Raw genomic sequence first — 144,179 nt, forward strand, 5'->3', positions numbered from 1 at the left:
AAGCAGAATCTGGGTTGCAATTCCTTTTACTCTTTTTGATTGAATTAGCGTTTGTACCTGAGATTATTCAGAAAAATAATTTCCTTTCAGTTTCCAGAAAAGTATTATGTATGGTAGTTAGTCAAATTCAATGTTCAAAAACATATAGATCCAGATTTCTCCCCAAGGGCATATTCAAAATTGCTTATTCAGGATTGCAAGATGGTTTCTGCAGTGCATTTTAAAATTTAGAGATTGTAGTCCAATCATGCTTGGAAATTCTGAAATCAGCTCCTAGGGCAACCTTTCCCAGAAACTATCCCAGAAATGTTTTGGGACAACTCCCAGAATTCCTTGTCCTAGAACAGCTTTGTCAGAAAACTTTAGCTCAAAGGAATCTGGGGAAAATCACATTGAATGAGGTTGATATAACGATTGTTTGTAGAATTTATTTATTTATTCCATTTCTATACTTACTTATCTCAAATTGAGTCTGGATGACAAACAGGTCCTAATAATTAAATCCATGAAAACATACAGTTACAAATTACACACATAAGCAACTGAATATAATTTATTTATTTAGTACTTTAATTTATTTGGTTTGGTATGAGATTTTATTATTGACAGCCATCTTGGGAAAACTGAAAATATTTCAAAGTAAGAAAGCATTCTCTGCAAACTTTCCTTAACACAGCTACTAAAAAGATACTACAAAAGCTGATTTATAGCTTCTCTAGGTCCTCTTTGTCCTGAAACTGGGCAGTACTTTATAGTGCCCTACTAGTTGGATCCAACTACCCCTGTCCTGCAATCTACCAGATTAGAATTCTAGAAATGGGATAATTACCTCTTTACTACTAGTTGGAGTTTACATTTCATAACAAAACAGTAATCTCACTGATTAAATAATGCTCTTTTTACAACACAGAGTTTTATGTTGTTAGAAGAACACCACATTTGTATGTAGTACAATAAAAAGACTTATTTGCAGCTAAAATTCTTTAAATTGTGCCTGGTATCTGGGAAACCTCTTACAATCATGTGACCAAGCCAGTTCTCTTAACCACTCCATTTTCCTCTTTTTTTCATATTCATACGATCATCTTTTTCCCTTCCTCCAGGTAGGCAATGCTAATAGCCAAATGGCTGACTTCCTTGCTACAATTTTTTTTGTTCCAAGAGACTTCTTTTGAGGAAAATTGTAAGATGTACAAGTTATTTTTATTCTGCCCTTTCTATCAAAAAAACCAAAACAATGCAATTGTTTGCAGACAATATTTTATTCTCATGGATGGTTCTTTCAAATTAACTGCTTTCAGCATTCCAGACATTTTTAAAAACTGCTAGCTCCATTGAGGACTACTTCCAGGTTACCTTTAAAACAAAGCTAATACTTAAAACTGCATTTTAATTGTCTTATTAAAAGAAAGATTGTACAAGCTTAGTTGGGGGGAAAGGAGAATAGAAATTCAAGGCTTCTAGAGCAAAAACTAGAACAATAACACAAAAGTTTTATCCAACAGAAGATACAAGTTCAGTAGGCATAATCAGAATTATATGCAGAACAGAGTATTCAGATATTCTGTAATTAAGAAAGTATTGCAATGACCTAAAATTATTTCTTATCGGAGTACTTTACATAAATCCTTAACACTAGGATCATTTCCATAGTACAATACTTGTACAAATAAAACATCAAGTGGTTGTGTTTATATGAAATTTCAAGGCAATTTTTCAAAGGTCACATACTTTGTAAAAGTAGTGGGGAAAACAAGCAGAAAAATACCCTTCAGATTGAAAAAATATAAGCTCACAGAATAAAAGATAGGTTCAGCTCAGTGCAATCTGGCTTCTAATGGCTTTCTACATTTCTAACTTGGCCTGTGTTCCTAGTGATGTCTTTAATAAACTGTGTTGACATCAAATGGCATGGGTGTGATATCATCATTGTTCAAATGATTTAATTACATACATGGGCTATGAGGTCTGAAGTAAGTTGTCAATTAGCTAATTGGGATTGGAAAATGTAATGTCACATGACTGTATCATCTTAATAATAGCTGTTCCGGCAATTTCAGTTCTTGTAGAACCCAATCTAGGTTGGTTACTGGAATCAGAGGTTTAGTCTCTGAGCTTTCAGACTTGTGCTGGAGCCCATCCTCAGGAAGCTTCTCTCTCACCAGAATGGGATACTGGGATACGTACACTTGCCTTCATTCATAAATTTCAGTTGTAACCATTAGGCAAATGCCATAGGTAATTTGGTGTAGCATCATGTGATTACCATGGACAATCTCCTGCCAGCTTTCCCATTGACTGTCAGAAGCTGACAGTGAAGGTTGCAAATGGCCAGCACATGACAGTGACAAGAGGCAAATCTCATAATTGTGAATTAGATTCTGTTAAGTGCTTAAATCAAAATAATGTAACTACAGAGATGTTGCAATGCAATTTCAAGGACTAGCCATAAGTCTCTTCATACAGTGTCATTGTAACTTTGAAAGGTTGCTGAACAAATGCCATTAACCAAGATGACATCATTAAGTACATGTTGTCATGTGCTTCCCAGGGTCCCCACAGCATACATATGTGCCCATTTTCTTATTCATCAGTTTATAATCCTACTTTTGCTCCATATCAAGATAATACATATAGCAGACTTTCATCTGTTCTTTTTTTTTAAATCCATAACAATCCTGTGTAGTTCGCTGAAAGGTAGTGGCTAGTTAAAGTTGTTCAGTAGTGATATTTGATAGCTGAAAATAGAACGTGAATATTTTCAATCTTAATTCACCATTTTAATAACTAATCTATTATCATAGCATTTTTCAAAGTTTTGTGCAGACTTTCCCCAATCTCCTAGATTTAAAACTGGCAGAATTCCTTCATTGGCTGAGAGTTCTGGAAGTTTTAATTCAATATGCCCAGATATAAGACTCGGGACAAACTGGCATATTATGGCAATATGGTAATTACTGAATTGTTCAATTATTTATGTATAAGAATTCTCCAATTTAAAATGTAAAACAATGTACAACAGATTGCCTTATCTCCAAGATGTCATAGAAACCCTTGCTTTTGATATTCCAAGAGTGCTGGTAGAAGTTGTGGGTCACTGCTTTTGTTCTCAAAACAATGGTCGCTAGGGACCATTACTGAGCAGGAAATGGAGTAAAGGCCTGAAAATAACTTTGCAGCAAGAGACTTCATTTTGGACATTTAAAAGCTATGATCAAACAGAAGGAAAATATTTGTCAAATGGATAAGACACTGTATCTATTCTTAATATAGGAAATATTTTCGTTAATCATAAATCCACTATAGACAATTTTAAGACACCTTTCTGCCTGAAGTCATGAGTCGCAGCCTTTCATCTTTCTTCCCAGTTTTCACTGCTGCCATTTTGATGGTCTAGTAATTGTCCTTCCTAATCCTGAGGATAAATTAACTTTTCTTACTCACATCAACTGGAGACAGATTAACTTCCTGAAGTCTGTAATGCCTTCAATGGAAAGTATTGACTGTTAGTGATTCATGGGTACAACCTTTATTAGCAAAAGATAAAACATTAGTTGAATATTATTTTACAGTCAAATAACTCCTTCCACTGCTACATGTAAAACAGTTTCTTTGAAAGAGATAATGATTGTATTTTTAGCAGCTTGTAGTAAAATCGCATCCTTCTTCCAGAAAAGTCATATATCATCAAACAAGTCTTCAGGGTCACCTGTGCTTTTCTCTTCCTCTGCCTTTTTCAAGGTCAGCTCCCTCTCCATTGATTTTGATGGAGCAGAATGTAGTCTAAAATTCAAGACATATGAAATAAATTTATGCTTGTTACTTTAAATAAAATTAAATGCAGGCACAACACTGTAAAACATATTACATATACTCTATGTAGTCTTTATTCAGATTTGGGAGAGAAAGAATATTTTTCAAAGATGCTTTTAAACTATAGAACTGGATAGTCTCACTTTTGCACTTAGTATATTGTCTTAATTCCAAATATATATAAAATAACAATTTAACCAATGAAGTAAATCGTAATGTGGAGGTGTTTTAAACTTTCCCATATGCAACTGATAATATTTTCAACTGTTTTGATAGTTGAAATATAGCATAAATCACATTTCACATTTCCCTGGCTTTATATTCTGTATATCCAGTAAGCAGTTCTTTCCCTTTTAAAAAAAACCAAAACAGTATCCAGGCATTAAATTTTTTTGCGTATCCTTCTTAGCAAGTGGCAGAACCTAGTCATTCTTAACTGTTCTCAAAACTGTAAAAAGGTCAGACCTGGTTAGACCACCAAAAAAGAATTAGGGTTAGCCATTTTCTTTTAACAACTGATATAGTTATTTATCTGGCATTACATCTGAATGATTTCTGAATTCAAGCATATAATATACAGTGAAGCCTTGTGTCGCGACCATAATCCGTTCCCAGACTCCTGGCATGACTTGATTTGGTCATGTCAGGACTCATGACCAACTGTGCATGTGCAGTAAAAAAAATAGCACTGAAGGAGAAATCAGCACAGAAAGGAAATCTTTTCGTGGCAATTTTGTTTGCCACCCGATTTTTGAATTGTGACCCGATTCAAAAATCGAGTGGATTTTTTGTTTGCCACCCAATTTGGTTACAAACAGGAGCGTTCGTGACCTGAGGTTCCATTGTACATGAAAAGATATCTCAAGCATTGTGCAAAAAGTATTTGAAATCCTGAAAGATTTTAATGAAATCTATTTAGTTCAAGGCATTAAATACTAAAGCCCCACTACATAATTCCCCATATTTAAACTAGGGGACAAGAGTAGCCTAAGACATCCATTCTTCGAAGGCAGCCTGTCCTGTCTTCTGCCATATCTCCCTCAGTACATCACCACATTAATGCAGTTCCTCTCCCGTCTACACCATTCTCTTGTATTCCATTCATTATCACAGTTGATGGCGAATGATTCTAGTACCACAATTCCTTATTAGTCAGTCACATTACATTCATTCCCGTGGCTGCTCTGATGTCACTACACAGCCACCAGCCTAACTATCCATAAAGAGCCATCAAATTTAACCCCTCTGAAACTCCTCCTCACAATCCCCAACCTCAAAGTTCCACTCAAGTCAAGTAAGGAGACGGCTTCCGCTGGAACTCCTGCTGGGGAGAGTGTTCCCCTGCCTGTCTCAAAAATGGCTGGAAACTGCAACCCTCCTAAGTTCAAATACTCTGAAGTGCTTTCACAACTTCACTTTCTCTTTCCATATTGGGCTGATGTTAAATTTATTGCTGATTTAAAATTAATGGGGCCAAAATGAAACCATGCCTGAATACACCTGCCTTCCAATGTCAATATAATTCCAAATATGGAAACATGTATGACTATGAATTACGCCCAAAACACAAAGAATGAAAACAAAATTTGCCTTGTTTTTACAGAAAGTAAGCTTTTTTAGGTATGAGGGGTTTTTTTTAAACTGAAATGAGCTACACAAACTGAAAATGCAAATATGAATATTTCAATAGAAAAATCACAGAATCCAATAACCAGCGTATGTGATATCTTAATATTAACAGGAATGAGGCTATGTAATAGATCAAAGTAAGTTAAATACTTCAAGTTTCTCTATTCTTAGCTAAGGGTCAACCCTTAAACCAGGGCTCTCTTAAACCAGAGACTTGCTGTACACTGACATCTCAGCCTGAAGAAGAAATTATGTGCCAGTTTCAATTATGATAATTTTGCATTTATTAAGATTAATAGGGTTAAATTGCCAAGATTTTACATAAGATCTACCTATGTGCACAATATTTGGTTTCTCAGCAACTTGTCATATCCATCAGTTACTGACACTTTTACTAGTCTTTTGTTCTTGAACTCCCCGTGTGGGATTTGAAAGGCTACATATTGTAGCATGGTTCAAGTATTATGAAATGTTTCCCTAGAAATTGTAAGAAATATTCAGAAAACCTTTTGGCATGGTTTTATTGGTTTCTCAATTTTAGTGTTTTATTAATTAATGGTGCATTGCATAAAAATAATGGAAATTGACAAGTGTTCTACCAAGAAATTCTCTGGGTTATAAAATGAGTATTTGATTCTATGCTGAGTTTTCAGATGCTAAGGAGTTTTGCTTCCAATCACTATGCAAAGCAACAATCTATATGCTTATTCATTGAGTGATACAAATTCTCACCAATAGTCCAAGTGATTGAAGTATTCTCCATATTCTTGGAATTTGATCATTATTCCCAGCCAGAAAGGTCAACTCTAAATCTAAACACATCTGGAGGGCACTAAATTTGGGGGTTGGGGGGGGAGAGACTGGACTAAAACATTATTTGCATATTTAGGTAGAACTCCAGGAATGAAAAAGTCAAATCTATTTTGCACAGCAACCTACTCCAACTGAAATTTTCAATCATTTTAATTCAGTTATTATACCTATTTTAATATATATTTATGTACCTGACAAAGGTAATTAGAACCACAGTTGATCCTAAATTTGGCTGCTGTTTTGTAGAAAAACTCAGAAAGACAAGTCTGGGATAAATTATCTCCACCTCATTCCACCCAATCTGGTCTCTGTGCTGATTTCATCCAATATGCAGCTCTGCATAGCCATGTTTCTGACTTTACTCATCTCAAATCAATAGTGACCCTAAGACACTTAGATTATCTAAACTAAGTTTGCTTGGAAGCAACAAGTGAGGACTCTATTTGGAAACTTTGGTAAAGTGATATATGCATTTTCTAATTGATGAAAAAGAACACATCCTCTGTTACATTCTCAATTATCTTCTCTTCTAGTATTAGTCATATCTAACAACCAATAAAAATAAAGAGACAGACTTCTTTCGTGTTACCATTTGCTCTCAATGTGGCTTCCACAGAGGAAAGATTCCAAAGCACTATTTATATTCTTTTTATGTACTGATTCCAGAAAGACAAGGCAACCTAATAAAATCTCATATCGTATTATTTGGCTGGGGCGAAAAAATGGAGAGCTCAATATCAAATGTTTCTAGGAGGGAACCATCTCTTGCCTTAGGAATAGCTCATATTCTGGGGAGGGGATGGTAGCGGAGTGGGAAAAATTGATCAACTCTGTAAAGTACAATGCATTAATTGGAAGTTCACCTAAAAAAACTCAACCAACCAACCAAAACCTGACATTTGTCTGTCCAAAAAGATTGATATGAGTCTTAGCGATCTGCTTCATGTGTCCAGGACAGAATAGCATGTTTTTGAAAAGATATCTGGTGATGCTGAAAACAAAGAGCCAGAGGAGAAGAGTTGCTCATTCATACTTTTTCTAAAAATTAGAGTATCACTAAAGTATCACAGGTATCCTCATCTGGCAGAAATGTTTGGTTAAAAAGAAAAAAGAAAGCACCTGCTTAACTCACAGCATCATTACACAGAAGGTGGCTGGAATTTCTAGATAAACACTTTCTCTAGGTGCCAATTTAGCAAAGCATGTGTAAATTCTAGACTGAAATTTAATAGTTTTCCAGTCTGGGATTAAAATAATATTGGGATTAGATGTAGAAACCCTCATACTTTTATGATATGTTTAGGTATGACTTTAAATAAACTAAACACTATCCAAATCAAACTTACTAATATGGTATCTACCTTTTATGTTTGCTGAACATAGGTGGTTAACCACACAAGTTTATTATTTTTAATTAGTGTCAATTAATTCAGCATTTACTTTATATAGCAACAGCATTTACTTTATTCAGCATTTACTTTATATAGCAATTCCCAAGTTAATTATCTTGGGAAAATTCCTGTTTCATTTTAATTATCTTTTTTCTGTTGTTGCTTATCTACCAGTGCAATAGAGATTATTGACAAATAGATTTTTCTTTCCCTCATGTATGTATTGCAAAGCTCCTTTTGAGTGAAGAGGATTCTCTGGAGTAGGGCGAATAAAGATACAGGAGAGAGAAAAGGAGAAGTTAAAACATGAGGCAGTTACACTAAATTTAACCCATTATTATTTATAGTTTGTTGCACAGTCAGCCAGTTGTTCAAGCTAGATTTGGCATTTTGTCCACCTAATGAGTATTATTATTTATTATCATCAAGCCTTTGATTCATTGTTAACTCCTGATGACTGCAGTTTTCTTGCCTATATTTTTGGAAGTGGTTTGCCAAAAAGTGATTGCCTCTTTCCAAAGGCTAAAAGTGACTGGGTGAAGAACTGATGGTCACCCAGTTTCTTGTCTAGAACCTTAACAACTACACCAAATTGAGTCTCTAAATGTACACTATCATTTAAAATTATAGACAAAGTTTACAAAGTTAGAATTAGAGACTTTAATGAAACGGATTAGCATTTGTCTTTGCACAATAGAAAAAAGGTGCTATGTATCAATATATCATTCTAAATGTAATAAAAATTGAGGTTATGAGATGTATATTTCAATGATAGTTTCTTAAGGTAATACGAATGAATTGAGAGTCAGTTTGCTGTAGTGGTTAAGACAATGGCATTTTAAATAGCTTAAATTTAAACTCTAAACTTCAGCAAACACTAACATTATTGTTGCGCTATTATCTCTCAGCTAAGACTGTTTACTGTATTCTGTTGGATCAGATGAAAAACTGATGCAGGAAAGGAATGCATTATTACCTTTTCATGCTTCCTTCCAATCAGTTAAATGTATTTTAGAGCCTCTGTTTGGTTTGGATGAAAAAATGGGCCTTGCTGAGAAATAAAAGAATGTTAGAATTGGAAGATCATAACCTGAAATTTGATTGGCAGGCTTTTTATGGTATGAAAAAAATTAATGTGAATTCTAAAAAATCATTATGTATGTGACATATTGAGAATATGAAAAAAATATAAGCTCTGGTTGTTACTGACTTCAGCAAATGAAGCATTTTAAAGAAGAGAAACATCAGAGATAAACAGTTAGCATATTAAGATTTTATTAATACAGAAGGATGAAGAAATTAAGATGAAGTCAAGAGAACACTTGACTACAAAAGGACAGTTTTCAATGGTTTTCATATGAACAGCTAAAAGCAACGTTGAATGTGGATAAAAAGTTAACTGGAATTGAAAAATACAAAACAGAATTTGAAACTGAATTATGAACAAATGATGAATATGTATTAGAAAAACATACATTTTTATTAAGATATGTAACATAAGAAGTGAAAGATTTCATGTGAAAATGGGCTATTAATTTGGGTTGTAACAGAGATGGACACTTGAGAGAGAATGTGGGTAATAGATATTAAATTTACAGTATCATAATTTAAGAGAAAAAATATATAAAATGATGTGTTATTGGTACATGACACTAGAGAAATTATCAAAATTGTACTAAGGTATTTCAAACCAGTGTTGGAAATGTGAAAAGCATGAAGGGACATTTTATCATGTATGATAGATTTGTAAGAAAGCTAAGAAATTGGAGATGTGTACATATACATACATACATACATATATATATATATATATATATATATATATATATATATATATATATATATATATATATATATATATATATATATATATATATATATTTTCTGAGGTTCTGTGGGTATTTGTATGTGGATCTTTGGTTGTTGGGTTTTCCACATAAGATTAGTATCTAGGCAGCGTTTGATGAAGTCTCATTCATCATCTTCAGGCTTCTGTCTCGGCTCTGTGCTTCTCAGAGTGATGTGAGATTGCAGCTGCTTCTTTCTTTTAACTGCTAGTGGGGTGGGACTTGATTGGGTGGGGCTTGGCTGTGTTCTGATTGGGTGGGGTGTGTTCTCATTGGTGGGGTTTGGCCAATCAGAACACAGCCAAACCCCTACCAATGAGAACACACCCCCACCCAATCAGAACACAGCCAAGCCCCCACCCAATCAAGTCACACCCCCACTAGCAGTTAAAAGGAAGAAGCAGCTGCAATCTCACATCACTCTGAGAAGCACAGAGCCGGAGACAGAAGCCTGAAGATGATGAATGAGACTTCATCGAAATGTTGCCTAGATACTTCGAATCTTACGCGGGAGAAAACCCGAACAACCAAAGATATATATATATATATATATATATATATATATATATATATATATATATATATATTCATTCATTCATTCTTAAGTTTTTGCTGGTACTTACATGTATGGCATTCAGCTTTGTTGGGTATTTTCCCACGTCATTGTAGTTGTGCTTTTAAAGTTGTAGCAGCGTTTGGCAGAATCTCATCTGCCATCATCAGGCTTCTGTATAGTGTTCGCCTGTGAGTCAGACTATCATAGCCGTTCACAGTCTGACTCACAGACGAACACAATACAGAAGCCTGATGATGGCAGATGAGATTCTGCCGAAACGTTGCTACAACTTTAAAAGCACAACTACAATGACGTGGGAAAATACCCGAACAAAGCTGAATGCCGTACATGTAAGTACCCGCAAAAACTTAAGAATATATATATATATATATTTATTTTCATGCAATCATGCAAAGTATTTTAAAGATCAATATAAAAAAGAATTACTGTTATTAGTATTTATGGACAGTGAATTAGAAAATATGGTACTTTGATTTTGCATATGATAATGCAGCAAAATTATTGCATGCACAAAAATGGAAGACTAATGAAATTCCTGCAGTGGAGGAATATATTTTGATTTCTCACTTTCTTTCCTTTTTTCCTTTCAATTTATCTTTTACTCTATGAAAAGTTTTTTTTAAAATGAATGAATGAATGTACCCCCACATGGTTGTTGAGGCCAATTCATAAAAATTGCACAAACTTGTACAAGACTTCCCTATTAGGGAAGAAAAAGTCTTATGAAAGAATACTCAATGGATTCTTGATTTCATCATGCATAAACACATTTTATATCAAGAACCTCCCTAGAATAGGCTCTGCTTAGCTTTATTGGAAAGTTAAGAGGGAGCTCCAGATCAAGTGCTTCTATGATACCAGTTCTTGATCATTTAAGAATAAGGCATGAGTTCATGAAATACAAAAAAGCAGAGTTTGTACTTAGTCCTTAGATGGTCATTTTCCTTTCCCCTGAAATGCAAAAAGGAAAAGCCTGCTCTGGTTGCACTTCTCCTCTAGTGTTCACCATTTTCCATTAGCTTCAGAAATAGTTGTTCAAGGTAAATGTTTAATGAGCATTAAACTAACATCTGCCAATAATTTATACACAAAGCTTCTTAAAATGTCAGGTGGGTTGTTTTTTTCCCATCTCTGGGAAAAAGTAATTCATTTTGAAAAGAGTGGCTATCAAATTCTGTAGTGGGTTAGTGGGTTAGTCTTGCAGACAGGAATGCTACTATCAATTCTTAATAAAGTTGAAGGGAGTAAATTATTTAACTTGGGAGCTAATTTCCTGTCTGCAAACAGAGGCAGATCTTACAGAAGAATGCTTTTATGAAAGTCAGGTAGACTGAAACAACTTATTTCATCTTGAAATAACTCAATCATGTTCCTCTGTGACCTTCTCAAGATTTTCTTGGTATAGAATTACATCTTGGAAAAATAATGATATACTAACCCCAGATTTGTTGATACTTGAATGTTTTACTGAACTTCCTGCAACCCAATTCAACACAACTTGTGTGAACATAGTGCAACTACAGACATACAGAAAACAGATACCACTACCAATGGAAGAGCATATTTGTTGCTCAGGGTAGAACTTCAACCAAACTCCTGATTTGGGGATTGCTAGAGCTAAACTGGGAGGTTAAAAATCATCCTGGAAAAACTACTTCTATAGTATTTCAGATAAAATAATGTCAGTGTGTTCACGTCTATTCTAAGGGGTCTTTACCACTGCAATCATATAAAACCTGGAAGGATCTAGATACATCACTCAAATTTCTTTTGTTGCTGGTATTTCTAATAAATTGTTATTTTATTAAAATTAACATTATATAATATCTTTAACAGGTATGTTAATTTTGAATAATCATAACTATAGCTTTTATGAAGCTATTTGTTTTTTAAATGTTACTATTTGGAAAAAATATTTGCAAGCTCATTATATAAAGTATATCAATTTTATAGGTATGTTCATATCTGACTATTAATGTGATAATTTATCACATTAAAGAGCAGAAATAATCAGAGATGAAATAATTGTATTTTGAAAATGGTTATGCATGTACTAAAACTTGTTTTTCACTTCTGTCCAATGGAGTAAAGGAGAGATGTGTACAAAATATAATGAGTTAGTCCATTATTTGAAGCACAGGCGAACTTTCATAAAACTACCATCAATAGTATTGGCTGATGAAATTGGCCTTTTCCTCTAAATAGCTAATGGTAGCCAAAACAGTGACAAACAGAGTAATGTTTTGGGTAGACAAGAGAATTAATGAACTCAATTGAGAAGAGGTTGCCAGCAGACAGCAAAGGCTAAATGTAGTCATTTCTAGATAGACGGCTAAAGACAGCTGTCTTCTTAAATCTTTAATGCCAATGTTACTTAGGATTTATAGCTGGGCAACTCTTCTGACAGAAGGATATGCATGTTCCACATTTACATTACTTTCATTCCACAGGTGTAAAAACAAGCATTATTATTTATTTATTTGCTAATTGTGTACTGCATCCTACTGAACCTGTTTATATTCTGAGTAACTTATAATACTACCATGCAACAGTTGGTAAGATCCAAAGAATAAACTGAAATGTCACAGGAAGAAGACTAATGCAATCAAAAGAGATGTGAATAAAATAGATTCACAACAAAAGGAACAAAAAAAATTGTCCAGCAGCGATAAAACAGTCGAACACTCAGATTTACTAAAAGAGAAACAATCAACAAAATTCTTTACCAATGTAATTAAATGACAAACATGAATCCTTTCAGTTAATTTGATGCAAACTGAGCAAATCAATACAACAATCAGCAGGAAACACAATTGAATTGTGTATTTTCATGCAATAGCATATGTAATCCTTTTAAAAAAATTAAATAAAAAAGAAGAGAGGAAGCTAACAAATATATATACTACAATAATGCTTCACTGTATAATATTATTTATTTGGTTGGTGTGAAATAGTACACTGGTGGACTTATTTAAAAATTAAAAAGCTGAGTGAAGAAATAAGTAGCGCAGGGAAAGAAAATCTCAATTCCATTGTAAACCAGAAGTATTTTGTGTTATAACTGCTAGTCCACTGAGAAAGGAGTCTAACAAAAATCATAGTAGAGTTTCTTGAGGAAAAGCAGGACAGAAATGTTTATTTTAAAGATGGTTATTGTTGTGCCCAATTTATGAGCATTTGATGTTTAACTTTGTATCTGTAGAGATACACACCATATGCAAACACGCACATACATGCACATACACGCACATACACGCACATACACGCACACACACCCACACACACCCACACACACATATATATATATATGAGAGAGAAAAAAGTTGGGAGGCTATTGTACTGTGTATGTGTAGTCAGATATTAATTGTATTCTATCAAGTTGCTTTTGACTCCTAGCAATCATAGAGATAAATTTTCTTTATGACAATCTTTCCTGGCCTTTCAAGCAGTTGACAAAATATCTTGATCTGAACTGGTTTGCCTTAACCTAGCTCAGGGTTAAGTTGGTATAGGTGCAGCACAGGACAGGCCATGATTTGAGGGTGGATATTACGCAGGCAAAAAAGTATAAATCATCCTAACAGATTGATTTTAATTTATTTTCAAAGCAATGGCACTTTCAAAGGAAACGCTAATATGGGAGAAATATTCTTGCTGTAATCGATCCCGTTTTATGTCTCTTTAGCTTACATAAACACAAATAAAAATATGTGTGCAAACTAAGTTGTCATACTGTTCATTTGAGTGATCCAATTTCTCTCCCGTTTCCACTACTACCATCACTATCAAGTTATTCAAAAAAGATTTGCTTTTAGTGAAATACGCTATGGTCTAAAACTGAAGACAAAAATTCATCAAAGCCAATAAAAAATACATTAAAAGAGAATGTCTGTGTTTCTTTGAACACAGATGTGGCAGCAGGTATCTCTAATAACATATGATGTAAAGATCTATTTGAATATCAAAGAATATATTGAAATAGTTTCAAAATTGCTACCATTTGGTTGACATAAGTGGACACAGCATAGAAATGTAATGAGCCCCTACATCCTTGCTTTCCTTCCTACTCTCCAAGTGAAAACACTCACAAATTATCTTAAATGAGCAGGCTACTATAAGGCAGGAGTGAAAAATGTCACATTAATAAAACTATAGAACACTTACTTCATTGTTTGCGCATTGAAAACAATCTGTTTAGAAATGACATGAGCACACTTCAGTAAATAACTGCACTTATAAACCTTTTCAGCTTAGATATAAGGCAAGAAAGCATAAGGCAGGGAAATGTAAAATTGCCAGTTGCTTAGAAGGAACAAGTCTTTAAAACACAAGATCTCTTCTGTTCTAGTTTTAATAGAAATACAAGAAAGAAATATCCAGAATAGCCTATCTATATTGCCTGCAGAAAAAAAGAGGAATGTTTGCATAAAATTTCTATCCTGCATCATAATGACAATGGTGATGATATGATTATATTTAAATAGAAATGCAATACCACTCATAGGAGTATATGTCGAAACCAGATAAACTATGTGTAGATTCCAACTACGATTTTATTCAAACATAAAACTGTTCTTTGTGAAATAGGACTTTTGATACCTGAGATAAACCTTGATCCAACAATGTTATCTATCTTTGATATTTCTATACCACCACAATTACTCATCAGTAGGTGTGTCACAAATCAATAAAAATGGCAAAAACCGCAATCATCATAAAGTTCATAAAACATCTATAAAATTAAAAATGCCAATCTGATAATGACATGCCCTGCAGGTAGATCAGACTAAAAAAGAGATGCTGAGTTGCCTAATATTACTTTTATTAAGATTGCCTATTCTCATCAAATCATGAATGTGCTTCTCCTTTGATTTTTGTGTGAATTTGGGTTATGTTTGTCTTAGATGCTTTTGCAATGTTTATCTGTTCACTGCCTTGGTAACAGGTCTTCCTTTCTCTGTCAAGTTCATCTTCTTTATTCTTTACAGATGGGAAGTAAAGTAAATTTGGTGTTAGTCACCAAATGCCTCTCAGAAAAGCGGTTCCAACCACTTTGGGAAATAGCCAGATCTGGGGGAAAGCATATTCCTAAGAGTGAGGGGAGCTTCTGGGACCCCACTTGTATAACTTTCTAACTGAGGAAAATCAGAATATTCATTCATTCATTTCAAACAGAAATGAATATTGTGAAAAAAATGTCCTTCAGTCCAATAAAAAGGAGTATCTCTGGAGATCACCAATCCAAGCTTTGATACATGGTTGCCATTACTGTGAATCTGATCCACAAATACAAGTGTCAATTGCACCTGTTTCTGGACTTAGAGCCCCAACTCCTCTCTGGCATTCAGCATGCAGTCTATGCTCCCTATCCCGGTCCTCTTCTGCTTCTAACTGTGGATAGTAAAGAGACTCCCACCTATTTCTGCCACTAGTCTTCTTTTGCTGGAACAGGTCTCTGGAGAAAGCCAAGAGGCTGTTCATACAAATCATACATGACAGGTTCTATAATATTCCACAGAAAATTGTAGAAAATGTCTTGCAGTCAAGGCAGTAGCAGCAAGAGCAACAACTGTTTCTAAGCGGCCTCACTAACAAGTCTAAACTCCCTTTTAGTGATGATTGCTTTAGTCGTCTTTCCTTTTCTACTTAGACTGTTTCCCAACAATTGCGATGATGCAAGAAGTTACGACTTCCCACCTTTCCCTTATATCATCAAATTTTTACTGTATTCACCACATCCTTCAACCTTTTCTCCAGTTGAAATGTCCTCTTTAATCTTTATCTTTAATCTTTATCCATGCTTTTAAAGAAACGAGATGGCCATAGAAATTAAATAAAAAATAAAATAAATAAAGGCAAGTTTCTCTGTTTTAAAGAGCAAAAGAGTTAAAAACAGAACATAAGAAAAGGACAGTATCCTTTTATACTTACAAAATATGTTTTGTCAGCATATACCAATTTCTTTCGCATTTCTTTCCTGTACTATTTTTATTGTTTTCTACTCCTTGCTATTTTTTAAGCAGATAAGAAAACAAGCATATATATTACCTGGCATATTCCAAGTTTAAAAACTTTCAACATTAGCTTGGAGAGAGGGTTTGCATGAGACTCGAGAGACCTGTCTGCAGTCAGGAGAAATAACTGTGCCAACTGACAGACTTCAGGCCTCACTGGCAATTCATGTCAGTTCACATTTTAAACCATGAAAAATAGGCTGAAGTTTATGTGCTAAGTACTTGGCTGCTATGCTACTTTTGAAAAAGGCAGAGATAAGGAAGAACCCCAGAGATCTGATGACTTTCAGAGAGGACATTATAAAAGTTTGTGAACCCAATATTTATAAATGAGGCTGTCAACTGTCTCAGGCTCCAGGCTAATATATTTAGCCATTACTAAAAGGATTGTTCATTTCCCCAATACAATGGTGACTAGCAAGAAATGTCTCAACAATCAAACAGCAATCAAATAGTACAATTGCATCATACAGAAATGCAGGAAACATTAAGGAGAACTGACTTGCAGATGGAAATAGATGAAGATTTCATTTTAGGCAATGCTTCCCTCCTTCCCTCTTACCTGTATAAATGTGATATGCATGGTTTGGATTTTATTTTTATACTCCAGTTAATTTTTAAAATTTTATATACAATTTTAAATGAGTCAGGTTGTTTTAATCTATTATTTGTACTTTAATTATCTGTAAATTACTTTAGTATATGTAACAATAGGAAATAGTATACAGGTTTTGCAACCCAACAGACAGACACAGATTTCAGAGGATAATTAGGACTGCAGAAAAAACAATTACTACCAACCTGCCTTCAATCGAGGACCTGTATACTGCAAGAGTCAAAAAGAGGACTGTGAAAATATTTATAGACCCCTCATATCCCGACACAAACTGTTTCAATTCCTTCCCTCAAAATGACGCTATAGAGCATTGCACAGCAGAACAACTAGACACAAGAAGTTTTTCCCTGAAAGCCATCACTCTGCTAAACAAATAATTCCCTCAACATTGTTCAACTATTACAAAATCTGCACTACTATTACTGTTATTTTCTCATCACTCCTTATCACCCATCCTCTCCCACTTATGACTGTATGACTACAACTTTGTCGCTGTATCTTTACAATTTATATTGACTTTTCCTAGTATGATTTGATTGCTTATTGTACCCTATGACTATCATTAAGTGTTGTACCTTATGATTCTTGACTCTTGACAAATGTATCTTTTCTTTTATGTATACTGAGAGTATTTGCACCAAGATAAATTCCTTGTGTGTCCAACCACCACACTTGCCCAATAAAGAATTCTATTCTATTCTAATTAAATAAATGCAATATTATAGTATTAGCACAATAGTGCTTAAATGCCTTGGCTGTAATCACAAAAACGTGGAGTACCACTTGAACACCATGGCATTGACAAATTCACCATCAGTCAATTGCAAAAGGCAGCTTTACTTGAAACATCTTGTGACAATATCTGCAATTCCATCAAATATTCACATCTCCAAAGTCCTTTTATACTTCGACAGGCAGACAAAATGCCATATTCAGTCTGAACAGCTGGCTGACTATGTGACAAATCATATATTAACACTTACATTATTTTATGCATTATCTTTTTACCACTAACAGTACTGTATTTTATTTTCTCTAAGATGACAACTTTTACGTAAAAAGGAAGATATTTCCTCATATTTTATACTTTACTATAGTTTACTAAGATAATATATTCTAGATATTTAAATTTGTTTACTAAATTTATTATCCTTCTCATCTTGCCTATTACCTTCTCCTATTGTATCATGATTATATCATATTTTTATGTACACCAAGAGCTTATGCACTGGAGACAAATTCCTTGCATGTCCAACTACACTTGACCAATGAAGAAGAATAAACAAATAATAAAAATAATAAAGAAATAATTAAAATTCTACAAAACTATATATTTTTACCTGAATAGGACCATGGAAAGCATGCTTCTTCCCAGAGATGTTAAGTATCTGAGTATGTGCAACATTTGGAGGCAGAGCATGAAAAGAAGTGCTTTGGATGTGCTCCCCTTTCAATTTCATGATTGAGTAACAGAATAAAATATTCAAATATATCATAAATAAACTTTGGCTTTTTCTTCAATACATTGTTTTCATGTTTTAATCATACAAAACAAAATTTAACTGAATCAAAGAATTTTATCTCTTCATTTACAATATTAATACATGTGACTAATCAATAATGAGTTCATTTTTCAGCAGATTAATTTTTTCAGTGTTTTTCTAAATGTGCAAAAAGAAAAAAAAGTCAGAAATTAGTTACAAGACACAATAAATTACTATGCTACTATTTGTAAAAGTGTTTGGTTGCAAATTTAAATATGACATATATGTGCTTAGGACTCAATGAAAACAATTTAAATCAACAAATAGATGTAGTAGATATACATATAACAAGATCTGTGATAAAGTCATGGATTAGTGCAACCTTCCTCAGCTTCCTCACTTGTGAACTTACATTTAGTGAGAACAACTGAGTATAATTTTCATGTTTGTCCATTTTCCTAATATGTTTTCCTCTTCCATTCAATGTTTATAGGAAGAAGAGAAATTATAGAGAGAGAAATGGCAGATGTAGTAGCAACATAATCTTAGTCTACACATTTGGTTTACAACTGACTGCTGGCAATATCAGCAAGCTGAAAACATGCCAATAATTTCAGTTTCATGATTGAACAACAGAATATAATATTCAAATATATTATAGATAAAATGTGGCTTTCTCTCTGGCACATTGTTTTCAAGTTTTAACTATACAAAACAAAATTTAACTGAATCAAAGGATTATTTTCATTAAATTTATCAATACTTGTTACTAATCAATAATGAGTTCATTTAGCAGAAGATTGATTTTTTTCCCCAGTGCATTCAAAATATGCAAAAAGAAAACAATTTGTTTTGACAATTCTAAAAATGTTGGAAAATATAGTAATTCAAAATGCTGGACTACAAGTTTAGCTACAACTTTAAAAGTACCCTGAAATTATGAGTGCTCAGTCCAGACCAGAAGTGACTCCACAGTTTTCTGAGCCATAGAAGAAATAAATACTCTTTTGCCTTATGCAAAAAATATTCACCGGCAAAAGCAAGATCTCTTCCAGATAAAATCCTTGTTTGACTTCCACTTTAAGTGTATGAATTACCAATGGGATAATATTGAATTTTAAAAAATAATTTGTTAACAAAGAACTATTGATATTTTTCCAAGTCATGCTCTTCTTCCTTTATTCAGCTGTCTGAAGAACAATGCCTTATCTGTATTGAAAGAAGTTACTCATTTGCTTAATTTACCATTTTCATTTTCGTAAAATCTATCCAAAACTACATTTCTAACTGAGTTAACTGTGAGGAAAAGATTAGATTGCTACTTCATTTCTTCTGGTTCATTAGATAATTGAAATTATGCTAAAAGAAATGTATTCTAGTTTACCCCATGGGCATAACTAAATTGGATACTTGTCATTCAGGAAGCCAGCATTTCCACCTCTGATCAATAGCTCAGGATATACTTTATTTTATGCAGTCTTGGGAATGCTGCAGTAGTTAACATCCAGTCGATGCACTGAATCAGAAGTTCTCAAAGAAATTCAGTAATTTTAATGGATGTTTTGCATCCAGAGTTTTTATTCAATCAGCTTAATTCAGTCTCAGCTAATCAACTACTGTATTAAACTTAACTAGTTCACTCAAATCATGAATTTCAAAGTATATTGGATGCCTAATATTTTAGTATATAAGGCAAAAAAACCTCACCCTTACAACAGCATTTATGATTCACATTCAACTGTGTTCTAATTCTCATATACAAATATTTTTCTGTAATAAACTGGTTTACATGAAAATTAAAATTCTACAAGTATAATAAAGCTTAGTCTCATAAATCTGAATATCAATGAACATTGAAACCATTCCAAACTCAGAATTTTTATGTCCAAAATATTGCACAAGTTATTCTTGAGACCTTTTTATAGCTCTCTAGAATTTATACGTTGTAGATTGTATCTTATTTACATTTTCATACACTGGCATTGCATAAGGCTTAGGGATTAAGTTTTGAGTTGTTTCTAAGAAAAGATATTGAGGCACTTATATGTTGGTCTGGCATCCATTAGTGAGTGGCACAGCTGAGAAGGGATTCTATAGTATTCATGCAAACATTTTGTGGCTTAAATGCTTATGGCCTATTTATAATACATTACTGTGGTGTTGATTATCAATTAAGCTGAATAAACAGTGAAAAAACAGTGAAAATAGTATTCTCCTGGATGAAATTGGGTTTGAAATGCATTATTACTAAAATCTCATAAATAGACTCACAAACTATATTCAGATTTCAACATGGAAGTAATATTTTTAGCTTTCTTAAATGCAACAGATAGTGAAAGTGGAATCAAGACAATCCATCTCTTCAGAAAATTAGAAGAAATGCATTTTTTCTGATTGCTTTATATTTTCAGTAAATTTTGGATGACCTTTCATTTTAAAAAGTAAATTATTTGGAGAAAATCTTATCTTTCAGATAAATAGTAGTTTTCAAAACAAAAATAAAATGATGCCTTTTCACTCAAAAGGAACGTTTTTCCATTAGGTCATCAAAGTATCACAGCTCACATGTGATGATACGTAAATTTCAACATTGGAAGTATCTCAGCTGTTGCAATCAACATTTCTTTCATAGAAACTTCATTCACAGCTGTGAATTAAAAAGGTAATTTCACAGCACTTTACTCATATAAGTTAGCGAAAGCTTTATTGTAACTTACATGAAACTACCTGTGTGAAAAACAGTGACAATAAAGATTATTTTCTCTAGAGAAAAATGTACCACCTATTCTCAAGGTCTGCCTAGATGGTTAAAAACACATCTGCTTTAATTAAAAATAACAGTTGCATTGCTTCCCAAGTTTCATCTATTGTTACATAAGCAGATTTTCCTTTCATTCCTTCCTCTTTCTGAACTTAAACACAATTATTCCAGAGGGATTCCTAACTTTTCAAAGATTTGGAGATGCAAAGGGATTTCAGGAAGATGAGGAATGAGAATGAGATTCTATCAATCTTATCGTATAAGATAGCTTTTTTAAAAGTCCCAATACTATATTGAAAGCAATAAAGAAAAAGAATAAAGTCCTATGCTTAGCATCTCCCAACCTCTTGAGATAATTCTAAGTATAAAATGGTAAAGGTTCCCCTCACACATATGTGCTAGTTGTTCCCGACTCTAGGAGACAGTGTTCATCTCCGTTTCAAAACCGAAGAGCCAGCACTGTCCAAAGACGACTCTGTGGTCATGTGCCCAGAATGACTAAATGCCAAAGGTGCACAGAAAGAACACTATTATCTTCCCATCAAAGTGGTTCCTATTTTTCTACTTGCATTTTTACATGCTTTCAGACTGCTAGGTTGGCAGAAGCTGGGACAAGTTAACAGGAGCTCACCCTATTGCTTGGGGCTAGCAATTCGAATCACCGAACTGCCGCCCTTTCTGATCAACAAGCTCAGCATCTTAGCCACTGAGCCACTGTGTCCCTAATTCTAACTATATATAAGTGCTATTGGAGATACTATAACACATTGGGTGTCAAACTAGATTGCATCATGTGACATCATGATATATCACAATGTTTTTTGCCTTTGCAGAGCCAGGGTGGGCATGGCCTGCGCATTGAGGTATCCAGCCCACAGGCTGCCCATTTGACAGGCCTGGTATACATGTTAATTTTTTCAGCTAAGATACAGCAGTTTCTTCTTCCATTTCTCCAGAATTTTGTTACTAGCTTTTTTTAAAAATCAAGCTTTTTTCTATTCAGGAGAGGGAGCTGTAAAGGCAGGCCAACCTGTGTGACAAAGATATCTAATTCCTGTATGACAAAGGACCATTTCCCCTCTTATAAGTTGACTGGCAGTCAGATGCTATCAGGCTGCTGGTAAATGAGGGGTGGGGATTGCAGCCTGGACATTCATGACAAACACTCTATGTATACTATTTAATACAGACTAAATGCTACAAAGAGATAAGCACTTGACAAAAATGTAATTTAAAAACTGCCAAGACAGGGAAGGCTTGAGAGGAACAGGGCCAGGTGAGACATGTCTGAGCAATTAAAAGAGATTTTTTAATGCTAAAATAGGTTTAGTAGGAAGTTGCAAATTACAATCTGAAAAAGTACAGAATCCATTGTATATCTGTACTACAATGAAGAAACTAAAGCTCTGTTGAGAACAATTTTTCATTGATCAAATATTTTTAGAGTTTGGGCTTTAAAATTACCTCAGAGGTGGAACAGACACTTCAAAGTGGCTTTCATATATGTATTACTAAGATGAGATTTCTGAAAATAACCTATGTAATGAAAAGGTAGTTATTAAAGCATATAGTAACACTAGTTTCTAAAATATTTCAGCATGTGGTAGCATTTTCTTATTTCTATAGGGTCAATGTAATATGAAACATAATTTTACAATGTTTTCCAAGTATTTGATTAAGAGATTATGTTACTCTACGAAACACAAAATTAAAAATAACTTCTTCTTAGACTCAAGCTATAGTATGTCCACACTGATCTTCCTCAAATAAATTATTTATAAGCTTAGTTTAAATAAGTTTTAACCATCAAATATTTATTTGTGAAAGTGGTTCACAAAACTCCTCGTTTAAATACTGTGGGCATAAGTCAAGAGTCATAATTACAATATTATCACTGAAATCAGTGGGGCTTATATTAATCATGGATCTTTACCTTCACCCTAATAAAGCTATCGTGGTTAATGACATGCTAACAATGAGTTTGATGATAAAAGGACATGTAGAAAATAAATAGTTGGAACCATAACCACAATCTGTCCAACACACACTGAGGATTTTTTTTGTTGAAAATTTAAGAATACTGTATAAAAACTTTCCTGTGATAGATCACACCATTTGTCCATCTTTCTATATGTATTTAGACCTGCAGTCTTATGCATCTTTTCTATAACTACTAATCTTGTTTACTCAATATTCCAGGAACTGAATTTTATTACTGAACTATGATTTTGTCCCAAAATACAATGGAAAGACAAAAACCAAAATTCTAACTCAGAATGTGAAAAGGATATAAGAATGACATCATAGCATAAAAGAACAACAACACTTTTGGGGATTGACTGTCAGACTTTTAAGGTAGTTCAGACAAGAAGCCATGGGTACTAAAATTATTTTTATTGTAAGATTAGAGTAACAGAATCTTGCAAATCTGAAAGTACTTCCCTCTTTTTACTTTACTATCCCAAAACTAGGGAGTGCTCCTTCTGAAACGTTTCCCACTTCCCATCTGTTTTTATGGACTGACATACTTTTTGCATGATGGTGGGCTAGTCTATGGCTCTTCCTCCTGCCTCCCAAAGTCATACTCACATACTGTTACACGAATACATTTAACACAAAATCGGCCAAATTCTTTTAAAAGTAATTACGGTTAAGGCTGAAGCCTTATAAGGAGATACATTGTAATTACTGTAGCTCATAGTTCTTTTTCCCAGTAATAATTATTTAGAATTATTAAGTGGCTTCACTTATGCAGTAATACTTGATCATGGTTGACTAGCCAGATATGATATAATTACATTTTTTTTCAGATTTGAAAGGAAACTTCACTAAATTGATCAATATTTCCCAATTGTAAGGGCAAATTCTAAATTCATGCTTAGGTCTCCTGTTTTTATTCAGTGATTATAAAAGGAAATCTGTAATTTATATAACAAATCATAGGAATAATTGGAGAGGTTTCGTGCTTAAGACACTAAACCCCATGTTAGAAACCAGGAGATTGTGACTTTTAGTCCTACCTTTAATATGAAAGCTAGCTGGGTGATTTTGGGCCAGTCGCTCTGTCTCAGCCCAACCCACCTTCACAGGATTGTTGTTGTGGGGAAAATAGGAGGAAGAAAGAGTATTAAGTATGTTTGCTGCCTTAAGTTACTTATAAAAATATAAACAGACAAACAAACAAATAAGGATAGATCTGATGCAACCCCTTTTTAAGAGGGCTTGAACTTGTCAATTTGACATAACGTTGTCTAATCTTTCAAACTTTGATTTTGAATTACAAGAAGTTTGGCAATACAAAAAAAAAACCCAAATAAGCTCAAAGCCTATACTTTTATACAGAGTGTAGATTCATAGAATTAGTCACAGTTGTCAAAACAAAATTCAGCCGAGGACCAAGTTCCAATACACTTTTTAAAACTAAATTACATCAGAGCATACCTTCATAAAACACATACACTAAGCCTTTCAATTATTATAGAGGAGACACATGCAGTGCTTGCTATTACTCACTGACAATACTCAATATATTGTCTCTACAACATATTTTGTTCTGTAGAAATTGTACCATAAGGCTGCAAACATCCAGATGATTGCTAGACAACAGCAAACACATTTTTCTACATTCCCTTGTTACCATTTAATTGTCAAGATTTTTCTGCAGCCCAGTTCTGTTAAACATGAAAAAGCAGCAATACAGTTGCTAGAAACAATGCAAATAAATTAGAGAAAATGTTCAGTATCAATGCACTTCTACTTTACGTACATGCATAAAAAGTTGTGTTTCCTTTATTTATTTAATTTATATACTGCCTATCTCACTATCTAAAGTAATTCATATTAAAGGAATTTGTTCCCAGAATACTGTCAAATTTCAACTACTTATATACAAATTTATTAATTGAAGATAATTGAAGATAATTAGGACTTTAAAGGTCTCAATGGGATTCAAACAACTAGATCAACCACTTAGTTTCACATCAATTTCTCAAACCCACAAGGCAGGAATTTTACAAGTCTGGAAAACCAAAATCCCTTATAATGGTAAATTAATGGTAAATTAATTTATATAACACCACTCCTGGATGAATAAAAACCTAATGGTTTTATTATGGATAGGCTTGGAACCCAATAAGACCAGTTAGCCATCACTAAATTGTTCCAGTGATGGAGCAAAAGTGAGCATACCCACATTGAGACCAAATTTAACATTTAAGATGAAGAGCTTTCTTTCATATAAATTGTTTTATTATATATTCTTATTTAGCAATTTAAACTGTTTTCTAAATTGTAATTCTGCTTATATAATTGAAAATGTGCAGCCTATGGCAATGCAACTTAAAGGGGGGGAAAGTACCATTTATCGCAGTTTCAACTTCCAAAGACCAATCAAAAGCTTATTCTAAGAGAATTATTTAATTCACTGACATGAAACATAATGAACATCAACTTCACATCATTTTTTAATAAACATGACATGAAAGCTTTACCTACAATTCAAGTCTTCTAGCTGGCTACTATAATTGGAATTATGCTATATTTCATGTCACCTCCCATTTTTATAGTAACATGAGAAAAAATGATTAATTAGCTTTGGGCAAACAGAAATGATAGTATAGGTCTAATGTTTTGGCTCATATTAAAGAGAGCTTATAAATGATCTCTCTATCATATCTCCTCCATTTCTTCAAATTCCCCAAATTTGAAAATAAAATTAGCATCAATTTGACAATGTATTCCATTTAATATCCAATCTCCATGCCATTCCTGTACCTCTTCCTCAAAGAAGCCAAACACTCTGGTACTTTACAGCAGCTAATATGATTAAGTAATGAGACATATCTCTCATTTCATTTGGATTAGGGATGTATGTTATTAAGTAAAGATTTTAGTAACTCAATCTGTCCTTCTAGTTTGGATAAGGATACTTTGCTACCTAAAACAAAGAACAAACTAGTGATCCCTGCCTGCAAAGTTCTACCCTTGGCATGAAAGATGGCTGCTGATAGTGAGCTGGACACTCTTAGCCCAACTCACCTCATATATGTATTGTTATGGGGGAAATAGGAAGGACTATTAAGTATGTTTATCCCCTTGTTTACTTATAAAATAATACAGACAGGATAAAAATTGTAAAGATTTCAAAATTGGTTTGAGGGTTCTTTTTAAATACTGAGGTAATAGATGGGAGAAAGTTATAACTGAATAACTTTCTGGGGTTAAGAGGTAAAGGATGAATAAGAGAGTTTCTAGCATATTACTGTTTGAACTGTTTTAATTATTTAATTTGGATTGCTAAGGATTTTCTATGAAACAGACGTAAAACAGAAACTAGAAGACAAAGAGTTTACAGTACTATTCTTCCCCAAAACAATTTATCTGTATGAAACTCTTGCAAAAGAACACCATAAAAGCACTAAACACCCAGTAAATTAGAATAAGTAATTGTTTCTAAAATGCAGTGAATGTTAGAATGTACTGTATGTTTGGAAGAAAATGTTTTTTTTTAATAAAGGGACTGCAGTATAAACTTCATACTCTCAGTGGGCTGTGGAAAAGGTTGATGCCTTTTTATATGGGCATCCAATTTCAGAGAGTTAAACTTTTTCAGTAAAATATTGCCTCATATGAGACAACAATACCAACGTCTGCAGGGTCCTCTGAGAAAGCTGAAATTCAAGATAAGCCAAGGATTTTGCAATTTGAATCACTGGTAGTAGCAAACCACATTTTAAACAAAGCTTGAATTCAGGGCTTAAACAAGGGACCCACAAGCAATAAATTAGGCAAAAGAAGAGATATAATCCTTCAGGAATTCATGATGTACCCCAGACTTGCTACGCTTTTAAGAAGGCAGAGGGTTATCGAAAGAAAAGCTGTTTATGTCCTTTACAGTGTTTTGAACAAAATCCTATGCAACTTTAGAAAGACATTTCCCAAGGAGATAATATAGATTACTAAATGAGGTGGTACAGGAGGCCATGCACTTAAAATTCCCATGAGAGTTTGCACAGGTCAGTCTCACACCCACCAGAAGGAAAACCCATAACGTTAGTCTTTAGTTTTCTTTGATCCCTGTTTGCAACCCACTCCAATTCAAAGTATAATTGACAGAGTGGCAGCAGGAGAGAAGAGTTCTCAGCATCAAAATGCAAAGCCGTGGCTTTTCAGATCCGCCTTACAAAAATGTAGTAGTTGCAACAGAATTCAACTAGCATTGTTCAGCAAAGACTGTTTGTATGTTAGGGCTTTAACACAACTAAGACATGAATTAATTTTTTAAAAGGAGCAAACCTTAGTTAAATATCAAGTATCCTGGCTCAGTTATTTTGTATTATAACTTGTAATAAGACTTCTATAATAACTTTACCCATTCTCAAAAGTTGCACAATGGTGTTAGTCTTTAACATTCTCATTTACAGATGGGGGAATCAGCCCAGATAGCATCTTGCCCAGGGCCACCCAGTAAGACCAGGATTGAGCTGGGATATGAAATGAGATTTCTAACATCCAAGCCTAATAAACTATTCACTGGACCACACTGGTTTCGGATCCAGATGCAAAATGAGTCATGACCCTGAAAATAAGCTGAATATTTTTGCCATAGCTAGGATAAATGAATCATTCATATTTCCTGCAAATAATAAAACAGGCTTCGCTTTTTTTCTCAGCATGCCAAGTTCAATCCTGCCCCATTTCAATGTTCCTGTGTTTTAAGGAAAGGGGCATATGGTTAGAAGCACCAATGTTACTGCTTCCAAACCAATTTCTAGAACGTTTGTTCTTCTATACCCTTCTGAGTAGACACAAACATTTAGTTGTACTTTTATGTCAAACATGCAGGCAGATAAATAAATGTTCCTAGCCTATTGTTGTTGTTATTATTATAGAGCTTCTCTTTGAAGGAGATGAAAAATTGAAAGATAGATAGATAGATAGATAGATAGATAGATAGATAGATAGATAGATAGATAGATAGGTAGATAGATAGATAGACAGACAGACAGACAGACAGACACAAATGTCTTATAGTTTTGACTAAGAACCATCCCTGCCCTTTGTAAGAGACAGGACCATTATTTAAGAGTTAGTACAACCTTGTGCATATTAAAATATAAAGCAGACATCTGCTTAGAACTTTATTGCTGTAACTTCTATATCTTGTTATTTGCAAAATGGAAAAATACAATGATCATAATTTAGCAGGTATTCTGAAGATTCCATTTTGAAATTTATGTCAGTTGCCTTCCAAAATCCTGATATACAGAGTGATTTTGTTCCCCTGAGATTTCTTGGAAATGCTTTTACAAAAAAGCAAAAGAACTCTATTCCAACCAGAATCCCAGGATAGTAATCTTAGTGTTCCACTAGGTTGCTAAAAGTTCTGTCAAGATTTCAGCCCAAAGACTTACTTTACTATGGACTTTACTGGTATAATGACATCTCTTTCCATAGAGTACCTTATTGCATTTGAATTACAAATAAACCTTTTTTTCTGATACAATGCCATTTTGTATTTCTTGTTTGCTTGTTTCATGAAAGGGATAATAAGAGCCAAAACATATAGTGATGCTTTATCTATTGGAACAATTAAGTAAATAAAAATGTAACATCAAAAATTTAAGTTATAAATAGAAAACCGCATGAAGATTCTGTCCACTCCCATGAAAATATAGATTGCAAAAATATCTGAAGATCATTTATTTGTAAATACCCATGTTAATTACTAATACAGCAATGAAGCTCTAACATTACTTTTTGTCTTAATTTTAAAGAGTTATCTTAAACAACATTTATTTAAGCAAAAAGATCTTGGAAGTTTAAAAATAGCTTTAATGACTGCTTACATTTATAAAATTTATAAATGGAACATTAAAAATGCATGAAAACTGGCTGAGTGACTTTTGGGCCAATCATTCTGTCAGTCCAACCCATCTCACAGGTTGTTTTGGTGGGAAATATGGGAGGAGGAGAAAGTATCAGATTTATTTATAAAAATAATAAAGGCAGAATAAAAGTAATTTAAAAGAAGAAATGTGAAGAAAAATAAGTTATTTAAAATATATTAATCACATATGTTGAATCTATCAATATGCTAATTTATTAAAGATATAGATTAGTGTCTTGAAAAGAAATGTGCCACAGAAAAATCAAAAGTATGTTATCCTTTTCTTCCTTGGAATGGATAGTTCCAACAGAAATAGAAATAGTTAAATTTCAAAAGAGGAGGGAAAACAATTAGTTCTGAAGTTTAAAAATAAAATCATACAAGAAAATAATAGTACAATTTCACATAATACCTAGCAATTTAAATATTAATATTAAATTAGCCATAATTAAAATGTATAATTTAAACAAGAAATCTGGATTAGACAAATTGTTTTATGACAGAAACAGGTATGATTAGAAAAAAAAAATGATTTTTTAATTACTCCAAGGGAGCAACAGCAAAATTAAAATAACGTTACCAATTCTAATTAAAGTACTGAAAATTCTTAAGTTGTCAAAAATATTAAGGACAGTTAGAAATCATTACCAATGCATAAAAATCAAAGAAAGCTGAAAAAGATCTGGTTTATTTCAGATTTTATGACATTTAACAAAAATTCTAGAATTTATCATATGTAGTATTTTCAGTTATACTGAACACCAGGAAGAACATGTAACCAATTTTGTCCTATTGGGATTCATCAAAATAAGTAGATAGATGTCATTTTATAAGGTTCAAATTCTTTACGAAGAATTGAACTCACAGACCTTCATACTTTAAATGATTATATGTAGCACATTAACTTTAGGAACTATCCATGTCCTAAGGCTCAATAGTTTCAGAACTAGTTATATTATGTTATATATGCAGTAGCTTTCCTTAATTGCTATGAGCAGTGAAACTGATGTTACATTATGTCATCATGCCCCATGTTTGATACTGCATATGACTTTCATTCTCCCTCATGAGGTGTGAATAAGCTAAAATCCATATATGGGAACATGACATAATCTAACATCTATATTAAAGGAGCATAGTTGCTCATGTGGTTAGGAGGCTGGGTTGAAGGATAGGATGTCCCCATTCAAGATAGGAGTGCTGCTGCATGTTGCGGGGTGAGTTTCTTCAGGTCTGACAGGGACAAAAAAGGAACCCCCAAGGGCATCCCTCGGCAACGGTGATGTCCTTGACTAATCATTTCAACCCCAAAGTGTCTTAAATGGTATCTCCAACATGAACAGGATGGGGCACGTCCAGGGGTGGTATTCTACCAGTTCGCACCTATTCGCTAGAACCAGTTAACATTCTAAGCAGTTCAGAGAACCGGTTGTTAGAAGAAATTACTGGCCTAATCCTGTAAAGAAGGCAGGAAGGAAACCTTCTGGTGTTGCTTACAGCAGGGGTCCCAACCACCGGGCCCTGGACCGGTACCAGTCCGTGGATCATTTTGTACCGGGCCGCCTACTTTGCTTGGACGCCACTGTCTTGTTTCGACAGTGCTTGAGAAAGTGCTTCCGGGTGAGCTTGTCGGTCGTCGGTTGGAAAGCGGCGTTTGGGTGCTGAAGGAATCCTCATGCCTTAGTTTCGTCGAAGGGGGAGCGGCTTCGAACGAAGAGCTGTCCCGATGGCAGTGGAGTCTCACGTTACTCAGGAGGAGATTAAGAAAGAGCCCGAAAAGCCCATCGACCGTGAGAAGGTACAAAGGAGGAGTTGAAGGTGGCGGGGAGAAGCGGGGGGACGGCTGGCTGGCTGGTCGCTCAGCTCGCCTTGCCTTGGTCGTGCGTGCTGATGCCGGTACCGGTCCGTGGATCATTTTGTGATGCCGGTACCGGGCCATGGTACAAAAAAGGTTGGGGACCACTGGCTTACAGAAACTGCCTCTCCATTAACCCTTATTACATTCTTGGCAGGACTAGACTTCCTGTCTCCCCCTCCTTTGCTGGTACTCCCCCTCCTTTGCTTGTGTGGAGTGACCATTCAAAGTTACAATGGCACTGAAACAAGTGACTTATGACCATTTTTCAAACTTACGACTGTTGCAGCATCCCCACAATCATGAGAGACCAGGCGAGGAGATGCGTGCCTCGATGTGAGTGATATTGAGTTGGCCATGCCCAGCCAATAACATGACCACCAAGCTACGTCCACCCAGTCACATGACCACCAAGCCACACCCCAACTAAGCCACGCCCACAGAACTGGTTAAAAAAATTGAATCCCACCCCTGGGCACATCTATATTTCTCTCCTTGGAATGAATGCTTATGTGATGGCAGACACTATATACCATTCTGTTAGCTCATGGGATTTTTATAGGAATAATCAGTAGGGAAATCATAATTAAAATTCATTTAGATTAATGTAACCAAACATTTGAAATTCAAAGACTATAAAAAAAAAACCTAACGAAATATACTTTAGTAAGTACAGCTTCAGTAGATGCAAAATTTGATCAAATGTCTGAAACAGTAAAAGTCATTTTAAGAATTAACCTTTCTGTCTAGTTTAAGGATTTACAAATGAACACATAATTTCATTTTTTCTATAGCCAAACAGCATAAGATAACTGATTTTAGGCAGAGTATTAGGATGTAATTTTTTTATCTGGAAAAATTTATACACATATTATTTTTATGTCATTTTGGTGAATAAAAAAAGGAAATAGATAACCTTATATGGTTTTATACTTCACTCGTAATACTCACAGTAAAAATGAAGTATTTATGTACATACCAAGATTTTTGTATTATAAATTTATCCCTCATGTATGTTTACAAAAGCTTACGTTTCTTTTGAAGTAGTTTGAGCTTCTTGTAATGTCACCTTTGGTTTAGTATTTCCATTTTTTGAAGTCAGTTGTCTTCTTTTTCTACTTGGAACTATATCAGTAATATCTGGACTACCAAGTAATGGATCTCTTCTGGGTTTGACTGTCAGAACAGAAAAGATAACACGATAAGACAGGGAATTAAATTATCAATTCTGGGAACATTATGAGAAGGCTGCTTATCTGTGGTACTCTGAATGGTAATTAGAGTAGAAATAATTCAAGATAATTATTTTAGGCAATATGAATAGCAAATGTTACAATTGTTGATGCCTTGATAAATGCACATTTATCTCTCTGGGCAAATTTTAGGCCATATTCCTCTATTCATCTTACATTTGCTTCTGCTCACAATATTAAGTTTCCTCTTTCTTCACTTTGTAGAAAAATACCAAATCCAGTCTAAACTGACTATGCAACCAACCTTCAAACCATAATAATATAAATAAATAAATACTAAAATTGTATGTAATCCAACTCACAACAACTTTGGACAACTCACAATTATCAAGCAAAGGAAATCCCAGTAAAATCAGGAAAAGGTAAAAGATGGCCAACAAAAAAGACAACACAGTTCTAGTCTGCATAAACAGAGGGATAGAGTCAAGATAATGTGAAGTTAATACCACTTTATAATGCCTTGGTAAGGCCACACTTGGAATGCTGCATTCAGTTTTGGTCACCATGATGTAAAAAAGATGTTGAGACTCTAGAGAGAGTGCAGAGAAGAGCAAGATGATTAGGGGACTGGACGCTAAAACATATGAAGAATGATTGCAGGAACTGGGTATATCTGGTCTAATGAAAAGAAGGACTAGGGGAGACATGATAGCAGTGTTCCAATATGTCACAAAAGAAGAGGGAGTCGAGCTATTCTCCAAAACACCTGAGGGCAGGACTAGAAGCAATGGATGGAAACTAATCAAGGAGAGAAGCAACTTAGAACTAAGGAGAAATTTGACAGGGTCTGGAGATGCTGTGGAGAACATTCTGCTGCCTGCAACATCCTCCAGCATGACTGGTTTGGCAATGGGTCAGTAATGGTGTGGGATGGCATTTCTTTAGGGGGCCGCACAGCCCTCCATGTGCTTGCCAGAGGTAACCTGACTGCCATTAGGTATCGAGATCCTCAGACCCCTTGTGAGACCATATGCTGGTGCGGTTTTTTCCCTGGGTTCCTCCTAATGCATGACAATGCTAGACCTCATGTGGCTGGAGTGTGTAAGCAGTTCCTGCAAGATGAAGGCATTGATGCTATGGACTGGCCTGCCTGTTCCCCTGAATCCAATTGAGCACATCTGGGACATCATGTCTTGCTCCATCCACCAACGCCACATTGCACCACAGACTGTCCAGGAGTTGGGGGGAGATCCCTCAGGAGACCATCTGCCACCTCATCAGGAGCATGCCCAGGCATTGTAGGGAGGTCATACAGGCACATGGAGGCCACACACACTACTGAGCCTCATTTTGACCTGTTTTAAGGACATTACATCAAAGTTGGATCAGCCTGTAGTGTTTTTGTCCACTTTAATTTTGAGTGTAACTCCAAATCCAGACCTCCATGGGTTGCTAAATTTGATTCCCATTGATAATTTTTGTGTGATTTTGTTGTTAGCACATTCAACTATGTAATGAACAAAGTATTTAATAAGAATATTTCATTCATTCAGATCTAGGATGTCTTCATTTTTGTGTTCCCTTTATTTTTTTGAGCAGTGTACTATAATAATATAACATAATAGTAAAGATAAGATAATGAAGTTGAAATTTGCTCAAAAAGGATGATTTGAATTTATAATTATAATCTAATAAGGAGTTAATAATAATAATATAGTATGCATAATTGATTTGTATAATATGAATTTTAATCTAAATTTAAGAAGGGAAAGACTGTTGATATTGTGCACAAGAGATATGTACCAACTGACACACTGTACAATGGAAAGATGGTTTTATTTGATGTTTTATGTTTGTTTTAGTCAATGTTTGTTGTCAAAATAAATTTATTTTTTTTAAAAAAAGACTGAGTAATACACACTACAGCAAAAAAATATATAAAAACAATAAACATGTCAAAAAATCATTTTTTTTTGAAAAGCACACTGCACAAGAGATTTGATTAGCTATGAAAGTCATCTCAAGATCTCACTGATTCCCTGAGACCGCCTCCAGGGCTGACGACTGTCAGAAAATGAGGGATGGAACCGATCTCGTTTCAGGGAATAATGTTAATTAAATATACACATAATGTTAATTAAACCTAGCAGTTGTTAAGTAACTTTATTTTTTTCTACACAACAGATTAATATGGAATAAAGTTCATTCTTATATTCAACTGTTATCCAGAAATTAAAGGGAAGTAGGAAGTGGGTGGGCGTGGCCAGCACATGACACATCTGGCCCGCAGGTTGCGAGTTTGACTGCTCTAATATCTACCTATCCAATCAAATCTAGGATGAGTCTCTCTCTGGATTCCTATGTTAAGAGTCCTTCTGGGACCAGAGACTTTCTTCATTGTGGCCTCTCTTCTTTGGAACAAACTCTTGAGATTAAATTTGGATCAATCCTATTAGGGTTGAGAAAAAACTGTTAGGACCTAGCTTTCTAAGAGACTTTGATAGAATGATGTGACATGACCCCTTTTTCTTGGAGTCGATCGGAATTTTGGTTTATTGAAACTATTTAAGAGAGCAAAATTGTTATTTTTAAGTTTTTTTAAGTTTTTACTGTACTTCAAAATTTAAGCTTATTAAGACTGACTAAATAAATAAACAACATTCTTTCTCCTGGAAACTTCTATTTAATAAGAGGGGCATCTTAATTTTCTCTTTCTCTTTCCTCCTACAACATATACATTCTTGTTTGTTTACTCTCAAAGTAAATAATAATTTACTCTAATAATTCACAGTAATTTCCAAAAGAATAAAAGCTATGAAAAGTGAAGAGAAAATTATAATTTCTATTTGTTATATTCTAAAAATTCCTCTCACATGAACCATGTTGATTTATAGGTCTGAACTGGCAGTTTGCCATCTGGCATGAGGACTGACAGACTGGATAGAACAGTGGGGGTTTATTACCTACTTATACACTACAACAAGTCATCATTACTACTATTCCCACTCCATAGATAAGGAACATGGGAGGGGGGTGTCTAAGAGGAAGAGGTTACCAAAGACCAGTTCACAAGCTTAAAAACAGATTATATAAATATAATAAACCATCCTGAAGCTAAAATTCTAGTTTGGGTTTATTCTTAAATCCCAACAATCTGTGCATATAACATAAAGCACACAAACCATTTTTTGCACATATTTTGCAGATCTGCAGGCTTAAGACAGAATTTATGTAATGGTCTTTGGGAATGACATTGGGAGATAGAAGGAAAAGTAACAGATTAGACAATGGTCAGACAAGCAGCGACTTGAGTCAACCAAAGAAATGGGAGCATGGCAAAAAAAATCTCAGAAAGGACTCTAGTTTCTTAGATTGCGAACACTTCAGGACTAGATTCAGCAGTCCATCTGCATTTAAAAGACACATGACACTCTTTTGAAGATCATGATGACACAGATAAACCTCCAGGTGACTTTAACGACCCACTAAAAGAATGCAATTGACTGGCTGTCTATAAGGAGTATAAATCCTTCTATTTCTCACCATGTAGTCAGAGCTGAAGAAGCTTCTTGGATAAGAAGTGAAACGTTTTCAAAAAAAAAAACAAAAAACAGAAAATCCAGTTGCCTCTTGAAAAAGCACTTTTAGGACAACCATGACCAGGATGACTAAGAATTTCCATAGACATCAAGCCTCAAATTGCCGCTACCAGAGCATTTTAATTCCTTTGTTAGACTTTTTATTTTTAATGTTACCTTGAGTTTTTGGTTTGGACTGCTGCGGTTCCAAAGAGTCTATTTTTGTTTTCAACCCTCGCCCCTGAATGGATTGGATAAAATCATCTTTGACATCTACATCTTTGGAAAGTCCAGTATTTGCTTTCCATAACTCATAAGTCACTAGTCAGGCCCACAACTGTCTGTCTACAAAGATCTCTGCCACAAGGATACCCTACCAGAAGGCAGTATCTTTGGCTTCAAACTTTCTCCCCCTAAAACTAAAATGCAAAATGTGAAATACTTTTAAACTTGGAGCATATACAGTAATTAGTGCCAAATTCTTTATATTTACATTTAAATATTCATTTCATGCACTTTAACCATAATATTAATAGCAGTGACATAAACTGTCAGCTTGTTAAAATGAAGCATTTAAGATATAAAATGAACCTCCAGCCCCAATTATAGGTTCACCAAGAAGAAGAAAAATGTAATGATGAGAGTTTATAAAAAATGTTTTGACTATGAAAGGAATTAAGGTTTCCTTCAAAGCATAACAATGAAAGCTCTATACTATGCTTTGAAATTGTAGGGACATGGATCATAGGTAAAAACTCCATTACTAAACTGGTGAAAGCTGAGGAATTATAATTTTATTATCTGAAGCTTTACTCATTAGCTTTTTCTGCCCCAAATGATTCACTTTTAAATGCCTAGCATGAACCAACTATATCAACAGGATAAATATTTTTTACTTTGTGGACCTGAAAGTGGGAAAGCATTGACAAACCAAAACTTGTTGAAATATAACATGTTCATTATATAACAATTATTTTTGCAATATTTTCCTAGAATTTTGGAATTATTATCCAGAGTTTAATTTATCCCACATTATCTCTGCTTACTTAATTTATGTTTCAAATAAAGATAAATTTATTTTTCTTTTTTTGCAATTTTATTTTGCAGGCTTGCTTAGATTGAAATCTGTTTGGGATTTTTATTTTATCCCAATTTCATTTAAAATTGTAAAGTAAAATGTTCAGCATTTTGCTAATAGTTTGTAATAACCAGAATATCTTCTTATTACTTGATTTTCAGCTCTTTAAGCTCATAATTAGAAATTTGAAAATATTTTCTCATGTTAAAAAGAAAGTGGCTAGCGAACGGTAACATTGTTTTAATAATTTGGAGAATAAACACAATACATTATATTTATTTACACTGTCATCCTAAACCAGAAGTTTTCTTACATATTCTAAACTATTACTTCAAGTTATTTATCTTGACTTTTAACTGGCCCAAACTATAGTGAACAAAGTTGGGTAATACGAGAATAACAAAAAATTACATTATTTTAAATCTATATTATTAGTTCTTTTTATTTAATAAATTTATAACCCATTTTTCCTCTAAAACAGTGGTTCTCAAATATTTTGGCCTTTGACCCCTTTTCATTCTTAAAAATTATTGAGGACCCTGAAGAGCTTTTTTTTCTGTTTGTTGAATCTATAAGTCTACATACTGCATTAGAAATTAAAACTAAGAAATTTTAAAATATTTGTTTGAATTGACAGACTCCCTGAAAATGTGTTTGGTCCCCAGATTTCATTAAGAAATACAGCTCTAAAATATTATCAAAATTAAAAAAATGAATATATAACTGAAACCCTCAGGTAGTATTAAAAAATACACCTATATAACAAAACCCCAAACTTACATCAAAAGAAAATCTATTTTGCTAAGACTGTGGCATGTAACAGTACATGCCATTAAGAATATAAAGCCACTTAGATAATATCTAGTGTGAATTATCAATGAAGAGTTGTAGCATTCAATTATGTCTCAATCTAGCTGCCGATTCCATATTGATCCAAGACCATGTTTCACTAAATACTTCTATCTAGCTGTATTTGTTTTTGGCAATACATTAGCTGAATTACATTTGGGCAACTGATAAGCTACATAGAAAGGGCTACCTTTGGGACTTCCGGTTTGGGTCTCTTCAGCGACAGACCAAAATCCACGATTGTGCGCGGTTTCGATCTGTGTTCGCCACTGGAGCGCCCCGAGCCTTTGGATTTGGGGCTGAAGCCACCCCGTAGAGGTGGTGAAGAAGGGGGAGATTGCTAGCTGAGTGGAGGGGAGCCGCATCTCTCCTCCTTGGCTGGTCTAAATTCCCTTCCCCAAAGGCGGTTGCAGCGGTGGTCAGAATTGCCACCTCAAAGAAGAACCAACTGGATAAGATAATGCAGGAGGAAGACAAAGAGGAAAGCAGGACAGACCTGACTAAACAACAGAGAACATCTAAGCAAAGTACCCTGAATCTAAAAGTACCTAGAGGGATACTTCTGAAAAAAGATATTTAAGAGGCAAAGGAGAGAGAAAAGGAGGTTAAAAACCCTTTTTTTAACCTTTATATTGACAATTACAAATGGTATGGAAAGAAATTTATATTAATCTATTTTGACACTAATAGGCAACCTTAAGCTGAAATCTAAGTGTCAAAAGGAGAATAAAGATGTTTTTTCTTGGTCATTTTAAAGCCCTAAAAAGGAGAAAAGTGGAGGCAAAAGGGTGGGACTTGGAATAATCGAAAAATGGAGTGCCACCTGGAAAAATAAAGAGGATTAACAGGGAAACTTTGAAAAGACTCCCGAGGATACATCGTAACTGATATCTTATTAAAAGATACAGTAACCCACGGAAAGGAAAAGTAAAGGAAAAGAAACAAGAAGGAACAGTCTGGGATCATTTGGTGATTTAAAAAAACGTTTTTGGCATTGGTTTTTTTCTTTCTTTTTCTGTTTTTACTTAAAGTCAATTGGGTGGTTGTTCAAAAGTGTTTAAAATGGAGGAATTGAAGATGAGTCTTAAAAAAACAGAAAGAAGATGCAGAAAGGGGAGGAAGATCCTTTGGCTTCATATTTGAATTTTTTGAAATGGAGATCCTGAACTATGAAAAGCAAAAGGAAAAGCTTCAAGAGCAAGAAGAAGGGCGGGACAAAGAAGAAGCCATTTTCAATGATCAAATAATGCAAAGTGTGGTAATGAGGGGAAAAGGGGGGAAAGGAGTTAAAAGTTTGAGATCAAAGGGAACAGCCAAAAAGAAAAATAGTCTGAAAAAGAAGTATAACAGCAAAGAGAAGCAGAAAAGAAAACTACAGAAGGGAAAATGAGAGAGAAGGGTATAAAAAAGGGATGAGAAAAAGGGGAGAAAGATAGAAAGGAAAGAACTTATGAGGGACAAAAACAGGAAATAAAGAAAAAGGGGAAACGTACTAGGATTAAAGGTATTTGCTCAGCTAGAAAACACAGAGACAATGGTTAAATTTAGTTAAAAATGAGGATTCTGCAAAGATACAAAAGATAGTGTTGTGACAGTAGAATACTATAATGAGTTAGAAATGAAATAAGTAAATAATCTATGAGATAAAACTATTGTTATGTAATGGTATGTTTATTTATAATTAATGCAATAATAAAGAAGAGAGGGAAACATTGTAATTGTTTCTAAAGATTGATAGAATATTGAAAAGAAATATAAAAGATTTATAAGGAAATTTATACCAGTTATTAGAATGAATTTGAATAATTATTTTGCTTATTAATAGTAAATAATTTATAAGATAAAACTGTATGACTATCCAATGGTATGCTTATTAACAGTTAAGTAATAATGAAGAAGGGAGGGAAACATTTAATTGTTCGCAAAGATTGATAGATATTGAAAAGAAACGTGAAAGATTTACAAGGTTCAAACCAGTACTAGAATGATTTTGAATAACTATTTTGTTTACTAATGTTTATATATATATATTGTTTTTGCTATGTTTTTAGAATTTTTCTTTTTACATTTTCAAGGGGAAGTACCAAGCACAGTCTGAATGATGAGACCTACATGATATAAAATAGATATTAGAAATTTGAATGTTATAATTTTAGAATGCACAAATTCAATGTTTAATGAGATTTCATACGATAATAACAATAAGATTTAAATAAGATTCAATTGGCAATCATAGGGGGAATTTTGCTTCTTAAGAATGTTGGAAGAGAACATATGAAATTGTAAACAAGACAGATGAAAGTATAAGTACAATGAATAAAAAGATATATAAATTTAGGTAAAAGAAATACAATTGAATAAGAAGAAAATAAGATAACCATGAAAGATAATTAAGAGAAGTAAAGGGAAAAATAGTGAGAAGTTGGAAAAAGAGTAATAAGATATGAAGTTGAATACATAAGATGAATATGCATATGAAATTGTGTCTGTATGGAAATGTGATAACCCGGAACGATGCTGTACTCAAATAAGATGTTTTATTTGTTTTGTTAACACTCAATAAAACTTTATAAAAAAAAGAAGTGGCTACCTTTGGAAAGCATCAGCAAGCGATCCTGCAAAATGTCAAAATCCATTGAAATCTCTGATCTGTTATTTTGATAATTCAAATTTTTTTTCCCCCAAACCCACTTCAAGAGGTTTGCTTTCAAAGATCTAAATTCTTAAGACTTGGCTATTAGGGTGATTCACTATCCTTTACATTCAGGAGAAGCTGTTTTGAAGGTACTTTAGCTCATAAGACACTTTCCTGTTAATTATACAGATTAATTTCTATCTTTATATATTTTTTCCATACAGATTTCTTCTGCCTTTATTCATGCCTCCCTTTCTTTAAAATGAATCCTTTAAAAACTTGCTGTATGATTCACATTCAGTTTTTAATGTTATAAGTATATGTAGTTCATCAGTAGTGGTAAGACGCATCCAATATAATGTTAATAAATAATGTGTTAGGTTCTTGAGAGGGTACTTTTGATTGAAAGATCCAGTAGATTTTTAAATGAATTAGGTTACATGATATACCTACTTTCCAATAATCTTATTTCTGAGTCCATGTATACCTACTTCTGAAGTTTATTTCAGTAGCATTATATGTCAAGATTATATAAAATTATTTCATTTAGGGCTTGAATATGCTTTAATTTAAAGTATTCTAAAACCAATTATAAATACAATTCTAATATGATGTAGAGCTTCAAGGGAATTTGAGGAAATATAAAGAAAATAAGGAAACATAATCACCTGAGGAAAAGAACATACTTTTAAACATGATCAGTTAATCCACAGCAATATGTATCTGCTCTAAATTTTCTATCCTAATTTTATGCTTGAGGCATTTATTCACTTATCATTTTTCCTGAAATTGTTGGCTAAAATATGGAGAATCATAGCAAACAGCCAAATGTTCAGTAGTCCAGTGATGTTTCCAGATGCAGGTACATTTTGCAAGTAATTAACCAAATTATCTTCTCCTTAAAGGTGACATTACTTCCCATGTACAGACAAAGAGGAATTTATAAGTTATATCTATAACAATTAGAATGATATGAAGAAAAAAATAGTATATTCTCAACATGGAGCTACATTACTCCCTCTTTGACACAAAGCATAAATAATGCTTATTTTAAATAAAGGTAGGAGAAATTAACCAATTTGCCTAATTATAATGAAACAGCATAAGAACCATAGATCTCTTTACTGTTTCCAATAAAATATTTAACTGAGTTTATATACATACTCAAGTTTTGAGATAAGAAGTGTTTTACCACTGCAACAACTCTTTGCTATTCTCATCTGTATCACAAAACACTTTATAAATATAAATATCTAATTTAGAGCCCCAAATACTGTTGCCCCAAATTCTATCGTGTTTACACGCAACTTCAGATCACTTTTTCTAGTTTCCTACATGATAAAGAGCCTGTACAAATCCAACTACTAGAATGTTTTGTTGAACAGTATCCACTTCAGGCAAGTGAGAAATGTTCTATGTACAGTCACACTAAATTTGTTCCCCCAGTAGTTTTCAAGCACTCTTTTATCTTTTGCCTATGCACTCCAAGGAAAGTAACTTGTTTATATAGTGCAGGTAATTCTATGCTTTGCCAGGCATCTTATGTTAAATGGTCAATCTTTTTCAGGCCTGAGGGAAAGCTCAGCAGAACAGATTGAATTGACAAGTCAAAGGTCAGTATGGATTTTCATTTAAGAGAAAGTCTTTTGCTTTGCTGTTAGTCTCCATAGTTGCCTATTTAGTCTCAGATTAAGTTGCTTAATCCACTCTGCTGACAAATAAATTTTAAGGGTACCAATTTTAACTATTCCATTGTTTTCTTACTGCCAAAGAATACCTGCTATTTTCTCCAATCTATTTTTATTCAAAACAGAAGTATATTGATTTTGTAGTCAAGGATTCTAAAAGACAGTTAAAAAGCACCATACTAATAGGAAGCATGTTTCAGTTCTTTCAAGCCAATTTGCATTTATTGTTTCACTCTGAATTGGTTTTGAAAAATGTTTCAAGTTCATGTGAAAGTTAAAGAGGAAGAAAAGCAAATCCAAAAGAATCAACGTCTCTATCCAGCATATAGCAATAAGTAATAGCACTTAGACTTATATACCATTTTATAGTGCTTTACAGTCCTCCCTAAACAGTTTATAGAGTCAACATATTGCCCCCAACAATCTAGGTCCTCATTTTACCCACCTCAGAAGGATGGAAGGCTGAGTCAACCTTGAGCCTGGTGGAATTCGATCTGCCAAATTGCAGGCAGCTGGCTGTCAACAGAAGTAGTTTGCATTACTGCACTCTAACCACTGGAACATGCAGCCACATGATTCCTTAAAGCAGAGGTCTCATTCTCACGGCCCGTGGGCCAATTGCGGCCCACAGGATGATATCCTGTGGCCCCCACCATGATATGAAAGTATAATATTATGTATAATATAAATATAAAGTATAATATAAAGTATAATATTATGCGGCCCAGCCTCACTCAGACTCTGCCTCCAGCGGCCCCAGTGGTAAATTGTGTTTGAGACCCCCGCTTTAAAGTGTTTTTTCCCTGGGATTGTACGGCAGCATTAAGGACAGCCACATGATCCAAGGAGAAGACATTGTTCTTTTAAAAAGTTGCAGATGCTTTAAAGTGTGCTTCATTCATACTTCTACATACTTCACACAACTTTTCCAAATTAATTCTGAAGTCCTGTGTAGCTCTAAGGATATTTTTTTTAGTCCAGCTCTTGCTGATCTGCTTTCCTTCAAGTTATTTTGGAACTGCAGTTTATTTACTGCATTGCTGTTGATGATCATGTCAGCTTGAAACTATCATCCCCAAACATCTCAAGGGGCCTAGATCAACAGAACCTGTGTAGTAATATTATAGTCCTTTTCTCTGAGCTTCATTGTTATATGTCTGTTGCACAATAATAAATGTGTATCAGAAGAATTTATTGGAACCTAATTTGCTTTTATGAAGAATGGAAGTCGATAAATATCTAGTTTAATATTCAGATGAGATCTTAATAGTTAATCTTTAGAACATTCTAAGCTATCCTGATGTATTAAGTGCTATTCACCCATCCAGAAAAGTATCTATTTGATAATTTTGTGCTGATACCTGTAACCTTTAACTGGGCAAAATGATGCACCAAAGGGCAAAACCTTTTGAACCAAAGTACCTCAAATGGGCTTACTTAATGCACTCAAAATCCAGGACCCATGATTCATATGGAATTGAAAGTTGACCAATTTTATAAAACATTTTATTAGACATTAAATTATGAAACATTATCATAAAGCATGAACTGTCATTATCATAAAGGTTCATAAGACATTTCCTGTGCTGATGTTTGACTCTGCTATATAGTTCAACATGGCATCTTTTCAGGTCAGATACCTCTCTGAATGTATTCCAAAGTGTTACTTGTCTAGTATTAGAATAAAACTGCTGTCACATTGATGAACTTTATGTGTCCCTTTTGCATTTATTCAGTTCCATCATATTTACCCTCCTTTTTATAACCCTTCTTTGCCACACCACATTCTACCTGCCACAACCTGAACTTAACTTTGAAAAATCCCTACATTAAAGATTGGAAATGATAAAAAGCAGTATTTTTATTTTGGATTTCTTTTGCTTCATTTCCTTTCTTTACATACATAAATATACAAATTTCTAGTGCCTTTGTATTCTGTTCAAGATGTAGAGGTAGTGGATTCATTCAATTGTCCTATTCTTTCAGCCTTGTAGTAAAGCCATAAGGTTAAAACACTTGCAGTACTGCCAGCAGAGCAACCTAGTACTAGTATGAGATTATCATTTATATTAATGGCTGCTGATTGTTTCCACCATTCTACCTTTTTTAATGGTGTCCATCTGCTAAATTGTGCTCTCTGAGTAGGCAAGGGTTGAAGCATTTGAATGCAGCTGTAACAGAATTGCTAAAGGACAGAAAGGCAACCTTTGCACTAAAAAATAGAGCTCTACTGTCCTTACACAAATCTGACACACTACTGCAACAGCGCTGCTGTGTTGGTTCTGGCACAGCACAAACCCATCAGGGATGGGACACACCCGTATCAGGCTGAAATGCCCAATTAGCACCTCTCTGATCCTATCCAGTACTGATGTAATGAGTGATGAAGTGTCATGGATTTTATGAACCTTGAAATTGTCATTGATTTAAGGAGGGAAAGACTATTTTAATACTGGGGCAGTCAATGATGGCTTAGTCTGACTCATGAACTCAGAAGGCAATGTCATGGAAACGTAGCAGAAAAATAATGTTTTGAATACATGTTGTGCTTTAGGTACAAATGGGGAAATGATTTTGCATTCTGAAATAAATGAAACCACTTTTTGAGATAAAATAACCATTTTTTAATTGCAATACCTGGCTAACTAACTCCACCATGATATTTTTTTTTTGATTATCAGAAAATAGATAAAATTAACCAACAAATAGTACAGTATTTCATTGGCATGAGAGATTTGCATTGTTAAGAACTACTTCTACATAGCAAATTTAGATTGCAAAATGGAGGAAAACAAACAAACCAAGTCTTTTAATTGCTGAAAATACAACCAAATCAATCCATGAATAAGTACCAGACATGAGTTAAAATAATGAATAGAGTGCTTTTATTACTAATATATACCAAACAGAAAAACTTAAATGTTATGGGAAAGAATGACAAAAAAGTAGAATAAAGTACTCTTTGCAAATCAAAGATCTGAGGATAATTTTGCCAAAGACATCTGTAACAGCCCAGTCTGAGCAACAATATATGTAAACAAAATAAACCAGCTTCCCAGCAGTACAATGCTTTGCCAAAGAAAGCAGTGTCAGGTAAAAGTTATAAACAGCTAAGAGACCTATAAACATTACACTCTAATTTGTTTTGAACACATGAGAGAGCACAATGATTTACAAAGAGTCTTGCAATTTAAGTTACCCACACATTGAGAGTCTGTTTCAAATCTACTTAGGACCAAATGTCAGAGACATGACATTGCTTCAACATTATTTATAGGCTTAAGAATTAATGTGAGAGCAATTTCCCTTACAAGCTGCTGAAGAGGCTTCATTTATGGTTTTTTTTCCTAAAAAATAATGATGTTCTTGATAATTTCATTCATGGAAAGTCTTTCCTTCTTATGAGAGATCAATTCATGATTCAGAAAGTAATTCCTGACTTATGACCATTTGTTCAGTGACTGTTCAAAGTTACAATGTGCTGAATGAAAAGACTTACAATCTATGCAGGAAGTTATGGCTGTTGCTGTAAACAAAACTCTGTACTTGGCAGCCTGCCTGCATTAATAACTGTGTGTGTATGGGGGGGGGGGGGAAGTTGCTGCAACTTCCTCCACCTGCCAATTTCTCCATCATCTATGACCTTCTAGTCTCCTACCACCCCAACTCTGCCCAGTAGCTCTTTCCAAAGAGACATTTTGGGACAATGTGGCTCAAGGGCTGATTTTGGCTCTCTTACACTTACCCCCCATTTTGCAATGCAAAGCCAGCTTCAGAGCAGGTGAGGCAGCCAGGTCAGGCAAGAAGACTGCAAAGATTAGATGGAATGGAAGAGTGCAGGGCAGCAGGGATCTTGGAGTGCAGGGTGGCAAGGGCAACAGGACTAGGCTGGGGTGTTGGCTTCCTAGGGTGTGGCAAGCAGCCCCAGAGCCTTGCATGGTAAACAAAAGGGCAAAGATGGGGGGGCGGGGGGAGTGGGTGAGAGAAGTTGAAGGCAGTCCCTTATCTTACTGAGGCTAAATGTTGGAAGGCACTGGGTGGGTCCTTGGCTCACAACCAGTAAAATTTGCTTAATGATGGCAACAGGAATTACCAGAGTTGGTATCACTAAGTATGCAGCCCAGTGTTATCTTGCTATACAACTACATTGCTTAGTAACTAAATTTCCAGTCCCAATTGTGGTTGTAAGTCGAGAAGTACTTCTAATATATAAAAATAAAGTCAGGTCCCTCTTCCATGTGTTTGCTTTTTCAAAATTTGCTGGTTGTTTTTCACTGTATCAAAAACATACAGAACTAGAAAAGGGAACAGCTGAGATTTTTCACCAAATTTCTGAGCAAAGAAATGAGTGGATGATGTCCAAATTCCTCTGGAAGAAGAGAAATTATCCAACGATTTCCAGCAGCCTACTACAACTTAGAAAAGTCCTGTTACTGGAGAAGCCAAACAGAAGTTCTCTGGAGATTAAATTAAAGAGGGAAAGAGGATTCCATAATAAAAATGTCCTTTGGCCATCTATCTCAAAATCAGTGAAAGGACAATTGCTTCCTCCCGATAATTAAAAAAAATTAAGCAAATTGTTTCACCAAATTAAATATAAAGCAAAATTAAATATTTAATTTTGTTTCACCAAATTAAATATAAAAGGGGAAAAAGACAATGAGTTGTCTGCCTGTCAAGAATGCAATTTTTCCCTGAGTTGTTCTTTTTCACCACATCTATAGTAACTGAGTTCCCGTTAATAATAATCAGTTCAATAAGTCAGTCTTTAATTAAGTTCAGGACTGACTGGATGGTTGTTCTTTCAGTCTACTATACATTTTGTAACCATTTCCAATTCTGTAAAGGCATTTATAATCTTTTCAGTGCACTATCTATCTCAATGCACAGCTTTCATTCCGGTACCTTATTATTATTAGAAAAATCTGTATCTTAATATTTTGATTTTTAAAGCACCAAAATGGACTTACTGAACATGATTCTCTCCAAGATTAAAGCTTTTAAAATTGTATGCTTTCATATTAATAAAGAACCTGACAGTTTGGATCAATTAGAATGGATGGTTGTAATGACATCAATATAAGCAACTTGGTCTATCTTACTTGACTCTGATGTTGTCAGTTGTATCAAATTTTCACTTTCTTCATCAGTGCTTCCTTCATAATTTTCTTTTTGAACTGTACTTTTTGAAGCAATTACTGTGTCCCTAAAAAAAAAATCAAAACGTTATCAAAATACACCAGTATTGTAGAACATATGAAGTTCATAAAAAGGCAAGAAAAGGACAATATGCCTTAGTAGAAAAAAAGGAATGATTTTAATTAATTTTACTTTGTAATGTTGGGTAGCATTTGAAACAGTAAATTATTTTTACAAACACATTTCTTGTTGTAATGATGGAGACTGAAAATAGACAAAAGAGATTTGTGTCATTCCCGGCATTCTGACATTCAAGAAACTATTGAAGGTCGTTTTCTCAGGCGTTGGGTACAAGGTGATTGTAGAACCCTCCTTTTGTCCTTTTGTTTGTTTTGCTTTGTTTTGATTCATGTTGAATACTTCTTACGAATATTGGCGCTTAAGATCAGTTGTATCATCTTTCCTCCTGCCCTCCCTCCCTCCTTCCTTCTTGTCTACTACCTACTTACCTTCTTACCTACCTACCCACCTATCTACCCACCTTAGTTGTAAGTCGCAGAGTTGTTTGAGAGTTGAGGGTAGAGGAAGGGCATATAAATGAAATAAATAAGTGAAAGGAATAGAGAACACACATTTTATTACATATTTTATTTGTTATTGAACTTTTCACTCTTTTTCCTTTTGAATTCTTTATATCTCCACACTCTATTTTCTTTCCCTAATCTCTGGCTTCAATTTTACAAAAATGCTTTAATAGCTGTTGTCCCACTGCCAATGTGAGACATTCAAAGCCATGAAAGTCAATGTTAGTCCTATTTGTCTAAATGTTACCAATAATGTTGACAGATGCTGGTTCTCATTAAACTTTTAATATCTTATCTGTTATACTGTCGTATGTTTTCTTCCCAATTTATGGCACAGCAAAACTCTGTATATAACATTTCTATAACATTAAATCAAACTTTGCAGTCATTCAGTGCCTTAGGGAAAAAGTAAGTATATGCTTAGCTTTTGATGCATGCCAAATCTATTCTAACATGACAGATTAACCAGTAAGATAAAATATTTTCCAATAACTAAATCCTATAGAGATGATGGTAGGGTATGTTATCAGGAATCCTATTATATAAGTTCTCACATTATATATTTAAATATAAATAAAAGCAAAGCAAGTTAGCTATGTTAATCATAAAAATGTCATAATAAAAATACCCCCAGGTCACAAACATAGTCAGGTTCTATATAGCTTTCTTTCACACCAGAACAAAAAAGTTGTATTTTTAGCCTATAAGCATGCATTATAATTATCTCCAGAAATGTTTTCAATTATATATCTTATATTAACATCATTGTGTGTCGAAGTCAATGTAATAATAAAAACAAATATAAATACAAGAAATGAAATGGTCTCCTGGTTAAATTTAATGTTTATTTCAATCCCATTTATATATTTAAGTTCCAAAATTTCATCTCAAGGCAAGACTTAACCAAAGTTGATCCATAATTTTATTTAAGTAAAGACATTCTTATGTCAGTGGAGTTTAGGATAATTATGTAAATATTTTATTGGCAACAATACAGAAAAAAGTCATTGCTTTTTTCTAGCCTTTAAAAAAAGGCAATTATTATATACACAGCTATATGAAAGCACAGGTGCCTTTCTCATGAGAAAGCCATACACAGTTTAGACAAGGCCACATGCACTTTGCGCAAAAAGCAGCTGAGGCCTCAGGAAAAAATGCAGAAGGAAGACAGCAAAGGTCAATTGGAGGCACCAAGGCTAGCAGAGGCAGCAGGACCAGACTGACAATGCCTGCAGTGTTAGTCAGAGCAGGGCAACTAAAAGGGCAAAGATGGGGTGGGGAAGAGATAGGTAGATGGAGGAGCTTGCAGTCATAAGTGCGGGCCGGCTGCCAAGCGCCTAAAATTTTAATAATGTGACACTGCAAGGGTGCTGCAATGGCTGAAATGTCAGGGACCACTCGTTCAGCATTACCATAACTTCAAAAGGTCATTAAATGAATGGTTTAACTTACGAACTATATGTATTTATTCCATTTATAGGTGTGTATTGACCCTTGGGTATTCTTAAAAGATGTAGCTCCTACCAAGAATATCTTAAATAGTTTTAAAATGTTCCTGATAAACATTGCATATATACTTTGAATCACTATTTGGGCTTGGAAAAAGATTGCAGCATAGTCCTAATATCAATAGCATTATAATACTATTGTTACTGCAAAACTCTGCACATTTAGTAGTTTGATATTTTCTGAATTATATATGAATACAGAGCGGCTTTAATCTTTAAGTCTTATTAAGAAAAATTGCCATTTTTAGGTCCCATTGTTAGGATCAATGACATCAACCTAAGCTGAAATATTTTTAATGAATTTATAGGGAAAACACTTACTTTCAATTAGTATTCTCTAGCAATCACAGACCCATAAGTAGATCATTTGCAAGAGAAAATAGTTTTCAGATTTCATTTCTCATTAACTATTTTATTTTAAAAATATGCAGTTTAAGAAATAAATTAAGCATATTAAATTATTAAATAGAATGCTTCAAATATACACTACAATTAAGGTGACCAACTTTTTTACAATGAAAAGGAGGACACAAATAAATTGAAGAAAAAAAACGAAGCCGGGGCACTCTTGCATGTGCAGCACACTCTTGCGCGCGTCACACTCCCTCAAAACAATTCTCCTATGTGGAGCGCATGCGTCTCATAATCGCATCTCGCCACACTGTAACGAGCCTTGATGAATTGTCATGTCAAATACGTCACATCACACACAACAGATCAGAAGGCATCGATCAAATACGGAGATTTATAGATTATTCTTCAAATATCAAAAAGGAGGACATGTAGGAGGACACTTTTCGAGGGAGGACAGAACTTACAAAAGGAGGACTGTCCTCCCTAAAGGAGGTGGTTGGTCACCTTACTACAATAAATGTATCATTGCCATTCATGAGAATGCTGGAGTGCTTAGTACTATAGAACTAAGTAATATATTACTTCATTTCAAGGACACGCAGTCCTTGAATTTTGAAGCCTGCACAAAATAGAGAACAGAGCTACATCTATTTCATGCATGATGTTTACTTAGTGGAAGGAAAATAATAAATTATACCTTGCTTGTGCAGTTTCTGGTACCATTTCTTTGACTTCTTTTAAATGTTTCAGTAAACTTCTTATCTTTGTTTTCTTTTCATTGAGGACCAAGACAAATCGCTTATAAAGATCAGTTTCCAGTTCTTCTTTAGCTTCAACACATTTTTGTAATCTTAAAAACAAATGCCTTTGTTAATTGCATAATAAAGAATAAGATAATTGTAAAAAAATACAATGTTGATCTTCTTGGGAAGCTTAAATCAAAGTCATCGAGTGTGGCGGAAATGATGACAGTGAATAGAAGCAAGACTATACCAGCAAAATAATTCGATTATGATTTCATTATTGATACAAATATTATACATATTTATTGATTTTACATTTGGAAGAGATAATTATTTTAATCGAATATCAAAGATGCAAGCTGAATTTTAAAAAAACCTATATAATAGCTTATGGAAAAAATCTCAAAATATGCAGGCTCATACTGAATGCTGTCAATTTATTTGCACAATGCATATTGCTAGCATGCGTACTGCTTGCATTCTGAAAGTAAAGCATCATTGTCTAGCATCTTATTTGCTGCAACCATACCTTTCAATCTCTCAGTGTCCCAGTGAGTTGACAGAAAGCATCCTGAGAGCTACTTTGCCTGCCAGTAAATGAATTTGGGATTAAATCTGCCAGTGATAGCAGCTATTTTATAAATAGGTCATTTTGTTAGTACTACCACATGTGTATCAGGACCATATGGAATCTCGTTCTGCTGTACAGTCTCATTAATTAGAAAAGCAAAGTATTGCCAAACTTTCCAGAAGTGCAATCACTTGTCATGCTACTACACGAGCACTAAAACATTGAATCTGCATATAGTAATTGCAAATTGTTACTGATGTTGGGGATTTACCCATCAAAACATCCATCCACAATGGCACTAAATATATCTGATATAATACATAGGAGTATGTATGTGTATTATATCATGTGTATGTATAATATATTAATTCTACATGCATCATCCTATAAGTAAAGCAATGTAGAATTGGAATACTGTAGAATAGGATTGGGCACTTCAGTCTTCCAATTTAAAAGCACATTTCTTTGTGTACATTAAATGACTAAATGCATTTAAACTTTTTATTTATATCAAATATATTTGAGTCCTCGTACACTAGTCCATGTCAAAATGTTAGAAAATATAACTTTTACAGATTTATCTACTAAATAACTTCATAAATGACAAAGAATCCTATGATGTGAATATTAAATAGCTAATAAATAAGTCAAGTAATTTAAATGCAAATGACTGGGTATCATTACTGCAGAGGTCAATTCGGTAAATCTTGCTAGAAACATTAGAGATACTAATCAACTACCTGCAGAACTCCTGTACATAAATTAAGTTTAATTAGTTTGGGGAGTGGTGAGGAAGAATAGCCTAGAAATAATAAAAACGTATCAATATATAAATAAATATCTCTGCAATACACCTAGCAAGATTCAAATTTTCAGCAGGACTTAAACAGCGAGAAAATATATTTCTGTGTTTTCACTGATGGATGTAATCCAATAAAGGTCATATCCAACTGATTTAATTAATTCCTGGTTAATTAATCCCTGGTTTAGTAAATAGGCATTGTATTCACATAATAAAAAATATGAGGGAATCAGAAGAAAAGTTTTAAAAAACCTGTGAATATTATTTTTCAACTTACTGTTCTTGCATGTCACCCAGATTATTCAGAAGCCTTTCATTCTCTTTTTGTAGGTGATCATTTTTGGCATGTAGTTCTTTTACACAATCAAGGCAATGGATAATCAACTCTCTAATGACTTCAGGTGAGTTTGTAACTCTTTGTAATTTCAATGATCCAAGTCTAAACTAGGGCAAAAGAAAGTAAACATATTTTTTAATATAAAAGGCCCTGAAATTCATTTTACAAGGCAAAAGGGAGCAGGAAGCACTGGATGTTTATCTGATTATTTCTCCTAACTACCTAATGTATCAATATTGATTTTTCAACAGGTGAGGGAACAAATATGTTAGTGCACTTAGTCATTTTAAAATATCTATAACTGACATTAAAAATTGAAAGCTTTGTTGATGTCATATATAAAAGATGGATTTTTAGAATACAAGAAAATATATTAGATTTATTTTCAATGAAAGATTAACTACACAAGTAATCGGTCAGTCAACCAAATACAATTTCAATCTTTCTACAAGTTGTATTTTTGTGCTTCACTGCTAATAACATCAATGTGTTTTTACAGGCAATGTTTAAATTTCATTCATTTCATTCTAATTATCACAAATTCCTCCCAACTTTTCACGGTTCCATGATTTAGGCATTAATATTATCAAAATGATGAAAAAGTAACATTATGATCAATCCTCACATTAATGTTCTTCACAAGGAAAGCTGAAGTAAGAGTACTTTACAACATGGCCCACTCTGGAACCAGATTGTAAGTACCCCCAGGGAGGTCTGTCATAACTTCGAACAATTGCTAAGCAATCGGTTGTAAGTCAAGTACTATCTGTAATGTTTCAAGGAGAAATGCTTCATCATGTTAATGTGTTTTGTGAAGATCCTTTTTAAATGCTTTCTGGAGACCAAGCAAATAAGTCTTTGTTTGAAATATGGAAAACAAAAGAACTTGACTCCATGCAGACTCTGTTCACATATTGTGTGTTAATAAACAGGGCAAACTGATCAAACAGTTACTTCTCTCTTTCCTATATTGCCCTGTGTTAAGAATTACCAAGTAATAAGCAATCAGTTACAAATAGTTTGGATAACCATTTTAACTTACACTGCTACAACTGAATTGCACAATTGCTAAATATAAATTTAGACTTGCATCATGCTTTTGAAATAAGGACAAAGCAGGGTGAACTGGCAGAACAATATTATGAATAGTTTTAGTATTTTAAAAAGCAGAGTATCATGGCATATCACAATATGCACAGTGCACATAAATTGATGTTAAACTTCTCAGTAAACCAATATTCATAAAGAGATTGACATTTAAGAAAATTTATGAAACACATATGAAGTGTCTAGACTAGAGTAACTGTTAGGTATTCAGACACCATGTCTTGAGAACTACTTCTCCTTGAGTTTTTGCCTTTTTACTTTCAAAAGTCATGGAGATTATATATGTCTTTCAAACCTACATTTGGAATTGATGTGTCAATATAAATACAGTGATTTTAGTTATTTTACAGAAATTATGATCGATGAAGAGCACAATTTTTTTCAATGACAGTAATTGAAATCATATCCTTCTAGAACTTTTCAGAATGTTAGAAGTCTCAGCTATTGAAGGCAAGGAGTTTTTTCTATTCTGCTGTTTGACTCCAAGATTGGTAATTCATAAGAATAAGCATGAGATAATGCCCAGACTAAGGCAAAATATGCAAGTTTAAACAGAGCACTAAAAATATTTTGCCATTATGTGCAACAGCACTATTCTCATTCTCAAATAATTACAGCTGGTTTTCTTAATATAGACTCATTTTGAAAACTCTTTCTGAAGCCCAAAATCATCCCCAGCTAAATGTAACTAACAAATCACTTTTAAGTCACATATAACAACAAAAATTTATTGATATATTCAGGAATTTTACAATATGGCAAAGCTTAATTTGGATCACAAATAGTGTATTTAACGGCTATGACACTGGCAATATCCTCTCACACATCGATTTATCCCCTTACTGAGTTCCAGCTTCATTTGACTGCAATCCTTCTACTTAAAAATGTTTTTCAGAATACTTTTGTCCTTAAATACAAGCTACTGGCAGAAAATCTCTTTACTGCTTTACTGTTTCGCCATCTACATAACAAAATTGAGTTTTAACCGGCACATTTCTAATTAACCAGGAATATTACGTACTGTCTATCAGTTTAGAAAGAATAACAAAGTGAAGTTAAATAATAGCAGAAGGAAAACTTTGCCTCCTTCCTGTGATAAGAAAGAGATTGTGAGTTTAAGAAGAAGGCACAGTTCACTTCTGAGAACCCAAAATCTAATCATATTTGTCCTCAATATGGGTCAGCAACATATTGCAAAAAGAAAAACAGGTGATACGGAGAATACTTCCACCAAAACACAGATACAGCCATAGAAAGCGTACACTCCAAATCTACCATTCAGCCTCTTTACTTTTTTCTAAGTAGTTTTAGTTGGCAACATACATTAGCTTTGGCTTCCAAGTACTCCATCTACAGTATATACTTTCCCCTGCCAATTTTTTTTTAATCCTGATAAAAGTTATTTATTTTATGCCATTAGACTTGAAGACCACAGTCTTTTCCTCTTTTACTGCTTGGTGTCTGTTGGTTACCCTTCTCAATGTGGGCCTTCCATTTTGACTGCCAGGGCTTTAACACATTTGATACATTAAAAAAAAAAATCCCACCTTCTATTGCTTTTAAAATCCTCTGAACCAGCAATAGTCACAATAAATTGCATCACAAAGCTCTACAAATTATATTACTTACATTTGCAGGCCAGACTTCCCCCTCCCCAATTCCTCCAGATATGAGAAAGCTGATAGTGACAGTCCCACCAAACCAAAGGGCACCCAGTAGGAAAAGAATTAAACCCTGTCAATAAATCAAAGGAGGGCACTGATTTTTCACTCTTAAAGGCAAAACAAGCATGGGATACTTGAATCATTTAATTCAAAGACAAAGTTTTCATCCAGGTGGGACTAAATGCACTTCCCATATACATGTTTTTGTTGGGTCAGAGCTAGTAGTTTCCCAGTTCTCATCAGAGAGAAAGTTTCTCCTCTTTTCCATCATTATATGATATATGAGAAATGTTGACAAAGCTTAGGTGAATCCAAAGTCTAACATTGCAATGGTGAAAAATATCATATATTTTAATGCCATTCTTAAGATTACATTTTATCATGCCATTTCCCCATCCTTTACACTCATCATGCTATTTACTTTTGGTAAGAAATATTTATGCAAAGCATAGAAAAAGAGAAAGAAGTAATAAGCCAAAGAAAATAGGGGTAAGAAGGCAAATAAGGTAAGAAAAAGATTTATAATTAAAAGTAATTTGCAATAAAAGCATTCTTATATCTCTCCACACTTTTCACTTGCAAACCATGCTGGCTTCTGTCATGTTTATACATGACTTCATGCATTACTCTTTGTTCTTTAATTTTTCCACATTCTTTTTTTATGAATTCATGTAACACACAACTTCTTCGGTCTCTTCCTTTCTTTCTTTTGCAATTCAAATTTCATTCTCTCCAGACAATCAAATCACCCCAACCTATTTTTGTGTTGGCCATTCACATAAGTAAAATATCAGAAGATATATTACCCAACGAATACTAATGTCACTGATGGTATCAGCTTTATCCCCTAAATCAAGGGTGGGCTTCCAAAATTTTAGCAACCGGTTCTCTGCTGTGTGGGCATGGCCATGGTGGGTGTAGTCTAGTGGGCTTCCTGCACCACAGGGTGGGGGTGTTTTGCTCTTCCCGAGCTCTGGAAGCTTTTCTCGAGCCTCCAAGAGGGTGAAAACTGCCTCCCCAGGCTCCAGAGGCCCTCTGGAGGCCAGACCTTTCGGAGCCTCTGGGAAGCCTGTTTTTTGCCCTCCCCAAGCCTCCACATAGGCCATGTACTTACCTGGGAACCAAAATGGAGACTCCTGGGAGGGGAGGGGCCAGCCAGGGTTGGGATTTACTAGTTCGCCGAACCGGCAATTAAAAATGATAAAATTAGCAAACCAGGGCAAACCAGTAACAGCCTACCCCTGCCCTAAATACTTTTACAAATTTACCTATTTCTGGAAGGTTATTAGATTTGATGCTAACCTGGTTTCATTTTCTGGAAATGAAGGTTGGAAATTCCTCTTGCAATATTCAAAATTTGTCATTTATTTCTAGACTAATGATTCTTGATCTTGCTCAACTATTTGGGTCTTGACAACAGCAGTTCATCTCCCTTTCTTTTTATACTACCAGACTGAAAGCTTTCAGACTCTTTTGAAATTAGATTTTAATCCTTTTTTGCGTCATTTATTTACTGTTAACATATTGGCCTTTAAATGACTTAGATGACCACTGTCTGACGCCAAGAGTATTTTTTAAAAATTAGAATAGAGGACTTTTGCCACAGAACTATAGTTTTTCCATATCTCTCTCTATATATCTGTAACACTCTCCTAAATGTTATTTCTGAAAATGAACAGCTTCTTTGGAATGGTATTTTATGCATTATTGGGAGGAACTATATTGAACTCTTTCTGTTCATAGTTTTCTGGAACCAAATCAATATATTGTGAAAAACACAATATTAAATATCTAGGTTTATGGAAGTTCATATTCAAGAAAAAATATATAATGTTAAATGCTAGATAACTTGTAATTATATATTTAATATAATAAAATTATTAATAATAAATATGATAAGAACATACTGAAATTTTATTCAGTGTTTTTTTTTTCTTCTGATTGGTAATGTTTGAGTTTGTAAGCAATAAAAATAGTTGGAAATAATTAAAAGGTAGACATTTTAGAACTGTATTTATTTGTTTGTTTATTTGTTTGTTTGTTTGTTTGGTATACCTACTCATCTAATACCCTCAAAAGAAGACACCTCATGCATCAGCTGGGCTCTAGCCTTACTCTGCTCTGATGCTGGTGGAAAAAGCCAGCTCTTCTTTCTGGAAGGCTAGGAGGTTAGGGGCCTGTCTCGTCTTAAGGGAAAGGGTGTTTCAGTTGCCAATATGATTAATTGGAAGATTTAGATTCAACTGAGTTTACATGTTAATGCACATGTATTCAAAATTTATGATACTGAAACTCCATAAAATAATAAATGAATTTATGATTTCCCCATGGATAAAAGTAAATGATAAATAAATATAATATTTAAATAACTAAAGAAAATTACTGCAATTTATGCATTGTTTTTCACTTATGGCTAGACCCACAGGTCTCCAAATTCCTTCTGGATTTGAATCTCACAAGCAGATTTGCACAGTTCACAAGTAAATTTATATACAGCACTCCCACCTTTCCCATATAGATAGATGCTTTAAAAATATTTCAACTCTCCATTCTAAATAATTTCTCAGTTTGACTTCCCAAATGCCAGTTGCTCACATTGGGTTAACAGATTAAGACTATATTATAACTGATACTAAAACATATCCATATGATTTAATACCTAGATGCTCTGATTTCTCCCTATCTTCTTGATTTTTGTGGTTAAATTCTATGTGACAACTCCTTCAAAGTGGAAATCTGTGTGAAAATATTGTCCAACCTGGATGAAAGATTAGGGAAAATGAAGGAGAAAAGTTTACTAATTAATAACTCAAGCATTGTCATGGTGTTGTTATACAAAGCATTTTCTTCTACTCTGCAAGTAAATATTTACTCAGTAGAAAATATAAATGTTGTTGGTAAAACTCTCCAGAGGGAAAGAAAAAAATACTTCACACTGAAAGGGGAGGAAATCCTGGCAATTACAAAAATATTTATCTTAAAAACAATTGGATTGTGCCAGCTGAGCAAAGAGTCAAAAATGGACTCCGTTATTGAAACAATTTTAGCTAAAGGAAACTCAGTTGCAGTTATAGACAGTTACAGAATTTGTTCCCTATTTCTATTTCTTCATCATAAAACAAATTTTTCTTTATTCTGATGATGAAAAAACACACCTGAAGACAATAGCTCCACATTACTTTTAAATACAAAAGCCACTTTTCCAAATATGTTTTTTCTAAACTACCAGATGTATAACCTTCTCAAAGCTTTCCTTAGCTTCCCCCCTACCCACATCATAAGTATCTTTACTAGAAGCCAAGAGCTGATTCATACATGCAAGTAGACATACTTAATTTCTCACAGCCTCCTTTGAAAAATGTCCTGCTTGAAATGAACCAGTATAAAAGTTCCTTCTAAATTTTGTTCAACTTGTGGCAGTAGTTTTCTAAACAGATGTTACCAAAGTACTTTTTGGAAGTATAAAATCTGCAAGACTATTTAAGATCATTGAATAGTAACAGTGTAACAATAGTAACAGTGTGAAAATCCCTATCTTCTCCACAAGGACATTGTACAGTACCTAGAACCCTCTCATTTTATTCCACTACTGTGAACAGCAGAAATATGTTATAATCCCTTCCTCAAGCTAAACATTTCAGGAAAATAAGAAAAAATGTGTATTACACTGTTTGTAGACAAAAGTGCATCTAACCCTTTCTTAAGCTCTGGAAATGCTAGACAGAAAAACTAACAGCATTCAATGTAGTAAATTAATTTCTTTGAATACTCAAAAATTCTGACCCTATTAAAAATCAGAACATGAAGTCACAGTCTGGCAGGATACATGCCTGTAAGCCAACATTATCACTATTTCCATAAATGTCACTGTTCAATTTAAATGAAATACAGTGATATTTAGTAGTGAATAAAATAAATAATAACCCTCCTGTCTAATATCTAGCTCTTAAGAGTCATTAAAAACAAAAGACCAATTCAAGCATGGAATGGTATCACTCACCACTCAGACTATGAACATGGATTTCAGCTATAAAAAACTTGAAAGCATTTTGAACTAGCAACATTTCAGAGGATGGATATGTTTATAATGCCTAACCATTAGGCAGCAGCAGGCACCAAAAAACTCTAATGTCAAAGACCCCTTAAATGTGTGTGTGTGTGTGTGTGTGCAAGTTGAATTACAACATCTGTGCCAAGATTAACAAATGTGATCCTCAAGAGGCCATTATTTCACTGATTTACTTACTGGAGGCTTAACGTAAAATGTCTTTTGTATATATTTGAGACAAATTGTTTCCAAACTCTGCTAGGTCTTTCAGGAAATGCACTTTTTTTTCTTTTACATGCATATAGTGACAATTTTTCAAAAGAGCAGTTTTAAATTAGTTTGCACAGTATTTTAGACTATGCAATACTTTTATTATACTGATTGCATAGACAGCATCTACACAATATCAGTATTCATTTCTTCAAGTTTGAGTACAACTTGAACAGCCTCAGAAACCATGCAATCAAAATTGCTTCTTATATTGCATCAGCTTCAAATTTCCTTCATTGTTACAAAGTTATTTATTACATTGTAATAAAGGTCTTATGTGGTATCTGTCCAAGACTACATTTATTTTTGTTCTACAACTATAGGCTGAGATATGCAGGAATCAGTCCTATTTAGCTTAAAGATATTCTGAATAAACATGAGATTTATATATCTAGTCATTAGATTTATATTCTGTCATTCTATGAGTTCAGGACAATGTAGATAGCGTTCCCTTCTCCAGTTTTTCTCCAACCACTCGCTAGTGAGATAGCAACTTATCCAACATCATCTAGAGCATGGATGTCAAACTCGCCATGTCACTTGCCATCACATGACATTTCATTATGTTTTTCCCATTCAGGGAATCACAATCCTTTGGGGATCTATATGTACTCCTCAACCTAGGACCATTTGTGATCAGCCCAGCACTCCATTATCTAGTGATTGCAATCTGGGTACTTGAGAACTAGTTCACATTTACAACTAGTTGCAGCACCCTATAATTGTCATTTTCAACCTTCACTGACAGGTTCCTCATAAAATCAATGGGGAAGCTAACAATAAAGTCACTGGGTTAAGTCTCTGCCACACACACCCTTCTCCAGCCCCTCTGTGCTCACACTGTGTCAGTTTTTTGCAACTTTTTGCACACCTTGTACCCTCCCTGATCTTTCCCTGCAACCCCTGAATCCCTCCCCCATTTGTCAACAGCCACTTACTTATCTGCCGACCTTAAACTTGCAATGTCAGCTTCCCCACTGACTTTGGTTGTAAGAAGCCAACAGGAAGTTGCCTCGCCTAATGACCATGAGTTAACAACAACCAGGACTGCAGAAATTGTCATGATTAAGTGAAGCCACTTAGCTTTATGACCATTTGCTTAGTGATGGAAATCACCACTGTAAATTGAGGATAACTTGTACATAAGGCTTATTCCCCAAGTAGGACGCACAGTATTGCAAACTTAACCTGCAATACAATGCATTAAAACTAAGTCACCTCCACATTTTAAATTCCACCAAACCCACATAAAGTGATCATTCTCAGATTCGGTTTTCCTAGTCCAGAGAAGTCATTAAAATAGTTTCACATTCATCTTTTCCCCAATAAATAACTCTTCTGAAATCACAGGATACATTTCTAGTAAAAAAATGAACAGAGAATCTTTTTAAAATGTTAACTGACCTAATGTGATAAATAAATTGCTACATATTAGTCCAAGGAAAGTATTCAATATTGTGTTTCCTGGGATACTACTTTGTAATATTAATTACTATAAAGAATACTCAAGAGATTTGGCCCACAAATTAAGTGTTCTGTCAACATATTCCTTCACTTCTATAATAAGAGTTGGAATAAAACTCATAGTTGTCATCACATAAAGCTACATTTCTGAATAGAATCTTAACAGCTTATTCTACATGATCATGTGATTATATCCAATGTCCATGGAAGCACCAAAATCTTTGTAGTTGTACGTCAGCAACTCTAGGTAGGGAAAGTAAAAAATGATATACTTTTATGTCATACTGACAAGTGGTAAAACAGAACCAGTTTGGGATTTCTTGTTAATTTATTTTTCAGTTCTGCAAAGTACAGAAGCCTTGCAAGTTCAGCAATATCCTTTGGAAATTGACTGGGGCAGTAGACTCAATACATTTACTGAATTCAGCTCCAACATGATCCAGTGGCATGAGTTGGTGTTTAGCTGATACTGTTTCTTGTGTGCCAAGATTTTCCCAAGTGATTATTAGCAGTAGAAGCTTCAGACAGTGATTCAACGATACAGCTTTGGTAAGTTATTGGTAACTCTTTGAAAAAAATCCAGCAATACCCAAATATTACCGGAAGCTATACTGATAGTAAGTCCAAATTTTGCCCATTTCTCCTAATCATAAGAAGCTGGCAGTAATTTGCTTTTAGAGAACAGTTGACACCTGTGCAATGTAATTCTAACAGAACAACTCAAACTGTTTGCTTTTAACCTTGTCATAATAACCCCTCCTACAGTGTTCTAATTCTTAAGAGAAATTTTGTGTGGTAAACTGTTTTCCCAAATGGGAATAGTTGTGCATGGGTAAATTTGTTCAGTCAAGAGCCTATTACTACAATCCTTCATTATAGTACATTTCACTCAGGGAGCACCATTCTTGAATATGGAAAAGGATCATACATCTGGTTGGCTCAGAAAAGAGGTGTCTGGTGTAATCCCTGTTTAGAATGCCTGCATGACCATATTGTACTGGTTAAATCAGAATAATTTAACCCTTTATTAAATTATCTATTCTCAATGTTCAAAAAGCACTCTCACTTTCATTTTGTGACCATGCAAGAAGCTAAATTATTTTTTAATTTGAATTGATTCCAAATTTTTAAAAAATCCATTCCAGCATGTGCATTATTCCCCATGTGTTACAAAGGCTTAGTATCAGGGAAATTAAAGGGTAGTATTATAATACCACTTTTCCTTTTTATTACTAATACAATCTGATAATGATATCATAAATAGATAATGAAATAAAAACAAATACTTTGAGACACATACAGACAAACCTAAGTAAAAGCTATTCTCTGATATGTGCAACTTTCATATTTATAGAGTTTACAAATTTAATACGTGGGTTCTCTCAGTTTCCACAGCAATACACAGTCTGTTTACTAAACATTACAATCTAAGAATGTTTAGTCTTTTTTTTTCTTCAGAGAGAAGCCAAAAGTTAACACAAAAGGATAAATGCATGAAGAATTAGTGAGTTCCAAAATGAACTTCAGCCAATCCCACAGATTTTTAGGACCAAAAAGCTGAACTACAGCTGTTTTAACTTAATGTAGGTTATTGCTCAGCATACACCCATTACTATTTTCCTACTTCAAAAAATGGAAGAAACATTTATATGGATTTCCCTCAATGGAGAGAAAGTCAATTTAAATATATAAAAATATATAGCATGCAGTAGAGTTTTTAAATTCTATTGCTCAGTTGAAAAATGTTGGTTCAGGAAGAGCAACAGAAGCAGTTGTTTAATCAATTTGGAGAAGGAAATGAAAACAAAGATTTTTATGGGGCTCAGTCTGTTTGACAAATGTGTCACACATTTCAGCTCAAAGAACTGTCTTGGGGTTTTGCCTTGATTCTACTTTAACAGCAGCAAAATGCTCTACTACAGGGCAAGATACAGCACCTGGACCTATGTTATAATATATTATAATAAGGCATGTGGTTCTTTCTGTTTGTGTTTAAAACTGTCACAATCTTTTACTTTCTTTACCAATTATAGCAATTCAATGGTCATGCTTTTTGTTTTCTTTTGGTCTTCTGTTTCCCACTGTTGATAAGGTACACCTGGCTTGGATCTATGCAACCCAGTTGATGCCCACAAGTCTTTTTCCCCAAGAGTACACATGCCATTATCCAAATCATGCACAACCTTCTTGTGACGCTCTGGACAGCATTGTGAGAAAGGCATACATAATCTGGAAAATAGAACATGTAATTTGGAGAAAGCTGAATGTGCCTTTCTAGTGAGTTATCAGAAGCTCTCAGAAAACTCCCAAAGCATTATGAGAAGAGTGTGCATAGCATCAGGAAGAAGGCCTGGTGTAGCCAGCAGCTGCCTCACATAGGCCCAAGCTGAGTATGCCTTGTCAGCAGTGGGAGGAAGAACATGGTGAAGGTCATTTGGGCCCTGCAGAGCACAGGGTGGTATGCACAATGCAAATTATTTATTAATTAAATTTATTGGCTTACCATGGGGTAACAACTCGGGTGACTTACAATATTAAAAAGATAAAACTATACAAATACTACAAAAATACAATACAGAACCCTAAATAAAGGGTGGGTAAGGCAGGAGTAACATGAGAGGATACAGGTGGGATTTGTTATTAATGTTTCAACCACCTTTAACGTGTACCCACCCACCCATGGATCCCCAAACCAACTGGCAGAGCTAGGTCTTTAAGGTCTTCTGGGCAGCAACAGTATCACCCGGTTCACCAGGAGTGGAAATATAGAGTATCATCCATATACTACAGATACTTCAATCCATGATGATCTCACCTAGCAGCTTCAAATAGATGTTTATAAAGGAGTGAAGAGAGTATGAGCCCTGTGGCACACCACAAAAAAACTGTGAGCTGGATCTTTCCCTATTAACATCAATTAGGACCGGCCTTGGACAATATGATTATATATTGTATGATTCTGCATACCACAGATCTATATAATAACTGTTACATAATATAAGGAATCAATTATATTGAATGAAATAACATGAATCTGAAATCTACCAAACTTAAATTCTCAAATTTTGACAGATAAAAAAATGAAATCGAAACCTTATTCTACTGAGGTTTTTTATTGCCATACTTATTAAAATGTTGTATCCTGCAAAGAATTTGCCTTCTCAGACTATGAATCTTGCATTATCATGGGAAAACCAAGAACAAAGTATCTCATTTTCTAAACAAAATGTGAAATCGAATAAACATTTTCACCATAAGTGTAGTCTCAACTGTTCTTCTGCATTTAGTAAACACATATGGACACATTCACTAAATTAAATGAATTATACAATAAGTACAATTTTAGACTATTTTGTTTATGTTTTCTGTTTTTGCTATATCATCCTGATGGTTATCTACCAGAAGAGAATATTACTGTGTAATATTATTGAGGAACTTGTTTTAAAAAACAAAGACCAGGGCAAAATCATAATGAAAAATAATCCCAAATGAAATGGAAAGGCAAGAACATTGACATAATTTGAACTTAAAATTACATCCAGTTCTCATATGTAGCCACAACAGTGAAAGTCCCATCTTACTTTCCACAAATTATTTGTTGTTACTGCTTTTAAATCTATAGTTTACCTAGGAACAGCATGTCAGAGCTGTAAATATCTTTTGTACTGAAGTGTTCCTGGTTCAGGAAGGTCAAACACAGTTCAAAAGGCTTCTACTCTTATTAATTAATAGTAAATATAAAAAGAAATGTGCTATAAGAAACATGTTTTCCATAGGAAGCTATCATGCCTATCTGCACAATCATTAATGAAAGTTGCACATATTATATTCTATAGTATCAGATAGAAATCTAAATTTTTATCAGAATATATTTAATACAGCAACTGTGTATTATTTTCATTAACAATGAAATGATTGGCCAAGGACTCAATTAAGCATTTTTTCACACATATACCCATCAATAATTGATTTAAAAAGTCTTTAATTTAATAGTCATGTTCAACTTGGGAGGTATCCTTTGTGTGGTAGGGGAGATTTTAGCCAGGCACTTTTCTGTTCTCACTTGCACAGGAAAAGCATAACGAACGTTTATATCAGAAGGTTGTGAGAAATGCAGAGGTGAACGAAGACCAGCATTAAATCTATATAGACACTCACAGAAAACAATTGCCTTTTTAAAAAATTTCCTCAACTGTTTTAATGCTTTAACTATTTTCCAAGCTATAAAAAATGACACAAGTTAAGTCCTTTTTGCTTTAAATGTCTTTAGCAGACTCCCACTGTCTTCTACAGTATGAAGTGATTACGTGAAATCTGAACAAGCATATATTTTATTTTCATTTTGGTACTATACTTACTACATACTTTTTGTATTTGCTGTCCTAGGAGGTGGCCTTGATGAAAGTCCATTGTTCCCAAAACTAAACACATGTGTTTCCAGATAGCATAAATAGGCTGCAATTTGATGAACATATGCAGCATTGGAACAATGCCAAACACAAACCTTTCTGCTTAAAATGTTATAGAAATACTGTCTGGCACGTCTGATTTTAATTACATGGCAATTAAAATCCACAAGCTTTCAATATCTCTGTCATGGTTATCATCACTATTCTAAAAGCAGCACTATTCCTAAAGGTCAAAGTGCAAACTGTAGTACAAAAAAAAATATGATTCATGTAAAGCTGGGAAAAATACACATCTTCCTCTGGTTGTAGATGACTATGATTTTTTTTTTGCCTAGTTATGATCAAGCATTTTAAAATGATAACTTAACAAGGAAAACAATGTCTCCTATTTTCTTTTTGTTTAGATTTTGGCTCTTTAATTCTACAGTAAAAGTAAATGCCTCCACAGTCATAATATTATACCAAGGCTATGACTTAACTATGGCAGCGCTGTGTCATAAAAGTCTTAGCAAGAGTCAAATATGGGTGGAGGCAGGGTAGGTGGGTAAGTGAATAGGAGGCTGCAACAATGCAATAATAAAATCAGAGAACATCAATGCTAAATGACAATGTATTAATACCAGAATTCATAAATAGTTAATAATTTACACCAATTCCACAGAGGGGGACCCACAGATGATAACCAGCCATAACAAATGCCATGTTGTGCATCAAACACGAAATGAGGCTGTGTGCACCACCTTTACCTCACCGATGCCTGCATGTACATCAGAGGTGGGGAACTATGGCCCCTTTATGACTGTGGACTTCAACACCCATGGTGGCTCAGGAATTCTGGGAGTTGAATTCCACAAGTCATAAAAGGACCATAGTTCTCCATCCCTGATGTACACGAGCAGAAGATTTTCTTACAACTTCTGCTTCTCATAAGAAACCAGTTCAGGAAGGGGATGAGCAGACCCCAGAGATTAGAGATCTCGGTGTCTTCATAAGGCTTTACCCTCAGGCTTTCTCAATAAACCATTTAAATGCTTATATTTAAATCTAAACAACATTTATCTCATTTTCCTGTTAGCTACTATGAAATAAGTAAAAAACATTATTTCCAGTGGTGCGTTTCGGAATTTTTTACCACCGGTTCAGTGAGTGTGGCTTGGTGGGTGTGCTTTGAGCACACACACTTTGCGCATGCATGCCAAACGCGCAGGCTCAAAGGCTTTCTGACTCACCTCCTGCAATCCTGCTCTCTCCCTGTCACCTCAGCAGCTGCGCAGCAATCTGCAAAGCAGCTGCGCTTCAAAAAGCAGGGAATAAAGGTTAGTATGGGAACCCGGCAGGTAGATGGGCTCAACAGCAGTGCATCGGAGAGAACCAGTTTGGCCTCCACTGTTCATTGGCGCTACCAGCTCGGCAGAACCAGGCCAAACTGGTAGAATACCACCGCTGATTATTTCCATATTATTTTATACATTTTTATGAAGAGCATGAATCAGGTTTTCTAGTTTAGATTCCATGTATCCAGAATGACAAATATTTAGTAAATGGCTTGGCTGGAAATGCTTTTTTTGTGCCAGGTAAGTCAGAAGGCTAGAACCACTTTTAAACATAAAATTTAACACAGCAGCTTTTATCAAAAGGCTCATGTACTGCTAAAAAGGAAGCTAGCTTTCATAGTTAGGAATCACTGATGGGAGATAGCTTTTTAAATAATTTAACTGAATGCACAAATCTTGTTCTTTCTCATGAAATAATGCTAAGTGGGGGGAAATTGTCCCAACTACAGATGTTTTTTGATGTTCTAGAGAAAAGCAATAAGGCTTTAAATGTTCCTTTCATTTGAGACATCTCCTTTCAAATAGGCTTTTAAACCATGATTTATTTATTAAATCTAATAAACTTACAATTTACTGTTCAGAATACTTTTCTTGTAATTTGCATTATGATAATAAGTATATTATTGGTACCTATGGTAATTATAAGGTACTGTATTGTATGCAATGAAACCTGGATTTAACTTAGGGCCATGCAAAATACAATTTATTGTAAAAAACATGCATTAGTTTGCTTCCTCCTCATAACAGATATGAATCACTGCTTTCTATTTTTATTTTTTTATAATTATGCAAATGATTTTTTCCATAGTAGAAGTAACATATATACCAGCATAAACATAGTAGGCTAGAGATGCTGGAACAATATATGCGCTTTTCAACAATACTATCACTTTTCTGTTTCAGAAACATCTTTGCCTCCTTTCTAAAGGTGAGAGAAAGTGGCTAGAACAAGGTTACCCTTCTTGTGTTGTGCCTAAGGTGGAACAAAAACCCACACTCTTCCAGTTTCTCCCCACACTTTGTCATCATACAGGTGCTTTTTATACCCTTTAAATTAATTGGGAGGGATGAGAGAGATAACTATATATTAATAGGCATTTATAAGATATACAGTAGGTCAGGATCTATGACATTAATCTATAAACCTGTAAGACAATTTATTTTAAGCATATTTGTGATGTGACTTATTTCTTCACTTTAAACATCAGTTTATCTATAATGTTGTGAATAAACAGATGGAATTAAAAAGAATACTTCTCAGTATTTAAATGGTTTAAGAAAACATTATTTGATAACTATCTTAAAGTCTATTTCTGATACTTTAATCAGACTGCAAAGAAGTATGGTTTCATTTCTGATGCTGGAAAGATTTTGAAGAAATTGTTTAACCTTAAGAAAATAACTGTATATGGTTAAAACAACAAAATTACAGGCACAAAGAAACAGATAACAAAATCAAAAAGGAGTAAAAACAGTCTCAAACCCATTTTCTTGTCACTAATTTCACTGTTCAGTACCATGGTTTGTGCTAACTGCTGAAAAGCAGAAGATGGCTATGAAATCACACAATCATCCTTCCATAATACTAACAGTAATGAATTTCAGCTGAAGGATAATCTATTCTAGAAAAATGAGCATCAATGCTTCAAAAGAAATGAGAAAAGCAATCTGATGAAAATTTTTGGCTTTAGAGATCAGGCAGTAGTAACTTTTAAATACAATTTAAACATTAGTGGGTAGTTGCACATCATGGCAAAATTACGGTTAGTTCACACTCTATGCTCCAGCTTTAGTTCAATTGTTGATCTTTATTTATGATGTTCTACAATTGGTTATAATCAACGAAGACTCTATAATTACTCTTTCTCTAAGGCCAAATGATAGGCAGGGTGAGATTTAAATTTGACTTAAATTCTGTTAATATTAAAAATAAAACAAAATAAAATTGGAGTCCACTAGATAATGTTGCCAAGCGGAAAAGTCTAGACAATAATGTAGGATTTAAAAGTTTTCCTCACAGGAAATTATTTCTATTCAACTGAACAAGCAATTCTAAACACCAAAAACTGTAGCACAGAATATATGATCCAAAACATGAAAATGATATTTAAATTGAGTTTAAGCCCTTGAGTAATAATTTTGGAAACATTTAGAGGTGAAGGGTCCTTGGTGTTCTCTGAGCTTGCTTGTTTTCTTGCAGATGTTTCATTACTCAAACTAGGTACTATCATCAGTGCTAGGTAACATTTAGAGGCATATTTAAAAAATAGAAAATGTATATTGAATTGATAAATGACTTTCTTGCTTTAATCATTTTGAAAAATAAAATGCTGCTGTAGGATTTCTGTTTGAGCCAAATTTTGCATATGCCAGAAATTTATCTGGCTAAAACTTTACTAATGTTCATAAGAAACTACAATATCTGCCACCTGATTGTACCGAAAGGTTTGCCAGTTCCCAAATATTGTTTATCAAGAGCTCTTTAATCAATTTAATTGCCACCTCCGATGAGAAAGTCTCGCAGGAGTCCCATTATTTGTAATGTGCAGAGAGCTCCTAGGTGAAGTACTCAGAAAGATTTACTTCCAAGTGGTCACCTACTTAGATCAAACAGTAAATCTCTGACTCTTGTTATGATGTTTGTTTAGGTGGCAGCAGTTTAGCTGGCCAAGCCTCAATGGCCCCTTACTGAGCTCTCAGTGTGTGTGGCCCATATTGCCTCTGCATCTGCTTTGACACACAAGCCCTACAGTGTACCAGGCCTATTGTTATTTTAAAATTATTTCTCAGCCATTTATTTTGCCCTTATCAGTCTAAAAACTTTATAGAAGATGTTAAAAGTTTAAAACTTGTGAAACAAAGTAGTTGGTTTTTAAACAATATGCTAATGATTAAATGCAATTTATCCTTATTATTTTTCATCTAGATACCCCATGTTCTTTTATTTGCAAGTTTAACAAGATCCAAGCAATCATATTAATGAATGCAATATTATATATCAGTTGAGTCCTCTCGTTATATAGATTCAAACCCAAGCATTGTTAACAGAAAATTAATTTAGTATAGAATCATTGTACAGATATAGCATTTTATTATTATAATCTCAGTAACAGTAAAACAGAATTGGAAGGGACCTTGGAGGTCTCTAGTCCAACATCCCTCCATGCTCAGGTAGGAGATCCTATACTTAATCTGGATAGTGAAACCTTAGAAGAAAACAACAAAGCTCAGATAGCACCAAGGACACCTCATTTCAATCCTATGCTACAAATATTTTCCTTTATTGAGATCTTATACCATTCTGGACAAATTGCTCTCCAACCTTTTTTCTTAAAAACCTCACAACTTCTGGAGGCTACTGTTCCACTGATTAATTGTTCTCACTGTCAGGAAATTTCTCCTTCATTCTAGGTTGGATCTCTTTTTGATAAGTTTCCAACTGTTACTTCTTGTCCGGCCCTCAGGTGCTTTGGAGAATAGCCCACTTCTCTCCTGTGGCAGTCCCTCAGATATTCCATTGTCTTCAATGGAAGTATAACTATTTTCAGCAATTTTAATTTTCTTTCAGTAGATCTTTGAATTTACATTTATCTTCTGACAGAACTATCAAATATATTTTCATGGCATTCCATATAGTAACTGAAAAATATCTGCAGAAAAATGTAAGAGAAATAGACTAGAATCATTGCAGGAATACAGTTGGAGTCATACAGTATTTCAATCTAGCTCTCAGCAATTCTATTACTACCCATGAATTGGTAATATTCATTTTTAATATGTGTTGGAATGAATTTCAACATCCAGAATAATCAGGGGCTGTAAGTATCCAAAGCTAAATTGAACCTATGCAGTCATATATCATATACAACTATATACCATATTCACCATATTCCTGACCTAAATTCCTTTATTTTGTTTGTTTGTCATATTTAGAGGCTGCTCAACTCCATAAGACTCTGGGCAGCTTGCATTGTTAAAAAGAATTAAAAAAACAGAGACCACGTAAGTCAGGAAGAAAATATAATCAAGTATATATTCCACAAGAGCTTAGCAGACCCTTAAACCATGCTCAAAATGCAAACAGCCAGGTTTTCTCTTTTTGAAAATCACAAACATAAGAACTTTACAGACGTCTGAAGTGATGCTGTTTCAAACAAGAAGCTCAGAAGGCAGGCTTCCTAGGTCCCAAAACATGGCATTGTTTAATTAAAAGAAACCAGTGCATACCATTTAATTTGTTAAATTCTGCTGTTGCTTTATGTTGCTTTTATTCTTCTCATGCATATAAGAGTGTCAAGCTACCATTAAAGGTTGCATCCTTTTTCTAGAAGGTTATCACTTTACAGTAATGTATTTCTGCAGTTTGTTCTTAACTTGAAAAGCTGCTATTTCAAAAAGCCTGGGGCAGATTGGTTTTGATTCTGCTGTTTGATATGTCTTTTAGAATTCTGTGATTCACTTCGTTGTTTTCCCTATTGTTCTTTTAATTCTTAATATCACATGCACTAACTAGAGTTGGAAATACCACTAAAAGATACATTACATTAAAAATAAATACATTATTTCAATTTTCCTAACAATTTCCTATCAGTTTGGCTCAAACTCCAGTTTATAGAATAGGCTTACTTCTTAAATATTTAAATGCAGGTTGCCCTCGACTTACAACTCATTTAGTGACTGTTCAAAGTTACAACGGCACTGAAAAACAGACTTACAATTGTTTCTCCTACTTACAACTGTTACAGCATTCCCCACAGGCATGTGATTCAGATGCTTGGCAACACATATATTTACAATCGTTGCAGTGTCCTGGGGTCCATTTGAAACCTTCCCAGCCAGCTTCAGACACCCAAAATCAAGGTTAAGCTAGATTTGTTTAATGACCACATGGTTCACTAAACAACACCAGTGATTTGCTTAACAACCATAGCAAAAAAGGTCATAATATTAGGCATGACTCACTTAACAACTGCCTTGCTTAGCAATGGAAATACTGATCTGAATTGGGATTGTAAATTGGATTATCTATTTAACAAAAGACCCACATAAATACACATAATAGAGATTATTAAAACAATACTGATTAATATTAATCATGTTCTATGTAATATGATCTTAACAGTCCCTGGATGGAAAAAAATAGGCAAAAGACATATCAACAATGTACACTGGTATGGATCTTCCTCCCAATCTTTTTGTATTGATGGACTTCAAACTCTCTTGAGTCCAGTTAGGTCCTGGCTCAATGGGACTGGTATAGTAGTTCTTGCCACTGTAAGTTTGCAACTTCAGAGATTTGGCAGTATATAAATATAAGAAATAAATAAATAAATGATACATATTTGTGTACATTAAAACAAAGGTAGCAATGTTTCAAATCACAGTAATGTGTGTGTGTGTGTGTGTATTCATTTTTAACAAATGAATCCCGCTTTACAAAACTTTGGAACTGAAAAGTCAATATAATTTTTATTCTAACTCTAGAATTTTAAAAAAGATTCCCATAAGCACAATATTTCTCACTGATTTTTAAAAACAGAATATTATGCTAATACTTCAGTAGTATACCAGAATTTATAATTGCTGAGATTTAAGACAAAGGCCTAAGCATTGTTCCAGAAGACTTGACATCAAATATTGATTTTATGACATAAAAATGGATAAATAAATGTAACAAAGCAATACTTACAGTAACATCTTTCAAATTCTTTTCATATGAAAAATGAATTGATTCTCCATTTATTTCTTTTTTAGAAATATCAAAACGGTATGTATCTGAGAACTGGTCAAACAACAGTACTTTTTTAAGTTCTTCTACATACTTTTCTTGTTTCATTTCCATGTCAGCAGCCTCTCTGGAAATCTTTTCTTCAGACACTAATAGACAGTAATTCAAAGAATTAAAATAAATTTGAAAGAAAGGCCATTATAGTTGTTGTGATATGAATAGATAGGTTTCAAACACATTTGAATTTATTTGAAATCATACTTTTCTAAAAGCATAACTAAAATATTACATGTTTTAGGTTTTCTTTAAAATAGTGAAAATGCAAGAGGCCTTCCTAACAAGGAACCTCTTATACCATATTTTTAAAATTGAGCAAACATTTTACAGATCACAGGACTATGGTTATATTTAAAAAGTCATTTAAAAACTAAGACAATTGAAGTTGTCTGCTTTATAATACATAATTATATGTAGAAAAGATTATCAACTTCAAAAGATCATTATGGAGGAAACACTACCATAGTTACCAGTAATGAAGGATAGACTGTATCTCCAGTACAATAGTCAGAGGATCTCTAAATACCAATCACTAAAGAACATAAAGAGAAAGCTATCAATGTATTTAAGTTGTTACTGTAGTTCCTATCAGTACTTGGATAGAGATGGTAGGTCTAGAATGCTGGCCTGGATCAATCTTTGATCTGTTCAAAGATCGTTCAACTAGAAGTCCACTGAAGTTTTAAAATATATTATATTGTAAAATTTATAATTTAATATGAGATTATAGATTTATACAACTCGACCGAAGAATATAATTTGGATGTTAATTTAGTAATCTATAAAATATCGATTTTAGAATAATTATAATCTCCACTGATTTCATACAGTCTCCAGAGCCCAATAAAGGAACTGGCTATGATTTTCAGGTTTTACTCTTCCCAACCAGGGGACAAGAATAAGCACCTATAATGAGGCAGAAACAATGGAAGCAATTTTTCCCTTTTCTGCCTCATTGAATACTCAGAATTGGCTCTAGACTCTCTTCAAGGAACAAAAGAACAAAATTATAAAATAATTGTGAGTATAGGGGAAACTTCAACTAATTTTGGGATAAATAGAACATAAGTAGAAAAGGGTGAGTGGGAAACCCATTAATAAATCAATGGTAGTAAGTCATACAGTAATTTATCAAATTACTATACTTTATTATAAATTTATTATACCTCTTCCAGTCCAAGATGATTGGCCATCACTTAGTATAAGATCAAAACCCATACCCAGATCTTTGCACCAAGTTATTTGCAGAAAGTATGTTGTGTCTGGATCAGAAATAGGACACAGCTGTCTCATTTTCTTCTCCATATTTTTCTAGTCACTATTTAAAAAAAAACCAGAAGTTAAAAGTTACAAAGGTAACAGCACATATATTTCCATTTCAGTGAATATAAGCAAATTTCAAAATACAAAATTCACAAGCACTGCTGACCTGCATATAATCTGTATAGATTAATGCAAACATTTAGATAAAATAATTTCATCTTCCTATAAAAAGTAAAATTTACTTTTAAAGGCTATTATGAAGACATATTTAAGCTTTGGGTGTTTAAAGAATGTTTTTACATGCAAAAACTCAATAAGTAACAATTCAGTATTGTGAATGTTGGGTATATGGATACACCAACCAGGTTTGGGTTGAATAAATATGTAAACCTAGGATTAAGTGTTTTGTAGCTTTAAGCACAAGAAACTGCAATGTCATTGTGGGTGCGGTTGCAGGCAGCCATAAAGGTAGGAAGGGAAACGTAATAGACCCGGCTTCTGGATGCACCTGGTTCTGTTCCTGGTCTGCTGCCTGCTGGAACGTCTATCTGCTTATTTTGGAGGCTACTGTGCCAGATACCATTTCAACTGAACACAAAGACTGTTTGCCTGGTGAGCTGAGGATTCAGCGTTGTCTTTGAGAGAAAGGTATCGGGAGGAAAAGATTTACAAGCAGATAAGGACATTGTATTTACTGTTAATGGACTTGATAACTGGATGGATATACTAGATAATGACATATGGACTGAATGACACTTCTTAATCTCTGTGTGCAATAAATAACTATTTTATAACTACAAACAGTGTTTTTGTCTCCAGTGTGTGTATACTCTTGGGCCCACTCTCTCTCTCATTTGCCTGCCTGGCTTGACTGCTGCTGCATACTCTGCTTGGGGGTTTATCCCCAAACACTAACATTGGTTATGGGTCCAGCAGAGTGCACAGTCTAACTAACCAGGATATAGCAGTGAGAGTTGGTGGGAGTTGCACATTACTGTAAATACAAACTGTTTGTTAAATAGTTATTTTTCACAAGAGCAATGGCACAAGTAAATTTGCCACATCTGTCCATGATATCCAGATTAGATGGAACAAACTATGTTTCATGGTCAATGAAATGTAGTTTACTTCTACGAAGAGAAGGTTTGTGGAACATAATAACAAACCCACCAGATGTATCTAACTTAAATCCCAATGATGAAGAGGATTATAAACTGATACAGGACTATGAACGAAAGAATGAACAGGCTTTGTGCATCATAGGTCTCACCCTGTCTGACCAGCAACTCATTCATATCCGTGGAGTGGAAAATGCTGCAGACTGCTGGGAGAATCTCAAAAGGATTTATGTTCGAGACAGTGTAGGAGCTCATATCAATCTTACACGGAAGCTGTTTAGAACACATCTTGAGATAAATGGAGACATGTTAACTCATTTAAACTGTATGAAAAGCATTTTTCAAGAATTGCAAGAAAAAGAGCTTATATTTAATGAGTTGCAACAAGTATACATCATATTGTCTTCTCTGGATCGAAGCTATGATGATTTTGTGACTGCTTTAGAGGTGTTGCCAAAAGACAGTTTATCAGTAACTGAGATTACCGGCAGGCTCTTAGAAGAAGCCAGAAGAAGGAGTGAACGTGACCAGCTGAGGGAAGATAAACCTAAGGAAGAGAAATTATCTTCAAAGCTTGAGAGAAACCAGCTGTGTAAAGTAAAGCACCCGGAGGATTTATCTTCAACGGCATACACAATTAAAAAGTGTTTTAATTGTGGAGGCAGAGGACATTTGGCAAGATTCTGCAGAAAAGAAAAAAGCCAGAATTTAAAGAAGCCAAAGAAATCCTTTGAACTGGCCATGTTTGGCAATTGTGATATGAAGAATGATTTATGGGTGGTGGACAGTGGTGCATCCCACTGCATCACGAGAGATAAGACAAAGTTTATAAAAATGTCTACAAGCTCTCAACGTATATCACTTGCCAATGGTTGGCACCTCAAGGCCAAGGGTGAAGGTATTGCTTATTGTCCATGTTTAAACCAGAATATAAAAATGTTATATGTACCACAGTTAAAGATGAACTTACTTTCTGTAAGAGTATTAGATAAACTAGGATATGTAGTTACATTTAAGAATAATAAGTGCATACTGGAGAGAGATAACAAAAGGGTAACTGCAGCTTTAAATGGAACATTATATGTCTTACATGATAGTAAGAAAGGGGAGGCACAGACTGTATTTAATAATATCAAGCCTCATGATGAATGTATCCATTTATTGCATAGACGTTTGGGGCATGTGAATTTTAAAATGCTAAAACGTACAGTGGAGTTATCTGAAGGAATAAGGTTAAAGCCCTGTGATAAGTATTTGCGTTCTAATGTCTGTTGTGAAGATAAGAGTAAAATAATGCCTGCAAATAGGCTAAATGGTTTCAAAACTAAAGAACCTTTAGAAGTAGTATTTGCAGACATTATTGGTCCAAAGAAACCCAGTATGGGGGGTGCTCGATATATACTGAGCATTATGGACCATTACTCTAGATATGGGTTTTGCTACCTAATGAAAAGCAAAACTGACACATATCAACATTTCTTCAATTGGTTAAAGTTTGCTGAAAGAAAAACCAAACGGCAACTTATAACCCTGGTGACAGATAATGGTACGGAATTTGTTAACAGCAAATTCCAGAGTAGATTAAAGGCAGCTGGAATAGCTCATAAGACATCTGCACCATACAGACCACAGCACAATGCATATATTGAAAGGCGAGGCCAAACATTGCAGGTGATGACCCGTACTATGTTAACTGATTCTGGGTTACCTGATTCTTTGTGGGGGGAGGCCACAATGTGTGCTAATCATTTATTAAATAACGTGGTTAACTCAACTACTGGTGAAATACCATTCACCATGTGGCATGGCAGGAAGCCTGATTTGAGTTACCTGCACATATTTGGTGCACCAGCATGGGTGCATATCCCTACACAACTCAGGCGTAAAGGGCAACACAGAGCTAAACAATTATTCTTCATTGGTTACCAAGCTAACCATAGGGCATATAGATTTTGGGAGAAAGGCACATCTAAGGTGTTATGTAGTGCTAATGCCCAATTTCTAGAGCACGTAGGATGGGATAAGTTAGAGCAGGATAGCAATAACGAAGTGGTTATTGAATCCTATAGAAATCCCATTAAGTATCCCTGTAACTTTAAAGATAATGTAAAGGAAGAAGTACAGGAAGAAGTACAGCCCCTAGAGGAAGAAATAGCTGAGGATGAGGAACAAGTAGTACCTCAACCAAGCCCAGTAATACCCAGAAGAACTACACGTATTTCTAGACCGCCTGAAAGATACCAGGCTAATACAGTGTGCCAGGAAAATAGAATCCCAAATACTGTGGATGAGATTAAAAGATATCCTTCTAAAGAGAAAGAAAATTGGTATGCAGCAATTAATAAAGAATTGAAATCATTGAAGGATATGCAAGTGTATGAAAACGTGAGATTACCTAGTAATGAAAAACCCATTGGCTGCAGATGGATTTTTAAAATAAAAACAGATAAAGATGGAAACACAATCCATAAGGCAAGGTTAGTAGCCCAAGGCTTTAGACAAAGTGCAAAAGACTATGATGAAGTATTTGCACCTAGTCTGAAAGCAGCAACTTTAAGGGCAGCATTAGTGTGGGCAGCAAGCAAGCAATATATAGTTAACCATTTAGATGTGGAAACTGCTTACTTGCATGCTCCACTAAGACATACTGTGTATATGAAAAGGCCTAATGGATTTAAAGGAGACAATAATAATGATTGTTGGTTATTAAAAAAGAGCCTTTATGGTCTTAAACAATCGGGCTATGAATGGAACCAGTATATTGTGAAGGAACTGACCAATATAGGGTTTAAAGCTGGTTTAGCCGACCCATGTCTATTTAAGAGAGAAAAGAATGGAAAAATATCATTATTATTGTTGTTTACTGATGATATTGCTCTGATAACTAAGACTAATGATGAAGCAAATGAAATAATTACATCATTAGCCAAGAAAGTCAAAATCAAGCAATTAGGGGAGATAAAGAGATATCTAGGTTTGAATATACTGAAAACACAGAAAGGTTTTAAGATATCTCAGGAAGATAAGATATCTAAATTGCTAATAGATTATAAGATGGAACTTTGTAAGCCTGCAAAGACTCCAATGAGTCAGGATATTTGCAAAATGGATACACAAAGTCCCAAATGTGATAAGGAACTGTATCAATCTTTGATTGGTAGCTTATCATATATTAGCAATTGGTCAAGGCCAGATATTGCTTTTAGTATTAATCAGCTGGCACGACACAATAATGACCCGCTTCAATGTCACTGGATAGCATTGAAAAGAATCCTAAGATATCTTAAAGGTACATTACACCATGCACTGTATTTAGAACCAAAAGGTGATCTCATATTGAGTGCTTATGCAGATGCTAGTTTTGCAGCAGAAAGAGATACTAGAAAGTCGACTTCAGGAACAGCCATAATGCTGGGTAAGACGTTAATAGGCTGGAAGTCAATAAGGCAACAGCATATAAGTTTGTCTACTATGGAGGCAGAATTCTCCTGTTTATCTTTATTGTGTACTGAGTTGATTATGTACAAACAAATGTTGAAGGATATGGGTATAACTGTAACTTACCCCATAGTTGTACATGAAGATAATCAGGCAGCAATTCAAATGGCCACTAATATTGCAGTTAAAACGAGAAGTAAACATACAGATTTGAGGTATCTTAATGTAAGGCATTCTGTACAGAGTAAATTGATACAGCTGGAGTACTGCATGTCGGAGGACAATGTAGCTGATCATTTTACTAAAGCCCAAGGTGCTATTAAGCATCTAGAGAGTTGTGAAAAATATGGGTTTAGAATGTAAAGGCATTACATATTTATGTCACCCAAAAGGGGAGAATGTTGGGTATATGGATACACCAACTAGGTTTGGGTTGAATAAATATGTAAACCTAGGATTAAGTGTTTTGTAGCTTTAAGCACAAGAAACTGCAATGTCATTGTGGGTGCGGTTGCAGGCAGCCATAAAGGTAGGAAGGAAAACGTAATAGACCCGGCTTCTGGATGCACCTGGTTCTGTTCCTGGTCTGCTGCCTGCTGGAACGTCTATCTGCTTATTTTGGAGGCTACTGTGCCAGATACCATTTCAACTGAACACAAAGACTGTTTGCCTGGTGAGCTGAGGATTCAGCGTTGTCTTTGAGAGAAAGGTATCGGGAGGAAAAGATTTACAAGCAGATAAGGACATTGTATTTACTGTTAATGGACTTGATAACTGGATGGATATACTAGATAATGACATATGGACTGAATGACACTTCTTAATCTCTGTGTGCAATAAATAACTATTTTATAACTACAAACAGTGTTTTTGTCTCCAGTGTGTGTATACTCTTGGGCCCACTCTCTCTCTCATTTGCCTGCCTGGCTTGACTGCTGCTGCATACTCTGCTTGGGGGTTTATCCCCAAACACTAACAGTGATGACCTCAATATTATTAAGCATAAAATGGACACCTTTAATATATAATTTAATCTATTTTAAAATTGCTTATGAATGCCACATTCAGCTTTTAGATATAAAATCTATGTAAAATTATCCTTATTAACCTTAATAGGGGATGGGGATGGGTGGCACAGTTATGCGCTTGTTCAACTCATTTGGCAGGTCCCATTCAGTATTAATAGGGAGTGAGAAGTCTAGCCCTCAGCTGCTATTCTGTGGTATGCCATAGGGCTCAGTACTTTTTCCACCCCAACATCTATAAGAAACTCTTTTTCCCCTTTCAACATCTATAAGAAACCTTTGCGTGAGATCATCCATCATCAGACGTTGAGGTAAACACTGTATGCTGTTGACACCCAACTCTATATTTCTATGCTTGGTGACCCAAGTGATGTCGTAGCTTCCCTTGCACAACGTAGCTGCCCTTGTGGGGAGGTTGTGAGGAACTGGATGGGAACAACTGGCTTCAACTGAACCCTGGTAAGACCAAATGGTTTTCAGTATATGGGGCTCCAAGACCTGGGATTTTGTCATATTTGACTCTGCATGGGGTGGCATTGCTCCCAAAAGACTTGGACTGCAACTTGGGGGTTCTCCTGGTCTCGTGACTCCTGTTCAAGAAACAGGTGGCAGTAGTGACTAGAAGAACTTTTGCACAACTTTGTGTTATGCACCAGTTGTGGCCTTTCCTGGATTCCCTGCACTCGGGGAATGTGCTCTACATAGGGCTACCTTTGAAGAGCATTCAAAAGCTACAGCTGGTGCAGAGTGTGGCAGCACAGGTAGATTTGGGAGTCCCAAGCATGGTCCCTGTAACAACACTGCTACGCGCGCTGTGCTGGTTACCACTCTGCTTCCAGATGCAATTCAAGGTGTTGGTGATTACCTTTAAAGCTCTTCATGGCATTAAGTCCAGGTTACTTGAGGGACTGTCTCAGCCCATTGGGATTGGCCTGTACCACTTGTGCTGGCAGAAGAAACATGGTGTGGGTCCCATCAGCCTGAGTATAGCAGTATATGATAGGATATTTAAAGGCCAGATTTTCCCATAAATTTATAGACAATGTGTGGACAAAATAAATTAGTTCACTCTAGAAAACGAAGTTTGCACAAAGATTTTAAATGGCACAGATATCTTCATAACTTTTGTCAATGTTTTTTCTCCAAGCTCCTGCTGTTGCCCCTAGCCTAATAAGGTCACAAGGATAGTATTATCCATGTAGCCTAATGACACAATACATTCCATGTAGCCTAATAATACAACACATTCCATGTAACTGAAGACATAACAGAAGCACTAACACTGATAAAATAAAAGGCATATGTAAGATCCAACAAAGATCCATGAATATTTTCTGTGTACTTAGGTACACAAACCTGCCATTACAATTCATGGATTTGCAGAATTTCCTAGAAATATGTGTGTTCCTAAGAAGCACCAATTCCTTCGAAACCACATTTCTCTTTTAAATTATTCTAAAAATATGTAGAAAAAGCACACTATGTACATTTTAAAAAAAACAGCAGTTGTTCATAAAATAGCCCATAGTTTATTCAAATGCATTATTGTGATTTTCCCCCTAGAAAGTATTTAAATAAATATATTTAGTTTGCTTATTTTTGACATTGAAAAAAGACCTTTAGAATTCCTCACTAGCTTTAAAGAAGTGTTTAAAAATATATGATATGGTGGCAACTGAATTATTGGTAGAATTTTTATTTAATAATGCTATCACTATTTAATTAAGATAACACAAAACCAAACATTTACCAACATTTGTTTTAAAGATAATGAGAATGAATGTTTACCCTGCATTCTAGTATCACACAAAATAATTGTCAAATGGATTGAAACTGCTTTCAAGGAATAAGTAATGACACTTCTATAATCTTATTTGCAATACCTGTAAAATTAAAACAGTTGGTGCCAATGTCCTTTAATCATTACAGGCATTTTTAAAAAGCAAAATGATTATGATAATAGAAAGGCTAGTGATTTCTCCTAACTGCACAAAAGAATCATATTTCATATAAATATCTCACCATAAGACAAGTAAGAAACAAAGATTGACTTTCAGGTGGGAATAGTAGAGTTCTACCGAAATTTGTCCATCACTAGCCTTATTGAGAAAAACCAGACAGTTGGCGATTGAACTGCTCATCTTTAGTACTTTGTGTATTTAGTGGTTGGCATCTATGATCTTTATTAGGCAATGCTTCCTTCTGGGGGAGAATCAGCTGTTGGCTGGCATGTAATTAGTTGGAGTCTGCTCCACAAACAATGACTGTCCACAGTTCTAATGAATAAACAAGACAGTTGTTTTTTAATTAGCTGACAAATCATTTTGTATGCTGCTTTGAGTAACTCTCAAACCAACTCTTGGCTTCCTTCATTACACTACAGAGTGTCATTGATATTTCAACTTCAGCTTTTCTTTTCTGGCTTGCAGAACTGTCTTTTGACTAAGAAAAAGGTTTAGCAACAGGTGCCTCAAACCTCAGCCATTCTGCTTTGGGAACATGCAGATCTAAGAGATTGCAGCTTTAGCAGTTACATTCATAGCCCAATCCTGTCCAGGCAGTACATGTGTACTAGGCGCTGAAGAAAGTGGTGAGTCATGTAAGGAAAAACCTGAACAATTAATCATGCAGCATCATTCCATTTCTTCGGGAAATATACAATAAAAAAGTATGGTGTAAAAAACCTATCTGCCTTATCCTCTAGTTTCTTGGTACCTCAGAACATAATAAAAGCATTATCTATAAGGGAGACATGAACATCTATTTAATCAGAGGTTAAAAAGGCTATTTAGAAAGGATTATTACATCTTCTCCATCTGCATCTATGTTAAAACAATTATTTCATGGCTTGTTTTACAGTGAAATTTTTGGAATAAAGACTTTTTTAGATAAAAAATAAAATTTCACGTATGCCTTCATTTAGAACTTTAAAACCTTGAAAACAATAATAGTCTAAAAATACAGGACTTACACACACTTTGTTAATTGTTAACCCTCAAAATCTGCATGTTACATTTAGAGTACAGATTTAATATTTTTATATGTGTTAGGATGATCCCAACCTCTGCAATACATTTTCCGTATCATACTTCTTTGGCAACTCAGAGTTTTATTAGTGTGGGGGGGAAATGGATGGAAGTTTTGGTGAAAAAGGAAATAATATATCCTCTCAAGTCACACCATTACTATTTTAGACTTCTGATTTTAAAAAAATGATTTTAGTAGAGAAGTTATTTTACAATGAAATTAACTCTTCTCCCATTTTATACAATTCCTAGATTTTGTTCAAATCAACTTTGCCCCTATTGCCTTCAATCCAAAAAGAGATCACTCTGGCGGAAAAACAAATCTGGTCATGTTGCCAATTTCAAAAGCCGATTCAAAAATTTATGCCACCAAATAAAGACCGAATGCACCAATTATCACATTAAACAAGAGGAAAACCTTCTAAGCACCAATTTCACCAGTGCTTTTTACAATTTTGTAAACAACAAACCAAAAGATTCAAGGTCCATCCCACCCCTGATAGGACCTAATAGTAAAGACTGCAACGACGACACCATTAAAGCCAACATCTTTAACACATTTTTTGGCTCAGTATTGGTAAACAGCAATGGATCATGCCCAGTATTTCCTAGCCGAACCACAGATAACTACAATGATCTAATACATATCGATTTTACAGAAGACAATGTTGAAAAAGAACTACGCAATCTAAAACCATCTCTATCTATTGGACCGGATGGAATATGTGCCTATTTCTTAAAAAAGCTATCCACTGCCATAGCCAAACCTCTAAGCATAATCTTTGAAAAATCTTTCAGGACCAGTTCCTTGCCTAACCTATGGTCACAAGCCACAGTCATCCCCATCTTCAAAAAGGGAGACCCTTGCCTAGTTGAAAATTACAGACCAATCTCCTTATGCTGCGTCACCTGTAAAGTCATGGAATCAATTATTAACCAATCCATCATCCTCCACTTAGAGACAAACAACCTACTCTCCAATAAACAATTTGGTTTCAGAAAAAAACTATCCTGTAATCTGCAACTCTTACACTGCAAAAACATATGGACTACACAACTTGATCAGGGCAAAACAATAGATGCAATCTACATAGACTTCTGTAAAGCCTTTGATTCAGTGGTACATGACAAACTACTCCTAAAAATAAAATCCTATGGTATCTCTGGACAACTGCATAACTGGATAGAAGCATTCCTGTCAAACAGACAACAAATGGTCAAAATTGGGAGCGTCCTATCAAATTCTGTACCTGTCAATAGTGGTGTCCCCCAAGGCAGTGTTCTAGGACCAACTCTCTTCATACTCTACATAAATGACCTCTGTGATCATATTAAGAGCAACTGTGTTCTTTTCGCTGATGATGTAAAGCTGTTCAATACCACAGACAATACTGCTACCCTTCAAAAAGATCTTGACTGTGTATCAGAATGGTCAAACAAATGGCAACTTCAAATCTCAACAAATAAATGCTCTGTCTTACATATTGGCAAAAAAAATCAGAAAATAAAATACAAGCTGAATAGTCAAGATCTTGTTGATGATCCAAGCTCTGTAAAGGACCTTGGAATACTCACCTCTAATGATCTAAGTGCTAGAGCCCACTGCAACTACATAGCCAAAAAGGCATTAAGAGTTGTTAACCTAATCTTACGTAGCTTTTTCTCTGGTAATATCACACTACTAACTAGAGCATACAAAACATTTGCTAGACCAATACTCGAATACAGCTCATCAGTCTGGAACCCACATTACGTATCTGATATTAGCACAATTGAGAAAGTCCAGAAATATTTCAGAAGAAGAGTTCTCCACTCCTCTACTCGTTGTAGAATACCTTATGCCACCAGACTTGAAATTCTAGAACTAGAAAACCTTGAATTACGCCGTCTTCGGTCTGATTTAAGCATGGTATATAAAATCATACATTGCAATGTCCTACCTGTCAATGAATACTTCAGCTTCAACCATAACAACACAAGAGCACACAACAGATACAAACTCAAGGTTAACCGCACCAAGCTTGATTGCAAGAAATACGACTTCAGCAACAGAGTGGTCAATGTCTGGAATACTCTACCCGACTCTATAGTTTCTTCGCCAAACCCCAAAAACTTTAACCTTAGACTGTCTACTATTGACCTCACCCCTTTCCTAAGAGGTCTGTAGGGGGCGTGCATAAGCGCACCAACGTGCCTACCGTCCCTGTCCTATTGTTTCTTTTATTTTTCTTTTATTTTTCTTATATGTACCCATTTCATGTATTCATAACTATGTATACACTTATACTTATTATCTTGTAAACAATTGACAAATAAATAAAATAAAATAAATAAAAATAAATAAATGGGTTTCACTGAAACTGCACTAACATAAACAAGGATGAAGACATTTCTCTAGTTTTTGCTGACCCCATCTCTTAACTAATATTTCAGACCATAATAATTCACTTAAGCCTGATTATTTTAATTTTGATTATAAACACCACCACAATTTCATTTGGAAAATCGTATTTCATTTTTGGGGGGTTTTAGGTGGTGGAGAGAGTTGGGAAATATCGGACATGAATAAGAACAAATGAAAAGTGATAGATATTTTTTCAGTGTAAGAAAGCTCTTTCTGAGATATCAAAAAGTTTCTTTTTAATGAACTTAGTATTTTAAAAAATCTAAAGCAGTTTATTGGAATTATCTTGCGTATTATAAAGGATGCAGACTCAAAACAGAAACTGCATTTCTACTAATTTATTATATAGTAAATCATATTGAACAAACAGCAGCTATCATTTTATAAAAGATAGGGTCAGAGACAGAAATCAAAACCCTCATAAATATTACAGTCTGGACCAGGGTGTTGCTGATGGACACTTCCTATATTTAAAACAGTAAAGTTAAACTTCTCAACAAACAAAACAGGGAGTGATGGAATCCTACATATCAGTTAATCAGACTCACAGTTGTAAGCAAGAGAATCAATTTGGTATAATGGTAAAGTGGCCTAGAAATCAGGAAATTGTGAATTCTAAGTTTGCCTTAAGCATGAAAAAACAGCTGGACTGGTCCAGTCACTCTCAGGCCAATTCATCTCACAAGACAGGAAATGGGAGGCAGGAGTATTAGGTATGTTCACTGCCTTGATTTCTCCCTCCCTCCCTATGTGTGTGTGTGAAAGAGAGAGAGAGAGAGAGGGAAGGAGGGAGGGAGGGAGAGAGAGAGAAGAATAAAAATCTGATCCCCATCACCTCCCTCTTCTCATGCAGCATGTTCCTGGGTGTTGATACAGGCTTTAGTCTTAACCAACTGCCCTTCAGCCTTTGGATAAATACTGTAAGACACGAGTGTCAAACTTGGTTTCATTGAGGGCCTCATCAGGATTGTGTTTGACCTTGGGGGGCCAGGGTGGGCTGTTGTAATGACGAGGCAGTCGAGGTGTTTGATCATGATCACATGAATCATGATGACTTTATTGGAGTCTAGTCTTGTATTTATACACATTTCTAGTAATCCTCTAACATTGGTTAACTTTGGTTGTTGATCAGCCTTTGTTACTGTCTAGCATAGTAATTAACACAATTAATTATCTCTAGTTAAAGTCTAACACTTTACTTCCTTTCTCTAATCCTTCTTTGCATTAATGATTTTGTTTGTCTGAGTTGTATTTGCTTTTGTCCTTATCTGAGGTTTGCCGTCAATGACCTTCCTGCAATTACAACTCTACAGTGGGCATGGCCAGGGTGAGTGTGCCAGTTTGATGTCACTCGTGTGGGGGCGCATGTGGCATCCCAAGCGCTCTATCAGCAAAAATGGGCTCCCGAGCTTCATTTTCAGCTGCGACGTCTTCCTGCAACCCTCTGCTAGTGAAAAGGAGAGCTTCCCGAGCTCCATTTTCATTGGCAGAGGTGCCCCGAGTTGGTCCTTTGCTGTTTCCAGACAGCCCCGTGGGCCAGATCTAAGCATCCTGTAGGCCGGATCTGGCCCCCGGGGCTTGAGTTTGACACCCCTGCTGTAAGAGAGTATTAGCTGCTGATTACTCCTCCATTGTCTTCTTTAGTGTTTTTTTATTCATTTCTCCCAGGCTTTTGAAACTCAAATCAGCCATAGCAATCATAGAATCTCACATAAAACATTTTCAGAATTTCATACATACAGCTGTGCAAAGTCTTCCAATTTATTTTGAATCATCCTGTAAGGTTATATTCCATAATTAAAGGGAGAAGAATCATGGATGGAATCCATTAGATTTCCTCAGGAACCTAAAAAGTTCTTGCAAATACTTGAGTATTGGCAGCATACAAGCTTCAAAATGAAACTCAGTATACACAGTATAACTTTGCCAGCAATTGCTGCATAATATGAAGGAAAATCAGAAATTTCCATCAAAATTTGACAGAAAGATATGTTCGTCCAAAACATGAAAATGATAAATATGCTTATCTAAAACATGAAATAAAAATAACAAATGTTTATTTTTCAATATTTGTCATATTAATGGCAATTTCAATAACATAATTTTAAATTTAGTCCAACTGTTTAGTCCGACTTCATGAAGTAGACTATAAATGCCAAATTCCAATTTATTAACTACACATAACGTTTTATATACAACCAAACTGAAGATTAAAAGGATGCAATCCCCCCAAACAACCCAAGAAATCCATCAAAATGGTATTTTTGCTGCTATTAATAGCAAGAAAGGGAGAAAATTCAGCAGAACTTTAAATATAAATGGTATATTTATATTTAAAGATCTGCTGAATTCTCTCCCTCTTCAAAAATGCCTGTAATACTACAATGTTAAAATACCTACATTTCTGAATTATATTGTATTTCTCTCCCATTTTATATTAATTTAACATCAACTCACAGCACTTATTCAAATATAACTGTAATATTGATTTTCACAATGAAAATGTACAATGTGCATTAAATGAAAAACTGTAAAGGAATGAAAACATGTTGATATGATTTTAAATATTCCTTTTATCAAAACATCTGAAGAAGTCTAAATTTCAGGTTTTCTTTTTTTTTCAATAGAAAATCACAGTTACTTTTAAAGTAGATGATAGACCCAAAGTAATAAAATATATTATATTAATATATTAATACAAAGCTCAGTTCCTAGAAATTTATGTTGTGAAATTTTTTGGATCTATTGAAAACAATCAAAGCCAACACTTGTCAAATGCTTAAACTCAGCTACGATCCATTTCCTGCCACCTGTATTCCACTGTGTACTGAATGAATTTAATTTGCTCTTTATTCTCATAGTCACATAACATTGCTGGATCATTTTAAATGACTTTCTGTTAAACATTCAAATCGGAATTTACCAATCCAATTTACTATTTATTTTTTAATAAAAGAAGCCTAATTAATAATAAAAATGGAAACAATCTTGGATGTGGTCTAAATGTTACACCAACTTATAAAGAAAATAGATTCTTTTTCATTTGAAAAAGAAAGAAATAACATCATGACTGACAGAAAGATAGAAAATGGTCTCTGCTACACCAAAAGAGAGACATTTCTTGCAAATATAGAATAAGACCTGATTTTTTGTTCTTACCATTCCAAAGTATCCAACAGAGAACATAGACACTAGGATATTATTGATATGTTATGTGTACCCTATTCCTGGAGATAATGAACCTTTTTATAACATGATTAAAAAGTTATCTGATTCAAAAATGAGATAAAAAAGGAAATCAGCATTTTAGAGTAATAATTCCTCTCTTCCCTTCTCTTTTCTTCTCTTCCCTTCCCCTTTTCCTTCCTTCTTTTTTAGAATTTTAGTATTTAAGGTTAAGAAAAGAGATTACTGAGGTAATTATTATTATTGGCTTCTTGGTTTATTTAGAAGAATTATTATAAGTTGTTTCTGAAGAAGAGGAGTTTGGTTGCAGAAAAAGACTGGCTTAAAGGATGAAGAAAAGAAACAGAAGAACATGAATCTGGCAAGAATTATACCATGCTGTGCGGATAAGAATGAAAAAGGCAGGCCTTGTCTGCAGAGTGATGTCATGTTAGGACAGTGGGCACAGTAAGAGATTAAGTCAACCACAAGATGTACTGACTGTAATCAAGGATGAACTCGTCTGTGGATACCATCATTTGGAATCTGGTCAAAGATCAGTACAGTATGACTCAAGTGTAAATAATGGCACAGAGTCATATCAGTGATATTCAGTTAGAAGACAAGAATTGAAGAAAAAACATTAGAGGAGCTGAAATAGACTAATATGCATCACAAGACAAAAAGATCAGAAAGCTGTTTTGCGCCCAGGAACAGACTGGATTTATATTGGCACAGCTGGAACGTGAGAAAGATTGCTGAAAAGAACCACTTCTACAGCTTTTTAACAATGTATTTGTGCCAGTTCATATCTACATAAACATAAACATAACTAATTTTATAACAAATAAATATTTGGAGAATATCCACAGGGAAGTCAACAGCACCAAAAGAGAGGGTGTGAATAGGCAAAGTCCTGCCTTTTTTTATTATGGATGCAATGTGCATGGCCCCATATTAAAAAGAAGTGGGACTTTAATCTTCACTTTATTGCCCTTAATTTCCCCAATGCAGACATGGTGCTGGTTCTGTTGGTGGCCTTTGCAAAAATGGAAAAGGTCAGTTGAACAGAAATCGAGAGAGTATTTTTTCTTAGTGTATTACCTTATCTTGTTTCATGTAAAAAAGGATTATTAAGAACAAAATGTTTGTTGAGGCAGAATCTTCAGTCTTTACAGATATAAGTCCTATCTCATGTACCGATGTTTAAACTTATTTGGAAGTGTTCAAAAGTATCTGGATTGGACAATATGGGAGACATTATATACTTGAAGACTTTTAAAAAACATTTTGGCAAAATCTTTCGTCAAAGGCTTTTGAATAAATTCAGTAGCTATGAGATAATAGAAATGTTTTTTTAAATGGAAAACAGTATGACTAAATGACCAGTTTTTATAATCATATACCAAAAGCAAGTGGAGGACATCCTCCAAAGATCCTTTTTAGGCCTGTACTTCAGATTATAAATTATCTAAAGTTACCACTAACAAATCATATGGTCAAGTTTGCAGTTGGGATCAAATTTACAGAACATTAAAACTTGTGTATGAACATCTATGAACATCAGGCAATAAAATGGAAAATCTGGTTCAATAAAAGTAAGTTTATAATGATGCATAGGAACAAAATTTCCAACTCTGCATGTATACTTAAAATGACTAACCAGGAAAAAAAATCTAGGCCATGGCAGACAGCCTAAAGGAAGCAGTATAAAACTAAAGAAAATACTTAAAAGATGCATATTAATACCAGATTTGGTCATCATATCCCTATTTATGATTTATTTCACTAATGTTTATTTCTGGGTAGTTTGATGTTGAAATACTGTGAAATACTGGAAAGTGGGGGCAATCAACTTTCAATGCTATGACTAATGGAACAAAAATTCAACTGATGGCAAAAGAAAATATAAGGAAGTAGTCACTAACTTGAAAGTCAAACAATAAGAGGAATTTGACCATTAGTAAGTGGTTGATTGATAGAGTAATTTGATCAGATAGGCCAAATCAAGCATCAATAAAATATCTTCAAAATTTATCAATATACAAGCTACAGATCAGAGATTTGAATCAATCTGTTCTATAAAACAAGCCCTGATAAAAAGTTACCAGCTCACCTATCAGAACTTTGTAAGAAAACACAAGAGTTTCTGTGACATAGAAAGTGTACTTCTGTCAACCAACTCACAAATGCCAATGAATCACTTAGGAGAAGTTTTCACTTTTCTTTTTCCCAATTTGCAAGGTTAGGAAGAGAAAAAAAATAGGTATTGGGAAAAATAAAAATGCAATACTATTCCTCAGCCCACTTGTGACACCTTTGAGTTCTCAAACGTCCTCGAGTCACAAATTCACAAGGTGTAACCTTTCTCCACCAAATCTTCTTACCCTATGCTACCTCACAATCACATGCAGACACAAGAAGGAAGCTCATATTTGGCTTGGGGAAGCAGAAATGGGACCAGTGTTGAACCAATGAGAGAAAAATGCCAAGAAATTGTTGATGAAGCTCTGACCCGGAGAGAGCATCACTGGTACTCTTGATATACGCACACCTTTTATATCAAATGCCATGAGTGTGGCCGGGGTGGGTTGGGGGTGTGTCCCTGTGTGTCTTGTGTATCTCCAACTGTGCCGGTTCCTCCCTGCACAAAACATCTGAGAGGAAGAATAACTAGGAAAAGTATCTTTTCCGCCTTGAGTTTTATATATATAATATATATAAAAAGGAGCCGGGGCGGGAGGGGGGGGAATAAATACAATCAGTGTAACAATAAGAGCGCTGCAACAAATGCGATCGCGCTACTGCTCCCACCCTCCCTTTCCTACCTTGAACAGCACTGAAAAATTCCACTTCCGTTTTTTAAGCGTAAACTCCGCCTGTGTGTGGTGTGTGTTTATGCGTACACGGAAGCGCGCACGCACACGAACACATAAATGGCCTTGCTTTTTCTTTTTATAAATGAACTATCTAGAACCTACCGCCGTCCCTTGCTTTCCCAGGCTCAGTGACTCTCACTTTCTCTTTCTTCCAATCACAAGCCAGACACTTTCTCGTCGGCGTCTCTACTCAGTCCAATCGGCAGGCGCCTGAGGCTCATCTTTCTTTCAGATCCCGCCCCCCTGGTTACCGGAAGTGTGATGTGGCTCGTGGCGGCGCGTAACTATGGTAAGAGCGGCGTTCGGGAAAGAGGCCTCCAGTTTGGAAGCCACGGGCGGCCGGGCCTTGCGGCTCCTTTGGCGGGCGCGCCCTTGGGAATGGCCCGATAACACGCGTGGAAGGCCGCTGTGGCCCCTTTTTCCCCCCAAGTGTAGCCTCGCCCGCCTTTGGCATTGCAAAAGAGGCCTAGATGACGACTTCGTGAAAGGTGATGGCTCAAAAAGAGAGCATCACTTCTTACTCTTCCCCGTCGTCTTCTTTTGTGTAAACTGCAGTTGGCGAAATCTAGGCCCGTTTGTGCCTCAACAGTTTTGTGCGAATCTTGCCTTTGTAATTCAGGGTGCAGTAATACTGCGGTTTAAGTTAATCGTGGATAAAAATGGGTTGTGTGTAGACACAGGCCTCTGTATGTATGCAGTAAAAGCGTTTGTTTACTGCCTATCTTACCTCTGTGCCTGCTGCTTTTATATTATTCGAAGAAGTGTAATACCTTGGTTTTATTTTTTCGTCGAAAAATTGCATTTGTAACCAGTATTGAAAGCATTTGTGGTCAATTTGCACAGTTGTTGCAATTAAAAGATTCACGTTTTGATTTCATTGTCTCTTGTCCCTGGTGTCCTAAACAAATATTTGCTACATAGAATTGTACACCAGTTCTAGAGATGCCAGGCAAAATATTTAGGTGCCTTGTTTGCTGATCACTGTTTCTAAAACACAAAGCAGAATCTACTGTAGTTTTCAACCTGTACTGTGCTGCAGTCTGATGAATCTCAGCACTTTGTGGAGTGTGCAATATGACAACAGATAAAACAAGGCTAATGTGATTTTTAAAAAATGACAGAATTTTCCCCCCCCCACAACAAAGACGTAACAACAGGGAGCAAAAACAAGAAGAAAATGTGGTGCAGTACTTGTTAAGAAGCCTTCCAAAACAATACAACATTAGAATCAATAACTTTGTAAGATGTATTTACATGGAGATAATTATGCTGCATTAAGTTGTGTGTCCTTCCATTTCTATTTAAAATCAGCTTGTATTGTATATTTTGTTTTGCCTCCTTTTATTACATTTGAGGCAAAAAAATAGGGGACAGAAAGTGAAAGAATTGTGACATTTAATTAGGACAGTTGTATCAGTTATATTTAATTACAAACTTAATTGCACTATGGCAGGCAGAAACGTCACGGAAATAATAGGTATTGAGTCAGGAGGTCCTTAAAAGAAGAAGAAATACAATCCTAAGCATGTCAAGTAGCAAGAAAAATTTGTCTTTTGAAATAGATCCTTGGAAGGATTGAGAATTGTTTAGCAGCACTGATTGTAAGAACTATTTTTGTAGATCTGGTCGACAAAAAAGTTCCTCACTTAGTTCAATGACACAGTGTGTGAATTGACAATTCTAACTGGCTTACTTCAAACTAATATCTGAAGTCACATGTTCAAATAAATCCCTGTCTTTTCGGGGCATAAGACGGAATCTCAATTTCCACACTGTGCACTATTCAAAATGGTATAGGTCCACTGTTGGACTAGAAGACCTCCAAGGTTCCTTCCAGCACTATTTTGATTGATTGATTGAAAAAATTAGAATCCATTGTGAGAACAGACAAACCTATTACAACAAATGAGACTGCCAAGTATAAGTGTTATTGATTGGCATCAATTCTTCAAGGTTTAAAGCACAAATCAACTTGGCCTTTCTGAACCCAAACTAGATGTCAAGGATTACAGCTGGGCCTTTCTGCACATAAAACATATCCTGAGCTCTCCAGGTTTACATCTAAATTATATATGACTTGATTCACTCTGTACTGCACTTTGAGATACTGTCGTGGTAAGAGCAAAATCTGCCCCTTTCTCATGACTTTATGCAGTCATCTCTTACTGAGAAGACAAGAGTATTTATTTGTATCCCATCTTTATTATTTTTACAAATAATTCAAGAAGGTGAACATATCCAACACAACTTCCTCCTGTTTGCCCCACAACAGCTACCCTGTGAGATAGGTTGGGTTGAGAGAGTATGATTGGCCCAAGGTCACACAGCTGGATTCATACCTAAGATGAAACTAGAACTCAGTGTTCCCTTACTTTTAGATTGGTATATTCCAAGTTTTGCTTAAAAGCCCAAGTTTGTAATCAGATCATGATACCCAACAAACATTTTGACTATTGAAATAGAATACAAACTAAGATTTTAATTTGCAAAGCAAGTAATTTATGAATGAAATTCTCAATATTGAAAAAGAAATTGTCTAGTATTTCATTGCTTCTTGCTTTAGATAGAATGGATATATTAGAATTATAACATAAATAATAATAGGCTATTCAATTTCTTATTTGTGTATTATGGGAAGAAGTAAATTAATATAGTAAAGAGAACTTTTAAAAACTGGTGAGTAACTAATATATTACATTTTCTTTCAGTCTGCGATCTTCAATTTTCAGAGTCTTCTGACAGTAATCTTACTGCTTATATGTACATGTGCATACTTAAGATCTTTGGCTCCCAGATTACTGGATAACAATAAAACAGGGTATGTGCATTTCTAGAAATTTGGGGAAAGCATATGCATGTAAGCTTGCTTATTTTTAATTTTACTATGTTGACTTTTTTACATTGATTCATTAATACAAATCATTCTTAATCCTCAAAAGCTTAATTACAGTATAAGTCACAGAACATTTTCATTTTTTTAAAATGGAGCCTACTTTCTAAGAAGTATGAGACTTCACTATTTAGACCATTAGAGAAAATAATTTAAAAGTTAATGTCATCCTTCAGTGTTCTATATTGTTTTTTATTATTATTTTATGGAGATTTTACAATTCTGTGGTTTTATTTGGCATTTTTATGACTGTAAGTAGCTGAAACCTAGTTTGAAGCTGACAATGTACAAATCACATAATAAATATGTAAAATAACTTATTTAATACTTATTCAGTAAAACACTAATTAAGCTAAAATGCCCAATCTAAAAACACTCTTTCTAAATAAAACTTCCTTATGTATCATTTTAAAATAAGCAATAAAAGTAGCACATCCTTCATAGAGTTCACTCTATATTTTTGACACCATGTCTTTTCTTTGAAACTCAGGAGTTTAAGAATGATTGCAGAAGCTAAATTGAATTTCCAAGCAACCTGGTATGAAGAAGGCCATTAGGTTTTAAAAGCCAAATTAAAAAATAGCCAAAAAATGTAATTTGATGTCTATTTTTACCATTTAAATATATTTTAGTATACTGCAATTGTTAAATAATTTTCTCTAAAGCATTAATAAAAATTTGGCTGCAACTTCTGGAAACCTCTGGAATTCACATTTAAGTGATAAATTCCTCAGTGCATGAGGGGACATTCCTAGGACCTTTTAAGGAGGCCTTGGTTTGTCTTTTCCTTACAAACCCAACACTTGACCCCACCTGCCTGAACAACTTTTGTCCAGTCTCCCATCTTCCTTTTTTGGGAAGGTCGTGGAAAACGTGATTACTCAACAGCTACAGGGGATCCTAGTTGAAACAGATTTCCTGAACTCTTTTCAGTCAGGAGTCAGGCCTGGCTATGGGACGGACAGCTTTGATTGCATTCATGGATGATCTCTGATAGGAGCAGGGTGGGGTAGTGCAACCATTCTTGCTCTTCCTGATCTTTCAGTGGCCTTTGATGCCATTGTAAAGTAACACCATGGAAATAGGAAAGAAATGAATTTAACAAATAAAATAAATAAATAAATAAATAAATGATGCTTTAATGAGCTTTAGGTTAATCAGCTGTATCATACAACAGTGTTATTGTAACAACAGGCTATAATATCCATTTTTGAACTAAATGAGCAAACTCAAGATTTACAGGGCAACACTTAAAATTGTGTGCTGTGTCACTTGTTATGGCATTTGTAGCAATTCAAAAGCATTTTAGAACATGAAAAATATTAGCAGATTTCCAATTCCTTAAAAATAAGTATTGGGATATTAGTCTTTGCTGTTGTATCTGTAATACTGTAATTTGCTTCTAATCATAGTAAAAATAAAAACATATATTTTCAGATTATTGGGCATATTTTGGAAGTGTGCCAGAATCGGTAAGTAGTTTCTAGTCATTTATACATATACAAGCATGCCTATATTGTTGTCAAATAATACAGTTCAGTCTAGCATTTAAGCACGTGTAAATTGGTTGAAAAATGCAAATTGCTAGTGGTATGAGTTCCCACAATCTAATCCAATGTGGTGACCAAGGTATGACTAAGTGTGAACAGAGCCTCCCCCCTCCTGATCCAAAAATAGGTATAATTAATGAACAACACAAAGCTGTAAAAAAGCCCTCTTAGCCATGGCTACTACCTGTTCTTCAAGCAGGAGCCTCCAGACACTGGGATAAGATATCCATTTTTTTTTTCTTTCATTTAATTCTGTCCAGTGCTCAGAGATTTCCTGGACAAGTCCCTGTAGTTTTCTCGACAAGGTTTCTCAGAAGTGCCTCCTTTATAAGGTTGAGAAAGTTATTAGCCCAGTCACCCAGCTGGCTTTGTGCCTAAGGCAGGACTAGAATACATACTCTCCTAGTTTCTAGCCTGATCCCTTAAGGCTGCACCAAATTGTCTGTCTCAAGATATCCACAAAATCACTTAGCATATTGATGACACTTCGTGATCTTACCCCATGGCACCCCATATAGGGACTAGGGATGGAATCTCCCCTCCCCAATAACCATCATCTGGAACCAAACATGGAGAAAGGGGGTGAACCAGCACAAACAGTACTGCCAATTCCTTGAGCTGATCAAGAAAGATACTGTGATTGATTGTATTGAAATCTGCAGAGAGGTCAAATACAGCAAGGATAGATGTTGCTTTGTTTGCCAAGACAACTTCATCCTTACTGTATGCCCAAGATAATATCATTCGTATATTTTCAAAAAAAATTACTTTGACCCACTGACATTAAGTCTGATTTTCTTTGATTTAGAGAATAAGCATACATGATCTTGAATTTCTGTATTAACAAGAAAGATTTCTGGTCTATTTTAAAAACATCAAATATCAAACAATGCACAGCATAGTTGATTCTTGGACTAATTTTTATAGAATGTTTGATGATGATTTTGCCTTAAAATCATAGTTAATTATAGTTAAATATGACCTAAAGTTTTAGTATTATAATCTCTCACCATTTTTGTTTTGTACATCAGTAATCTTTAGGCATGTGTACGCACACACTGAGGCACATCTCTCTATTCCATGGATGAGGGAAAAGATTGTGTCTTTCTACTTTGGTCCTTACACAGAAATTGGGAAGATCAGATTGTAGGAAAAGGTTAAACAAAGTGTCCTTAAAAACAACAGTTTCTCAGTGTTCGAAGTAGGCTAGGGGACTGACTGTTTTGCAAAACAAGTACTTGTTACTTGTCAACAAACCATATATTACCGAGTTGGCCCTTTAGAAGTAATTGGCATTGTATGATCCTGTAAGTTACACATAAGTGTCTGTCTTGGAAATCCAGATGTCTTTAAGTATTTTTACTGGATTTTGATTATTTTAACACTTTATATAAATATTCATTAATGTAAAATGCAACTCTGCTACTTTTATTTAAGGAAGTCTTTTAAATGTTCACACCTTTCAGATAAGTTGTTCCCTATTTGGAAAGTATTGTTAACAGACATGCTATCCTAATGGATGATGGGTGCTTTCTTCAAGAAAAATAAAAACAGAAAACTTCAACACATGAATATTGTGAGGTGGATTAGCTCAATATTAATTCTAAACAGATGTGAAATTGCATATGTTAATTCATACAGCTATTTGCAGTTTAATTACATATCTGTCAAGTAATGATGTTTTGTAATGTTAATTTTTATAATATTGCTTTAATGGAAGAAATTGTGAATTGTTTCTGGCTGAGGAAATTACCTGTTGAAAAGAATAAAATTATATTTAGTTATTGCACCAATATCTTAAAAGAATAAACCATTTTAACAGGCATTTAGATTTTTATTTAAAGAAAAATAGTTTATTATTAGCGTGCCGCTTAATTTATCAAAAGAACCTTTGAATTCTTTGTGTGTATGTGCAATAGAATGCCTTTTACTAGTTGTGGAAAATGTGAATTTCAGGAGAATTTGTGGATTAACTGTTATAACATTTACAACCTGAATATGCCACCATCCTTCTTTTATTGTATTCACTTGCAGACTTAAATAGCAGTATTTTATTTCATTCGAATTAGGGGACAAAATGCTTCCTTATATAAAAGGAGATAGTAATTCAGTATTATTTCTTCTTCCAGGTGAACGGAAGAGCCCTTACGTAGCGGTATGCTGTATTGCAATGGCCTTCAGTATTCTATTTGTACAATAAAAATGAGAAAATGTTAAGAACATGCTGCTGTCAATTTGCAATCAAATAAAAGACTTGAAGAAATAGAAGACAAAAATACATTCTACACCTCGATTTCTTTGTTTGGACAAGAAAACTTTTGTGCTTCAGTATTTTTGGTTAAAGAGCAGTGATGTTGAAAAAAATACCGCTATTACTCCTTTTGATTGGATAACCTTTATTTATGTTAATTATTCTATATTTCAGTAAAGGCTTTTTAAGACTACAACAGTGAGTTATGTCTGCCAATGATGATTTGATGTTAATCCCGAAACACTTTTAAATGCTCTTTATTTAAAAGTCTTTATTTTTATTTTTTTCATGTTGCTATAGGAAAAAAATCTTTAATTACTACAGACAAAAAGAAAGTAAAATTGTATCACAATAGAAAACAGATGCAGATAGTCCTCAACTTACAACTATTGATTTAGTGAGTGTTTGAAGTTACAACAACATGGAAAAAAAGTGATGACTGGTCCTCACGCTTACAACTGTTGCAGCATCCCTATGGTCATGTGATCAAAATTCAGGCATTTGGCAACTGGCATCTATTTACAACAGTTTCAGCGTTGTAGGGTCCTGTGATTGCCATTTGTAACTTTCCCAGGTGATCTCCGATCAAAGTCAATGGGGAAGCCAGATTCATTTAATTATCATGTAATTTCCGTACCAACTGCTGTGATTCACTTAACAACCATGACAAAAAAGGTTTTAAAATTAGGCACAATTCAGTTAACAACCTCTTTGCTTAGCAGTGGAAATACTGGTCCAATTGTGGTCATAAGTCAAGAACTATCTATATTAAACTGTAAGGGAGAGTTAAACTTAAGACTATTTGGGACAGAAGATTTCAAATCCATTTCATTCGAGCTTTTCTGATTGTTATGTTTATAGGTTTTACACATTATAAAGCACATGCAATAGAAAATAATTTTTTAAAAATTATTCTGTTCTGTTACGACTTTATTAAACAAACATTTCTATGTAATACAGTCAACTGTTAATATTTATATTTCACCTTGAATCTGCTTTTTAGTAAACAATTATATACACTTACTTATGGTTGGAAACTATTAAATTCCAGGACTTAAATTTCATGCATGTGTTTCTATCACCTATTGGGAAATGGAATACAATCTGGATGTTTTTCAGAAACACCAAACCATGTCTTTTAAACATTTCACCAGTATTTATCAGTATTATAGTGCTTCTAAAAACTGAAAAAAACAATAAATATTAGCTTACTGTTAGGTGAAATTAATTATCTAATCTGATCTCTATTTGCCTGTTGCCTACTTAGTATATCAGTATAATTGTATAAGTACTCCTTCGACTTTTAACTTAGTTCACAAATCACGAGAAATATTTCATGATCCTTAAATATAAGTTTACTCAAACAGCTCTACCATGAGAATTATATTATGAAATGTTGATTTTTCAAATTATTACTATACAGCTGGTCCCCATTTAATAATCACTCATTTTAATAATCACTCATTCTAATGTGTGATGCCACTGATTAGTACTTACCATCTGTCCTTGAAATTTTTACTATTGCAGCAGTCTCCCGTTATATGATCACAGTTTGTGACCTTCCCCAGCAGGAAGTCAGAAATCACAATTACATGAGATCCCCATTAATGATCTGCTCAGATCTCAATCATAACTGCCAGAACTGTTGTCACTAACTAGCAAAGTCATGTCCATATCACTTGGCAGCAGAAATTGTACTGCCAGTTACTATTATAAGCAAGGATTACTTGTAGGTTCCAACTTATTCCAGTGTAGTAATAAGAATAATTCTTTCTTTTCACTGTTTCCATCATTTTTTTTCACTTTTTCACAAGTACCCATTTTACAGGTGAAACACCTTTATAAAATACTTTTATTTTGAAATATAATAGTTCGGAAAGCAGCACAAATTCATAAATTATGTGACCGTGAAAATGTAACAAGGAAAATGTATCTTGCTTAAGCTGCACTTTTATGCCTCTAATGTGTAAAAAACTAGACATGTATTAAAAAGTAAAAGGAGAAAATGTTCACTTTGTTAACAAATCACCTGGTCTGAAAGATAATCTGTGGATATCGCATGTTTGGCAAAATATATCCTTTCCTGTAGCCAAGTTTATGAAAAGACTAACCATGTGGGAGTAACAAAATTTGCAAAAGTTAACATGTTTGGTTCCATCATAATGATAGTTTGGAGAGGGGAAAGAAAATCAGTTTTATATGAGGAAGAACTGAATGTTTGGTTTCACCTTTTGTCTGACCCCATATTCTCTTCCTCATTTATTTGGACCTGAATCTACCACACTTGAGCATCTGTTTCCTGTAGCAACCCTTATGGGCTATTGAAATATACTTTTGTACATTTTCTCTTACTTTTCTTCCTCTCAGTTGGGAAAGAAAAGCTTTTTTTAAGCACCCTCAAACTTGAAAAAAAAATAGTAACTGTTCATGGTATCTTAATTGAACTCAAATTCAAATAATTTGGAAAATATATTTTTGAAAGAAGGCAAATTGCTGTATTCAAAACTAGACTTCATGATCTCTCCATCATATTTAGTACTGTATATTTTACTCTGGTTAAGAATAGTCATATTTTGCATCAGTTTGAGATATCACATGTAGTACTCCTTTACTCACAGACTTGCATGCTGGGAATAGAAGTGTACTAAATATTTTAGGATATTTAATGTGAGAATAGTTAACAAAATTGATGTGATAATAGACCTGAAATGGATACGATTATGCTAGGGGGTAAATAAGTTTTGAGTTTCTCTCCTTTTCTAAGCTTCAAACATAAAAAAAAACACAATTTGCCTCCAATGCATAATTATAGTTTCTTTTCAGGCTGGCATCCTTTCCATTAATGACAGTTTAAACATGTTTATACTGTATATTAAAAAAAAAGATAGCTTGTATAATGCATATATTTGACTATATTACAGAGGTGAATATACTATCAGAGGTATAGTTCCTTTGTGATTATTTCAAACTGGATGCCAGCTGATTCCAATTAATTTTGGGAGAACAGCTTTAGTCAAGTCTAGATATGCTGGGAATTAGGCAGCATATAAATTAATATGATTTGCTCACAGAGTCAGCCAGATATTTAGACTGGATTTGGCATTTTTATCCACCTATGGCAGGGATATCAAACTGGCGGCCCATGGCTGGATGCATGACATATAGGGCAAGCCCACCTCACTTCCGCAGAGGCAAAAAACATCATGATATGTGATGTTACATGATGCAATCAAGTTTGACACCCGTGACCTATGGAGTCCTTTCCAAAGGACCTGGGATAGGCAAATGTTGCTATTTCATGGTGTTAAAGGTATCATTACAGGATGTAAGCTGTTCCAAGTAAATTGATTAATGATGATTTATCAGTGCCAATGGTGTGATCCTGTTCTCATTGGACTTGATTTGTAATAACAGATCATTATTTCTTTCTTTATAATATTTGTATATTTTCAACAACAAATGCCTTTTCTCTCAGTAGTCCTGCAGTTGCTGACCTTTGATTGCTTAGCCAACAATCTTGAGTCCTGTAGCTCACCAGATGCCCAGAAACTCCAACACCCAACACAGTGCTTATTGACTCAAACAACAACCGATCCAGTATGAGTTTCTGTACTAAGTCTCACCACTTTGTTTATGGGAGAGACACTCTTCATCTGGTTCCTCTGACGGGACCTGTCCAATATGGTTCAAACTCTGACATAGCTCTCATCCTCCTCAGAACACAGAAGCCCCACATCAACCACATCACGGTTTATTCAAATACATACAAGTGTAATGCCAGTTCCTTTTCACATTTTAAATCGAGAAGTAGATATGTTTGTTAGGCAGTCAAGGATGACTGATTGGTTGTTTCCGGGTATACAAACTTTGGCTTAAATTAAGTATTTTGTTATGTTTTGTCCTATGAGATTCTGTAGGTAGGTACTATCACCTTTTATCAATAATATTTAGGATATATTCTATTTTGTGAGGTGCTTTTAATCAGTAAAGAAACAAAGTATGTGTGCATGTATTTTAATGTAATTTGGGGTTAAAACCAGAGCACTTTTTTTAATAAAAATGGGTTATTTTGGATAGTACCATTTTGCACAAAGTAGAATTGTACGAAATGAGTGTTCCAAGTATTAGAATTGAGTGGTGTTCTCTGGTTTCTTTTCCTGTAAGACTGCCTCAAAACTCTCTTCTGGGTGAGTGATACTAAAATTGCAGATGGGATGGAGAATTGCCAAAAATCACTTCCTTCCAAACTATTCACTAGAGCATCCACTTGAAAGAATTGGAGCCTCCACTAAATCTCACTTTTCTGCTCATGGAACAGCAGCTTGATCCAATCCACTATATTTAGACTTATTCTAAATATTATTTTACACACATAAGACAGGAATTTGAACATGATTATCTACTCACTGAAGTTGTAACAATTATGCAAGATCTGGTATGAACAAACTTCAGTGATCTTAGTATATTTACTGCTATTATAAAATGAGATCTGTGGTAGTTCTTTCGGTTGTTTTACTTTCACCCAGAACAACAAACGTTCTTTTGAAAATACCTCCCAGCAGGTCCCCTTGAGGAGGCAATGTTTATTACAGTAGTTCTGAAGAGCTGGTTTCTCTTGTAAAATTTATGTCTAGAAATTGCTGTTCACAAAAATGGCAGATATGAGAACATACTCATGGAAGTGCAGTATAAAAAAGATACCTAAACAACTGCTTTCCATTCCCACACATGTTTTGGACAGTGAGACATAACTACGCCTGTAATTTATAGCACTTTTAATGCTAGGTTTACAACAACACATTATTCGAGGTTGCTCTGCATCTGAATGTTATATGTTATTCTGAGATGAAACAGAGATAGATCCTAATTTTACAAAGTAGAGCTTTTCAAGCATTGATGAGATTTCTGACATTTGCGGAAATCTGTGGGAGGATCCAGACATTCTTTTTTTTTCAGGCATTGTGTTTTACTAGGATAAATTTGAAAAACGATGCACCTCAAAAGCAATTTCTCTTTTCCTTTATGTTTCCGAGAAGAAATAAAATTTATGTAGAGATCTTCCATTTCTTCTTGCAGACTGATTTCATTTGCTGGCAACAATGGCTATACTTAAAACAATGGCATTGTTTATCAAACTCAGGATAGGAATAATAGTAGTTTTATTATTTCTTTTATTTATATTCCACTTTTATTATTATTTTTTAACAAAAACTCAAAGCAGCAAAAATCTAATATCCTCCTTCCCCCTCCTATTTTCCCCACAACAGATCTTTGAGATAAATTGGGCTGAGAGGAAAAAATGTCTGGCCTAATGTACCCAGCTGGCTTTCATGGCTAAGGTGGGACCAGACACTCAAGAGTTTCCCAATTTCTAACCTGGTATCTTAACCACTAGACCAAACTGGCTCAATACCAAATAACAGTACAGGAATACAATAAAGCAACTATTTGTAATCACAATAATAGATGATACTAAATAAGGACTCTAAACCAGAAGTTCTTGGTCTTTTTGTGATCCCTTTGGAAAGCTGATGAAACCAACATATTCCAAACATATTTGAATGCATGAAATAAAATACATAGATGCAAATTACAAAAGAAACCAATATTGCTGAAATGCAGTTATCAATTTTTTTAAAGTATGTAATACAGTAACATTCTTTAGTAATTCACTAAATTAATAATGGCAATGTCTATTTTAGGGAATATTAATGTTACAGTGTGAGATGTATGGAAATTAATAAACATTTTTAGAGTCCAGACTCCAGAGGCCCTAAATTAGTTTACCTACTTACATCATTGAATGAAAAGCTGGATTTTATTTAGAGAGGAGTATAAATAAATTGTGAATTTTTCTCATCCATGCTCATGGATCCCCTGAAATCTCTCCAAGAGATTCCTGAAGCCCATGTTAAGAACACCTTGTACTATACTAAAAGATCCACAATTTAAAATAACACTAACCACCACCAGGAACCAACAACATATTGGGCTACCAAATAGCTCTGTGCAGCCCATCAGCATTTAAAAAAAATCAAATTCACTACTGCCAAACATTGCTGCTGTCCACAAAATAATGCTATGAAGTGCCTACAACACCTCAAGGCCATAGTTAGTGATGCCACCAACTCCAACGCTTTTGCCATTCTACTAGGCATGAGACGATTGCTGTGTCAGGTGTTCCTTTTCAGCCCACAATTATTTTTAATATACCAATGTGGCCCTTTCCCTCTGGAAATTAAAATATTATTTTTAATAGTATGAAAATAATGAAAAATGAATAACAATTTGTTAAAACTCATTCTTCCCAAGCATTGGTTCATGCTTTCTTAAAACATTATGGAATTTTTCCAGGGATTTTTTTTTCTTTTCTCTAGTCTAGCCAAAGTTCCGAGATTGCCAGATAGTCACCCATTTGATAATATGACCAGCTGAAAGAGATTCATTTCTGAATGAAGAGACTCGGGAAAGGGCTCCCAGGCAGATAAAAGAAGGTGAAAATGATTTTGTGGTATAAAATAGAATTGTATCTTTTGAAGAATGGCTATTCTACCTTTGCTTATTTCATAAGTCTGCAAAGAACACTTTAACCTCTGTTGAATGCATTTTTAATCTCATCTTTATTTAAACATGACATGATGATTTCTTTTACATCTTTTCACATGCTTTCTTTTGACCTCAATTTTACATGAAGTAATATGTCTTCATTGGATACCAATGTATTTTTCTAGCTCTAGATATTTTGATACTTTTCTGAAGCATCAACCTCAGAAAATTTCTGAAGTTCTATCATGTAATTCTATGTTTGAGTAACACGTGACGCTGCCATGATGATGCAAGTTTGACACCCCCTGCCCTATAGTTTTCTTGTCAAGATTTCTGTCAATGAATACTTCAGCTTCAACCATAACAACACAAGAGCACACAATAGATACAAACTCAAGATTAACCACACCAAACTTGATTGCAGGAAATACGAGTTCAGCAACAGAGTGAACAGTGTCTGGAATACTCTACCTGACTCTGTGGTTTCTTCCCCAAACCCCAAAAACTTTAACCTTAGACTGTCTACTACTGACCTCACCCTTTTCCTAAGAGGTCTGTAGGGGGCGTGCATAAGCGCACCAATGTGCCTACCATCCCTGCCCTATTGTTTCTTTTATTATATATACCCATTTCATGTATTCATAACTATGTATATACTTATACCTATTACCTTGTAAGCGATTGACAAATCAAAATAAATAAAATAAATAAAAATAAAAAGAAGCAGTTTGTCATTGCTTGCTTCCTAGGGCTGAGAAAGTATGACTAGCCCAAGAGCATTCAGGTGGGTTTGCATCTAAGTCAAGAATTGAACTCATAATCTCACAGTTTCTGGTCTGGTGCCTTAACCACCACACTATCCCAAACTGACTCTCTATACATTTTTGGGACAGTTGAAAGTATGTAAAATAATGAAACTATTCCAAATAGAATACTTGTCTGCTATCAATAGAAACATCCCTTTTTATGCTGCTTTCTCAACTATTCTAATGGAGGCTTAAAATACTCAGCAGTAGAACTTGGAGACATACGGCCTGCAAAACAAAGGGGAAATCATCTTCTATTACGTTTTTTTCTATCAGAAGAAAACAAATATTGGATTACAGTCTAAATTTTGAAACATTTTTACAGCCATGCATTTAAAATCCCCTCTTGCTTTTAGAGTTCATTTTAAAAATATATGTCATTCTTTAAAATAATCATTTGGAAATGCTGAAAGAACCTATTTGTCATCATAAACTTTCAAAACCAGGGGATTAACTAGAAAACACAAAAGGCTCTTGTTTAACTTTGTTGCGCTATCATATTGGATGTTTCAGATAAAACAGACCTCCAGGTGATTTTAGATGGGATTTGTTTTTTTTAAAAAGAAAACCCATCCCATAAAGAATATATATATTAAAGTTTATGGCATAGCCTTAAAATTGCCATGCCATAAATAATTTTTTTACTTCAAAGCAAAAAGAAGGTGTTATATAGGAGAGAAATTAAAATTAGTGTTAGCTATAAAACAATCAGTAGCTTGTTATCTATTTTTTTCTCAACTATGTTCCCTTTAGAATCCTCAGATCTTCATATTAAGAAGACAAATGTTCAATAGCTTGACTGAAACATTAAATATGAAAATAACATGCACTTAACATTAAAAAAACAAATATTTTTCCAATTGCTGCAACTCATCAGATTCACAAAGCAAGAGACTCACAATGAAAATGGTCAAGAAACATTTAATTAGAGAATTTTAATAAAAACTGTCCATTCACCTCAATGGCAAAAGAAAAGCTTAGTTTGTAAAGCAGAAGCCTAATTTCTTTTTAACTTATATCTACAATGGAAGGAATGTATACAGTTATGGAAAAGAAGATTCAAGTAGAGTCTGGTGTGTGTGTGTGTGTCTGTGTGTGTGTGTGTCTGTGTGCTATTGAAGATTAATTTGTAAATTATAGCCCACAAAGCTAATTTTGCAAGTCTTTTGTTCAAATCCAACTGGTTAGGATTAAACAGTCATATAGATAGAAAATTGAAGCCTTGAAATATCAAAAGGCAAGAAATATAATTTTATTAGTATTTGAAATGAAATAATGAACCATTCAAATGTCAGGATACAAGGAATTCCTTTCACTTTTTTCAGGGACATGACAAAACAGTCCTATTAATGCTGCCATCTTCTGCTCCTTCATGTACTATCTATCCTTTGATCAACATTTCTGCTTTATTTCTTCATGACAGCATTTGAGATAAAGTATGCTGCATCTGTTCCATCAGCCAATGCACAAAGCATTAAATTTATTTTAAAAATATGATTCTAAGGTAATAGAATTCTAATAGGACTAAAATTTCTCATTACATACATACAGTAAGTTCCTCTGTTGCAAAATAAAAACTATATACATATACACATAAACATACACATATAGTATACATATATTTTTATACACATATATGTATGTATGTATATACAGTCATTTTGACTCAATGTATTCCTTAATCGTTTGCCAACAACAGAACTTCCCTGAATATATACAATTCAAGGTACATGCAAGTAAAAACCCATTCCCTTCTTCCCTGCTGCCATTTTGTTGTATATTATCAGAAATATATATTCCTTGAACTATTTCCTATGTTCATTACATGGAGACTTCCAGTGATTTCATACTTATCTAGTTAAATGAATATGAATGAAATCTTTCTTTCTGTAGATCTGTTTACTAATGCAATTAATTACTGCAAAAAGTTGCAGAATGATATCAAAATTTGCAAATAGACATGTCTACTTCTTCAAAAATTTGCTAAGCCTTCAAACACTTTCTAGTTAAATTCCTGGGTTGCAATTTGAACTCTGCAATTTGATCTTATTGCTAGGAGACAATAGCTTGCCTCCCAGCTGGGCTGTGACATTTCTTTCCAGGACTCCAATTTACATGACAGGTTCAAATATGCTGCCACTTAAAAGCCTGAAATGGAATAATTAGGTCAAACTACAGAATATAAAGTTCTTTTCCTTATCTTCTGACATTCTTACAAATTTAATTCTCTCTGGCATCTGCTACTTTTTCAGCAACCCTCATTTTTTTTCAGCCTAGGGACATATGACAGCTGACAGAGGAAGGAGCAGTGATCCAGGTATCAGAAAAAGATGCAGCATCTGGACTAATAACAGAATAAAAAATATGTGATAAAATATGATTAACCCAAGTCTTCATTTCCTTCTTAAAGTGTTTATCATTTTGGCACAGCTTTAAAATATCTGTCTTACATATAGTATTAAAAATATCTTCCTTATTCACAAAATATCTGGGGCCTCATCAGAAAAAAATAGAAATGAAAACAACTTCATTACATAAATTTCCAAACATATTGTAAAATTTGAAGGAAAAAAAAAAGAGGAATCTGGATGTAGTGGGTGGCAGGACCATTTCCTCTAGTTGGTATATAAGAAGAGGCATCCCAGAATGTTAAAATGTTGTATTAGGTCCAAAGTAAACTTGACAGTCTGAGTTAGCAAAAAAAAAAAAAAAGAGTTGAGGAACTTTTGTTGTTGTTAAGTCTTCCATGATCAAGAGGAAAAGGTAATTTGATGTTACTTATCATCCATCCTTCCACCTACCTACCTTATCTACCTTTCTGAGCGGAATATCATTCATGCTCAAAGCTCACATGGTGCTTTGTATAAGTCACATTATAATATGGGAAACTTATAATATGAACATGCAGTGTGCAACGTAGTGAGCCTTTTATTTAGTATTTATTTGATTTGTCAATCACTTACAAGATACAGGTATAAGAATAAATATATTTTTGAATACATAAGATAGATACTTATTAGAAAAATAAAAAACAATAGGACAGGGACAGTAGGCACAATTGGTGTGCTTATGCACGCCCCCTACAGGCTTCTTAGGAAGGGGTGAGGTGAATAGTAGACAGTCTAAGGTTAAAGTTTTGGGGGTTTGGGGAAGAAACCGCAGAGTCAGTTAGAGTATTCCAAACATTGGCCACTCTGTTGCTGAAGTTGTATTTTCTGCAGTCAAGCTTGGTGCGGTTAACCTTGAGTTTGTATCTATTGTGTGCTCTTGTATTGTTATGATTGAAGCTGAAGTATTCATTTGCAGGTAGGACATTGCAGAGTATGATTTTATATACTATATTTAGATCGGACCGGAGGCAGCGTAGTTCTAAATTTTCTAGGTCTAGAGTTTCAAGTCTGGTGGCATAAGGTATTCTGCAATGAGTAGAGGAGCGGAGAACTCTTCTTGTGAAATATTTCTAGACTTTTTCAATTTTTCAGAAACATCTGGAATAGAGTTTCTCACCCTCAGCAATTTTCAGAGATGTGAACTTCAATTCTCAGAATGGTGTTGATGTCAATTTTAAAGATGCTGAGGTTGAGAAACTCTTATATAGAAATATGGATAATAGTTGAACAAAATTTGCAACCGTCTAGGAGAAGTAAACTGACCAAGCATACATCTTTGTCTAACATAGTTCATAAAGATAAGCCAAAGTCACTGCTGAATTTCAACTTTTTGTTAACTAAGTGCTATTCTATTCCTTCCTACATTCCACCCATGTATATACTTTGTGTAGTGGTTAAGGCATCAAGCTACACAATGCAAAACTCTGGTCCTGCCTTGGGCATAAAACCAGCTGGATGACCTGGAGCCAATCACTTCTTCTCAGCCCCAGGAAAGAGGCAGCAAACCACTTCTGAAAAATTCTGCCAAGAAAACTGCAGGGATTTGTTCGGGTATTCTCTGAGAATCAGATATGATTGAAGAGAAGAAGAAAAAGAGACCGACTTCAAAAATACCTAAATCTTCAATAGGGTTTACTGGTAGTAGCAGAACAAAGGATTATAAAGGAAAACAAAAGGGGTATGTAAAAGCTCCCTAATGTCTGTACTTGGAAAACAGAATGAAATGATTGCATATCTTTTGAATACATTTTACACATTAAAATATCACATTTCCCCAAAATAGTAGAAAATGGAAAATTCCACACATGCACCACATCCTTCTTCAGAATACATCATTGCTTTGTTCTCTGCAGCTGTCAGCCTGTACCCTTCCTCTCTCCCACCCCCAGCCCCAAATTAAATGCAGCCTCTGGTCATCAAAATTGCTATAGGCCATCCACTGTAATTAATGGTGTGGCTCAGTAGAACAAAATGCCATAGTTTATAAGGTAACCCTTGAAACACTTCTGTGAAATGTTCTAAACATTCATTAAGGGGAAAAAAACCTCTAAGCCTTTCCCGAATTATCAGAAATGATAACAGTATCATAAAAACCTACTTCTAAAAATGGATGATCATATGTGGCATCATTAGATGGGAAGCTGCTAGAAACAGCAGGACAAAAAGATAATGCTCAAGATTGTTAGCAAAATATTTTAACATAATTGTTATAAATTATTAGTTTAAAGAATTGCCACAATCTTCTTGTTTGATATTTTTCCATCTTAATTTGGTAAAGTTACAAGTTTATTTTTAGTTTTGGACATATTTTACATGAAAGTAGCAATATTATATTGCATCTGTCTTATACAAATAATTAATACAATATATACTTCCTTTCATGTCACATAAAAAACTGTCAATCAGGAAACAGATGTACGTTGCTAAAATATTATTTGAAAATACCTATAGTCATTGCTAGATGTACACACATATATTTGACATATTAATCTTTAAAAAACATGTAAAGACTTTCACTTTAAAATACGCAAAACATAATCCAAAAACATAGCTTCCTTTGCTCCTAAACAAATTAAGACACCAGACATAGAACTATCACTGAAGAAGAACATGCTAAGTCTCTTAAAAGCACAGGTATGCCAATGTGAAGAGAAATGTTTTGTTTTCTAACATTTCTCAGGACACCAAGGAAAAAAAATTGGGAGTGAGGAATGAAAGAACAAAGGAAGTGGGGAGGGAGGGAGTAGACGGGAGAGAAGAAGGGAAGAAGAAAATTAGTTCTGGGTTCTTATAAAAGAGATGGTGGCCTTCATGCTTATATTACATATTGCCTTATTATAGAATTACAGATAAAATGCACTGAATATATTTAGAAATTATGGTTTTTATTCTATAATGTTACACATTTATTTATTCATTTTTCATTTTTTGTCTCTTATAATCAATAGTTATTAAAATCTACTTCCTCTACATTTCTAGGGTTCTTTTTTCTATCTATTTAAGTTTTTTGTCAGACTTGCTGAATATTTGCTGTAAACTTAACAATGTCTTTCTGTGCCCAAATTCTAAATTATTTATTTCACCTCGCCTGTTTTTACACTTCTTTGACTGTTAACCCTTTATTTACCCTTTTATTGGTTTACAACTTCAGCATAACACTTCCTTACTTTTACTCTCTTTTTCTCCCACATACCTTCTTTCCAGAGTCATTCAATTTGCTTCTCCAAACTCCTTTCTTCAAATATCTAGATCTGAGGCTAGCTGTTCACAGTAAAACAGTAGCTATTCTTTCTAATGACATAACATGGTTCCTTTTTCTCAGCCTTCTTCCAATTGCCTTGGAAATTATCATCTGGATGAATACAGAGAGTATCTTTTACTGGTTCGCTTCTTCTGATTGTCCTGGCCACTCATGAATTCCAGAGAAGCTGCTCTCTGGGTCTCCTTTTTCCTCTCCACTACTCTTAATGGATACATAATAAAGAGTTGAGAAACCAAAATGGCTGTCTTCCCAGTTTTCTTCTATCCCATCTCAGCTTTGTCTGCAACTCCAGTAGCTTTTGGTCTGCTGGATTGCTGATTACAACTACCTGATTATATATTCCCATCTTGCTTAATCATATTCTCCTCTCCGACACTAATCTTTCTTCTTCAGCTCACCTTTGTCTTCTTTTTGGAATGTTTGAACACTGAAGTGTTACATTTTTAGGGGGTTGTGGATACTGGTTACCTTCTCTGTTTCTCCATTTCTTTATTCTAGTCTGGCATTTCCAACATATCAGAATGTGGTAAAAAATGTCAGTTAGATATTAGTGACTAAAGGAGAAGAGTTCAGAAAGGACTTCCATTCTAAGAAATATTATTAGAAGAAAGCACAAGAATAAGGAGCAGAAATCCATATTATGCCACTGTGGTTAGGCAGAGCACAGTACCAGAAGGTTTTAATAAGTTTGACCAGATGAATTGTCAAACTATTCTGAAAGAATCCAATATTAAACAACAGGAGCATTAAACAATACTGTTACATAGCACCTATTTCAGATTGTGCCAGATGGAGTGGAACTGAGTTTAGGGTTGTCTACCATAGAAGTTTATTAACTAGGGAACATATAATTTAATTTATTTTCATTTAAGTTACCCTAACTTTATGTTAATACATGACACTTATAAATAATTTTCTTAACAATATTTGTCCATCTTAATAGATTTCTGTTGCCAATATCAATACCAAAATAATATCCAGAATAAAATATTTAAAAAATTAAAAGATCAAAAGGGTTCTTTTTGGTATCAGTAGAGAGGCATTTCCTATCAGCCTCATATATTTAGGGACATAATTAAAACTGTGGCAGGGAGTTCTGTAGATCCATGTTTCATAAGTGGAATAACCAAATGTGTCTACCTTCCCTTTGTTTTAAATTCAAATAGCAGAGAATGGATTTGTAGCCTTGCATAATTACTTTCATGTAATTATGTACAGAGAAAAAGTATCTCATGCATTGGAACTGTATGCATACATGCAATTACAGATTGCTTTGGTGTATAATGTTTGTCCAGGACATTTGCAACTGCTCCTTGCACTTGAACTAGTATACAGGCCCACATGAAAAATGTACATTCAATATTTGGGCAAATTCTTATGAACAAGTATCTACATTCAAAATTTCTTACCGAAATTAGGACCACATTTAAAATGGAGACATCTGGTCAATTTTCGTCTCCGAGAGTACAAAGGTGTAATTAGCACACAACACACTGGACTTCAAAGATGCAAGGAATAATATGGTTGGATGTTGATGAAAACAATGAACTCTTAAAATAACATCTGGGCTCCAGGTTTTAGATATGCTTTCTTCTCTAATTAAAAAAAGTATTAGAACTCCACCCTGTTCAAAATAAAAGTGGCAACCAACTAAAGCTGCTCCAGAAAGAGACTATAAGCTGCTTCATTAATGCAGCAGGATAAAAAAGGAAAAAACACACTTAATTTTTAAAAACTTGCTACAATAATTAAAACATTTTAACACATCTAAAATATTTCTTTTATAAAAAAACATTACATTGTTGATGAAGTTTGTATTTTCAAAAAGTACAAAAGGGTCTTACATCCTGGTTTTAATATTGCCCCTCCCGAATCACATAGTCACATTTTTGGCACTTGAAACCGGACTGCATTATGGCCATTTGTAGCATCATGTGGTCACATGACCACAAGTTATTACATTTTTGTTGGAAATTGCCATTTACTTCTGGATTTTGCAAAAACTGCCCCTCAGTGAACAATGGGTTTTCTTAATGACTGGTATTAATTTTATCACCACCACATTTGCTTAACAACCATTGCAAAAAGGACATTAAAAACAGGTCTGGCCACATGGCTTTACAATTATCATGACTTATAATGATAACTGTCAGGGTTATAAACTGAGGACAACCTATATCGTCCAGCCTTTGCCACCTGAAACCCTGAAGATACATTGAATTATACTTCCTGTCATCTTTCTTACTTTCTTCATGTCAGAAGCACCTTCAAATTATAGACATATAATATTCAGCACTGAGCAAAGGTATAAAATAAGTCATAGAAATAGTGTGTATATAAAAAGTATGTATGACAAATTTGTCTTCGTGTGTCATCCCTCAGCAAAGCCCCTTTCTTACATACTTTTCTTGTTGCTAAGCCTTGAGCAAATCTCCTAGGAGACTCCTAATTGTCACCTTTGAACTGCCACTTCCCATGCTCCCTCTCAGATGTGGGGCTCAGTCAGGTACAAAAAGGAAAAAATGTCCACCTTGTGGTTTTTGGGCAAAAAAGTGTCTGGGGAGATTCTGGTTCCCTTTTAAAGTATGGGCACTCCCTTCTGGGGGAACACTAGCTACAGTTTTCAGACCCCTTCATGGGAGCCTGGGAAGACCTGCTGCCCTTTTCCCCTATGCAGTGAGTGCTGCCCCCTCCTTTCCTGCCCATGGTTTTCAGACCCCTTGTGGATCTGGGAAGAACTTCTCTATGCAGTGAGTACTGGCATTTCCTGAACTAGGCTTTACTTTTGGGCTTTCATAGGACAACAATTTTTTTCCTTCCCACGCTTCAATCACAGCCCTTTTGGCTTTCCCTCTTATAAACAGAAGGTCCCACACTCTGATGACACCCCCCTTGCTTTCCCTGTTCTGTCAATCATGGCTCGTAGGAACTAACAACAGGGTAGAGGCCAAACACAGTAATGAGATCCAGCTGCTGTCCAAGGGTGAAGCCCCCCCACACACACAGAGAGAGGCATAGACACATTACCCACACCTTCCCATGCTTTAAAATTAAATTTTAAAGGTACTCACCTTCTTTCCAAGCAGCCTTTGAGCTCAACACTCAAAATCCCTTTAAAACTTAGTTCCAAATGGTCAAGGTCCAGGAAAAATTCACTCAAAGATTCAATGGGGTCTGTGCCAGTAAGGGAGGCTTACCTGGGCCAGGTCCATTGGTTAGGTTAACTTGGAGTCCTATCTTTGGGGTGCCAAATTGTTGGAAGAAATATCCTTCTAGGTTCAGTTTCAAGTGGGGAAAAAGGGAAACATGGAGGCTGTTTGGAAAGATGCCTTAATGGTGGACAGGATCGCATGCCTTTGAGCTCTTGTGCAAAGAAAAAGAAAAGAAATGCTGAGAGTCCTTGAGTTTTATACCCTTTCTGGCTTTGAATTAATTTCATGGGGCACAGGAAGAATATTCTGATTGGTTGCTGTCAGAGGTCATAGCTAGCTTTGTAGGTTATCTGTGTGCTAACTTTGGTTGAAACTTCGTGGGTGGGTGCAATGAAAGGCAATTGAATGGCTCTGCCTGAAGGAGATAGATCTTTGTAATGTGGAACAGAGTGTCCCAGGCCTTAATGGCCCATTAACAAAGGTGGGGGGAGGTGACTTTCTGCATCTCTGAGTTTCTAGTTCTCTTTTAGGGGAAATATTCTGCCTTTTTAGTATATGCTAAAATATTTCATTTTCGGAGAGGGGTGCTTCCAACAGTAACATAGAGCTAATGCATACAGTTGGTTACCCATCTTGTCACCTAATTCCTGTCACCTAATGTGGTATATCAACTTGCTGAATTATCTAGACTGTTTGCAGATTCTTAACTCAATCTTTTTAAAAATGACCACTCCATAAACAAACTCTGTCTTTCTCTCTGTATCTCTCTGTCTCCCTCCCTCCCTCCCTCTGTGTGTGTGTGTGTGTGTGTGTGTGTGTGTGTGTGTGTACAAGCTAAATGTTACCAGCAACATGATCTTTTAGAAAGGTTTTCAATTACCTCTCCACTATCATTTGTAACTTATTTAAATACATTTTCTAGCTGAGATGGCTATCTCAAATACTTGAGGCCTCCAAATATCAAAGCACAACTTCTCACCAGTTAACTCCTATCAGTCAACCTGGCTGGGTTAGTCATATAACAGCAAGAAAAAGTAACAATAATTAAATAAAGGTAAACCAGAAGCCACAATGCCATAAATAAAATAATTTTGTGATGAAGAGTTTTTTCATTCTTTATAATGCCAAGATTTCCATTAGATGTGTTAGGAATTAGAAAGTTAATCCAAAATGTCTGTGGTAATGTAATGCAGTTTGAGTGGTTAAGTATAATCATGCACAGCAATGTCTAGATTATCATTTTGCAGAGGGAGAACCCTGTTAATCAATTATATCAAAAACATGTTTCCATCTCAAAGACTCATAATTTATTATGATATAAGCTTTCATGGACCAAAATACACTAAATTTTAACCATGGAAGTTTTAATATAATAAATACATGAGTCCTTGCGGTGGCAAAGGCTTTCTGCTTTATGTGAATTTAAGATGGTAGACTTAAAGAACAATTTTTATCAGTACTATTCAATCACACATGTTGCTGCTTATTTCTTTACACAGTGCATGGTTTGCAACAAGAAACGATGAAGACTGAATTGAACCAATGGTTGGAACTCAAAGAGTTTCTCCATTCTGGCATAAAGCTATTTGACATCTGATTCTTCATGATTTGAGAAGATTGAGAAGATTAAACAATTCACTATCTCCTCCCTTTCTCATCCATGCCCAGAATATTCCCATGGAATCTCATGGACATGGTTAATCCAATCTTTCTAAGTCTTTTTTTTCTTTGCAGATGGTCCTTAAAGCTCTCTTTTCATCTGCTATGCTTTCTTTTTTTTTTCTTTTGAAAATTCCCTACCCTTTATATGAAATTATTTCAGTCATCCATGAATAGGAAATGTGCATTTGTTAAATATATAAATAATGTGCATTTGTTAAACTTTCTCCCTCTCCTGTATTCATTCAAACTAGATATTTAAACTAAGATTATGTTTTCTAAATGCCAAATGAGTTAGTTACTAATTAAACTGGACAGTCTTATTTATCCAGTAGACAAATTACTAAATATGAGTGAGGGGAAAGCATTAAGAAGTGACTATTTAAAGAAATACTAGGATCATTGGTTTTAAATTTATGTTTTTTTCCTGATATTTTTGGAAATACCAATGTTTTCTGAACAATCCCCATTGATATTAATGAAAAGGGAATTGGATTATCAATCAGCGTCATGAACAAGTGGCCAGATACTGCCATTTGAAATCCATTTTAATGGATAGCTTTAGATATAATAAGGAAGAATGAGACAACAAAATACCAATGCTAATAAAATAAATTAATCCTTAGCTTCCAGAACAGTAAATGTTGTATATAGACATTTGCATACTCGTAATACCACATTCTGATTGGACGACCACTGCCGCCTAGCAATTGGCGGTTTAAAAACAGTTGTGATTGGTCACCAACAGCGGGAAGTTTAAAATGATGCCATTGGCCGCGAGCCGTGAGCCACGAGCCACGAGCAGCCACTATAAAAGAGGCTGCTGCAGCTCGAGTTTTAGTTGAAGTTACTGACGCTTAATAAAGAGCTGAATTCAACTCCAGTCTCTTTGTTCCACAACAGAACACTAAAGACATAGATAGCTTAATTAAATCATTTTGTGTTCATATTATGAAGACATTTACCTAGAGATTACTTGAAAACTCTAAGTCTACTAACCTCTTAAGAAATCATGAATTTTAGATTCTAACACATGCTATATTGTTTGAGTATTACTTATATATAATCAGTGAAAAAGAGACCAATTAATAACAATAGCAATAACACTTAGACTTATATACAACTTCATTGTGCTTTACATCACTCTCTAAGCAGTTTACAGAGTCAGCATATTGTCCCCAACAATCTCAGTTCTCATTTTACTGGCCTTGAAATGGTGGATGGGTTACATAGGGCCCAATGTTCATGTCTGTTAAGATCCTTCTGTATCTTAAGCCTATCTTTTGGAGTGTTAGCTATTCTTGCCACCTTGGCAAGAATATCCCATCAGGTAAGTCATTGATGAAGTTATTGGAGAATATTCCATCAGGTAAATCATTGATGAAAATATTGGAGAGTACTGGGTCCAAGACTTATCAAGGTAGTGGAAGCATGGGACTAGGAGGCCTGGCCAGCCCTAGCACCACCACTTCTATTTAATAAGGCCACCTTGTGCTATTCCCAAGGCACATGAGCATAATTGTCCCCTAGACACAGTATTCCGCAGGATCTGCCAAGTACCACTACTCCAGTGGTGTTTGGTTTCTGTTCACAGGTACCTATGATCTGTCAGAAGCTGCTCTGAGTCCCAAGAGGCCTTCTTTCTTGAAGTGGCTTTGGAGAATTCTCTCCTATGGTCTTTGCAGCCTCTGAAAATCATGCAAAAGCATGTTTCATGCTTGTGTGACTTCCACAGAATCCAAAGGTGACACATCCCATTCTCTCATGGCCTCTGCAACCTTTGAAAATCACACGGGAGAGGGCATGCTTTTGAAAATAGTAATTGTTGGGGGTTGGTGAACACTGGCATGTCACCAAAGACATTGTGGCATTTCACCTTTGACACATATGTCATAGGTTTGTCATAATTGCTTAGGAATGAAAGAGGATTCCCAATGCAAGCTAAGTTCAAAACAAACTCTAGAGAGATCCCTCCACAACAAGCATAGAACTGTGCCCTCTTGTTGCAAATGTCTATTTTTCTCCACTGCTCTCTGAATCCTCTCTAGAGGACATCAAAGTATATCATGTAATCCTTGTAATCTCCCACAAACTTTTTACTGATGATATAACAAGGGTTTTGATATTTACCAAAAATCATCTTAATCCCCAAAGCATTCTTCTTGGTCAGAATTCACCAAGTTTCAAGAAAACAATTTGTGAACTCTCTTCTCTTCCTCTCATTGTTATATGTATGTATTACCACAACATACTTTCCTATATAACATCTGCATTCTAGAAGCTTTGCTGAGAATCAGGCAATTCAAAATATGGGTTTCTTGCCCCATCAATTATACTGAGCTTCATAAGAAAGAATTTGGAGTTGCCCCTCACTCCATTCATTGAAGCTAATTAGACTGGAATGAAAGGCTTGTTCTTACTCAGAAACCTTTGTCATGTCCTATCAATATTCTGTCTTCTGTATGTTGTTGATGAATGGGCTTTATAAACCTGATATAATTATTTCCATTAGTTTTGTGAGATTGCTAACATAAAAGGCCGTTCACATTTGTTCCTGTAGTCTCTAATTTAAAAAAAATGTTCATAATATACCACTAAGCTGCTGTCCTTTGAACCAAGCAGGATTGTAAGGACAGCTCTATAGGCAAACATATAGGCAAACAAGTCTCCCATCAGAAAATATAAACTAGTAGCAATATTTGAGGGAACAGAGCTGCTCTGGTTCCTCAAATGGGGTGGCACTGGCAGGATGTGTTAATACTGTACTAGAATTACTAGATCTGGAATACAACATCTGATGGCAGAGAAAAGAAGAGAAAAGGGAAAAAAAGAAATCTTATTCATATATTTGATTTTATTTAGTGGACACCCTACTTAATATGCACTAGGTCTGTCCTCAGGCATTATTTATTTAGCACATGCTATATAATGTCAGGGAAATCTACACATGCTAGACATGCAATGCAGTCCTGACAGTCTAGAATACTGGTGTCAGTGTTCCAGAAAAACCCAACTCCAATTAATTACAGCTAGTTCATTCTGTTCAACACTTACACGTTTATCGTTGGTGCACTGTGGGGGATGATGTACATCAACTCTTCCTTTTCCTCTGCTGATGTCACTTCTTTTCCCCACATATTGCGATGCCTTGTGCCAGCTTCCATTCTCTGCACATACTAATGCAGCTAGGTTTTTCCCACTAAAGTGGTACCAGTGGTGATATTCTACCAGTTCAGCCTGGTTCTGCTGAGTTGGTAGCATCAATGAGCAGCAGAGACCGAACAGTTCTCTCTGATGCTCTGCTGTTGGGGGCACCCACCCACCCAGGCTCCATACTAAACTTTATGTCCTGCTTTTGAAGTACAGTTGCTTTGCACGGCACAGCAGATTGTCGCATGGTAGCTGCTGACGTGATCGAGAGAGTGCTGGATTGCAGGAGATGAGTCAAAAAGCCTGTGCTCCTGTGCAAAGTGCATATTTGGCACACACGTGCAAAGTGTGTGCATGCACACATGCAAAACACACCCACCAATCCATACCCACTGAACTGGCGGTAAAAAAAAAATTGAAATGCACCACTGAGTGGTACCCATTTATCCACTTGCAATTTTGCATGCTTTCGAATTGTTGGGTGGGCGGGAGTTAGTGATCAAATGATAGAGCTCACTCCATTTCATGAGCCCAAACTGCTGGAATGCAGATCATTTCTGGCTGGCAATTCCAGCCTCATGCACTGATCCAGCGTTTTGCAACCTTGGCAACTTCAAAATGGGTAGACTTCAACTCCAGAATTTCCTAGCTAGCATTCTGGAAGTTGGAGGTGGAAGTTGAAATCAAAGCCAAAGTCCAGCCATCATAAAATCATGGCTGAGGAACACTGCTCTAACTCATACACATTTCCACCTGCCATTCAGTCCCTACCCATCATGCCAGCCTATGTAAATGTATGCAGCAGAGATACAGCACACCATGACCAGTTTGAAATTGTAAATATTGAACATCTGGCTAGTGACAAAGAAAGGGGTCATTTTTTAAAAAAATAAATCATGTTCTATTCTTTCTAGAGAAAAATCAATATTCATTTGCTCATGTCTTTTTAGTTCTTTTTGTTGCCTCTGCCTGTCGTGGAGTAATTTTGTATGTGTATGTCAGCTCTAGTTATCATTTTATTATACAATCTACTTTAATTTCACACCATACTAAATTATGATGAATGGTGGCCAAACATTAAACAAAACAAATACAATCTAGTACTCCCCTTATGAATGAGTTTTAGATTTGCCCATAGAAGCATTTGCTTGTTTTAATACTTGCCAGTCCATAATGAAGACCACCATCCCAATCAAATGACCACTGAACAGAAAGTTTCTTGCATTCAAAGTGGGGTGGGGACAGGGGGAACAAGAAAAGAAACAAATTCCATTCTGGGAGGTTCTATTTGTCTGCCTGGCAACCCCATCTCCAGCACAGAACAGGGACAAAGTATGAAACAAGGCATTGGAAAAAAAAAAAAGGCCAAAATTTATGGGTTGGACTGTGACTTGAAGCCCTGTAGGGACATCATGACTCAAAGCATTGCCTGTGCATCATGATTCACCACTTTATTTTGGAGCAAGAAAAAGATGAGAGGTTTCCTTTTCTGTCTCAGTTGTTCACAGGGAGTACCCCAACACTCCACCTATTTCTCATTTTCCTTTATTCTTCCCAGTAACATGTTCCAAAAATACTTGTGAGTTTCCATTTCAGGTCATGAGTCATAGACTATACATGGGTTAATTATTTCTGATTTTTACTTTGTGTTTTACTTCCTAAGGTATAAAATGAGAGATATTTCCCTAACTAAAATGTCCATCTACCTTCCTGCACCACCAGTTTTTTTTAGTGTAATCTATAGAAACATTATTTTTTATCCTAACCCCAACTATTCTGAGGTGTGGTCTGCAGTATGCAAATGAAATACCACATGTATCTCTTGCTTCAGATAAAAATGTACCTTCCTGCTTAAAAACCACTCTACCCTAATTATCTGTCTTCTTCCAAGAAACCCTAATAAGACTACAGAGAGTCATTCAATGTAATAAGATGGAATTACTTTCTAATAAATTGCAGTTTTAATTATTGTACATAATTCTGTACTTATGTAAATGTGTAAGCTTTAAGTACAAATTTAACACATAAAAGGCAATTTCACTATTTTTTTAAAGCATGGCAGGCTCTTTTGCAGAGTAGAGAGGGGAAAAGGAAGCCCTCCAATGAAGCAATAGTGATTTTAATAGCATTTCTATGGATTCCTTCCCCTTCTATAAGCCCACCCAAGCGGAAGAATTCACTCTCTGGGATGTCTCATCAGCATCTGAATCTGCCAACCTTTTCCCCCTTTACCAGAATGAACTAGCTTCTTTTAACTCTTATCATGTCTGAATTTCCTGAAATGGAATTTCCTCATAGCCATGCAATGAATTCTCTTAAGCTGTACTATGAACTTAACTAGTTCTTTCCCTTGAACACCACTTCCTGACATTCACTTTTTATAATGTCTTACTCTTCTAGGCTTTTTTGGCCTCCTTTTACTTATTTTGCTTCCTTTAAGTATTGCTTATCAATTAATATCTGTTTTTCCACCCTAACAACCAATCTCTTTAGCTTTTATGAAACTGACTTGTGTTTTTGAAGTTTTCAGCTGGAATATAAAAAAGTTAAAACTGATTTCTTACTGGTTAAAATGTCTAGATGCAGGGAACAAATAGAGGGTTTTTAAAAAGTTTAAACTTGTTGGAAAAAGAATGAGCAGCTGAATTTGCTTATCCCAGCTGCTGTTCCAAGGGCCAATCCTATAGTCTTCCCCATGACTCAGGATTCCTATCTGTGAGCCAGCAGAAAGTTACATGTCAGTATTTATACAGCTGGTATTAGAACTAGAAGTCTCTCAGGCAATGATTCAAGGACAACTTGTTGATAACTTCTGCTAATTGCAAAGACATAGGGAAGTTGTTTTAAAAGAAACCTAGTCACTACCAAGGGTAAAAGATGAGCTATGTTTAAGTAGAAGCGTGGTTCAATTCTTGCACCTCCTTTAACAATATAACAGAGTTGCAAGGGACTTTAGAGATCTTTTAGTCCAACCCTCTGATCAAACAGGAAACCCTAAACCATTTCAGACAAATGGCTGTCCAGTCTCTTCTTAAAAGCCTCCAGTGAGGAAGCATCCATAACTCCTGAAGGCAAGCCATTTCACTGGTTTATTGTTCTCACTGTCAGGAATTTACTGCAATCATTTCAATTGATAAGTTTGCAAACTCTGAGGACTAAAAATGAACACCTATATCTTGTGAATTATAGGCAAACACTTTAAACTGCATTTTATATGGAATAAGATGGGTAGTAACAGATTTAAAAGTTCTATTTCTGTTTCAAATCTATGCAAATGTTTCTGTCAAAACCTTTCTCAAAGACTCGTAGAAAGCTCAGATCAATGTTGCTGAAGCTTTGTAATTGTGTAAGAAGTAACACCATTTTGGAAAGAGAACATCTAATTTCAACTCCAGAGGGTTTGCTTCAGATGTCAGTGAAGAAAAGTGTACCTTTCTTGCTTTGAAGCTACAGTTCATCATTGCCTTCTCTGACACATATTCATTATACTTTTCACTGACGTTGATTTTTAGCTCGAGGGGCGATGCCTAAGTAGACCTTTTCCCTCAAATAAAAGCATGCTGAACTCAATTCTGTGGGATTGCAGTCCTCACGAGAATGTCACTCTGAACATGACTGAGTAGAACATGAAGACCCTATTGGTTAATGAAACTGAAATCAAGCAACATAGTGATTGTTTGTAATTTTGTGATCGAATTTCTTATGTAAAACTTTTAACTTATTATTTGTTTAGCAACAGCATTAGAACATTGGGAGCATGGGAGTCTACAATGTTATTACAGAGTAGTTTGGTTGCCTAAGCTTGCTAGTTCATTTATTTCAGGGGTATCAAACTCAAGGTGCTTATTTTTGGCCCATTGGGCCACCCTGGAAACAGAGAAGGACTGGCCCGTGGTGCCTCTGCCAGAGAAAACAGGCTCCCAATCTCCATTTTTGGCTGGGACAGCCTCCTGCAACCTTCTGCCAGTGAAAATGGAGCTCCTGAGCGCCATTTTCATTGGCAGAGGGTTGCAGGAGGCCATCCCAGTGGAAAATGAAGATTGGGAGCCTGTTTTCACTGGCAAAGCACTTGGGCCACCACAGACACCCCTGACACAAGTGACATCAAGTTGGCCATGCCCACCATGGCCATACCCAACCAATTCCCCAAAGTGAAACACAACCCTGATGCAGCCCTCAATGAAATCAAGTTTGACAGCCATGATTTAGTTCATGTTCACACATTATCCAGGGTACACCACAAGGGATGAACTAGCTCCACACACAGAGTGGCTAACAACATTCTACAGAAGCGTCATCATCATCTGGTATTTTTCTCTACCGATTTCACCTCACATTCAGGCAGATATGGCACCAGTTGGTTTTTATCTATCCTTATTAGAATCCTGCTAGAGTGGTACCTTTTTTACTTATTTGCGTTTTTGCAGGCTTTTGAATTGCTAGGTTGGCAGAAGCTAAGGTGAGTGATGGGAGCTCACATGGTACTAGGGCTCAAACTGCTGAAGTACAGTGAGCTGACCATTTTTGGCTGTCAAATCCAGTGTCTTTAAGCTACTGAGCCACCATGTCCCCAAAAACTTTTGACTTAAGCATTCATCAAATTTATTACTTTCCTATTTTGTCTATTTGAATCAATCAAATATATTCTGAATCTAAAGCCTAATGAAAATATTAATCAATAAACCCAAAGCATTAAAATATTATCTTCTATAGTGTCAGTGTAATCAAGCACAAGGATATCAGGAAGTAAATCCATACAGAGAGTTCAGCTCCAACTAAAAATATAATTTAATTGTCCATTTTTATGTATATGTGTCTGTTTTTTCTTGCTTCGATAATACTTTGTTTAAAACTAGACAGATTTACTTAGGGAAGAAATTGGTATGACTTAAAGCTACACGAAACAAAACCTAGAACAATGCACAAAATGTTCCAAAAGTCATGAATTTCCAAAATGGCATGAGAATGTTGGTAAAATTTCAGTTACATAAGCAAGTTTTTCTGAAACTTTATGTGTATAGGGAATGGATATTGGCATAATTCAAATACTACTCGAATAATTTTCTGTGGGTTTATAGATGTAACACATACATTTATGAAACAAATCCATTCTTCGGCCTGCCATAATTCCAGCTCAAACTCTGAACTTGTGTTTTAATTCACCATGATAAGAATGTTATCTTTGCTAGTATTTTTTGTCTCATTTAAAATCTTCATGCTTTTATCTCTTCAGTGCTGACATTCAATATAAGTCAGGCAAGAATGCAAGAAACAGCCTGCAATTTGTCTGTCTTACAAAATTCATATGACAATACTTTAGAACAGCCTGAAACTAGAAAGACTCAGCTATGAAGAAGGCATCCATACTTTTCTTTTTTCTATCCCCCATATTATATTAGAACTCTTCATATGGAACTAAATTTATGTTTTTCAGCATTTTTCCTTAACAAATTCCACCCTGGGCATTTTTATCTCATTCTCATTCTCTGTCCCCTTTTTTTAGTTGTATGAAAGTAGGACTTGAGAAAAAGAGCATATTTGTCTATCCCTAAATACTTAATTTATTTGTCCTTCCCTGCTCAGAGGTACAGCATGGGAAAACAAATTCAGAAAGAATCATTGTTTAGAAATTAATTATCAATGGATAATTAATGCATATGGATAAGGTGAGAGTGTCTTGTCCATGAGTTTCAAAAGTTTGTCAAAGGGGACTGCTACGAAAGCTAATGCAGTCTTAGAAGGCATCAGCAGAAACAACAATATCTAGGCTACAGGAAGTAATAGTCTTGCCCTGTTCATGTTATGTTCCATTCAGAAAATTCTATCTGTAGGTAGAAGATTATATATATATATGTTGTGATTGGAAGGATCGGTCCTGTTGGGAGTTTTGAATCTGATGACTGTTAGATCGTGGATTGACGTCAGAACCAGGAAACGTTAATCTGAAGGGCAAGCCAGTTAATTAGCACGTTGCCTTAATGGGTATAAAAGGACACAGCTGAGCTGGTGCCTTTCGCCAGAAACAAAATGACTATTTTGAATGAGGACGTTACTGCAAAGAGCTCTCTGTTTGTTTGAATTTCGAAGGGGAGTCCTAACAGTTTCTGCCAGCTGTTATCTTGTTATTTCCTTCAGTTTGATTTGATTGTGAAACGGCTGCTTTCTGTTTGTTCATTTGAATTTCCAAGAGGAGACATAGCATTATTGTTTCTGGCCCAAACAAACCATCTTTAAAGCAAGATGGATTCAAATCAACTGCAGTGTTTGGTAGAGCAGCAACAACAACAAATTAATCAGCTACTGCAAAGCAATGTGACGCTTCAGAATCAGGTAACACAATTGCTGAATTATGTTTCCAGCTTACCAAGCCCTGCTGCTGTTCCCCCTGCCCCTCCTGTGAGGAAAAGCCCAGTATCCATGCCGGAGAAATTTTCTGGGCAAATGGACAGGTTGCCGGCATTAATGGGTCAATGCCAATTGTTTATCTCTCTGAGGCCTGAAGACTTCCCAACTGACCGGTCTAAAGTAGGATTTATGATCAGTTTATTAACCGGGCAGGCTGCTAATTGGGCTACTCCCTTGTTAGTTCAAGATAGCCCGTTGTTGAATGATTTCCAGGGTTTTCTTCAACAAATGAGAGTGATGTTTGAGAACCCAATTAAGATACAAACTGTGGACAGACGGTTATGGGACATTAATCAGGGGAAACGTTCCCTGCAGGAATACGTTGCAGAATTTCGTTTGCTGTGTTTGGATTCCAACTGGAACGAACCGGCTCATATGGCTGCATTCCAGGAAGGCTTGTCTGATGCCATCAAAGATGAGCTGGTCCATGCAGAGAGGGCTTTAACTTTGGATGCATTGATAGTTCAGTGCTTACGAATTGAAGCTCGTTTACAGCAACGTGGACGCAAACGGCTCGGTATGGAACCATCTTCGTTTTCTCGTGCACAACCCACGCCACCAAGAGTTTTCCAACCCACGGTTAATGTTGAGGAGCCGATGGAGTTAGGCACACTCCGCCCTCGCTTAACGGTGCGAGAACGTTCGAGAAGGTTCCAGGAAGGCTTGTGCCTTTATTGCGCGGGTCTGGGACATTTTGTTAATTCCTGCAAACGGAGAGGGACCCGCAGACCCGTACCTGAAACCACTCTTGGCTCGTCAGGAAAACAGGGTAGACCTGACCTCAAGGAAACCCTAGGTCGGACACATTTCACATCCCCACCTCAAATTGCTGAAGTAAATCCTGGCCCCTCCTCGGCATTTACTTTTGGACACTCAATTTTTCTACAGTCACAGAAGGAGGGAATTCCGCTGTTGTGTTGGTGGACTCAGGGGCTACAACCAGCTTTATGGACCGAGCTTTTGCTACGCACTATGGGATCCCATTGGTTGCTGTACATCCACCCATTAAGGTGGAAACCGTGGATGGGCGTGAGCTCAAGTCTGGGCCCATTTGTTTCGCCACCCAGCCAGTGTGTATGATCATTGGGGATCATGAGGAGGCGATAAGTTTTTATATCACCTTGAACCTTCATCTCCCTTTGGTGCTCGGAATGTCCTGGTTGCGTTTGCACAATCCGTTGGTGGCTTGGTCGCAGAACGGTATTTCTTTTCCAAGTCTCCAATGTGTAGACCACCTGAGACAATTGGAACGAGCGACGCCTCCATTGGCTGTGGGAGACAGAGTGGGGTTGTCAACGAAACATCGTCAAGTTAATCATCAGACTTGGGGGAAGGGCCCTGCGGTGGGCGATAGTGTTGTGATTGGAAGGATCGGTCCTGTTGGGAGTTTTGAATCTGATGACTGTTAGATCGTGGATTGACGTCAGAACCAGGAAACGTTAATCTGAAGGGCAAGCCAGTTAATTAGCACGTTGCCTTAATGGGTATAAAAGGACACAGCTGAGCTGGTGCCTTTCGCCAGAAACAAAATGACTATTTTGAATGAGGACGTTACTGAAAAGAGCTCTCTGTTTGTTTGAATTTCGAAGGGGAGTCCTAACAGTTTCTGCCAGCTGTTATCTTGTTATTTCCTTCAGTTTGATTTGATTGTGAAACGGCTGCTTTCTGTTTGTTCATTTGAATTTCCAAGAGGAGACATAACATATATATATCTAGCATTTTAAAATGCTAGAGTATATTCACAAACTATCAACCAGAATGATAAAAGAGATAAAAGCCAAGTCATATTAAAAATAGAAATGAGCAGAATAACAGTAACAGAATAACCCAATTGGAAAGCATCCACCTGTTCAAACTGAAAACTCTATACCATTTCAAACAAATGATTGTTTAATCTTTTCTTTAAAACGTCCAGTGTTGGAGCATCCACAAGTTCTAGAGAAAAATCATACCATTGATTAATTGTTCTAATTGTCAGGTTGGTTCTCTCTTTGATTAGTTTCCATCCATTGCTTCTTGTCCTGCCTTCAGGTGCTTTGGATAATAGGTTGATCTCACTCTTATTTGTGACAGCCCCTCAAATATTGAAACACTATCAGTCCTAGTCTAGTCCTTCTCATTAAACTAGACACACCCAATTCTTACAACCATTCTTCGTATATGTCTCCTAGTCATCTTTGTTGCTCTTCTCTGCACTCTTTCTAGAGCTTAATATCTTTTTCTATATTTTAGCAGTCAAAACTGGATGCAATACTCCAAGTGTGGTGCTACCAAGGCATTTTAAAGTAGTATTAACCATTCACATGATCTTGATTCTATCCCTCTGTTAACTACCATATTTTTTCAGAGTATAAGACACACTTTTTTCCACACCCAAAACTGGATGGAAATGTCTCTGTGTCTTATACAGCGAATGTTGCTGAAGTTCCATCTACCCGCCGTCCCCCACCCTTCAGCCTCTGCCTCCCAGCAATTTACCTCCTTGCAGCAAACAGCAAACAGCCTGGTCAGCTTCAACACAGCACAAGCAGCTGGTTGTCGGTAGGATTGGCCTTCCGATCAGCTGTTTCAGGCTTCAGGGATTGCCATCACCTATTGCCGTCTCCTCACATCCCATTTTCAGCCTCTGCATTCCATTTTCAGCCTTCATGTGCCCCATTTTCACTCTCCGCAGGCCCCATTTTTTGCCCATTCTGATCCCTGCCACCCAGAATGGGCGGAAAATGGGGCACACACACTGAATACGGGATGTGGAGGCTGAAAATGGGACATGCAGAGGTAGCAATAAGTGATGACAATCCCTGCAGCCTGAAACAACTGATCGTCAAGAGGCCGAGCCTACCGACAATCAGCTGCTTGTGCTAAACAGGCTGTGCTGAAGGTGACCAGGCCGTTTGCTGTTTGCTGCAAGGAGGCAAATTGCTGGGAGGCAGAGGCAGATTCCCCCCCACAACCCTTGTTTTCCTCCCCAAAAACTAGGTGGGTCTTATACTTCGGTGTGTCTTATACTCCGAAAAATATGGTAAGTTCATTTCATTCATCAGCCTCTTTAAAGAAACATTTCCAGCCTGATAAACTTTTCTAAAGATTTTTTTTTATTTTAAAAAATTATCACTCCATTTAGAGGCAGGGTATTAGGATTACTCTGTAAGCCTATAAGGTGACTGAGGGCTTTTCCTGTTCTGTTTTTACATCTTATAAATATACTTCAAATGAACTGAGGTCTGGGGCTTTTGGCAGAGAAGTTTCTTTTCCCAGGCTATCATTTTTACCATTTAAAAGTAGGAGATGAAACACTGGTGCCTACTTCATATATCTGAAAAGTAAATCCTAATTCCTCTTATCCCTCTCCTGTCTTTGTTGGTCCTTCCCTGGGCATCACATCTCTGTGCTTTTTCCTTGCACACAGCTGACTTCTAACACAAGACTAGATCTCTGTAATTTACCACACTTCATCCTTTGAAGTCCCAGACTCAGTCTTGGAACTTGCACAAATAGCAAAGCTGGCCAAAAATATTCTTAGCTTCTGGCCTATATAATATATTTTATTTTTGGCTAGGTTTTTCTTTTGGTGGTTTGTAATGATCAAAATGGCCTCTGCAAGGTTTGGGAATCATCAAGTAAGTTTTCAAAACATTTTACAACAGACTAACCTTGATGCCTACATCTGGTGTAAAGTTCAGAGTTTTGCAATGAAAGTGGTGGACACTTTGTAGAATCCATTATTAACCATAATGGAACTAGCACTCAAGAAATAAACTGCAGACTAGCACTGGTATTATAGCCATGATGGAGTTGGAAAAGATATTCGGATGGTATAATAGTAGCTATTCCTATAGCAATTAGAATTGTACAGGCACAGTTTCCCCTGTGACAGTCTTGGAAACAGGAAGCCAGAAGCAGGACAAAAGAAGCAGGATAGAAAGAATATTCATGCTTTTGAAGGTTGAAGCTGGAGAAGATTCCTGAGAATATGATGAAAACAAATTGGATGGTAGACCACAACCTACTTCTTAATAAGCTAGAAAAAAGCGGAATAGATAGCACCACGACTAGATGGATTTGCAACTGGCTGACAAACCATACTCAATGAGTAGTCTTTAATGGGTCTAAGTCTAAATGGAGGGAAGTAAGCAGTGGGTGCCACAAGGTTCCATCTTAGGCCCAGTACTCTTCAATATCTTCATTAATGACTTAGATGAGGGAATAGAAGGGGAACTTCCCAAATTTGCAGATGATACTAAGCTGGCAGGAATAGCTAACACCCAAGAAGATAAGCTCAAGATCCAGATGGAACTTGACAGACTAGAACACTCGGCCATATCTAATAAAATGAAATTCAATGTAGAGAAAAGTAAAGTCCTACACTTAAGCAAGAAACACCAAAAGTACACATATAGACTGGGTGAAACCAGGCTCAATAGCAGTAACTGGGAGAAGCATCTAGGAGTCTTAGTGGACAACCAGCTAAATATGAGCCAGCAGTGTGCAGCAGCCGCCAAAAAAGCTCATGTAATCCTAAATTGCATTAACAGAGGAATACAATTGAGATCAAGTGAGGTACTAATACCACTCTACAAAGCCTTAGTAAGACCATACCTAGATTACTGCATCCAGTTTTGTTCACCACATTATAAAAAAGATGTTGAGACTCTAGAAAAAGTACAGAGAAGAACAAACAGGATGATTAGGGGACTGGAGATTAAGGCATACAAAGAATGGTTACAGGCACTGGGCTTGGCTAGTCTAGTAAAGAGATGTACCATGGGAGACATGATAGTAGTCTGCCAATATTTGAGGGGCTGCCACAGAGAGGAAGGGGTCAAGCTATTTTCTAAAGTGCCTGTAGGCCAGACAAGGAATAACAGATGAAAACTGAACAAGGAGAGATTTAACCTGGAAATAAGGAGAAACTTTCTGACAATGAGAACAATCAACCAATGGAACAGCTTGCCCTCAGAAGTTGTGGGAGCTCCATCACTTGAGACTTTCAAGAAGAGATTGGACTTCAATTTGTCAGAAATGGTGTAGGGTCTGCTGCTTGGGCGTGTGGTTGGACTAGATGACCTACAAGGTCCCTTCCAACTCTGATTATCTGTTATCTGGATAATTGAACAAATCAACCTAGAGTTCTCCAGGCAAAAATGGCAAGGCTTAAATTATCATACTTTAGATCAGGGGTCTCCAACCTTGGCAAATTTAAGCCTGGCAGACTTCAACTTGCAGAAATCAAAGCTGGCAGGGGAATTCTGGGAATTGAAGTTTGCCTGATTTAAAGTTGCCAAGGTTGGAGACCCCCTGCTTTATATAGATTATGAAAACATAATCCTCTTCAGATGTCAATAATGCTGAGAAAATGTAAAGAAAGAGAATGATCAACAACAAGGTGAGTCAATTATAGTACCATTGGGAGACCTGAAGGATCAGGTTAAGGACAGATTGTCTTGGAGAAAATCTGTTTTCTCACTAAGAGTCAACAATGACTTGATGGCACATAATCAATCATAGAACAGAGTACTATCCATGTGAATGAATTGCAATCTAAAGGTCTGGAACATTTTATTTTTCAATTAAATATGCTCAGATTTCTGTATAAACAAGAAAACTTTGATTTATTGTGGGAAGGGAAAAGAAAAACTAATACTTCTGCAAGCTATGATAAATAATGATAATTTTAAAAGCAGTAAAATTAGCATGAATCAAATCTAATGCATTTTAAAAACAAAAGAAATGATAAAATCTTGCCATATTAAGATTATCTAAGAAAAAAAATAGAACAATGTTAGATGTAGTATAACTCTTTTTAATAGTCATGCAGGTAATATTTACAGATTTTGGTTTGTATCACTTTTAATTTTAATAGGGTTATATTCCTTTTTCAATATTGTAATAAATCAATCTTAATTAAACAAGCATATTATAAATAAATAGATTTCAACTAAATAAAGCCTAATCAGCTAAGCTGTACTACAGTACAGTATAACTGAATCTCTAAATACAAACATGGAAGTATTTTTAAAGTAATTGTATAAGGAAGGAGTTACTTATGGCAATACTTTTCTCAGCATTAAGCCTTGACTCCCCTTATCTTCTCTTCCTGCATGTGCACTAGAGAAGTGGAAGAGGATTAGACTCTATTTATAGCCTAAGGAACAAGAGACTTTATCTTAATAACTGCTAATGGAAGAGATGCTATCAAGTGTCCTTTATATATTTCTACCAGAACAGTTCTCTTGGCTAGTTCAGCCTATAATGGCTATTTGCTTTATAAGTACCCACCGAATTAAAAGGTCTCCACTGGCTCATATCTTTACAATGATAATTGCAAATAATGAATTTGTCACTGATGCAAATATTCCCAGGATACCTTTTTGAAACTTTCCTGGGTTCAGTTGTTCAAACATGCAACTATTTATTTAAGATCAGAACACTTGAGTACCATACCATGTATACTTAAATATTTCCTATAGTCATTTTCAACAAACTTATGAGATCTAAACTTATGAAGTTGTAACAGCATGAGATTTGGGTGATCTCATCCCAGAGCTCTCATGCAATCTCACACAATAGCTACATTTCATAAGAGACAACATTCCTGCTAGACGGGTGATGTGATTCCATTCAAGAGTTCCTAAAATTCATAAAATTTGGGTCATTTTTAATTTACTATTGTCATTGTACTGCAAGAACATGTTATAGAACGATTGTCTCTTATGTTTTCTTATGATGAACTTTTCCTCCATCCCCAAAACCCAATCCATGTTTTACTTTTTTTAAAAATTAACATTGGAGATGTTCCTGTGTTTGAGTTAAAATAGCATGCTTGTTACCATCTCTGTGGATACAGTTACTACAAATTTTCTGAATATTTCTGTATCACACATCTCCTTAGGAGTTAGACTGGAAGGAAGCAATGGATTGCTTGAAATTTACAACGTAACTGCCTCTCATGATGACTAACATAATCAAGTTGGGAGTTTTGTGGCAAAGGAAGTGAGAAGTTGTTGACAGCAAGAAAAGGGCTTCAAGTCTACATCACAGGATGAGATTTAAGGATATGATTGACTGAGAATTCATAATCATGAAATTTAACAGATTTTGCTGCATTTCAGACAAGTGGAAGAGTGCAATCTTGGGTGGTCAGTCTGAAGAATATTTTTTTTGTTAGCTGGCTGTAAGCGATTGCTCAAGTAGTATATCCTTCCCTTTTATGGAGTGATACTTTTCTCTAGTGAAGCTAGTATGCTTTTATTTTTATTTGTGTTAATTATTTCTTCTCAGAAGGTAATTGGACCTTTTTTAAATGAGCAAAATGAATATGATTGGGAATTAAATGTACAGTCCTAAGGCTGGAATCTTGTAAGAGTGTCAGTGGTGTGTAGAACTGTGAGAAAAGTGGTATAAACAACTTTTAATGGTGAATTGCTTGCCCTTCCAAAGAAATGACAGACTAAGTGGATAATTCAAGACCAACCTTTATACAGTATATCTAGGAAATCATTGCACCGAGATTTCTAAATCAGCTCCTTTGAACAATAACAGTATGATCCAATCTGAGTCTATCACCAGTACCAGAAGTTCAGTCTTCTGAGATAACAGTATGTTATTTCAAAGTACTTAAAATTTCTAATCCTGGGAACAGATATCTTACTTTTCCATTGTTAACTTCCCTCAAAGTTTTATTTGGCAAACAGAAAAGGAGTACTTTTCAATCCTTTCAAAAACTTGGTGCTTATGCCTAACATTTTTTTTTTACAAAGGTTCTCATTCTGCTACTTCTCAAGGAAATTGTTGAAAGCCCCTATAGTTTCCTCTGCTTTTTCCATGTTTCTTAGTACATCCAGATTGTTCTTCCTATTCCAATGAGGCCTGGTGCTAGGATCTTTGTGCCCCCTGCTGACCAAACAAAATACTGCTTGCTTCTTTGGAGTGTTCCTGTCTTGAAAATTGCAGTCTAGATTACCTAGCATTCATTCTATTGTGTTTCTAATTAATTGCCAGCTCTTGTTTCTCATGCCAGCATTTCAGCAAAGAAATCTCACATGTATCAGCATCTATTGGCAACATTATGTAGGATTAGTATAGCTAGTTTTAGCCAGAGAAATGTCATTTTGTTGAAAAAAAAACCCCTTCATTTTGTTTACTTTTTTTCTTAGATGTTTTGTTCTTTGGGCCTCTCACTCTGGAAGGCCATGTGAAAGCTTCATCAAAGAACATATATTATCATGAATCAAGACAGCAGTGGAAACAAGGGTGACCCCTCTTTCTGTTGTAAACAGAAATGTGGTTGGAATGTGCTAACTTACCTTTTCTTGTCTTCTTAGACAAATTAACTACAAAGTTTTGCATACTTAATTACCACTCTTATCAGATGGATGCAGAAGGGTAATCATCATCATCCCACATTTTGGGAGTCCCATCATTTACGGGACCAGGGGACTGAATACCATATTGCTTGTTACCTATTGCTTCCTAATGATCATGTGCTTTTGTTTTCTAAAAGTACGTAAAATTATGCTAACCTGTATATTGGGGGAATCTCCATTTGTGATTTAGTCCAAAAGCACACATCATTTTGTTGTACAGAAAAACAGCATTGCAATTTCCACTTGTGTGATAATTGGTTACTGATACCAGGGGAAAAACCAATCCAGCTTTTGGTTCAACTGATCAATGATTTGGCCAACATTATAGATATCTTTATAGATAGTATAAGGTATTATAGATATCCTTAACCCAATTTGAAGGTCATCTCTGAAAGAATATACAATACCTTAAGAGATACTTTTTATATATAAGCAGAATAAAAAGTGAGGAAAGCAATTAGATTTGAATTTTTGATTTGCCAACAAGGTTAAGGTATATCTGTTTCATTTTCAAAACAATGAAGCTAAGTTTAAGGGTAAGTATCATCTAACAGTCTCAGCATATAAAATTATCTCTATATGATTATGTAAGCTTAGTCTTCATATTATGGCACTAGTGCTCCTTCCTCTACTTTAACTGCTGAAGAAAAGGAGAGAAAAGACTAGTAACAATATAAACAGGAAAATGAATGATAATAAACTCAATACCTAATTTGACACAGATCCCTTTTCACCACATGCACATAATTTCTTATTTTGGAGACCTCCAAAAATGAAAATTACTTCAGTAAAGTTAATTAAGTAGAATAAAATAAAATTGAAAGCTTTTCTAGTTGTCTTCTTAAACTTTCAGAAATCCATCATTCCATTAAAGCTGCTATTTAAATCTGCACAGCAATAATGCCACAAATCAACTATGTGATACTATTATAGTGTTTGTAATTCCCAGATTTTAAATTTACTCCCCACTTTCTCTGATGGATTAATTTATACATGTTGAGAAAAAGAGTAGATACATCCGGAAAAAAATCTTTCAAAACAAAATGAACCTTTTTAAAACTGTAATTTTCTGATTTCAATCAAATAGTATTTATTTGAAAGCTATTTACACAGTGGTTTACAAACAGAAGTTGCACTGACTATAGGATTCTAAAACCTGGTGCCTTGTAGACATGAGTTGAATTAATGAAGAATTATAGAAGATCCTAGTTCCTTGACAGAAATCAATCTCAGAAGTTAATAAGAGTTTTCACTTGTTCTGCATTCGGTCATAACACCAGGATTCATAATGGAAAGACAATATATTCATATACTATGTTGACTATATTTATGTAATTTATTTATTTATCATATTTGTAGATTGCCTATAAGGATTACACTGATTAAAATATTTTTTGTGCTCCACAATGAATCCCAGGTTCTAGAATTACTCAGTAAAGAAAACTACTGTAGCTAAATAAGTTTAAATTTGTACTAACAAGCTGTATTTGTTAAGTATCATTTTTAAAGAAACCAAGAATAGCACTAAAATCATTCTCATACAAGGTAACTGTTATTTTATTTTTTTAAAAAACCAACCGATGTTTTGAGTGCTTTGAGACTTACTGTGACTCCAGAATGAATATCATTTGAATATTGCCTCAAAAGCAAAACTTATTACAATTTAGCAGATGAGTCTATATATGTAGTGCATTCATAATTACCGTTTTGGTCTACATATATTATTTCAATAGTGCTAAATTAATACATATACATCTAGAAAGAAGAAATTATATAACTTACATCAAAAATAACAATGAACATTTTTCTCTCATCTTACTCTCTTGTACTTGAACCATTTTATTCTTCTGTTTTCAAACCCAACCAGATACTGAGTATGCTTTTGACATCCTAAATACAATGCATATTTTAAAGGACATTAACATTAACATTAAACTGCAGCACACATTTCAAGGCATAGGAAAATATGCCAATCTAATAATGATTATATCTCCTAAGTTTGTGCTGATCTTCTATAATCTTCAGGGTTATATCTGTAAAAGGCTTCTATGATTTCAGCTTGTAATAAATAGAATATGTATCTACAATGCAATTTGTCTTATTCCATAGCAATTATTCAGCTGCCAGATATAAGATTTCCTCTGTTATTTTCTGGAAAAAGTCAGATGAAATCATGGAGAAACCCAATCATTACAAAAGAGTAATGAAGAGATGCTAATGGAGATAAGATGAGAAGAGGAAAGGCAACTTTTATGGCCTGGGATACATTCCTATCTCCCTTCCTGAGAGCTGGTGGATATGGTGGTGGTGTCGTCCAAGTAGGTGGGCTGGGTTTTCTTTTCTTTTCTTTTTTTCTTTTCCTTGGGGTTTGGTGACATTGGTAATTTAAGTTGTGTAGAGCTGCAGGGCATTTCTCTTTTGCCCTTCAAGGTCCCTTGAAATGGGAAAAAAAAACCTGCCAAGGTTTTAATACCCTGTTTCTCCAACAATACGGCCTCCCCCAATAGGAAGTCCCAGCATGTTTTATAGGCATGAAATGAAATTAAGCCCCTCCCCCCAAATTAAGGCCTATATTAAAACATGCAAAATGGGGGCGAAATGGCGGGGGGGCTTGCCATTAGGAAGTACGTTTGTTGCACACCAAGATATGGTGCTGCCTGCGTTGACCCTGATACAAAGTGCCCCACCAACGCCGAGGTCAACATCCAAGCCGTCGCCGCCCACCCACCCGAAGATGCAAGGGGGGGAATTAAGTCACCCCCGAAAAGACGGCCTAGCCATTTTGGGGGGGCTCAAAAAAAAAAGAGGCAGCCTTATTATATGAGAAATACGGTATTTTTGGGGGGATGGTGATCTGATTATTATGTGGTATAATGGATAACTTAGGCAACTGAAAGCGAAAGGACCATACAAAGCATGTTTCAGCCTCAGCGAAGGGGAGGCACATTCTGGGGATGAAAATGGGATGCAGGGGACCACCCACAAATGTCCAAACCCTACTTTAATTGGTTCTCTGGCTAATTTAAATGTTGTCCAGTATGTTCTACTATAGAATTTATGTACAGCTATTGGATGCATTCACCCAACACTTCAATACACTCTATGTCTTTGTGATTCCTTCACTAGGATTGGCAGTTTTTCACTAGTATGAAGTGATGGTATTTAGTCTGTGTGCTGGAAGTGCCCTGTATCTTTTGTTTACAATTGAGGAAGATGTCAAATAGTTCAGTAACAGCAGCTTAAAGACTGGGCTTCTGTCAAAAGACTACAGCATAGAACTGTGAAGGACCAAAACAGGACAAAATACGCAACTTTAATCAAGCGGCTTAATTGTACCCTAAATAGTAATAATGATAAAATAAATTATTCCTCTTTTATAGTTGCTAAATTGTTCTTGTTGCATATAGGTACCTACCAGAAGAAAATTGCATTTTAGCCCATTTCATTATAGGTGTTAAATTTTGAACGCAGCATTCTGCCTAATTACAGCTTTACTCTGGTTTTCACTCAATAGTGTTTCATGATAAAGATTGTGTAGCAGGTCAAGATACACTGCATTAAATATAGCTGTAACATTAATACTTTTTTAAAAAGATGTAGTCCCATTATTTGTCTGCCAGCCAGAGCAACGTCTATTACAGCTCATGGGACCGAGGCAAGAGCAGGAAATATGATGTTCAGTTGCAACCAAACAAGGCAAAGTGCCAGCTGACAGTCTGGATTCTCTTTCTCTCAAGTCTCATCCACTGAAAAGTAGACCTTCTTATCTTACAAGTGGCCCAGGAAGCTGCAGTGCTCTGCGAAATCCATGATGCTTAGTATGAGATTGGGCTGTATTCCAAATAACCAGATGAAGACTGAGTATCTGGAGCAGGCTTGGTTTATTTTTAAGGCTAGTTTTTAAAATGTTGCATCACTTTCAAGAAACCCTACAGCAGAATTGAACTTTAAATGCTGTTTTGTTTGCCAAAATGAAAGAACTACGCAGATGTGTAGCAAAAAAAAAAATATAGCCTGAACCAAAAGAAGGAAGAAAAGCTGTCACAGTATTAAAGCCAGATGTGTTCTTTCTCCATTTCTTTTTCCATTTTATCCTTCAACCACTCCACCTGACAGATATCCTACACTTTTTGCAGTTATTTATGTGTTGCTATCCTATATGTATTGAAGCATTCTCTCGCTTTTTCTATAGGTGTATATTAAAATATATAATTACAGAATACAATACAATGGTTGTTAGATGTAGCATTTCCTTTTCCACATATTAGCAGTTTCCATTTATCTTCCTATTCTTAGGACATTTTCAGGGACCAGTTGAATTCCAACTGGAAGTATCATTAAAATCAAGCCACAATCTTTTTGATGAGGCAATTGTTTGTTTTGACCACAGTGGTGGTCCCCGTTTCTAAAAAAAAAAAAAAAAACAGATTCAGGCCAAACTCAGGCAGATGTAAAATACTGCACTTCAAGGCAAATTTGGAAAACAGGAAACGTTTATATTATTGGATCTATGAACCTGTTTCAAGTGCAGAGTTAGATAATGAGGCTTGGTTCCCATATAATTGTCTTCATTTATCTTTAAGGAAGAAGTTTTTATGGGCCTCTGGCTTGCTTCCTTGAGGCTTCACAAAGAATCTTACAAGCAGATCCTTTTACTTGTCATGCATTCTCTTTCTGTCGTGGGGCCAGTCTTCTTGCTAATTCTGGAATCAATCCAATTTTGGAAATCAGCCCATGTCCAAGAACCCACTGTTCTTCCATAATGTTTTTAACATTTTAGTTATCTTTTTTTTAAAAAAAATACAATTTACATCATACTTCAAGGCTGCCCTTGCATACTTTCACCAGGTTTGTATCACTTTAAATGCTTAATTTTTCATATATTCAAAGTAAATTTGCAAAACATAATAACATAAATAGCATCTAGCAGACAAGTTGAACTAATTTCCTTGAAGTTAAACTTCAGTTGGACCAGTGGTGGGATTCAAAAAAAATTACTACTGGTTCTGTGGCTTGGTGGGCAAGGCAGGGGAAGGATCCTATAAAATCTCCAATCAGAGGTGGTATTTGCCGGTTCTCCAAACTACTCAAAATTTCTGCTACTGGTTCTCCAGAACTGGTCAGAACCTGATGAATGCCACCTCTGAGTTGGACAGATACAAATGAGAGATGGCAAAGGCATGGACTGGTTGGGTTAGTTAGAGGGAGTTTCATCCTCTAACTCTGAGAAAGTGGATAGGATCCTTGGGACTGTTACCCCCCTTTATTAGTTCCTTCTTTCACCTAGTGTGTGAAGGCCACTTGGGAGATGATATGTGGTGGAGCCCATGGGATAGTATCAGCCTTTTTCACAGAAGCCATAACTATTACACACATATTAAAATAATAAATCAAAGTGCTGTTGATCAATATATTTGGGGTTTTCTGCACTTGTCTGATTTCCCTTTCAAAAGAACTGCCAGCGAAGATCTTTAAAAGGCAGAAATGGATGAAGTGACAAGTTTATAACTGGATATTTTTATGTGTTCCTTTTTTTTAAAAAAATGAAGGGCTAACAGCATTTCCACGGCCTACATCAGGGCTCAGTAACTTTCTTCTGCATAAGTGCCAGAGGCCAGTCTCTGTGTGAGTGGCAGGCCACTCTTTCTCCTTCTCTCAGGTGAATACATTTGTATTTGGAAGAACTCTTCAGGGCAAACCATAGAGACAAATTTCTTTCTTAAGGAAAAAATGGGAGGCATGGCCAAACAGAAAATTAAGGGTATGGCCAATGAGGGAAGAGGAGAAAAGTACTTCAGTAACCAAAGGGCCCAGTGGGGAAGGATAGATAGATAGAAGGAGTGAGAGAGAAATGAGACTCTGGTAGTGATGGCTAACCTTTTCAGCACCAAATGCTCAAAGCGCGTGTGTACATCCCCAAAATGCAATGTGCGCACACCCTGCATGTGCACCCTACCTCACACATGTGTGCACATTCTCCTGTACTCTTTCAAACTGCCACAGGAAAACATATCAAATTTACAAAAGAAGGGTGAATAAAGTATGTATGTACTCTCAAAAAATAGTTATTGGTCTGTTCTAGGAAAGAAGCAGTTAGACAGTTTAAATAAGCTCTTTGAGAGAACTTGAAAATTTACCTGAACTTGAAAATATTCAAAACCAATATAAATGTCCTGGCTGGTAATCACAACCGCAAGTGATTTTGCTCAAATTAGTTCAATGAACTTGCTGCAATAATTTCTGGGAAAATATCCAGCTATGCTGGCAAATATTTAACTTTTGTTGTGTTTGTATTACTGCTATCTGCTTTACATGGAGTAAAAGTTCTGTGAAGTTTCAGTTGCTTCAGGATTTGATGACAAAATTGTACATCCGTGCCAATTATGAAGAGCATTTGGATCCTTTATTACAACAGTTTCTCTGGATGTCAGATTAATTCAGCTATGACAGCCCAAATGCAGGAAACTAATGTGAAATTGTCCCTGAAGAAAGAGGGACTACTCATTGGGATGGGAAGAAGAGGGAAAGTGGAGGTGAATGAAATGGGAGATCATCTTAATTTTCAGAAGATGGTTGCTGGGTATTTCTTACAAGAAACATCTAGAGGAAGAGCTTTGCCATGAAAACATGAAAAGTTTTATTATTTTTTTAATTCAGTAAAGAGACAAACAGCTCTTGATCATTTCCTTTGAGATAAAGCTAGCATTTCTCTCTCTATCTCTCACCCGCACCCCACTAATTTAAGAGAAAATCTTTTGTTTTCTGTGAAGACATAGGGGAAAGCACCATATGCTTTCAGAAAATGAAGAATTTCTGGATGCTGAAGAAGAAACTGGTCCAATAAAACATGACTAAAAGAACCTTTTATTAGATGTTACCTTTTTTATTAATTATGTCAATGTTGGACTGTTGCTTGGGATATGGGCAAATTTATTCTCTGAAGTCAGATTACATTCTCTGACATTTTTAACAAAACAAATTCAGGCACCTAGTTTATTTTCCATAAACTTTACAAAGATATCTTTAAAGTGGATTAAAGAGTTTATTGATCATTTAGCCTTCTACCCTAACCTTAGTCCAACATTTATTTTATTACACATATTGGTTATTGCTAATGCATAATAAACAAACAAACAAATATAAGTTAATTTTAGATATAGGTTATTTCTTTTTTTACTTTTGTATTAAAGGAGCCTATGTTAAAATTACCTTTAAGAGTAATGTTTTAAAGAGAAATGATGTTATAGATATTTTAAACAAAACTGATACAATTACATATTTTGTATTTATGGACTTCAATAACTTCAAATATGTACTGTAGATTTTATTTCTTTTTTCATTTCTTCTTCATTCTATTGGTCACATCCATCAATATTCACACACACACACACACACACACACACACACTGAATATATTGAATTTGCCAGGTCTGGAATAACAAACTTGTCAGATCCCCTACCTTGTCTTGTCTTTCAAGAGCACTCTTTCCTGTGTATTAGAGATTGGGCATTTCAAGATTAAAAAGCTCAACAAATGCCTTCAGCACTAGCATTTGGTACCAAAAAACCATGAGGCAAATGTCTGAATCACAGTATCAAACCAATGTTTGAAATGTCCAATACTTGTCCAATAAAGAATTCTGTTCTATTCTATTCTATTCTATTCTATTCTATTCTATTCTATTCTATTCTATTCCAGCAGAATTACTATGTAAGAAAGTATGTAAAAAGATGCAACTGAAAACATAAAATGGCAGAGCCAAAATTATAATGGCTTTAAGCACAAAGCACCTTCAAAATCTTCAGTTCAAGAAAAGCTTTCTTTAAAAGACTTCATAGCAAAATAGCAAAAGGACTTTCTCATCCCATTATTTTGGGTGGATCGTTCATTGCTTTTATCAATTTGCCCTGTTTTTAGTTTAAAACTACCATTGTTCCGATTTATTGATTGGACTGCTACTTCTTTTTTAATCAAATCACACATCGTCAGAACTGCTTAGGACCAATTTTCCAAACTGGCCAAAGGCATAAAGATTAAATATTCCAATGAGCCATAATTTCAGTTCAAAATAACAATAACATATATGGAAGGGAATGGAACTGATTCCTACTAATAAATCAGTGCAGTGTTCTGCAAAGTCAGTAAAATATAACATATACTTCATTATCTACTTTTAGAAGTTATGGTCATGACGAGACTTTAGCTGCTAGCCCAGAGTCAGTTTTAATTTTTTTGGCATCCTATAGAATAAAGAAGGATTTATTGTAGGTTCAGACAGCCTTCTTATAAAAATATCAACTTAAGTCAGGCATCCATAAAGTGAAAAGACAATACAATTTTCAAAAGTCCAAAATGTTCACTGTTTATTTCCCATGTAAGGGAAAGGGGTTTTAATTATTATAACCTAAATAACTCTATTTTTTAAAGTATTTTGATCTCATGTAGAGATTTCTGGGAAATTAAACAATCTTTCTCAATATGAGTCCTTTGGCTTAAATACCAAGCTTTCAGAAGAAATACCACAATATTTCATAGTCTCTTCAATATAGTTTCCTTTAATTGTGAAAACTGAATCATTAAAAATGGCAGACAAAGTTCAAACAAATAGCAGTTATGTTCATAACGTGCTGCTGTGGGCAAAATGCATTGTTTATTGTACCTCTAAGAATGTCTATGTGGTTGAATAATATTTTATTTTCTTTGGAGTGTTTGATGATTTTATGTCATAATTCTTAGTTTCTTTTCTCTGTGTTTTTGAGCTGTTGTACATTAATTGTAACTAAGTGTTAACATCTGGTACTTTATCAGTCTTCAGTAGATGTTTCTGTAACTCATTTCTCATGTGTTCTATATTTTCCCCCTCAAAATAGTATTTAAGCTTATGTTTTAAAAATCAGCAGATTGCATGAATATAATCTTCCTCTTTTTCATCTCTTAGGAATAGATTTTGATTTTGCTCTTCAGGACAAATGGAATATTCTTGCTCATATTCAGTGAATACTTGGAAAATCACAAGCACATTTGTGATAATGAGCCATTTAAATTAACTTAGAACAGAATTTATGAACTTCTTTGCTGGATCAATGTATGTAACCTAGTCATAGAAGAGATTGGTCAACTAGGTTCAATCTCTTTGCATAATACAGATGATTTATAGATGTAAAAGTACAATTTATAATTTTCCAGGATTTTTCTTGTGGCCCCCAAATCTAGATTGATGGGACTAAAATGACTAATCTGGTATGGAGATAAGACACAAAATGAAGTAAACTTGGCAAGAATCCTACAAAGTCTGCAGATTGACTCTGATACAACTATCATCTGAAGTTTTATAGAATATCAAAACTTCTCCATTACATGTCCCCTCCTACCTGATCACATGATCCAAAACAATAAGCATGTAGTCTGCCTCCTGTTTCCTATTACACACTTAAATGCAGACACCTTAAATGTCCACTCATCTATAATATTTAATTATTTGTCTAATTTATATAGCTCCCTATCTCACAAAGAAATGACTCTGAATAATGTACAATAAAATAAATTAATTGACATTAAGCTGAGAATAAAAGTCATTCTGATTCAAGAATAAACCTGTTGATCATTGAAGTGTCTATTATTTGCAATAATAGACACTTCAATGATCAACAGGTTTATTCTTGAAGTGGTGAATTTCTGGCAGTTGGCAGTCAGCAGAATTAGCCTGTAATACTGCATTCTAACCACTGCGCCACCACGGCTCAACTTTATCTATTTTCTCAACTTTAAATCCTGCTGGTTTAACTGTGGCAACACATTTATGCTGTAGAAGAGAAGAGCCTAGGGCAGAAATTCATAGTTCAAAGTGTCATTTGTTCTTCTCTACCTGAACAATAAAGTTACAGAGAAATACATTTCAATAAATATCTGCAAATATGACCCTCATTAGTCCCTTTTTTTGTCTTCTTTGCATTGGGGTTGCACAACAGGGCCCTCTCTCCTGTATGGGGTTACAATGCTCCACAAAATATATCCGGGCATTGTGCCTAAATCACACCAGAATCAGCTCAAAGAGGAAAGATAGATGTAACATGTTCTGTATATTTTCAGTATTATATCTCTAAAAAAATATTTCTGTTATATTACTCCAACTAAATGGGTTAGAAGAAAAATGATCTTTTTTTTCAGCCTCATAATTCACTAGACATCTTTCAAGGCACAGGCAGAAATATAACTGAGTGCTATTCATGATTCTGACAAAGTGGAAGAGACCCAAATTTAAACCTTCCTTTTGGCATCCTGCCTGTGTAATCAGAAAACTCTGCCCCCAGCTCTTGCTCTTTTACCATGGAAACTCAAACAATGAACTGAACAGCTGTTTCTTTATTCATCGTATTACAGAAGAGTATTTGTATATGTATTTTTAAAAGTGCTTTCTCCCCGTTTTTTTCCTTTAAACCCCAGCTAAAACTTGAGAAACTGTTCCCTATTACAACTTGTAGAATCAATTAGAAAATCAACATTTTAACAGACATTATTTGTCTTCTCTCATTTTGTTGAGTTTAGACAATAATGTCTTGGGAAATTGCCTCTCCTCAATTTTTCCCCATTTGCTGCTCCAGTGCCTCTCAATAGGCGACTTATTTCTTCATTCATTTGACATACTGTCACTTATCTGCCTGCTTGCATTCCCATGTGTGAGCACCTCTCTAATCAAAAATCACAGACCAGGCAATCCCTGGCATTAACAGCCTAGGAATTCCAAGCAAGAGAATTCATAAGAAAAGGTGTACAGCAAAGCAGGGGGACTTGTCCTTTTATATATGTCGAAGCCTGGTTGAAGTTATACATAAAAAGAGAACAAATAATTGCAAATCATTTGAAACATATCTTTCTAAATCTAGAAGGAATGACTCAGCCAGAAAATTAGAAACCCAAAGCTAGACTTATTTATGCAATCTGTCAACTTGGCCACCACCCAATTCCAATCAAGTCTGGGCAGCTCAAAAGCAAATATACAGAGCAATATATAAATAAACAATAAATTAGAGGACAAATCAGGCCAATGGCAACATACATATACCCTACAACAGCCGCTAGCCTAAAGCCCATGAGAAACGCTGAATCTTTAAGAGTAGATTCAGGGTGGGAGCTACCCAGATCTCAAGAGAATGTGAGGTCAGAGGGCAGGCTTTGTCCAGAAAAGGCATTTTTCTGGGGTCCTTGTTTAAGAGTTTATCATCTTAAAATAACAATGATGCTGCTAGTTTATCATTTCAAAATAACACAAAGCAAATGTAGGTGACAAGGAAAGGCTCCTGTGCAATAGTTTAAGCAGCTTACCATGTATAAATCTGAAATCATAAATTGTATACATGTGTATGGGTATGCATAGGCAATACTCGTTTAACTGCCACAATTTGCAATCATGACTGTGCTTTCAAATCTTACTTCAGCTTTCCTGTTGCTTTATCAACCAACAGAGATCATAAATGCAAGAATTGGTCATAAAGTTGTTTTTATCACTACCACAACTTCAAACGTGCAATAAAGAGGAAGTCACTAAATAAGGATTATCTGTTTGTACATAGGCATATAGTACCATTCTTTGTCTACAGAGTTTTTA

The 144,179-nt window shown here is 35.2% G+C and overlaps 2 protein-coding genes across 5 annotated transcripts; one reads left to right on the forward strand and one right to left on the reverse strand.

Moving 5' to 3' along the window:
• Positions 1-1,243: 1,243 nt before the first annotated feature.
• XRCC4 (X-ray repair cross complementing 4) lies at positions 1,244-90,295 on the reverse strand. 4 transcript variants are annotated; one of them, XM_026718758.2, is made up of 9 exons: positions 90,096-90,295; positions 80,695-80,948; positions 72,995-73,146; positions 71,733-71,920; positions 51,688-51,854; positions 49,992-50,144; positions 46,812-46,915; positions 31,720-31,864; positions 1,244-3,783 (listed from the first exon to the last, which is right to left on the reverse strand). In XM_026718758.2, the coding sequence occupies exons 3-9, from the start codon at positions 73,131-73,133 to the stop codon at positions 3,678-3,680; spliced, it is 1,002 nt and encodes a 333-aa protein (XP_026574543.1). In that variant the 5' UTR covers positions 73,134-73,146; positions 80,695-80,948; positions 90,096-90,295; the 3' UTR covers positions 1,244-3,677. The 4 variants fall into 4 exon arrangements, with proteins under 4 accessions (XP_026574543.1, XP_087783235.1, XP_026574534.1 ...); XM_087927109.1 differs by lacking the exon at positions 80,695-80,948 and adding an exon at positions 89,783-89,911 and having other exon boundaries at positions 90,096-90,276; XM_026718749.2 differs by lacking the exon at positions 80,695-80,948 and having other exon boundaries at positions 90,096-90,292.
• Positions 90,296-90,395: 100 nt separating this feature from the next.
• On the forward strand, positions 90,396-97,792 carry TMEM167A (transmembrane protein 167A). Its single transcript, XM_026718786.2, has 4 exons — positions 90,396-90,435; positions 92,855-92,964; positions 94,474-94,508; positions 96,716-97,792. Exons 1-4 carry the CDS (start codon positions 90,433-90,435, stop codon positions 96,784-96,786), a joined length of 219 nt encoding a protein of 72 aa, XP_026574571.1. The 5' UTR covers positions 90,396-90,432; the 3' UTR covers positions 96,787-97,792.
• The last annotated feature ends 46,387 nt before the right edge of the window (positions 97,793-144,179 follow it).

This window comes from Pseudonaja textilis, chromosome 2 (assembly GCF_049901715.1).
Source record: "Pseudonaja textilis isolate UNSWEBS1 chromosome 2, rPseTex1.2, whole genome shotgun sequence".
NCBI classification, from domain to species: Eukaryota; Metazoa; Chordata; class Lepidosauria; order Squamata; family Elapidae; genus Pseudonaja; species Pseudonaja textilis.

Coding starts and splice junctions, on each gene's coding strand:
- XRCC4 (XM_026718758.2), bottom strand. CDS start 73,133: ATGGAGAAGAAAATGAGACAGCTGTGTCCTATTTCTGATCCAGACACA. Junction 71,921..72,994: donor ATCATCTTGGACTGGAAGAG/GTATAATAAATT, acceptor ACTGTCTATTAG/TGTCTGAAGAAAAGATTTCC. Junction 31,865..46,811: donor ACTGACAACATCAGAGTCAA/GTAAGATAGACC, acceptor CTGTTCTGACAG/TCAAACCCAGAAGAGATCCA.
- TMEM167A (XM_026718786.2), top strand. Junction 92,965..94,473: donor CTGGATAACAATAAAACAGG/GTATGTGCATTT, acceptor ATATATTTTCAG/ATTATTGGGCATATTTTGGA. Junction 94,509..96,715: donor TTGGAAGTGTGCCAGAATCG/GTAAGTAGTTTC, acceptor TTCTTCTTCCAG/GTGAACGGAAGAGCCCTTAC.